General features: G+C 44.4%; 6 protein-coding genes across 7 annotated transcripts; 4 read left to right on the top strand and 2 right to left on the bottom strand.

Annotated features, from left to right (window-relative positions):
- Positions 1 to 23,205: 23,205 nt before the first annotated feature.
- On the top strand, positions 23,206 to 24,391 carry LOC311129279 (uncharacterized protein; the record flags this gene model as incomplete). Its single annotated transcript, XM_084161567.1, has 3 exons — positions 23,206 to 23,359; positions 23,468 to 23,847; positions 24,386 to 24,391. Exons 1-3 carry the CDS (start codon positions 23,230 to 23,232, stop codon positions 24,389 to 24,391), a joined length of 516 nt encoding a protein of 171 aa, XP_084017693.1. The 5' UTR covers positions 23,206 to 23,229.
- Positions 24,392 to 71,883: 47,492 nt separating this feature from the next.
- Positions 71,884 to 74,885, bottom strand: LOC311129426 (peroxisome assembly protein 26-like). The gene is made up of 5 exons (XM_084161708.1): positions 74,457 to 74,885; positions 74,225 to 74,365; positions 73,727 to 74,055; positions 73,498 to 73,638; positions 71,884 to 73,253 (listed from the first exon to the last, which is right to left on the bottom strand). Exons 1-5 carry the CDS (start codon positions 74,666 to 74,668, stop codon positions 73,150 to 73,152), a joined length of 927 nt encoding a protein of 308 aa, XP_084017834.1. The 5' UTR covers positions 74,669 to 74,885; the 3' UTR covers positions 71,884 to 73,149.
- Positions 74,886 to 76,655: 1,770 nt separating this feature from the next.
- On the top strand, positions 76,656 to 81,628 carry LOC311129504 (cystine/glutamate transporter-like). The gene is made up of 12 exons (XM_084161800.1): positions 76,656 to 77,234; positions 78,976 to 79,102; positions 79,220 to 79,335; positions 79,431 to 79,556; positions 79,664 to 79,763; positions 79,861 to 79,905; positions 80,005 to 80,128; positions 80,231 to 80,334; positions 80,429 to 80,525; positions 80,680 to 80,829; positions 80,953 to 81,130; positions 81,278 to 81,628. Exons 1-12 carry the CDS (start codon positions 76,994 to 76,996, stop codon positions 81,340 to 81,342), a joined length of 1,473 nt encoding a protein of 490 aa, XP_084017926.1. The 5' UTR covers positions 76,656 to 76,993; the 3' UTR covers positions 81,343 to 81,628.
- Positions 81,629 to 83,103: 1,475 nt separating this feature from the next.
- Positions 83,104 to 87,211, bottom strand: LOC311129476 (forkhead box protein M1-like). The gene is made up of 9 exons (XM_084161767.1): positions 87,155 to 87,211; positions 85,905 to 86,414; positions 85,643 to 85,791; positions 85,213 to 85,407; positions 84,912 to 85,040; positions 84,670 to 84,726; positions 84,313 to 84,364; positions 84,018 to 84,187; positions 83,104 to 83,913 (listed from the first exon to the last, which is right to left on the bottom strand). The coding sequence occupies exons 2-9, from the start codon at positions 86,368 to 86,370 to the stop codon at positions 83,107 to 83,109; spliced, it is 2,025 nt and encodes a 674-aa protein (XP_084017893.1). The 5' UTR covers positions 86,371 to 86,414; positions 87,155 to 87,211; the 3' UTR covers positions 83,104 to 83,106.
- A 252-nt stretch (positions 87,212 to 87,463) lies between these two features.
- LOC311129399 (uncharacterized protein) lies at positions 87,464 to 89,192 on the top strand. The gene is made up of 3 exons (XM_084161683.1): positions 87,464 to 87,556; positions 87,770 to 87,972; positions 88,143 to 89,192. The coding sequence occupies exons 2-3, from the start codon at positions 87,790 to 87,792 to the stop codon at positions 88,908 to 88,910; spliced, it is 951 nt and encodes a 316-aa protein (XP_084017809.1). The 5' UTR covers positions 87,464 to 87,556; positions 87,770 to 87,789; the 3' UTR covers positions 88,911 to 89,192.
- Positions 89,193 to 90,921: 1,729 nt separating this feature from the next.
- LOC311129114 (tubby-related protein 3-like) lies at positions 90,922 to 141,284 on the top strand. Of its 2 annotated transcripts, XM_084161397.1 has the most exons (13): positions 90,922 to 91,040; positions 117,368 to 117,409; positions 121,036 to 121,087; positions 131,538 to 131,700; positions 132,748 to 132,954; positions 135,666 to 135,824; positions 137,226 to 137,353; positions 137,614 to 137,805; positions 138,051 to 138,163; positions 138,348 to 138,465; positions 138,604 to 138,702; positions 139,158 to 139,329; positions 139,491 to 141,284. In XM_084161397.1, exons 1-13 carry the CDS (start codon positions 91,021 to 91,023, stop codon positions 139,622 to 139,624), a joined length of 1,599 nt encoding a protein of 532 aa, XP_084017523.1. In that variant the 5' UTR covers positions 90,922 to 91,020; the 3' UTR covers positions 139,625 to 141,284. The 2 variants fall into 2 exon arrangements, with proteins under 2 accessions (XP_084017523.1, XP_084017524.1); XM_084161398.1 differs by lacking the exon at positions 135,666 to 135,824 and having other exon boundaries at positions 90,937 to 91,040.
- The last annotated feature ends 2,895 nt before the right edge of the window (positions 141,285 to 144,179 follow it).

Raw genomic sequence — 144,179 nt, 5'->3', positions numbered from 1 at the left:
CTGGCTGATCCTGTCTGGCGGAAGGCTCTGGCTGATCCTGTCTGGCGGAAGGCTCTGGCTGATCCTGTCTGGCGGAAGGCTCTGGCTGATCCTGTCTGGCGGAAGGCTCTGGCTGCTCCTGTCTGGCGGAGAGCTCTAGCGGCTCCGGTCTGGCGGACGGCTCTGAAGGCTCATGGCAGACGGGCGGCTTTGCAGGCTCAGTACAGACGGGCAGTTCCTGCGGCGCTTGGCAGACGGACAGTTCAGACGGCGTTGGGCAGACGGGCAGTTCAGGCCCTGTTGGGCAGACGGCAGACTCTGGCTGTCTGAGGCGCATCGTAGGCCTGGTGCGTGGTGCCGGAACAGGAGGTACCGGGCTGAGGTCACGCATCTCAGGGCTAGTGCGGGGAGAAGCAACAGGGCATGCTGGACCCTGGGGACGCACCGTAGGCCTGATGCGTGGTGCCGGAACTGGAGGTACCGGGCTGAGGACACGCATCTCAGGGCTAGTGTGGGGAGAAGCAACAGGGCATGCTGGACCCTGGGGACGCACCGTAGGCCTGATGCGTGGTGCCGGAACTGGAGGTACCGGGCTGAGGACACGCATCTCAGGGCTAGTGCGGGAAGCAGGAACAGGACGCACAGGACTCGGGGAACACACAGGAGGCTTAGTGCGTGGTGTAGGCACTGGTGGTACTGGACTGGAGACAGGAGGTGGTGCCGGAAATACCGGACCGTGCAGGCGTACTGGCTCCCTTGAGCACTGAGCCTGACCAACCTTACCTGGTTGTATGCTCCCCGTCGCCTGACCAGTACAGGGAGGTGGAATAACCCGCACCGGGCTATGTAAGCGAACCGGGGACACCATGCGTAAGGCTGGTGCCATGTAAGCCGGCCCGAGGAGACGCACTGGTGACCGGATGCGTGGGGCCGGCCTCATGACATCTGGCTCAATGCTCAGTCTAGCCCGGCCGATACGTGGAGCCGGAATGTACCGAACCGGGCTATGCCTGCGTACAGGAGACACCATGCGCTCTACTGCGTAACACGGTGTCTGCCCGTACTCTCGCTCTCCACGGTCCGTCCAGGGAGTAGGCGCAGGTCTCCTACCTGACTTCGCCACACTCCCTTCTAGCCCCCCCCCAAGAAATTTTTGGGTAGTACTCTCGGGCTTCCAGCCTTGCCTCCGTGCTGCCTCCTCATATCGCCGCCTCTCGGCTTTAGCTGCCTCCCGCTCTTCACGAGGACGGCGATATTCTCCCGGTTGATCCCAAGGCCCCTCACCATCCAGAATCTCCTCCCATGTCCATGAATCCTTTATGGGAGTCCATAAATCCTGTGTAGGTAGGTCCTGTTGCCGCTTGACACGCTGCTTGGTGTTTTTGTGGTGGGTTTTTCTGTCACGATCGTCTGAAGAAGCGGACCAATACGCAGCGCGTGGAGTGAACATGATGACTTTTATTTAATAAAGCAACCACGAAAAACAACAAATGACGATAGTGAAGTCCTCTGTAACACTGACAGAAACATGGAACAAAAACCCACAAAACCAAGGAGAAACCACACAGTATAAATATGGCTCCCAATCAGAGATAACGAGCCGACAGCTGACACTCGTTACCTCCGATTGGGAGTCATATGACTAAACAAGCACAATCACCCAACATAGAAATCAACAACCTAGACACCCCAACATAGAAATACACCCAAACAAATGAAAATGAACAACCCTGGCTCAAATATCAAAGTCCATGGAGCCAGAGTGTCACACATTCAAAACGTTGACGTCAGCAAACAGCTCGCCCATATGCTGCTTTACAAGTGGTCTGAAGTCGTGAGGCCAGTTAGAAGTACTGCCAAATTCTCTAAAGCCGCCTTGGATTATGGTTGAGAAATTAACATAAATGTATCTGGCAACAGCTCTGGTGGACATTCCGGCAGTCAGTAAGCCAATTGCACGCTGCCTCATAACTTGAAACATCTGTGGCATTGTGTTGTGTGACAAAACTGCACATTTTAGAGTGGCCTTTTATTGTCCTCAGCACAAGGTGCACCTGTCTAATTATCATGCTGTTTAATCAGTTTCTTGATATGCCACATTTGTCAGGTGGATGGATTATCTTGGCAAAGGAGAAATGCTCGCTTACAGGGATGTAAACAAATTTGTGCACACAATTTGAGAGAAATAAGCTTTTTGTGCGAACGAAATATTTCACGCTTTTATTTCAGCTCATGAAACATGGGACCAACACTTTACATATTGCGTTAATATTTTTGTTCAGTGTAGTTATTAGGTTGGGAGAATGGGATCCTATCTGGGCTAGCTAAAGCCAACTTCATGGTTAGTAGTATGACAGAGAAAAAATAACAAGACACATTTAAACATCACAAATCTGAGGGGGCAGGTGACCCTGTGCCCCCTTTGGGCATGACGTCAAATATTCAAAACAGACACATTCATTCAGGTCTGGTACTGTTCCTACCATATAGATCAGGGATGGACAATTACTGTCCTTGGGGGCCGGAGTGGTGTCACACTTTTTCCGCACACTCTAGGAGCTCAGATGCAATAATTTAATAACCTAATAACCAAAGTTTCGACAGACAAGCTGTCTTCATCAGGGTATCCTGACGTTGGTTATTAAGTTATTAAATTATTGAATCTGAGCTCCTAGAGTGTGGGGCTCTCCTTTTCTTTTTCAAGTGTTCTACTCCGATAGCCAGCACTTCGCCTAAATAGGTGTGCGTTTCTTTCGCCTCCATATTAATCTGGTACTGGTCCTACCATACAGATCAGGGATGGACAATTCCAGTCCTTGGGGGTCGGAGTGGTGTCACACTCTTTCCCCATCCCTAGCAAACACAGCTGATTAAACTTATTGCATTCTAAACTGAAGCCCATGAGTACTTGATTATTAGAGTCAAATGTGTTAGCTGGGGCTGGGGAACAAGTGTAACACCAATCAGGTCCCGAGGACTGGAGTTGCCCATCCCTGATATAGATGCTCTGTTTGCACACATCGAGGGATGTGGTGACAGTGGAGACAAGGGAACACACATAAACAGCTTTGTCCTTTTAGAAGGTCGTCATAATCCTTACATAAATATGATGTGTATGCAAGAAATGCAGAGCCACTTCCAAAAACATATTGACAGAGTCTAGTATCTAGTAATCTAATCAATTAGTTTTCAACCCCTTTGTTATGGCAAGCCTAAATAATCTCAGGAGTAAAAATGTGCTTAACAAGTCACATAATCAGTTAGATGGACTCACTATGTGTGCAATAATAGTGATTTTCAAACGACTACATAATCTCTGTACCCCACACATACAATTATCTATAAGGTCCCTCAGTCCAGCAGTGAATTTGAAACATAGATTCAACCACAAAGACCAGGGAGGTTTTCCAATGCCTCGCAAAGTAGGGCACCTTTTGGTAGATGGGTACAATTAAAGCAGACATTGAATATTCCTTTGAGCATGGTGAAGGTATTAATTACGCTTTGGATGGTGTATTAATACACCCAGTCACTACAAAAATACAGGCATCCTTCCTAACTCAGCTGCCGGAGAGGAAGGAAAACTATCAGGGATTTCACCATGAGGCCAATGGTGGCTTTAAAACAGTTAGAAAGTTTAATGGCTTTGATAGGAGAAAACTGAGGATGAATCAACAACATTGTAGTTACTCCACAATACTAACCTAATTGACAGAGTATGCACTCACTAACTGTAAGTCGCTCTGGATAAGAGCGTCTGCTAAATGACTAAAATGTAAATGTAAAAGAAGGAAACCTGTACATGCATTGTGTTTGCAATAAGGCACTAAAGTAAAACTGCAAATAATGTGGCAAAGAAATTAACTTTATGTCCTGAATACAAAGTGTAATGTTTGGGGCAAATCCAACACAACACATCACTGAGTACCACTCTTCATATTTCCAAGCATGGTGGTGGCTGCATCCTGTTATGGGTATGCATGTCATTGGCAAGGACTAGAGACTTTTTTAGGATAAAAAGAAACGGAATAGAGCTAAGTACAGTCAGAATCCTAGAGGAAAACCTGGTTCAGTCTGCTTTCCAACAGACACTGGGAGACAAATTCCCTCTTCAGCAGGACAATAACCTAAAACACAAGGCCAAATATTCACTGGAGTTGCTTACCAAGATCACATTGAATGTTCCTGAGTGGCTTAGTTACAGTTTTGACTTAATTCGGCTTGAAAACTTATGGCAAAAAAAAAAAATGGCTGTCTATATAATGTATATTGCATATATTTTACAATCCAGTTGTGCAAAGCTCTTGGAGACTTACCCAGAAAGACACAGCTTTAATCGACTCAGGGGTGTGAATACTTATGTAAATGAGATATTTCTGTATTTCATTTCCAATACATTTGCAAAAATTTCAAAAACGTGTTTTCACTTTGTCATTATGGGGTATTGTATGTAGCTGCGTGAGAGAAAATATTATAATTGAATCCATTTTGAATTCAGGCTGTAAGAAAACAACATGTGGAATAAGTTAAGGGGTATGAATACTTTCTGAATGCACTGTATATCTGCAAGAAAATGATAAATATGTGAATGTTTGAAAGGGGGTAATATAAACATTGCCTTATTTATATTTTTACAGACAATATTAAGTGAATTCTGTCTGAAATAGTCATGCTATAATGGGCATAGTTTCTCAGACCAAATTTCCATTCTGGCTGAAACAATGCAATCTGATCATGCTCCAGTCAAATACAGCTATAGGGAATGCCTATACATTGTCCAATCTCCTTCCACACATTGATTTCATTCTTCGCATCTTTATTCAGAAACAAACAAACTTGAAATTAAGTGCTGTTTCAGTGTCTTGTTGCAGGTTGTGCAATGTTCAAAAGTGTGTGTGATATTAGCATTAACTTGTGTGTGTGGTGTCAAGTGTGGATGGTCCTATGTATGCAAATAGCCGAGATTGGATATTTCAGCACCATGGACAGCAGCGACATTGGGATAGCGAGATCTGTAATTCAGCAACACATGACACTGGATAGCGGCTGTCTCAGGTGAACTTGGCATTGGGAAAATCCCATCTAATAGGAAACGAGGCATAGGAGGCAAAAAGACTGAAGGAGAAGACTCCCACAGGAACTCTATGCTTAACTATTCTGCCACATTCATTTCAAATGTTACATTTTTCGATTTGTAAATAAAAGGGAACACATCTGCAAATAATGTAAATTGACTTTTCTAACTACACTGTACAGCTTTAGTGTGTCTGTGTGTCATAGGTACAACTGCAAGCAATTAGCTTCTCAAATCCTTCTCAAATGTCTGTTTAATGTGAGAAACTAAATTAAAAACAACTGTTAGACTAATACAATGCGTACTGTCACAAATTATTACTATTCCCAACAAGACAACGAAGTGATGGTCTTTACCCACCATGGAGACTTACAAAGGCTACTTCCCCCCCACCAAAAGTTCCCACGCAGAGCGATGTTGTTTACTACATCATTATGCATATGTAGCGTGGTTCGTTCTGCGTTGTGTACTTTTAATTAGGACACTGCCACAACTGGAATTCTGATGGTTGGATAATTTTTATTCGACCTAAACACGAAGAGACAAAAAAAAGATGTTAGCCCTTGGTGCAGCCACAGCTCTCGGGCACCTTGCTAGTTGAAGGTCAGGCAAAAGAGAACAGGTGCTGCATGCACACATTCAGTGCCTAACAACACACTATACAATACAAGTAAAATGATATACAACATAATTCTGACAAAATGAAAGACATACCTGTACACGAAGAGACAACACACAATAGGTTAGCCCTTGGTGCAGCCACAGCTCTCGGGCACCTGCGTGAGCACATAGAAACTCACTCAAACACTGCCCCAAATACTCCCGAGTTACAATAGGTACCCAAATTAGCGAGCTTGGTGAAAGTTGTTAACATAAATCTTTATATTGTCCACATTGTAACAAAACCTATAGTTGCGTAACAGCACTTTGTGTAACTTTACCACAGTTTTATATTGACAAATTACGGCGCCAAGGACAACATACCTTGCTAGTTGAAGGTCAGGCAAAAGAGAACAATAAGAGGGTACATAAATACAGATAACCCGCGATGGACCAAACCAAAATATACAAAACTTTTACAATTAGGTGTATTTACAATATAGATATATAAAAATGTTTGTACACCAAAAAATTACATTAGCTATGCAGCTGTAATTAAATAAAAACCACATTGAATTATTATTATTATTATTATTAACTTATTAACATCCCCTCTTGACCTGGCCTACTTGAACTGTCCTTGTGTGCAACTTGGTGCATAATCTAGGGGAACAACATCACACTACTACATTCACCCCTACTGTTTTACACTAGATTATAAACACAAAACAAAACACATTACCTCGAAGGTAACAAAGCAAAGAAAGAAAAAAAACATTTCACACCCACAGGGCGACAGAGTAACCCAGTGTAGTCCCTTAATTCTAGACCCACAAATGGTCGATCAGCTGGAAAGCTATCCCGTGAAGGATTAGGAAAAATAAGAGGTAGCTAATCCCTTATTCAACCCTATACAAAAAATGCCAAATACATTTTATGCTGATGAACTACACACAAAGTTACATGAATTGTCAAAAATATTAGACAAACCCACAAATCACTCTAAGACCCACTTAGATTACCACATACACACAACAAAGAAAAGGTAGGCAATATCCTACCGTCACTGAGAAACCAAGAATTGTTTCATTTCCTGTGTAGACATAGTTTGGATTAGCCTATTCACTGGCTTAATTAATCTACCTAGTCTAGTCCGAACACCCTCACCCAAAAACCTAGCAGGAATGTCACGGACAGCACCAACCGTGCTCAAAGGTCTAACCTCAGGTTGGGGAGTACTACAGATCGGCATATCCGGAGCCAGCACACTTTCAATTTCTGACTCAACACTAGTAGTGTCAGACGACTGATCAGAATCCTGGTAGATTGTCACAGACCAGACTGACAAAGCATCTTCAACCAAGTTAACAACATCAGGCACAGCACCATCCCAGCTGAGTGGAGTTTCACTATCAGAATTCTTGTAGGCTTTGGGGATCTCAGCCCCGAAACCTGAAGGATCTGGAGAAGGTCTGTATGGAGGAGCGGGCCAAAATCCCTGCTGCAGTGTGTTCAAACCTGGTCAAGACCTACAGGAAACGTATGATCTCTGTAATTGCAAACAAAGGTTTCTGTACCAAATAATAAGTTCTGCTTTTCTGATGTATCAAATACTTATGTCATGCAATAAAATGCAAATTAATTACTTAAAAATCATACAATGTGATTTTCTGGATTTTTGTTTTACATTCCGTCTCTCACAGTTGAAGTGTACGTATGATAAAAATTACAGACCTCTACATGCTTTGTATGTAGGAAAACCTGCAAAATCAGCAGTGTATCAAATACTTGTTCTCCCCACTGTATGTACTGGATATCATTTTTAGTCATTTAGCAGACGCTCTTATCCAGAGCGACTTACAGTTAGTGAGTGCATACATCATTTGTATTTTTCATACTGGCCCCCCGTGGGAATCGAACCCACAACCCTGGCGTTGCAAACGCCATGCTCTACCAACTGAGCAACATCCCTGCCGGCCATTCCCAACCCTACCCTGGACAACGCTGGGCCAATTGTGCGGCGCCCCATGGGTCTCCCGGTCGCGGCCGGCTACGACAGAGCCTGGATTCGAACCAGAATCTCTAGTGGCATAGCTAGCACTGCGATGCAGTGTCTTAGACCACTGCGCCACTCAAAGGGTGGCAGCTTTGCAACCCATCTCTGCTCGCATGCATCGTCTCGGCTTTGTAAGAATATATTTGAGTGGATTGTTGTCGGTCCACACAGTAAACTTATGCCCTCGCAGCCAATGGCTGAATTTATCATGAATGGCCCATTTCTTGGCTAGAAATTCCAGCCAGTGAGCAGGATACTTGGATTGTGCATGATTAAGAGATTTACTAGCAAAAGCTATCGGCCTGGCTATGTCCTTCCCATCTTGCACTTGTGATAGTACAGCTCCCAAACCACTAGTAGATGCATCCACGGAAAGTAGAAATGGCTGAGAAAAATCTGGATGAACCAGCAGTGCCTGGTCAACTAGTGCTGATTTCAAAGCTTCAAAAGCGAGTCGACATTCGGCAGTCCAGTCTGCAGCAGTGAGCCTGCGAGGGGGACCAGGCCTCTTCCTACCCTTGCCTCTCCTAGGCTTCTTCTGACCTGTAGTTAGCTGAAACAATGGCCTAGCAACCATGGAACAATTCTCAATGTAGTGCTGATAGTATACTACCATACCAAGGAAAGAACCTATTTTGATAGGAGACGGTGGACACCATCAGCTTCCATTATCTCACTCTCAGTCACATTCAAAATGGTTTGAACTTTAGCAGGGTCAGTGGCTACACCCTCCTGAGAAATGATGTGGCCCAAAAACTTTACAGACCTCCTCAGAAACTTGCACTTAGACGGAGACAGTTTAAGGTTGTGCTCCTGCAACCGCTGAAAAACCATCTCAAGTCTCTGCAGACTCACTTCCTCCGTCTTAGCAAAAACCATCAGATCATCCAAGTAACAAAGGAGACTTAGAATGTTTTGGTCACCAAAGATGGTCAGCATCATTCTCATAAAAGTAGCCGGGCTGTTGCAGAGGCCCTGAGGTAACCGATTGTACTCGTGCAGACCTAAAGGGGAGGAAAAGGCAGTGTATTTCTTGTCCACTTCATGCAGCGGCACGTTGTAATACCCTGACGTCAAATCCATTGTGCTGAAGAAGGCATTCCCTCCCAGCGCGGCCAGTACATCAGCCTGATGAGGCAGGGGATGAGCATCCTTTACTGTGCGGGCATTTAACCACCTGAAGTCAGTACATAGGCGCAAGTCCCCATTCTTTTTCCATACCAGCACCAATGGTGAGGCATACTCGCTGCTGGATTTTCTGACGATTTCCTTTTCCTCCATATCATCCAGTGTTTCCCTGAGTTTTTGGTAATGAGCTGGAGACAGCCTACGATAAGGTCATCGAAATGGGCGGTCATCAGTCAGCCGTATGCGAAGGCAGAACTCCTTTGCCTCGCCACAATCTAGGCTATGTCTAGAGAACACTGTGTCATACTTCCCAATTAAGTTGACAAGTTTATCTTTCCAGAACTGTGAAACTGGACACTCCTCAACAGACAGGCCTTGAAGTCCAAGATTCCTCAGTGTACTGTTGCCATTATCTACACTGCCACCAACTGAACTCTTAGCTGTCAGACTGCCATGTGATCTGTCACATTGAGCCTTTGCCACATTCTGATGAGCTGCTTGCTGCTTGACATCATTAAAATACTCCAATGCAATGCAAGGGTACACATCCGCCACTTTAGCATTTCGTCTCAGGGTAACTGGCGATGTTGTTGGATTCACAATCTTCACAGGGAGCCATCCATCCCCCCACAGAGGCGTAACTACTCTCCCCACTAGAATGTGTCGATTCACACAACGAGACGTGCTGGGCTCGACAACAACAGTACTGCCCACAGAGAGTTTTGTCTTTGGGGGTAGGCGGCCCCACACCAGATGCTCACTCATGGGTTGGAGCGTTACTGCTCTCTTCAACTTAATGGTGCCCACTTTATCTGGGATGGAGTCTCCTCTCCATCTCTCCAGATTTGACATCACACTGGCTAGAGGAACCTGGTGTACCCGCCACCCGCCAGTAGCTGTCATTTGATTTGAACTGTCTAATCAGAGACTTCAACACATTAGTGCCCACAATGAGTTCATCAACCTGCCCATCAACAATAAGCACTGGGACTACATAACAGAAGCCATAAAGTTGAATTTTTAAGTCACACATGCCCACTGGGCTAGTTTGTTCCCACCACAACCCACCAGGATGATGTCTGAAGGAGCTAGAAAGTTCCCCTCTACCACTCCTGCCTCCCTCAACCGAGGTACAATATCTGCGCGCAGAGTAGTAGCCATGGACCCACTATCTAACATCCCCTTCAGCTCAACTTTATCCTGTACTAGCACAGTGGTGTAAAACAAACTGTCATTCTGAGTAATTCTCATTGTGTTCTGAAAAATGACTGTGTTGTTCTTGGGTACTGACTCACAAAAGTAAGAATAAACAGATTGGATATCATCATCAGTGGAGGAAAAATAAGAATGCCCCACATTGCCCTCCTCAGAACGGAGGCTTTCTAGTTTTCCTGAGACCTGCCAGTCTGTCCACATCCAGGGTTCTGTCGCTGCCCAGCCTCACTACAGTCAAAGCTCATGTGGCCCGGAGAAAAGCACTTGACGCACAGCTGGTGCATCTGACAGTGAGCTTTGGTCCAGTGATTAGTGCTTCCACAGACAGCACACTCATGCTGACGTTTGTGGAACTGTTTACAGGGCCCTCTACATTTAACATGTTTAAGTCATTTAGCAGACGCTCTTATCCAGAGCGACTTACAGTTAGTGCATACATTACTTATTTTTTTTCATACCCCCCGTGGGAATCGAACCCACAACCCTGGCGTTGCAAACACCATGCTCTACGAACTGAGCCGGCCATTCCCTCCACTACCCTAGGCGACGCTGGTCCAATTGTGCGCCGCCCAATGGGTCTCCCGGTCGCGGCCGGCTACGACAGAGCCTGGATTTGAACCAGGATCTCTAGTGGCACAGCTAGCACTGCGATGTAGTGCCTTAGACCACTGCGCCACTCACAGACTGAGTATTGCTGAGTATTGCTGACCAGAGCCTTCTCTAACAAAGTCAAAACGTTCTTTAATGTCCCACCCTCAGATACAGATGGTGCCTGGTCTGGTTCACGGCCACATTGAGAAAAAGATGACACATTAGGTCTTTTCACAGGACCCACTCCCTCCTGAGGGCAGTCAAAAACAGCAGCAACCTGCTGTGAAAGTTGTGTTCTACATGCTTTACGTTCCCTTAACAGTTCATCCAACCGATCCTGTACCTCACTGGCTGTCCAGTCACGAATGGGTTTGCTCTTGAACACTTGGGCCAACTCTTTATCAGGACAGTTGCGTACAAACATGACTGCCAACTCTGAGCACTGATTGGGTAAGGTCCTGCCCTCACTCACAAGGTACTGTTCGGCTGCCTCTGCAGCTTTGTTTTTTTTTTTTTTTCTCGGGGGGATGGATCAGCTTAATATTGCAGATAGATTGTATCTTCTATCAATGTAATTGTCTGCATCACTTCCAATCCCCCATGTTTTTTTTAGATTTTTTATATATATATATTCCCCTTTATTACTTTTCAACCCCACCATCCTTTCCCTACTTGGAGTAAATTAGTGAACAACAACGCCCAGGCCTCTACTTCCGGTCTATACTTACTATCTACACCTTATGGACAGAGTTAATTTTACAATAATTCTATATCTCTATATATATATATATATATATTTATTTATTTTTTTGCTCCTGAACTTCTTCTACTCTCAACCTCTCCGATCATTTTCATGATGTCCATCCGGTTTGCTTCTAAATGCCATATCTTTCTTACTGTGCTCTTTCCCAAAAGCTCCCAACATACAACCTATATACTTATTATGGACACAGTATGCTTACATTATTAACTATCTTTGTTATTATTTGTTGTTATTTGTTATTAGTCCCATCCTTCAACTCTATTCAATACCTCCCATCTATCTCTTAACACCATCCATATAGGATTTCTATTTGCCATATATATTTCAACCATACTGTGATGTTTTACAAAAGTTCTGAACCTTTCTATTCTCATTGCTTCTACAGATTGTGAATTAAAAATATTTTTTTTTGCTAAAAGTATTATTATATTATTGATTGATTGACTATGACTTTTCAGATCACCCAGTAATGCTATCTGCAAGGTTAGTTCCAGGTAAATATTGCAATCCTTTAGCCATTCCTGGACCTGTGTCCAAAAACAAGCTACAAATGGACAGAACCAAAACAAATGATCTAATGATTCTATCTCTTCACAGCAAAATCTGCAGAGCTGGGAAGATTGTATCCCCCATATAAATAACATTCTATTGGTAGCAAGAATTTTATATAATAATTTAAATTGAAAGATTCTAATTTTTGAATCCGGTGTCGTTTTGCGTGTCAGTTCATAAACACTATGCCATGGGATCGGTACGTCAAAGATCTCTTCCCAACTATTTTGCAATCTATATGGGACTGCTGTCAATCCTTTGGTCCTTAAGTGAAACTGATATGCTTTTTTATTTATCACAGTTTTCCTTAACCAATTATGTTCTTTAATGCAAGGCCGACAGACAAGTTCCTTACTTTCTCCCCCTTCAACTTTCCTCTTCCACTTTTGCGGTAAGGCTGCAATTATTTGGTTGTAATTTTGGGTAGAGCAGACATTTCCATATGTTTTTGTTAGCTGCATGTGCGACATAACTCCACCAGTCCTACCGATGATATCATTTACGAAGATTATACCTTTTTTAAACATTCTGTCAAAAAATAAAGGTTTTTTGTCAATTAGTATATTTGAATTTAACCACAATATTTGTTGCATTATTTGTTCTGTCGTTTCTGGAGGATTAAATTGAAATTGCAACCAACTTTCTATGGCTTGTTTTAGAAATAGTGACATTTGGGAGATTATTTCCTTTTCAAATAACTGAAAGTGAGAGGTTGTAATCTGAATAAAGGGAAAAAGGCCTTTCTTGAACAGTGGGTGAGACAATCTTACTAATTTGCTTGAGAACCAGTTCGGATTTAAGTATAACTTTTGGATGACTGAAGATTTTAGTGATAGGTCTAATGCTTTAATATTTAATAATTTCTGTCCTCCCGAATTCATATTCATTATATAAATATGCTCTTTTAATTTTGTCTGGCTTGCCGTTCCAAATAAAATTGAATATTTTTTTCTCATATAATTTAAAAAACTGTTTGCTAGGCGTAGGCAAGACCATAAGCAAATAGGTAAACTGGGATAATACTAAAGAGTTAATCAGGGTGATTTTTCCACAAATTGACAGGTATTTTCCTTTCCATGGTAGTAAGATCTTATCTATTTTTGCTAACTTTCTATTAAAATTTATTGAAGTGAGATCATTTATTTCCTTTGGGATATGTATTCCGAGTATATCCACATCACCATCAGACCATTTTATTGGTAAACTACATGGTAATGTAAAAATTGTATTTTTTGGTGATCCAATACGTAATATAGTACATTTGTCATAATTTGGTTTTAATCCAGAGAGGTTAGAAAATGTATCTAGATCCTCTATGAGGCTGTGGAGGGATTCTAGTTGTGGATCTAAAAGAAAACATGAATAATCTGCGTACAATGACACCTTTGTTTTTAAGCCCTGTATTTCTAATCCTCTGATATTATTATTGGATCTGATTTTAATAGCTAACATCTCGATGGCCACAATAAATAGATATGCCGATAGTGGACAACCTTGTTTCACTCCTCTTGACAGTTTGAAACTTTCTGAGAAATAGCCATTATTTACTATTTTACACCTAGGGTTACTATACATGATTTTGACCCATTTTATAAGAGATTCTCCAAAATTGAAATGCTCCAGGCATTTATATATAAATTCCAGTCGAACTTTATCAAATGCCTTTTCGAAGTCTGCTATGAATAGCAGGCCTGGTTTCCCATATTTTCCATAGTGTTCTATTGTTTCCAATACTTGCCTTATATTATCTCCAATGTATCTTCCATGTAAAAAACCTGTCTGATTAGAATGAATAATATCCGACAATACCTTTTTAATTCTATGCGCTATACATTTTGCTAGGATTTTTGCATCACAACACTGAAGTGTAAGGGGCCTCCAATTTTGTAAATGGACTGGATCTTTATATTTTCCACTTGTATCCTGTTTCAGTAATAATGAGATCAGACCTTCTTCTTGAGTGTCAGATAATCTACCATTTACATAGGAGTGGTTAAAACATGCTAATAACGGTCCTCTTAGTATATCAAAAAAGGTTTGGTATACCTCGATTGGTATGCCATCCAACCCTGGAGTTTTCCCGGACTTAAAGTCTTTAATTGCATCCAGAAGTTCCTCCTCTGTAATTTCACCTTCACATAAGTCTTTCTGTGTGGCTGTTAATTTGACATTATCAATAGGAAAAAAATCTCTACAATTAGCTTCAGTTAGAGGAGATGGAGGCGACTGAAAAGAAAACATATGCTTAAAATACTTTGTTTCTTCCTTCAAAATATCATTAGGTGAATTATGGGTGACTCCGTCAATTGTAACCAGTTTCATTAAGTTCTTTTTGGTAGCATTCCTATGTTGAAGATTAAAAAAGAATTTTGTGCATTTTCCCCCATATTCCATCCAGTTTGCTTTATTTTTATAATATATTACACTTGATCTTTCTTGAATAAGTTTTTCCATTTCTTTTTGTTTATCCTCTAATTTATTCTGAGCCTCTATGTTACAGTTTTTATTGCCATCTATCTGTTCTGTTAGACTTTCTATTTCCTTTCTTAGTATAAACTCTTTTGACCTAAATTGCTTTTGTTTTCGAGATGAGTACTGAATTGCATGGCCTCTAAAGGCACATTTAAAGGTGTCCCATACAATAAGGGGATTCGCTGTACCTATGTTATGTTGGAAAAAGTCAGTTATAAATTCCTTTGTTCTAATTATAAATAAATTATCATCTAATAGGCTTTGATTAAATTTCCAATATCCTCGCCCACGTGGAAATTCAGTCAGAGTAATGTATATGCCTATTATATGATGGTCCGACCGCATTCTGTCCCCTATCAACACTTTTTTTTACTTTTGGTGCCAACGAGAATGAGATAAGAAAGAAGTCAAGACGACTAGCTTGATTCAGTCTCCGCCATGTATATCTCACTAGATCAGCATATTTAAGCCTCCATATATCTACTAGTTCTAATGTATCCATGACATTCACAATTTCCTTAAGCGCATGTGGGTGATTGTTTGTGGTGTGATTTCCTTTTCGGTCCATTGAGCTATTTAAAACAGTATTATAATCCCCCACCATAATAATATTGTCTTGAGTTGCTTGCAGGCTTGATAATTTATTATATATATTGTCAAAGAATTGTGGATCATCATTATTTGGTCCGTAAAGGTTAATGAGCCATATCTGTTTATGGTCCAATACCATATTTAAAATAATCCATCTACCTTGCGTATCTATTTGGACAATTTGCACATTCGGATCGAAATTACTATTAATTAATATCATCACCCCTTTTGAATTTCTTTGCCCATGGGAGAAGTATATTTCCCCCCCCCATTCTTTTTTCCACGCTACTTCATCTCGAATTGTTGAATGAGTTTCCTGTATACAATAGATATTATATTCCTTCTCTTTGAGCCATGTAAATATTGTTCTTCTTTTGTTATTATCAGCTAAGCCATTACAATTATAACTGGCTATACTTATTTCACCATACACCATAATGAGATACAAGTTTCAAGTCTATTTATCATTATATATGTTTGTAAATTTACCAATAAAAAATAGCGTAATGATTGAGTGTCCATATAGCTGTACCGTGATATTTGCATTGCTACGGAGTAACCCTTCAATTGTTCTCCACTAATTCCCCCGCTAAAGCCCCTCCCCATCCCAAGTTGAGCCGTCATCCCAGTGATCAGCATCCCCCCCACGTCCCTCCGTATCCCTAAGGCCCCGAGAGGCCAGGACCCATCCATCGAAAACAGCACACAGTGCCACCCACAAAACAGAAGCAGGTTAACCGCCAAAAGCATTTCCAATGCTTTCACCTCTATATATATATATCTATATAACTATTTTATTTTATTTTTATTATGCATATCCTATTTTCCATCATTATCAATTAATATGCGTAATAATGTCGGCAGTTCACGCATAGGATTCTAACATATAACCAGGATTGCCATTGTATTACATTTAATTCATTGACAAGCAATTATTATCCTAGCAAATAATTCCCGCGGTCCATCCCATACCCCCCCCCAACATCCCCACCCCCCCCACAACAGATGCCAGACCAGCACACACGCACATACTCACATACTCCAACACACTCAACCCCCCTCCTCCACAATCCACCATAAAATCCGATACTCAACGGCTGTTATATCCCAGAGCCCAACTCGAGAAATAACTTGATCTACGAGTGCACATACAGTTAAAGCTGATTGAGAAAGCATGCAAATTGAGCAGAAATTGATAACAATGTGAGATTTGATTAATCTACTTAATCTATGTCAAGTCCTAGGTGATGGAGATCAGATCCACCCTCTTCACCTGAGACACAAACACTCTGATCCCCTGTTGTAACCATTTTCCCAAGCATCTCCATGCGGTCAGACCTTTGATTATTTTGTGCCACCTGGGCCACAATGATAAACCCCCTCTCTGATTGTCCGAGTGTGACCCCCTCCCCATGGGTTACTGCAGCCAGTGTTGCCAGCACTGCCACTACCTGGGTGGGCGTACCCCACCGGAATCCCCACCGGCTAGGTAAAAGGTCGTCAAGGTTCTCATTAGCAGCTTTGAGAATTTCCTTGTATATTATGCTCTCCCATCAGGGGGCTCTGCAGCTTTGTTAAGCCTAATCCAGAAATCTATTGGACCCTCATTAGCATATGGTTTGATTGAATAGAAATCAGCTAATGGCATACCTGAGCAGACAGTATCCCCAAAGTGTTGCTTGAAAACACTGAACACCGCCTTAACATCTGTGACAACAAGGTTGTTACGCTTCCAGACTTTGGTCACATCCCGTGCCCTCCCCATGAGCCTAGACATCACCTCCCCAACATTCCCAGACCCAGTGTAACCCCTCTTCTCTAGGTAGACTTCCATTAACTCCTCCCACTCCAGGACAGAGTACTTATCTGAGCCATCACCCCTAAAAAGAGGTGGAGCACTAACATCTGACTTCACAACCAGATTCAGCTTGGACGCATCAATAAAGGTTGACCCACACTGCTCAGGCAGGGGAAACTGCTGGGGTTGGTGAGGGGGACGGGCAGGAGAAAGACTTGAAACCCCAGGCTGCAGTAAACTCGCTCTGATAGATTCTCCTATCTCTGAACCAATCTGCTTAATAAGGTCACTAAGCTGACTCGGAGGCGTCCCATTATCACCGAGTACTGTGGATGATGGTACATCAAAAGACAGAGGTGGGATACCCTGGTCAGGTGGAACAAACAGCCTACCCCTCCCAGTGCTTGCAAACTCAGGACTAGCAAACGCTCTACTCCCAGGAGCTGACTGTACAATTGGTGTAAATGGAAGGACACCCCTCCCTCTACCCACACTAAAATCCCCAGCATAACACGTCTTATGGATTTGAGAATCTTCCATGGCTCAACAGAGCACTAAAATACAATGTAATTTAGTGCATTCAAATACCAAAAAAAATAAATGCAATAAACAAATTCATCCAAAACATACAAATAAGCACGAATACCTGTATCTAATGAATATGCTACATTCACTTTCACTGTTTACAGTATATATTCACTTACAGTAAGCCATCAACAAATTCACATGCGCAGGTCGTGCACCTCATCCACATGCACAGCTCCGGCGGTCGGCTTGAGCTGACCAGTCGGCAGGTCACGTAATTAGGACACTGCCACAACTGGAATTCTGATGGTTGGATAATTTTTATTCGACCTGCACACGAAGAGACAACACACAATATGTTAGCTCTTGGTGCAGCCACAGCTCTCGGGCACCTTGCTAGTTGAAGGTCAGGCAAAAGAGAACAGGTGCTGCATGCACACATTCAGTGCCTAACAACACACTATACAATACAAGTAAAATGATATACAACATAATTCTGACAAAATAAATGACATACCTGTACACGAATAGACAACACACAATAGCTTAGCCCTTGGTGCAGCCACAGCTCTCGGGCACCTGCGTGAGCACATAGAAACTCACTGTCTGATCAGAGACTTCAACACATTAGTTCCCACAATGAGTTCATCAACCTGCCCATCAACAATAAGCACTGGGACTACATAACAGAAGCCATAAAGTTGAATTTTTAAGTCACACATGCCCACTGGGCTAGTTTGTTCCCACCACAACCCACCAGGATGATGTCTGAAGGAGCTAGAAAGTTCCCCTCTACCACTCCTGCCTCCCTCAACCGAGGTACAATATCTGCGCGCAGAGTAGTAGCCATGGACCCACTATCTAACATCCCCTTCAGCTCAACTTTATCCTGTACTAGCACAGTGGTGTAAAACAAACTGTCATTCTGAGTAATTCTCATTGTGTTCTGAAAAATGACTGTGTTGTTCTTGGGTACTGACTCACAAAAGTAAGAATAAACAGATTGGATATCATCATCAGTGGAGGAAAAATAAGAATGCCCCACATTGCCCTCCTCAGAACGGAGGCTTTCTAGTTTTCCTGAGACCTGCCAGTCTGTCCACATCCAGGGTTCTGTCGCTGCCCAGCCTCACTACAGTCAAAGCTCATGTGGCCCGGAGAAAAGCACTTGACGCACAGCTGGTGCATCTGACAGTGAGCTTTGGTCCAGTGATTAGTGCTTCCACAGTCAGCGCACTCATGCTGACGTTTGTGGAACTGTTTACGGGGCCCTCTACATTTAACATGTTTAAGTCATTTAGCAGACGCTCTTATCCAGAGCGACTTACAGTTAGTGCATACGTTACTTTTTTTTTTTCATACCCCCCGTGGGAATCGAACCCACAACCCTGGCGTTGCAAACACCATGCTCTACGAACTGAGCCGGCCATTCCCTCCACTACCCTAGGCGACACTGGTCCAATTGTGCGCCGCACCATGGGTCTCCCGGTCGCGGCCGGCTACGACAGAGCCTGGATTCAAACCAGGATCTCTAGTGGCACAGCTAGCGCTGCGATGCAGTGCCTTAGACCACTGCGCCACTCACAGACTGAGTATTGCTGAGTATTGCTGACCAGAGCCTTCTCTAACAAAGTTAAAACTTTCTTTAATGTCCCACCCTCAGATACAGATGGTGCCTGGTCTGGTTCACGGCCACATTGAGAAAAAGATGACACATTAGGTCTTTTCACAGGACCCACTCCCTCCTGAGGGCAGTCAAAAACAGCAGCAACCTGCTGTGAAAGTTGTGTTCTACATGCTTTACGTTCCCTTAACAGTTCATCCAACCGATCCTGTACCTCACTGGCTGTCCAGTCACGAATGGGTTTGCTCTTGAACACTTGGGCCAACTCTTTATCAGGACAGTTGCGTACAAACATGACTGCCAACTCTGAGCACTGATTGGGTAAGGTCCTGCCCTCACTCACAAGGTACTGTTCGGCTGCCTCTGCAGCTTTGTTAAGCCTAATCCAGAAATCTATTGGACCCTCATTAGCATATGGTTTGATTGAATAGAAATCAGCTAATGGCATACCTGAGCAGACAGTATCCCCAAAGTGTTGCTTGAAAACACTGAACACCGCCTTAACATCTGTGACAACAAGGTTGTTACGCTTCCAGACTTTGGTCACATCCCGTGCCCTCCCCATGAGCCTAGACATCACCTCCCCAACATTCCCAGACCCAGTGTAACCCCTCTTCTCTAGGTAGACTTCCATTAACTCCTCCCACTCCAGGACAGAGTACTTATCTGAGCCATCACCCCTAAAAAGAGGTGGAGCACTAACATCTGACTTCACAACCAGATTCAGCTTGGACGCATCAATAAAGGTTGACCCACACTGCTCAGGCAGGGGAAACTGCTGGGGTTGGTGAGGGGGACGGGCAGGAGAAAGACTTGAAACCCCAGGCTGCAGTAAACTCGCTCTGATAGATTCTCCTATCTCTGAACCAATCTGCTTAATAAGGTCACTAAGCTGACTCGGAGGCGTCCCATTATCACCGAGTACTGTGGATGATGGTACATCAAAAGACAGAGGTGGGATACCCTGGTCAGGTGGAACAAACAGCCTACCCCTCCCAGTGCTTGCAAACTCAGGACTAGCAAACGCTCTACTCCCAGGAGATGACTGTACAATTGGTGTAAATGGAAGGACACCCCTCCCTCTACCCACACTAAAATCCCCAGCATAACACGTCTTATGGATTTGAGAATCTTCCATGGCTCAACAGAGCACTAAAATACAATGTAATTTAGTGCATTCAAATACCCCAAAAAATAATTGCAATAAACAAATTCATCCAAAACATACAAATAAGCACGAATACCTGTATCTAATGAATATGCTACATTCACTTTCACTGTTTACAGTATATATTCACTTAGAGTAAACCATCAACAAATTCACATGCGCTGGTCGTGCACCTCATCCACATGCACAGCTCCAGCGGTCGGCTTGAGCTGACCAGTCGGCAGGTCACGTAATTAGGACACGGCCACAACTGGAATTCTGATGGTTGGATAATTTTTATTCGACCTGCACACGAAGAGACAACACACAATATGTTAGCTCTTGGTGCAGCCACAGCTCTCGGGCACCTTGCTAGTTGAAGGTCAGGCAAAAGAGAACAGGTGCTGCATGCACACATTCAGTGCCTAACAACACACTATACAATACAAGTAAAATGATATACAACATAATTCTGACAAAATAAAAGACATACCTGCACACCACGAGACAACACACAATAGGTTAGCCCTTGGTGCAGCCACAGCTCTCGGGCACCTGCGTGAGCACATAGAAACTCACTCAAACACTGCCCCAAATACTCCCGAGTTACAATAGGTACCCTAATTAGCGAGCTCGGTGAAAGTTGTTAACATACATCTTTATATTGTCCACATTGTAACAAAACCTGTAGTTGCGTAACAGCACTTTGTGTAACTTTACCACAGTTTTATATTGACAAATTACGGCGCCAAGGACAACATACCTTTCTAGTTGAAGGTCAGGCAAAAGAGAACAATAAAAGGGTACATAAATACAGATAACCCGCGATGGACCAAACCAAAATATACATAACTTTTACAATTAGGTGTATTTGCAATATAGATACATAAAAATGTTTGTATACCAAAAAATAACATTAGCTATGCAGCTGTAATTAAATAAAGAAACCACATTGAATTATTATTATTATTAACTTATTAACATCCCCTCTTGACCTGGCCTACTTGAACTGTCCTTGTGTGCAATTTGGTGCATAATCTAGGGGAACAACATCACACTACTACACATATAATTCAAGTCATTCCTTTATTGTCATTCATGCTCTTATTTTTAACCTAGTAGTTTTGCAAAAGTGTAACCTGCGTCAATTCTAGGAAATATTGGAATAACGTGCTTAAGAGGAGCCCTGACACGCACAACAGGATAACACAACTACCACATTTTCAATTGACAATCATTGATTTAAATGGATGTGGTCAATAGATTTGTATAGGCATATATACTAATTTAATTTAACTTGTAAGCCAACGTTGGATTAGTAGGTCTATGCAACATGCACCTGGATAACCGCGTCATGAATCGGAACGGGCTCCAACGTCCTCATATTATGACAAAATAAAGATCTTAATATTTCACGAAATAAAGACATAGAAGAAAACAGGTTCTAGAAACTCAATTTCTCCATGGCAATAGAATGTAAACATGTAAATTGCGCCAAACATATCCAAATATCGCCTACAACTCAATTCTCAGCGCAGCATATTGGACGACTCCACAGGCATTGATCATTCGCGACTTTAAGTCATTCCTGTTATCTCTAGAGCATCCCGTATATTTATAGCGCTGCATTTCGTCCCCCTCTGACCATGGATAGGGTTGGGAGCATTCCTGAGTTCACTTATGGTCCCACTAAGGTAATCTTAGGAGATATTCCTTTTGGCATTCTGTAAATGCCTGTGCATAATGTACCTAATAAAGCATAATTATTTTAATTATCTTCAAAGGAATTCTGTAGAAGCAGCCTTTATTTTCAGACGCTGCAGGCCTGCTGGGAGGAAGCATATTACAATAAACAGGTAAGATTCATCCCACAAAAACAGTAACCACAGAAAAAAAGAGATAGATTTAATCCCAAAACAAGAGTTTTATTTCAAGACAGTTTAGAGAAGATGGTCATAAGAGTTTTTAATATCACTTGCAAATTGTGAGACATGAGCAGTTGTGAAATGTTGCGAGAAGCCCTTCTGAAAGCACATTATATGGTCTTTAGTGGCACGGTCTCACACCTTACCTCATCTTGCAGAAGAAGCTCATGGTCCACTATCTGCTGCTCCAGAGTCGAGGCCAGGTCTCGCCCCATGTCACCATGGAGCACATGAGCGACTGGCTGGTGTCTCAGGGCAAAAAATCCCTTAGGGAGAGGTGAGTACCACGTCAGCTCTCACCTTCACTGCCATTCTCTGTCACCAGCAGCACTCCAGGAGGTGTGGGTAAAATAAACAACAGATAAATAGGAAGCCAGGAAAGTTGAAATGCTTTGTATTTTATTTGAAGGGTGTGGAAGGAAACCCTGGAGGAGGGGAACGAACTCGCTCGGCTGGTAAGAGAATGAGAGTTAGAGACTTAGACTATCAGTCAGTGAGCTCCTTTCTAGCCTTTCAACAACTAGTCAGTACAGCAGAATATATCTGTTGTGAAATTACACTAATGGGACTTCCTGTTTCCTACGGCAGACCTGGGAAGTAAACACCTGCCTAAAAATGATTGACATGGAGCACAAGGCTGTCTGCAAGCTCCGCCGCTCTATGCACACCACCTCTCCAGCTGGCGCTGACATGTGAGTTCCATGTACTGCCCTGCATACAGCTTGCTCCATTCATCTACACATCTGGAGCTATGCAGAAAATAACTAGGGCAGTGTTCTCTGTGTGAACATTGCACATCGTTTAGCTTTCTCTGCTGCTTTTTGTTGATTTCAGCGACCCCAAGGTCCACATCATCGTGGAGAGAGCTGTGAGGAGCATTCTGGACAAGCTGTCCAATAAGCCCTGTAGCAACCTGCTCAGCCCATCCCAGGTGGTGGTGGAGCTGGTGCCCAGGATCCTCCTGGCCCTGTGGCTTCAGCCAGAGGAAGGCCATTCAGATCACCCCATCCTCCTAAGCGGGATGGCTGTGAGTATGGTGGTGGCCGTAGGGGAGAAGCTCTCCAACACGTTGAAGGCCTCTTCTCCTCACACCCCTTTCTCCTGTGCTGCTGCTTTTGACTCTGTGAGGTCGATCCTCGGGAGAATCAGGCAGTCCTTCTCCCTGGATGACCTCACAACCCCTTTTTTTATGAGCTCTGTCTGTGCCTTTGTGGCGGACAAGGTGAAAAGCTACTTCCAGCCTACTGCAGACACCCTGCCAGTCCCCCCTGTCCTAGTGGTGGCCGTCTCCGCCACACTACCAGCTGACATCCAAGCAGGTGAGTAGCACTCATAGAGAGCACTCTGACAGATGCCTTTTGTCATGACATCCTGGTGCCTTGTAGTAGTAAAGCCAATCAGGATTTTAATTGTCACCCCAAACACAGATGCAGACCTGGCTTCTTCGCACCTGGAGGTTGTGGACATCACCCCTAACAAAGAGGCTCACCTGGCTTCTTCCCACCTGGAGCTTGTGGACATCACCCCTAACACAGAGTTAGACCCGGCTTCTTCCTATCAGAAGGTTGTGGAAACCACCCCTAACACAGAGGCAGACCGGGCTTCTTCCCACCTGGAGGTTGTGGACATCCCCCCTAACACAGAGGCAGACCCGGCTTCTTCCCACCTGGAGCTTATGGACATCCCCCCTAACACAGCGGCAGACAGGGCTTCTTCTCACCTGGAGGTTGTGGACATCACCCCTAACACAGAGGCAGACCCGGCTTCTATCCACCTAGAGGTTGCGGACATCACCCCTAACACAGAGGCAGACCTGGCTTCTTCCCACCTGGAGGTTGTTTACAAAACCCGTAGCACAGAGGCAGACCCGGTATCTTACCACCTGGAGGTTGAGGACATCACTCCTAACACAGAGGCAGACCTGGCTTCTTTCCACCTGGAGGTTGCGGATATCACCCCTAACACAGAGGCAGACCTGGCTTCTTCCCACCTGGAGGTTGTTTACAAAACCCGTAGCACAGAGGCAGACCCGGTATCTTACCACCTGGAGGTTGAGGACATCACTCCTAACACAGAGGCAGACCTGGCTTCTTTCCACCTGGAGGTTGTGGATATCACCCCTAACACAGAGGCAGACCTGGCTTCTTCCCACCTGGAGGTTGTTTACAAAACCCGTAGCACAGAGGCAGACCCGGTATCTTACCACCTGGAGGTTGAGGACATCACTCCTAACACAGAGGCAGACCTGGCTTCTTTCCACCTAGTTGTTGTGGACATCACTTTTGACACAGAGGCAGACCTGGCTTATTCCCAGCTGGAGGTTGTGGAAGTCACCCCTAATATAGAGGTAGAACCTGTCTCTTCCCACTTGGAAGTTGTGGACATCACACCTTACACAGAGGCAGACCCGGCTTCTACCCACCTGAAGGTTGTGGACATCACCCCTAACACAGAGGCAGACCCGGCTTGTTCTCAGCTGGATGTTTTGGACCTCTCCCCTAACACAAATGCATACCCGGCTTCTTCACTCTTGGAGGTTGTGGACGTCACACTTGAAGAAAAGCCTCTCATGGTGGCCGTCTCCGCCACTCTGCCATCTGCCATCCAAGCAGGTGAGTAAGACTTATAGAAAGCACTCTGACAGGTGCCATTTGTCATGATAACATGTAAAGTGTTGGTCCCATGTTTCATGAGCTGAAATAAAAGATCCCATTCAACTGGCCAGTGTTTAGAACCTACGGTTTGCATTTATTTACGTTCTGTCCCGCTTTTGTCCTTTTCCAGAGGATGTTGCTGTGGTCACCCTGGACGTCACCCCACACGTCACCAAGGACGTGACCCTGGATGTTCCATGCAGGGCGAGGAAAGGGGCAGTCCGGCTTTTTGTTTGCAGGCTTTGGAGGGCAGTGTGCTGCTGCGCTTGCCACAAGGAAGAGGAGGAACAATATTAACTATTCATTAGACCAGAAACAGGATTGAACCATAGACCATTAAATTCTTTGCATTATAGTTGCCTTCAATTCTGATTTTCTTCTGTTTAATTCTTAATTAATTTCAGAACATTTCTCTAAACTTTGTGGAGTAGGTTGTATAAATAAGTGGGAAACATCCCAATCCCAATTTTAATGCTTTTAATAATTTACCTATGACATTTTTTTTAGATGTATTATTTGACGAAAAAGTGGAGGGCGCTCAACCAACGTTGAGTCGAGGTGCAACCAAAAACCTTAATCATAATCTAAAAGGAAAAGCGCAACTCTTTCTCACTATTAAAAATGCATTGTTTTATTCAAGCAAGGTTAAAAGATTAACGTTTAGGCCTAGTCTATGACGATATGCAAGTTGTGTTTGCCCAGTTAAAGGGGGACCCAGACTCACCCTGGTTCTTGAGGGTTGCAGACACTGAATAATTATCATTTGAAATAAATGGCACTTTTCAAGTCTTGACTAAATATCTTTAATGAATATGAATTAAACATTTTATTTCATTTTTTTATTTAACCTTTATTTAACCAGGTAGGCCAGTTTAGAACAAGTTCTCATTTACAACTGCGACCTGGCCAAGATAAAGCAAAGTAGTGCGATAAAAACAACAACAACACAGAGTTACACATGAGATAAACAAAACATACAGTCAATAACACAATAGAAAATCTATATACAGTGTTTGCAAATGTAATAAGTTATGGAGGTAAGGCAATAAATAGGCCATAGTGCAAAATAATTACAATTTAGTATTAACACTGGAGTGATAGATGTGCAGAAGATGATGTACAAATAGAGATACTGCGGTGCAAATGAGCAAAATAAATAACAATATGGGGATGAGGTAGTTGGGTGGGCTAATTACAGATGGGCTGTGTACAGGTGCAGTGATCGGTAAGCTGCTCTGACAACTGATGCTTAAAGTTAGTGAGGGAGATAAGAGTCTCCAGCTTCAGAGATTTTTGCAGTTCTTTCCAGTCATTAGCAGCAGAGAACTGGAAGGAATGGTGGCCAAAGGAGGGGTGATATACCTGCTGGAGCGCATACCACGGGTGGGTGTTGCTATGGTGACCAATGACTTCAGATAAGGCTGGGATTGATGACCTGGAGCCAGTGGGATTGGCGACGAATATGTAGTGAGGGCCAACCAACGAAAGCGTACAGGTCACAATGGTGGGTAGTATATGGGGCTTTGGTGACAAAACGGATGGCACTGTGATAGACTACATCCAATTTGCTGAGTAGAGTGTTGGAGGCTATTTTGTAAATGACATCGCCGAAGTCAAGGATCGGTAGGATAGTCAGTTTTACGAGGACATGTTTGGCAGCATGAGTGAAGGAGGCTTTGTTGTGAAATAAGAAGTTGATTCTAGATTTAACATTGGATTGGAGATGCTTAATGTGAGTCTGGAAGGAGAATTTACGGTCTAACCAGACACCTAGGTATTTGTAGTTGTCCACATATTCTAAGTCAGACCCGCCGAGAGTAGTGATTCTAGTTGGGCGGGCTGGTGCACGCAGCGTTCGATTGAAGAGCATGCATTTCGTTTTAATAGCGTTTAAGAGCAGTTGGAGGCTACGGAAGGAGTGTTGTATGGCATTGAAGCTCGTTTGGAGGTTTGTTAACACAGTGTCCAATGAAGGGCCAGATGTATACAAAATGGTGTCGTCTGCGTAGAGGTGGATCTGAGAGCGACATCATTGATAAACACAGAGGACAGAGTCGGCCGAGAATTGAACCCTGTGGCACCCCCATAGAGACTGCCAGAGGTCCAGACAACAGGCCCTCCGATTTGACTCATTGAACTCTATCTGAGAAGTAGTTGTTTGAGAAACCAAGGCTATTTAGTCTGCCAATAAGAATGCGGTGATTGACAGAGTCGAAAGCCTTGGCCAGGTCGATAAAAGACAGTACTGTCTTTTATCGATCGCGGTTATAATATCGTTTAGGACATTGAGCGTGGCTGAGGTGCACCCATGACCAGCTCGGAAACCAGATTGCATAGCGGAGAAGGTACGGTGCGATTCGAAATGGTCGGTGATCTGTTTGTTAACTTGGCTTTCAAATACTTTCGAAAGACAGGGCAGGATGGATATAGGTCTGTAACAGTTTGGATCTAGAGTGTCACCCCCTTTGAAGAGGGGGATGACTGCGGCAGCTTTCCAATCTCTGGGGATCTCAGATGATACGAAAGAGAGGTTGAACAGGCTAGTAACAGGGGTTGCTACAATTTCGGCGGCTAATTGTAGAAAGAAAGGGTCCAGATTGTCTGGCCCAGCTTATTTGTAGGGGTCCATATTTTGGGGGGGGGGTTCATGAGCAAGTTGCAGAGCTGGTGGCCGGGGTAGGGATAGCCAGGTGGACAGCATGGCCAGCCGTAGCAAAATTCTTATTGAATTTCTCGATTATCGTAGATTTATCGGTGGTGACAGTGTTTCCTAGCCTCAGTGCAGTGGGTAGCTGGGAGGAGGTGCTCTTATTCTCCATGGACTTTACAGTGTCCCAAATTTTTTTGGAGTTAGTGCTACAGGATGCAAATTTCTGTTTGAAAAAGCTAGCCTTTGCTTTCCTAACTGATTGTGTATATTTGTTCCTGACTTCCCTGAAAAGTTGCATATCGTGGGTGCTGTTCGATGCTAATGCAGTACGCCACAGGATGTTTTTGTGCCTGTCAAGGGCAGTCAAGTCTGGGATGAACCAGGGGCTATATCTGTTCTTAGTTCAGAATTGTTTGAATGGGGCATGCTTATTTAAAATGGAGAGGAAAGCACTTTTAAAGAACAACCAGGCATCCTCTACTGACGGAATGAGGTCAACTACAATTGACTTGAGGATCAGAGCAGGAAGGCTGACTGGCTAGCCCTGAAGGCCCTCTGCCTCTACCTCTGTGTGGTTCATCTCAGCCAAGAGGTTGTATGGGTTGTCTGTCTCTCACTGGGTGTGAATCACTATCACTATGACCTCTCGCTCCGCCTGCCCATTGGCCTGATCACAGGAGCAGGGGTGATGGCATCCAGGGTAACCTCTTCCTCTCCTGTATCTAACACATCTTTCTGGCTGTGAGTTCGACTGAGGTCACTCGTTCTCTCTCCCAGGGTGTTGGATAGTTTCTCCTCCTCTGTGTCTTGTGTATTTTCTAAATTGTAGAATAATAGTGAAGACATCAAAACTATTAAATAACACATATGGCATCATGTAGTAACCAAAAACGTGTTACACATATCAAAATATGTTTGAGATGTGAGATTCTTCAAAGTAGCCACCCTTTGCCTTGATCACAGCTTTGTACATACAGAATAATACGAAATGTTCTGAGACCAGGTTGCGCTTTCACCTCCCTCGGTAAGAGGGGAATAAGGCAACCTCAGAGTTACATTCAAGGATACTTTATTGACACACACGGATGAAATGGACATGGAAAGGTAGTGGAATGATAGTGGTCCTGTAATGGACAGATAACAGGGCTAATGAATATGCACAATAACTGATAGCACAAGTAGAGCAACAACACTATTAACAAAGGAAGGGCTCTATTAATGGCATAATGCTACCTGCAGAGTATTACACAACACAGTAAACACAGAGAGGCAACTTACAATAGGCAATGGTAGTAACTATAAAGAACAACAAGCAAGAATGATATACATGTTACAAACTCACTTTGTGCACGTACACTATCCCACGGTATCTCTGTGCATTCAAATTGTCATTGATAAAATGCAATTGGGTTCATTGTCCGTAGCTTATGCCTGCCCATACCATAACCCCACTGCCACCATGGGGCATTCAAAACGTTGACGTCAGCAAACAGCTCGCCCATATGCTGCTTTACAAGTGGTCTGAAGTCGTGAGGCCAGTTAGAAGTACTGCCGAATTCTCTAAAGCCGCCTTGGATTATGGTTGAGAAATTAACATAAATGTATCTGGCAACAGCTCTGGTGGACATTCCGGCAGTCAGTAAGCCAATTTCACGCTGCCTCATAACTTGAAACATCTGTGGCATTGTGTTGTGTGACAAAACTGCACATTTTAGAGTGGCCTTTTATTGTCCTCAGCACAAGGTGCACCTGTCTCATTATCATGCTGTTTAATCAGTTTCTTGATATGCCACATTTGTCAGGTGGATGGATTATCTTGGCAAAGGAGAAATGCTCGCTTACAGGGATGTAAACAAATTTGTGCACACAATTTGAGAGAAATAAGCTTTTTGTGCGAACGAAATATTTCACGCTTTTATTTCAGCTCATGAAACATGGGACCAACACTTTACATATTGCGTTAATATTTTTGTTCAGTGTAGTTATTAGGTTGGGAGAATGGGATCCTATCTGGGCTAGCTAAAGCCAGCTTCATGGTTAGTAGTATGACAGAGAAAAAATAACAAGACACATTTAAACATCACAAATCTGAGGGGGCAGGTGACCCTGTGCCCCCTTTGGGCATGACGTCTCTGCTATCAACCACATCATTCTGTCTCCGTGAATATTCAAAACAGACACATTCATTCAGGTCTGGTACTGTTCCTACCATATAGATCAGGGATGGACAATTCCTGTCCTTGGGGGCCGGAGTGGTGTCACACTTTTTCCGCACACTCTAGGAGCTCAGATGCAATAATTTAATAACCTAATAACCAAAGTTTCGACAGACAAGCTGTCTTCATCAGGGTATCCTGACGTTGGTTATTAAGTTATTAAATTATTGCATCTGAGCTCCTAGAGTGTGGGGCTCTCCTTTTCTTTTTCAAGTGTTCTACTCCGATAGCCAGCACCTCGCCTAAATAGGTGTGCGTTTCTTTCGCCTCCATATTAATCTGGTACTGGTCCTACCATATAGATCAGGGATGGACAATTCCAGTCCTTGGGGGTCGGAGTGGTGTCACACTTTTTCCCCATCCCTAGCAAACACAGCTGATTAAACTTATTGCATTCTAAACTGAAGCCCATGAGTACTTGATTATTAGAGTCAAATGTGTTAGCTGGGGCTGGGGAACAAGTGTAACACCAATCAGGTCCCGAGGACTGGAGTTGCCCATCCCTGATATAGATGCTCTGTTTGCACACATCGAGGGATGTGGTGACAGTGGAGACAAGGGAACACACATAAACAGCTTTGTCCTTTTAGAAGGTCGTCATAATCCTTACATAAATATGATGTGTATGCAAGAAATGCAGAGCCACTTCCAAAAACATATTGACAGAGTCTAGTATCTAGTAATCTAATCAATTCGTTTTCAACCCCTTTGTTATGGCAAGACTAAATAATCTCAGGAGTAAAAATGTGCTTAACAAGTCACATAATCAGTTAGATGGACTCACTATGTGTGCAATAATAGTGATTTTCAAACGACTACATAATCTCTGTACCCCACACATACAATTATCAAAAAGGTCCCTCAGTCCAGCAGTGAATTTGAAACATAGATTCAACCACAAAGACAAGGGAGGTTTTCCAATGCCTCGCAAAGTAGGGCACCTTTTGGTAGATGGGTACAATTAAAGCAGACATTGAATATTCCTTTGAGCATGGTGAAGGTATTAATTACGCTTTGGATGGTGTATTAATACACCCAGTCACTACAAAAATACAGGCATCCTTCCTAACTCAGCTGCCGGAGAGGAAGGAAAACTATCAGGGATTTCACCATGAGGCCAATGGTGGCTTTAAAACAGTTAGAAAGTTTAATGGCTTTGATAGGAGAAAACTGAGGATGAATCAACAACATTGTAGTTACTCCACAATACTAACCTAATTGACAGAGTATGCACTCACTAACTGTAAGTCGCTCTGGATAAGAGCGTCTGCTAAATGACTAAAATGTAAATGTAAAAGAAGGAAACCTGTACATGCATTGTGTTTGCAATAAGGCACTAAAGTAAAACTGCAAATAATGTGGCAAAGAAATTAACTTTATGTCCTGAATACAAAGTGTAATGTTTGGGGCAAATCCAACACAACACATCACTGAGTACCACTCTTCATATTTCCAAGCATGGTGGTGGCTGCATCATGTTATGGGTATGCATGTCATTGGCAAGGACTAGAGACTTTTTTAGGATAAAAAGAAACGGAATAGAGCTAAGTACAGTCAGAATCCTAGAGGAAAACCTGGTTTAGTCTGCTTTCCAACAGACACTGGGAGACAAATTCCCTCTTCAGCAGGACAATAACCTAAAACACAAGGCCAAATATTCACTGGAGTTGCTTACCAAGATGACATTGAATGTTCCTGAGTGGCTTAGTTACAGTTTTGACTTAATTCGGCTTGAAAACTTATGGCAAAAAAAAAAAAAAGACTGTCTATATAATGTATATTGCATATATTTTACAATCCAGTTGTGCAAAGCTCTTGGAGACTTACCCAGAAAGACACAGCTTTAATCGACTCAGGGGTGTGAATACTTATGTAAATGAGATATTTCTGTATTTCATTTCCAATACATTTGCAAAAATTTAAAAAACGTGTTTTCACTTTGTCATTATGGGGTATTGTATGTAGCTGCGTGAGAGAAAATATTATAATTGAATCCATTTTGAATTCAGGCTGTAAGAAAACAACATGTGGAATAAGTTAAGGGGTATGAATACTTTCTGAATGCACTGTATATCTGCAAGAAAATGATAAATATGTGAATGTTTGAAAGGGGGTAATATAAACATTGCCTTATTTATATTTTTACAGACAATATTAAGTGAATTCTGTCTGAAATAGTCATGCTATAATGGGCATAGTTTCTCAGACCAAATTTCCATTCTGGCTGAAACAAAGCAATCTGATCATGCTCCAGTCAAATACAGCTATAGGGAATGCCTATACATTGTCCAATCTCCTTCCACACATTGATTTCATTCTTCGCATCTTTATTCAGAAACAAACAAACTTGAAATTAAGTGCTGTTTCAGTGTCTTGTTGCAGGTTGTGCAATGTTCAAAAGTGTGTGTGATATTAGCATTAACTTGTGTGTGTGGTGTCAAGTGTGGATGGTCCTATGTATGCAAATAGCAGAGATTGGATATTTCAGCACCATGGACAGCAGCGACATTGGGATAGCGAGATCTGTAATTCAGCAACACATGACACTGGATAGCGGCTGTCTCAGGTGAACTTGGCATTGGGAAAATCCCATCTAATAGGAAACGAGGCATAGGAGGCAAAAAGACTGAAGGAGAAGACTCCCACAGGAACTCTATGCTTAACTGTTCTGCCACATTCATTTCAAATGTTACATTTTTCGATTTGTAAATAAAAGGGAACACATCTGCAAATAATGTAAATTGACTTTTCTAACTACACTGTACAGCTTTAGTGTGTCTGTGTGTCATAGGTACAACTGCAAGCAATTCGCTTCTCAAATCCTTCTCAAATGTCTGTTTAATGTGAGAAACTAAATTAAAAACAACCGTTAGACTAATACAATGCGTACTGTCATGAATTATTACTATTCCCAACAAGACAACGAAGTGATGGTCTTTACCCACCATGGAGACTTACAAAGGCTACTTCCCCCCCACCAAAAGTTCCCACGCAGAGCGATGTTGTTTACTACATCATTATGCATATGTAGCGTGGTTCGTTCTGCGTTGTGTACTTTTAATTAGGACACTGCCACAACTGGAATTCTGATGGTTGGATAATTTTTATTCGACCTAAACACGAAGAGACAAAAAAAAGATGTTAGCCCTTGGTGCAGCCACAGCTCTCGGGCACCTTGCTAGTTGAAGGTCAGGCAAAAGAGAACAGGTGCTGCATGCACACATTCAGTGCCTAACAACACACTATACAATACAAGTAAAATGATATACAACATAATTCTGACAAAATAAAAGACATACCTGTACACGAAGAGACAACACACAATAGGTTAGCCCTTGGTGCAGCCACAGCTCTCGGGCACCTGCGTGAGCACATAGAAACTCACTCAAACACTGCCCCAAATACTCCCGAGTTACAATAGGTACCCAAATTAGCGAGCTTGGTGAAAGTTGTTAACATAAATCTTTATATTGTCCACATTGTAACAAAACCTATAGTTGCGTAACAGCACTTTGTGTAACTTTACCACAGTTTTATATTGACAAATTACGGCGCCAAGGACAACATACCTTGCTAGTTGAAGGTCAGGCAAAAGAGAACAATAAGAGGGTACATAAATACAGATAACCCGCGATGGACCAAACCAAAATATACAAAACTTTTACAATTAGGTGTATTTACAATATAGATATATATAAAAAATTGTACACCAAAAAATAACATTAGCTATGCAGCTGTAATTAAATATAAACCACATTGAATTATTATTATTATTATTAACTTATTAACATCCCCTCTTGACCTGGCCTACTTGAACTGTCCTTGTGTGCAACTTGGTGCATAATCTAGGGGAACAACATCACACTACTACATTCACCCCTACTGTTTTACACTAGATTATAAACACAAAACAAAACACATTACCTCGAAGGTAACAAAGCAAAGAAAGAAAAAAAACATTTCACACCCACAGGGCGACAGAGTAACCCAGTGTAGTCCCTTAATTCTAGACCCACAAATGTCACGATTCAGACAGACGACCAGAGGACCACAATTGCGTCACACCAGAAAGTTTATTAAACTTAAGGGAAAAGGGAAGTAGGGAGTGAATGAAGGCTCCAGGGGTAACAGGGATCCCGTCCAATGCGCTGGGTCTGTGCCCCCCCCAGTGGCAGCGATGCGTCCTATGAAGCCGGTGGTGGGTGGTCCAGAAGTCCTGGGGGGGGGGGGAGACACAGACACAACAGGGCGGAATGAAACCAGGCAGCAGTACAGTTCAAGGGAAATCCAAAATACGTAGTAGCAAGGCAGAAGGCTGGTCAGAGTTACCGGGATTGAAGAGTAGTCAGGAGTCGTAATGGCAGAAGCAGGTCTGGATCTCCTGAGGCAGAAGAGTATCCAAAAAACAGGCAGGTCCGGGGTCACAAAACCAGGGTGAGCCAGAAGCGCGAGCAAACAGGTTCCGGGTGTGAGCTTTGCAGACGATCTGACACCGGAGAGCTGAAAGACAGGGCCTTAAATACTGGGAGAGGTAGTGGGTAATGCAGCGCAGCTGGCAGAGTAATTAGAGCAGAGCAGAGCAGGGACAGGTGGAGCTAGTTAGGCTGAGTAGAGAGAGTGGTGAGCAGAGTGGAAGAAAATTAAGGTGGTAACCCGGTGGAGTGAGAGGCCCATGACAGAACCCCCCCCCCAAGGGACGGCCCCAGAAGTCCCAAGAGCAACACCACGCCGGGCGGGAGGAGGGGAGCCGGAGGAGGGCTAGAACTCCTCCGAACGGTCCGAGTGAACGTCCTCATCCTCGGAGGAAGCCGGAGGGCCGTGGTCGGGAGATGGGACAGGTCCCGAGACAGGATCAGGCACAGGACAGGAAGCCGAGCGGGCCGGACGGTTAGGGACCCCTCTGGGGCGGCCCCTACGGATTGCAGGTTGATCAGGATGCCGTTGGTGGAAAGCGGTGATGAGAGTCCTATCCACAATCCGACTAGCTGGCACCCAGGTCCTTTCCTCAGGTCCATAGCCCTCCCAGTCAATGAGGTACTGGAGACCCCTACCCCTCCGTCTGGACCGAAGCAGGCGGCGGACGGTGTAAACCAGACCACCATCGACGAGCCGTGGAGGAGGAGGACCAGGCGCAGCAGGGACCAGCGGACTCTCATGGATGGGCTTAATCTTAGACACATGGAAAGTGGGGTGCACCCTCAGGGAATTAGGCAGTTGGAGCCGGACAGCAGTTGGGCTAATCACTCTTATGATAGGGAATGGGCCAATGAACCGAGGTGCCAGCTTCTGCGACTCCACCCTGAGTGGCAGGTTCTTCGATGACAACCACACCCTTTGACCAACATGGTAGGTGGGAGCAGGAATTCTCCGACGGTTGGCCCCGGTAGTGTAGCTGGCAACGGACCTGAGGAGTGTGGCTCGGGCTTGTGACCAGGTGCGGCGACATCGACGGGCAAAAGCAAGTGCAGATGGGCAAGTAACCTCCTCCTCCTGGCTGGCAAATAGAGGAGGCTGGTATCCATAAACACATTGGAAAGGGGACATACCGATGGCAGAGCAGGTCAGAGAATTGTGTGCGTACTCCACCCATGTCAATTGCTGCGACCAGGAGTGGGGGTTGCGTGAAGTCATGCATCGCAGTGCCTTCTCGAGCTCCTGATTAGCCCGCTCTGACTGCCCATTGGATTGGGGATGGAATCCGGAAGTCAGACTGACTGTGGCTCCCAGCAGGTGACAGAACTCCTTCCAAAAAGCGGAGGAGAATTGTGGGCCACGGTCAGAAACAACATCCTTTGGCAGTCCGTGGATCCGGAAGACGTGTTCCAGGACCACCTGGGCGGTCTCCTTGGCGGTTGGGAGCTTGGGGAGGGGAATGAAGTGTGCCATCTTGCTGAAACGGTCAACGATGGTGAGAATGACGGTCATGCCACTTGAAGGGGGCAGCCCCGTGACAAAGTCAAGGGCGATGTGAGACCAGGGACGTCTGGGCACAGGCAGGGGCTGCAGCAATCCGGCTGGGGGCTGGCAGGACGACTTGTGTTGGTTGCAGATGGGGCAGGCTTGGACGAATTCCCGTACATCCTTCCTCAGAGAGGGCCACCAGAACCTCTGGGCGAGCAGGTTGTAAGTGCGGGTGGAGCCAGGGTGACAAGCTAGGCGGGAGTCATGTCCCCACTGAATGACCTGGGACCTCAGGTCTTCGGGGACAAAAAGGCGGTCAGCTGGGCAAGTGCTGGGACCTGGCTGGTTACGGAGAGCCTCCAGCACCTGTTCCTCAACAGCCCAGGTCAGAGCTGCAACGATGCAGGGACTTGGCAGAATCGACACAGGGTCCTTGGAGGGGGTGTCATCCTTCTGGAATTGACGGGAGAGGGCGTCTGGCTTGGTGTTGCGTGATCCAGGCCGGTATGACAGAGTGAAATTAAACCTGGTGAAGAACAGGGCCCAGCGGGACTGCCTGGAGTTCAACCGTTTGGCCGTGCGGATGTACTCCAAGTTCTTATGATCGGTCCAAACGAGAAATGGAATGGTGGACCCCTCCAGCCAGTGACGCCACTCCTCCAAGGCAAGCTTCACAGCCAGCAGCTCACGGTTCCCTATGTCGTAATTGCACTCAGAGGGGGACAACCGACGTGAGAAAAAGGCACAGGGATGGAGCTTCCTATCCTCCGCAGCCCACTGAGAAATCACAGCACCAACTCCCACATCCGAGGCGTCCACCTCCACAATGAATTGCCGGTCCACATCAGGCATCTGGAGGATGGGAGCGGAGGTGAACCTCACCTTGAGGGTACTGAAGGCTTTGTCGGCTGCTGGGGTCCAGGTGAAGGGTTGCTTGGTGCTGGTTAGAGCAGTGAGAGGGGCAGCAACGGTACTGTAGTTCCGGATAAACTTCCTATAGAAGTTAGCAAACCCCAGAAACTGTTGCAGCTTCTTTCTGTTCTCCGGAACTGGCCATGAAGTGACTGCTGATACTTTGGCAGGATCCATTTGGATACTTCCCTCTGCCACTATGTACCCCAGGAAGGCCACTGTCTTGACGTGAAACTCACATTTCTCTGCCTTGGCGTAGAGGGAATTCTCCAGAAGACGATGAAGGACTTGCTGGACATGGCGGGTGTGTTCAGACAGGTTTCTGGAGTAAATTAAGATGTCATCCAGGTAAACGAAGACAAACTTGTTTAACATGTCCCGCAGTACATCATTCACTAGAGCCTGGAACACAGCAGGAGCATTGGTGAGGCCAAAAGGCATAACCAGATACTCGTAGTGGCCTGTTGGTGTATTGAATGCGGTTTTCCATTCATCTCCCTCCCGGATCCGCACTAGGTGGTAAGCGTTTCTGAGATCCAACTTGGTAAAAACAGTGGCTCCCTGGAGCAACTCAAAAGCAGAGGTGAGCAGAGGCAGAGGGTAACGGTTTTTCACTGTGATGTCGTTGAGTCCCCTGTAGTCGATGCAGGGGCGAAGAGATCCGTCCTTCTTCCCCACAAAGAAGAAGCCAGCACCAGCAGGAGATGAAGATGAACGGATTAATCCTGCGGACAGAGAGCCATTGATGTAGTCCTCCATGGACTTTCTTTCAGGAGCAGACAACGAATAAAGACGACCCCTTGGAGGAGCTGTTCCAGGGAGGAGGTCGATGGCACAGTCGTACGGTCGGTGAGGGGGCAGAGATGTGGCTCTTGCTTTGTTAAACACCTCTCTGAGACCATGGTAGCATTCTGGGACATTGGAGAGGTCAGGAGCGGAGTTAGTAGGTACTGGCCGAGGGGGTAGTGCGGCAGCAAGCAGGCAGGTTCGGTGGCAGTCCTCTCCCCACTCCCTGATCACCCCGGTCACCCAGTCGAGCTGAGGGTTGTGCCGGCGGAGCCATGGGTAACCCAGGATGAGGGGTTGGCCTGGAGAGGGGAGCAGGTGAAACTGGATAGTTTCTTGATGGTTTCCGGACAGACCCATCGAGACCGGGGCCGTGACATGAGTGACCGATCCGAGTAAGTGTCCGTCCAGTGCCCGGGCAGGAATAGGAGGTGTCAAACGGAGGTTCTCCAGTCCCAGTTGGCGTGCCAGCTTGATGTCCATTATGTTGGCTTCGGCGCCAGAATCCACCAGAGCAGCCAGGGTGTGAGTTGAGTCAGAGAGGCGGAGGTGAACTTGCAGCAGGGGTTTGCGGTCGGAGGACTGGATGGTCATTGAACTCAACCGGACTCCCCCTACGCCCGGTGAGCTTCGGCCCTTTAAAGGGCAGGTTACCACACGATGTCCATCACCTCCACAATAGAGGCAGAGGTTTGAGGTGAAGCGGCGCTGGCGCTCTGCAGGAGTGAGGGAGGCTCGCCCAATCTCCATAGGCTCAGACTGATCAAGCTGACCTGGGTGAGTGGCAGTAGATGACAGGAGCCCAGTCGGATCTCTCCGAATGCCGGTAGTAGGTGGACCTTGGCGCCCCCTCTCACGACGACGGGTCTGTATCCTTCTGTCGATCCTGACAGTCAGTGCGATGGCTTCATCAAGAGTGGAAGGCAGTTCATGGGAGACCAACTCGTCCTTGATATAGTCAGCCAAACTATGGAAGAACGCGTCCACCAACGATGGTGTGTTCCAAGAACTTCGTCTAGCCAGGGTTCGGAAGTCGATGGAATGGTCTGCGACTGTACGTCTGCCTTGTCGAATACTGAACAGTTCACGAGACGCCTCTGCGGTGGGTGAATCCAGGTCAAACACCTTCAGCATCTCCTCAGCAAACAGGTCGAAGGTTGCACATGCGGGGGTTTGACGTTCGAACTCTGCTGTTCCCCAGAGTCGAGCTCGGCCCGTCAGGTGAGTGATGGCATACCCAACTTTAGCCCCCTCCGTGGCGAAGGTCCTTGGCTGCAAGGAGAACTGAAGTCGGCAGCTAGTCAGGAATGGCCGGACCTGGGTTGAATCGCCGTTGAACCGCTCGGGGTTTCCAATCTTGGGTTCCGGAGCAGCGGCTGCAATGACCGGGGCAGGTAACTCGGGGGCTGGGCTGGTGGGCAGACTGGCTGGGGTAAGGTTGGTGAGGAGTTGAATGATCATGGCGAGTTGTTGTTGCTGCTGCTGGAACTGCTGCTCATGCTCATCGGTTTCCATGTCGGGGAAAGTGTGCGCTGAGTCCATAATGGTCAGATCGTACTGTCACGATTCAGACAGACGACCAGAGGACCACAATTGCGTCACACCAGAAAGTTTATTAAACTTAAGGGAAAAGGGAAGTAGGGAGTGAATGAAGGCTCCAGGGGTAACAGGGATCCCGTCCAATGCGCTGGGTCTGTGCCCCCCCCAGTGGCAGCGATGCGTCCTATGAAGCCGGTGGTGGGTGGTCCAGAAGTCCTGGGGGGGGGGGGAGACACAGACACAACAGGGCGGAATGAAACCAGGCAGCAGTACAGTTCAAGGGAAATCCAAAATACGTAGTAGCAAGGCAGAAGGCTGGTCAGAGTTACCGGGATTGAAGAGTAGTCAGGAGTCGTAATGGCAGAAGCAGGTCTGGATCTCCTGAGGCAGAAGAGTATCCAAAAAACAGGCAGGTCCGGGGTCACAAAACCAGGGTGAGCCAGAAGCGCGAGCAAACAGGTTCCGGGTGTGAGCTTTGCAGACGATCTGACACCGGAGAGCTGAAAGACAGGGCCTTAAATACTGGGAGAGGTAGTGGGTAATGCAGCGCAGCTGGCAGAGTAATTAGAGCAGAGCAGAGCAGGGACAGGTGGAGCTAGTTAGGCTGAGTAGAGAGAGTGGTGAGCAGAGTGGAAGAAAATTAAGGTGGTAACCCGGTGGAGTGAGAGGCCCATGACAACAAATGGTCAATCAGCTGGAAAGCTATCCCGTGAAGGATTAGGAAAAATAAGAGGTAGCTAATCCCTTATTCAACCCTATACAAAAAATGCCAAATACATTTTATGCTGATGAACTACACAAAGTTACATGAATTGTCAAAAATATTAGACAAACCCACAAATCACTCTAAGACCCACTTAGATTACCACATACACACAACAAAGAAAAGGTAGGCAATATCCTACCGTCACTGAGAAACCAAGAATTGTTTCATTTCCTGTGTAGACATAGTTTGGATTAGCCTATTCACTGGCTTAATTAATCTACCTAGTCTAGTCCGAACACCCTCACCCAAAAACCTAGCAGGAATGTCACGGACAGCACCAACCGTGCTCAAAGGTCTAACCTCAGGTTGGGGAGTACTACAGATCGGCATATCCGGAGCCAGCACACTTTCAATTTCTGACTCAACACTAGTAGTGTCAGACGACTGATCAGAATCCTGGTAGATTGTCACAGACCAGACTGACAAAGCCTCTTCAACCAAGTTAACAACATCAGGCACAGCACCATCCCAGCTGAGTGGAGTTTCACTATCAGAATTCTTGTAGGCTTTGGGGATCTCAGCCCCGAAACCTGAAGGATCTGGAGAAGGTCTGTATGGTAGGGGTGGGCGATATGAGCTAAAATTCATATCACGATATTTTCCACTGTCCAGACGATATCGATATGATATCACGATATATGACGTAAAAAAATATGAATCACATTTTAATATCCCTTCTTGGTTAAATTATATTAGTTAAGGAAAAATATGTATTTGAACCTTATATAACCAGAAAGAGTGAGGCATTGGACCGTATGGACCTGAAAAGTTTTTATTTGTATTGTGCAAACATGCATTCCGTAAACATGAGGTAGGTAGGCCTATATATATATATATATATATAAATTAGATATTAAGTAAAATTAAATAAAAAATAACAGGAGATAAAGAAAATAAGGTAATTACAAATTCAAATACGTGTGTTTGTTTTGGCTACGGTCCGTAGATATGTAAAAAACTAACCGTTTGAAACTAAACCTTTCAAGCCTCAACCATCAATTATCAACAATATCAACAAATCTTCACTAGAACTTTCTTCACAAGTTCCGTGCCAGGAATACCAGCATGTTGACTGTTTCTGGCTTTAGTGCTGCCCTGTGACATGTCACCACATTGCCCCCAGTGCTGAATGCCCTCTCAGAGGGGGCACTTGTGGCAGGGATGCATAAGTATTTCTTTGCCAGACAACTCACACGTGGAAAATTAGATCCGTGAAATCGCCACCACTCCAAAGGATCAGACTCGCTGTCTGCTGCCGTTGCCAGAATGTAGCTATTCAGCTCTTGCTCAATGATCTGCCTCTCTGAACATGAGGCAGGTGCACTGCTGGTCTGCTTAAAGAAGCTCCCAAGGCTCTTCTTGGGCTTCTTGCCTGATTGATGAGCAGTGGAAGCTTCTTTCTCCCTGTCAGTGTGATCCTCTGCAAGAGACGATTTTCCCAGGGCTGTGTTCTCCACCAGGAGGGCTTCGGTCTCTGAGGCAGCTCTCACCTTAAAAAATGAAAATAATTAAACTTTATTTGTATAGCACCTTTCATACATAAAATGCAGCCCAAAGTGCTTTACATTTGAAGCAATAAAACAAGAACAAATGAATAAATACCTTAATGTCCTCCAGTTTCTCAGCGGACATGTACCTGGTCTTGAACCTTGGATCTAGAAAGGTAGCCATGGAGAGCAGCTCATCTGTTGCAGGGTCAGTGTACTTGTTATTCAAGTAATCAAGAACCTTGATCTTGATCTCTTTGGTCAGTTCTGTATCGTCCTTGCTCAGATTTAGAACCTCTGCATTTAACAGATTGATGACAGGCTTCAAATAGGACACGCTCACATACGCTTCTCCTGACAGGGCATCTGTAAAGTCCTGGAGTGGCTTCAGTGCTGCTGTGACTGATTCCAAGACCTGGATGTCTTGCCAGGTAGGTACAAGGTGCCGTGTCTTTTTGTCCCCTGCCAGGACCTGTGTAATGGCCTTTTCCTGCTCCAGGACTCTTTCCATCATTTTCAGACGAGATCCCCACCTTGTCGGAGATTCTGTGATGAGCTTGTGCAGGGGCAGGCTTAGTTCATTCTGTGCTGTCATCAGGGCCTTCTGCTTTTTCCAGCTGTATGAGAACGTGCTAACCACCTTTTTGCAAACCCCTGTGGCCCGGGAAATCGCACACCCCTGTGGCCCGGGAGCGTTTTGGACACTCCTCTCTGGAAATTGGGAATAAGAAATCAAAATAATAGGGTGAAAAATAATCAAATCACAATACAATAATAATTAATAATAATGCATTTTTATATAGAAATCACAATACAATATAACTTTTAATCTTTGTTTGAGGATTTACGGCATTTACATTCAACTGTTACACATTTTACAAATCTGATGTGCTTAGATTTAGCCTACGGTACATGGCTGATGTGAGCTGTATTTTTTCTTAATAATAAGCATCATACAGGGTAGGCCTAGGCTACAGTCCTGAAACTTACCAATAGCATTGTGCAGCCTGTGTCCGAAACATCCAAGGTTTGCCCACTTGTTCAGCTGCAATGCCTTGATCATGTTCGATCCGCTGTCGGTCGTCATACAAACTTGACGCGACTCTTTTAATCCCCAGGACGACAGTATGTCCCTCAGCCCACCTGCAATTATTTCCCCGGTGTGGTCGTCTGGGAAATAAGACGTCTGTAGGCACTTACTTTTCAGTTTCCAGTCACCGTCTATGTAATGGATTGTGAGGCTTATATAAGGTTCTGTGGTACGACTTGACCATAGATCGGCAGTAGTGGAGAAGAATGGAATGTTATTTATCTCACTGTAAACTCTGTCCCAGCATTCTGTGTAAAGCTGTGGCAGGCATTTTTGGCTAAAATATTTGCGGCTCGGGATCTCATATCTTGGGTCCAGAGTTTGAATCAACTTTCTGAACCCCTCTTTCTCCACAGTTTGAATCGGTACCATGTCCTTCGCTATGTGATTTGTAATCGCAGCTGTGATGTCTATCCATTTTTTGCTCGTCTTCTCATAGCAAGTACCGGCAGCAAATGATGATATAATTGATTGTTGAGTGCGAGTCTGGCTTGTCTTCGGGCGAGCTCCTGGGCTTACTGTCTCACGCATTCTGGTGCATTGTTCATACTCACGGACATGTATGTTTTTTAAGTGATTGAACAGGTTGGTCGTGTTTCCACCTTTTGCTAAGACAACACGACGACACAACTTGCATAGGGTAGTGTTTTGGTCGGGGTCGGAGATTTTAAAGCCAAACCAGTTCCAAACAACAGAGGTGCCCCCTTTCTTCTTAACCAATTTATCCTCCTGCTCTTGAGCAACATCAATTTCTGTGTTTTCGCTCATCCTGGATTGTAAAGTTTTCCCCCAATAGTTAACCTGCCTCCTAACTGCAGCTGCCTGCACACTTCTTTGTTGCTAGCACTACATGCGTGCAACAAGTGCATGCGACGTGCGCTCATAAAAATAGGTCAACATATTAACATACATTCTTTTATTCGTAAGAACCAAGAAAGGTTGGATAAAAAAAAAAAAAAAAAGATGTAGCTACTTAGTACTATCACTCAGTTGAAATTTGGAACAAAAAAATATTGATGCAAAATTCGAATTTATGAATTCTGAATAAATCGCGGTATCCATGATATTGCTAAATCCATATCATGGCGCGGCACAATACCGGTTTTTACTATCAAACCGGTATATCGCCCACTCCTACTGTATGGAGGAGCGGGCCAAAATCCCCGCTGCAGTGTGTGCAAACCTGGTCAAGACCTACAGGAAACGTATGATCTCTGTAATTGCAAACAAAGGTTTCTGTACCAAATAATAAGTTCTGCTTTTCTGATGTATCAAATACTTATGTCATGCAATAAAATGCAAATTAATTACTTAAAAATCATACAATGTGATTTTCTGGATTTTTGTTTTACATTCCGTATCTCACAGTTGAAGTGTACGTATGATAAAAGTTACAGACCTCTACATGCTTTGTAAGTAGGAAAACCTGCAAAATCGGCAGTGTATCAAATACTTGTTCTCCCCACTGTATGTACTGGATATCATTTTTATTTTACATTTTTAGTCACTTAGCAGACGCTCTTATCCAGAGCGACTTACAGTTAGTGAGTGCATACATCATTTTTATTTTTCATACTGGCCCCCCGTGGGAATCGAACCCACAACCCTGGCGTTGCAAACGCCATGCTCTACCAACTGAGCAACATCCCTGCCGGCCATTCCCTCCCCTACCCTGGACAACGCTGGGCCAATTGTGCGGCGCCCCATGGGTCTCCCGGTCGCGGCCGGCTACGACAGAGCCTGGATTCGAACCAAAATCTCTAGTGGCACAGCTAGCACTGCGATGCAGTGCCTTAGACCACTGCGCCACTCAAAGGGTGCCAGCTTTGCAACCCATCTCTGCTCGCATGCATCGTCTCGGCTTTGTAAGAATATATTTGAGTGGATTGTTGTCGGTCCACACAGTAAACTTATGCCCTCGCAGCCAATGGCTGAATTTATCATGAATGGCCCATTTCATGGCTAGAAATTCCAGCCGGTGAGCAGGATACTTGGATTGTGCATGATTAAGAGATTTACTAGCAAAAGCTATCGGCCTGGCTATGTCCTTCCCATCTTGCACTTGTGATAGTACAGCTCCCAAACCACTAGTAGATGCATCCACGGAAAGTAGAAATGGCTGAGAAAAATCTGGATGAACCAGCAGTGCCTGGTCAACTAGTGCTGATTTCAAAGCTTCAAAAGCGAGTCGACATTCGGCAGTCCAGTCTGCAGCAGTGAGCCTGCGAGGGGGACCAGGCCTCTTCCTACCCTTGCCTCTCCTAGGCTTCTTCTGACCTGTAGTTAGTTGAAACAATGGCCTAGCAACCATGGAACAATTCTCAATGTAGTGCTGATAGTATACTACCATACCAAGGAAATAACCTATTTTGATAGGAGACGGTGGACACCATCAGCTTCCATTATCTCACTCTCAGTCACATTCAAAATGGTTTGAACTTTAGCAGGGTCAGTGGCTACACCCTCCTGAGAAATGATGTGGCCCAAAAACTTTACAGACCTCCTCAGAAACTTGCACTTAGACGGAGACAGTTTAAGGTTGTGCTCCTGCAACCGCTGAAAAACCATCTCAAGTCTCTGCAGACTCTCTTCCTCCGTCTTAGCAAAAACCATCAGATCATCCAAGTAACAAAGGAGACTTAGAATGTTTTGGTCACCAAAGATGGTCAGCATCATTCTCATAAAAGTAGCCGGGCTGTTGCAGAGGCCCTGAGGTAACCGATTGTACTCGTGCAGACCTAAAGGGGAGGAAAAGGCAGTGTATTTCTTGTCCTCTTCATGCAGTGGCACGTTGTAATACCCTGACGTCAAATCCATTGTGCTGAAGAAGGCATTCCCTCCCAGCGCGGCCAGTACATCAGCCTGATGAGGCAGGGGATGAGCATCCTTTACTGTGCGGGCATTTAACCACCTGAAGTCAGTACATAGGCGCAAGTCCCCATTCTTTTTCCATACCAGCACCAATGGTGAGGCATACTCGCTGCTGGATTTTCTGACGATTTCCTTTTCCTCCATATCATCCAGTGTTTCCCTGAGTTTTTGGTAATGAGCTGGAGACAGCCTACGATAAGGTCATTGAAATGGGCGGTCATCAGTCAGCCGTATGCGAAGGCAGAACTCCTTTGCCTCGCCACAATCTAGGCTATGTCTAGAGAACACTGTGTCATACTTCCCAATTAAGTTGACAAGTTTATCTTTCCAGAACTGTGAAACTGGACACTCCTCAACAGACAGGCCTTGAAGTCCAAGATTCCTCAGTGTACTGTTGCCATTATCTACACTGCCACCAACTGAACTCTTAGCTGTCAGACTGCCATGTGATCTGTCACATTGAGCCTTTGCCACATTCTGATGAGCTGCTTGCTGCTTGACATCATTAAAATACTCCAATGCAATGCAAGGGTACACATCCGCCACTTTAGCATTTCGTCTCAGGGTAACTGGCGATGTTGTTGGATTCACAATCTTCACAGGGAGCCATCCATCCCCCCACAGAGGCGTAACTACTCTCCCCACTAGTATGTGTCGATTCACACAACGAGATGTGCTGGGCTCGACAACAACAGTACTGCCCACAGAGAGTTTTGTCTTTGGGGGTAGGCGGCCCCACACCAGATGCTCACTCATGGGTTGGAGCGTTACTGCTCTCTTCAACTTAATGGTGCCCACTTTATCTGGGATGGAGTCTCCTCTCCATCTCTCCAGATTTGACATCACACTGGCTAGAGGAACCTGGTGTACCCGCCACCCGCCAGTAGCTGTCATTTGATTTGAACTGTCTAATCAGAGACTTCAACACATTAGTGCCCACAATGAGTTCATCAACCTGCCCATCAACAATAAGCACTGGGACTACATAACAGAAGCCATAAAGTTGAATTTTTAAGTCACACATGCCCACTGGGCTAGTTTGTTCCCACCACAACCCACCAGGATGATGTCTGAAGGAGCTAGAAAGTTCCCCTCTACCACTCCTGCCTCCCTCAACCGAGGTACAATATCTGCGCGCAGAGTAGTAGCCATGGACCCACTATCTAACATCCCCTTCAGCTCAACTTTATCCTGTACTAGCACAGTGGTGTAAAACAAACTGTCATTCTGAGTAATTCTCATTGTGTTCTGAAAAATGACTGTGTTGTTCTTGGGTACTGACTCACAAAAGTAAGAATAAACAGATTGGATATCATCATCAGTGGAGGAAAAATAAGAATGCCCCACATTGCCCTCCTCAGAACGGAGGCTTTCTAGTTTTCCTGAGACCTGCCAGTCTGTCCACATCCAGGGTTCTGTCGCTGCCCAGCCTCACTACAGTCAAAGCTCATGTGGCCCGGAGAAAAGCACTTGACGCACAGCTGGTGCATCTGACAGTGAGCTTTGGTCCAGTGATTAGTGCTTCCACAGACAGCACACTCATGCTGACGTTTGTGGAACTGTTTACAGGGCCCTCTACATTTAACATGTTTAAGTCATTTAGCAGACGCTCTTATCCAGAGCGACTTACAGTTAGTGCATACGTTACTTTTTTTTTTTCATACCCCCCGTGGGAATCGAACCCACAACCCTGCCGTTGCAAACACCATGCTCTACGAACTGAGCCGGCCATTCCCTCCACTACCCTAGGCAACGCTGGTCCAATTGTGCGCCGCCCCATCGGTCTCCCGGTCGCGGCCGGCTACGACAGAGCCTGGATTCGAACCAGGATCTCTAGTGGCACAGCTAGCACTGCGATGTAGTGCCTTAGACCACTGCGCCACTCACAGACTGAGTATTGCTGACCAGAGCCTTCTCTAACAAAGTCAAAACTTTCTTTAATGTCCCACCCTCAGATACAGATGGTGCCTGGTCTGGTTCACGGCCACATTGAGAAAAAGATGACACATTAGGTCTTTTCACAGGACCCACTCCCTCCTGAGGGCAGTCAAAAACAGCAGCAACCTGCTGTGAAAGTTGTGTTCTACATGCTTTACGTTCCCTTAACAGTTCATCCAACCGATCCTGTACCTCACTGGCTGTCCAGTCACGAATGGGTTTGCTCTTGAACACTTGGGCCAACTCTTTATCAGGACAGTTGCGTACAAACATGACTGCCAACTCTGAGCACTGATTGGGTAAGGTCCTGCCCTCACTCACAAGGTACTGTTCGGCTGCCTCTGCAGCTTTGTTAAGCCTAATCCAGAAATCTATTGGACCCTCATTAGCATATGGTTTGATTGAATAGAAATCAGCTAATGGCATACCTGAGCAGACAGTATCCCCAAAGTGTTGCTTGAAAACACTGAACACCGCCTTAACATCTGTGACAACAAGGTTGTTACGCTTCCAGACTTTGGTCACATCCCGTGCCCTCCCCATGAGCCTAGACATCACCTCCCCAACATTCCCAGACCCAGTGTAACCCCTCTTCTCTAGGTAGACTTCCATTAACTCCTCCCACTCCAGGACAGAGTACTTATCTGAGCCATCACCCCTAAAAAGAGGTGGAGCACTAACATCTGACTTCACAACCAGATTCAGCTTGGACGCATCAATAAAGGTTGACCCACACTGCTCAGGCAGGGGAAACTGCTGGGGTTGGTGAGGGGGACGGGCAGGAGAAAGACTTGAAACCCCAGGCTGCAGTAAACTCGCTCTGATAGATTCTCCTATCTCTGAACCAATCTGCTTAATAAGGTCACTAAGCTGACTCGGAGGCGTCCCATTATCACCGAGTACTGTGGATGATGGTACATCAAAAGACAGAGGTGGGATACCCTGGTCAGGTGGAACAAACAGCCTACCCCTCCCAGTGCTTGCAAACTCAGGACTAGCAAACGCTCTACTCCCAGGAGCTGACTGTACAATTGGTGTAAATGGAAGGACACCCCTCCCTCTACCCACACTAAAATCCCCAGCATAACACGTCTTATGGATTTGAGAATCTTCCATGGCTCAACAGAGCACTAAAATACAATGTAATTTAGTGCATTCAAATACCAAAAAAAATAAATGCAATAAACAAATTCATACAAAACATACAAATAAGCACGAATACCTGTATCTAATGAATATGCTACATTCACTTTCACTGTTTACAGTATATATTCACTTCCAGTAAGCCATCAACAAATTCACATGCGCAGGTCGTGCACCTCATCCACATGCACAGCTCCGGCGGTCGGCTTGAGCTGACCAGTCGGCAGGTCACGTAATTAGGACACTGCCACAACTGGAATTCTGATGGTTGGATAATTTTTATTCGACCTGCACACGAAGAGACAACACACAATATGTTAGCTCTTGGTGCAGCCACAGCTCTCGGGCACCTTGCTAGTTGAAGGTCAGGCAAAAGAGAACAGGTGCTGCATGCACACATTCAGTGCCTAACAACACACTATACAATACAAGTAAAATGATATACAACATAATTCTGACAAAATAAATGACATACCTGTACACGAATAGACAACACACAATAGCTTAGCCCTTGGTGCAGCCACAGCTCTCGGGCACCTGCGTGAGCACATAGAAACTCACTGTCTAATCAGAGACTTCAACACATTAGTTCTCACAATGAGTTCATCAACCTGCCCATCAACAATAAGCACTGGGACTACATAACAGAAGCCATAAAGTTGAATTTTTAAGTCACACATGCCAACTGGGCTAGTTTGTTCCCACCACAACCCACCAGGATGATGTCTGAAGGAGCTAGAAAGTTCCCCTCTACCACTCCTGCCTCCCTCAACCGAGGTACAATATCTGCGCGCAGAGTAGTAGCCATGGACCCACTATCTAACATCCCCTTCAGCTCAACTTTATCCTGTACTAGCACAGTGGTGTAAAACAAACTGTCATTCTGAGTAATTCTCATTGTGTTCTGAAAAATGACTGTGTTGTTCTTGGGTACTGACTCACAAAAGTAAGAATAAACAGATTGGATATCATCATCAGTGGAGGAAAAATAAGAATGCCCCACATTGCCCTCCTCAGAACGGAGGCTTTCTAGTTTTCCTGAGACCTGCCAGTCTGTCCACATCCAGGGTTCTGTCGCTGCCCAGCCTCACTACAGTCAAAGCTCATGTGGCCCGGAGAAAAGCACTTGACGCACAGCTGGTGCATCTGACAGTGAGCTTTGGTCCAGTGATTAGTGCTTCCACAGTCAGCGCACTCATGCTGACGTTTGTGGAACTGTTTACGGGGCCCTCTACATTTAACATGTTTAAGTCATTTAGCAGACGCTCTTATCCAGAGCGACTTACAGTTAGTGCATACGTTACTTTTTTTTTTTCATACCCCCCGTGGGAATTGAACCCGCAACCCTGGCGTTGCAAACACCATGCTCTACGAACTGAGCCAGCCATTCCCTCCACTACCCTAGGCGACACTGGTCCAATTGTGCGCCGCCCCATGGGTCTCCCGGTCGCGGCCGGCTACGACAGAGCCTGGATTCAAACCAGGATCTCTAGTGGCACAGCTAGCGCTGCGATGCAGTGCCTTAGACCACTGCGCCACTCACAGACTGAGTATTGCTGAGTATTGCTGACCAGAGCCTTCTCTAACAAAGTCAAAACTTTCTTTAATGTCCCACCCTCAGATACAGATGGTGCCTGGTCTGGTTCACGGCCACATTGAGAAAAAGATGACACATTAGGTCTTTTCACAGGACCCACTCCCTCCTGAGGGCAGTCAAAAACAGCAGCAACCTGCTGTGAAAGTTGTGTTCTACATGCTTTACGTTCCCTTAACAGTTCATCCAACCGATCCTGTACCTCACTGGCTGTCCAGTCACTAATGGGTTTGCTCTTGAACACTTGGGCCAACTCTTTATCAGGACAGTTGCGTACAAACATGACTGCCAACTCTGAGCACTGATTGGGTAAGGTCCTGCCCTCACTCACAAGGTACTGTTCGGCTGCCTCTGCAGCTTTGTTAAGCCTAATCCAGAAATCTATTGGACCCTCATTAGCATATGGTTTGATTGAATAGAAATCAGCTAATGGCATACCTGAGCAGACAGTATCCCCAAAGTGTTGCTTGAAAACACTGAACACCGCCTTAACATCTGTGACAACAAGGTTGTTACGCTTCCAGACTTTGGTCACATCCCGTGCCCTCCCCATGAGCCTAGACATCACCTCCCCAACATTCCCAGACCCAGTGTAACCCCTCTTCTCTAGGTAGACTTCCATTAACTCCTCCCACTCCAGGACAGAGTACTTATCTGAGCCATCACCCCTAAAAAGAGGTGGAGCACTAACATCTGACTTCACAACCAGATTCAGCTTGGACGCATCAATAAAGGTTGACCCACACTGCTCAGGCAGGGGAAACTGCTGGGGTTGGTGAGGGGGACGGGCAGGAGAAAGACTTGAAACCCCAGGCTGCAGTAAACTCGCTCTGATAGATTCTCCTATCTCTGAACCAATCTGCTTAATAAGGTCACTAAGCTGACTCGGAGGCGTCCCATTATCACCGAGTACTGTGGATGATGGTACATCAAAAGACAGAGGTGGGATACCCTGGTCAGGTGGAACAAACAGCCTACCCCTCCCAGTGCTTGCAAACTCAGGACTAGCAAACGCTCTACTCCCAGGAGCTGACTGTACAATTGGTGTAAATGGAAGGACACCCCTCCCTCTACCCACACTAAAATCCCCAGCATAACACGTCTTATGGATTTGAGAATCTTCCATGGCTCAACAGAGCACTAAAATACAATGTAATTTAGTGCATTCAAATACCCAAAAAAATAATTGCAATAAACAAATTCATCCAAAACATACAAATAAGCACGAATACCTGTTTCTAATAAATATGCTACATTAACTTTCACCGTTTACAGTATATATTCACTTACAGTAAAACATCAACAAATTCACATGCGCTGGTCGTGCACCTCATCCACATGCACAGCTCCGGCGGTCGGCTTGAGCTGACCAGTCGGCAGGTCACGTAATTAGGACACGGCCACAACTGGAATTCTGATGGTTGGATAATTTTTTTTTCGACCTGCACACGAAGAGACAACACACAATATGTTAGCTCTTGGTGCAGCCACAGCTCTCGGGCACCTTGCTAGTTGAAGGTCAGGCAAAAGAGAACAGGTGCTGCATGCACACATTCAGTGCCTAACAACACACTATACAATACAAGTAAAATGATATACAACATCATTCTGACAAAATAAAAGACATACCTGCACACCACGAGACAACACACAATAGGTTAGCCCTTGGTGCAGCCACAGCTCTCGGGCACCTGCGTGAGCACATAGAAACTCACTCAAACACTGCGCCAAATACTCCCGAGTTACAATAGGTACCCTAATTAGCGAGCTCGGTGAAAGTTGTTAACTTACATCTTTATATTGTCCACATTGTAACAAAACCTGTAGTTGCGTAACAGCACTTTGTGTAACTTTACCACAGTTTTATATTGACAAATTACGGCGCCAAGGACAACATACCTTGCTAGTTGAAGGTCAGGCAAAAGAGAACAATAAAAGCGTACATAATACAGATAACCCGCGATGGACCAAACCAAAATATACATAACTTTTACAATTAGGTGTATTTGCAATATAGATACATAAAAATGTTTGTATACCAAAAAATAACATTAGCTATGCAGCTGTAATTAAATAAAGAAACCACATTGAATTATTATTATTATTAATTTATTAACATCCCCTCTTGACCTGGCCTACTTGAACTGTCCTTGTGTGCAATTTGGTGCATAATCTAGGGGAACAACATCACACTACTACACATATAATTCAAGTCATACCTTTATTGTCATTCATGCTCTTATTTTTAACCTAGTAGTTTTGCAAAAGTGTAACCTGCGTCAATTCTAGGAAATATTGGAATAACGTGCTTAAGAGGAGCCCTGACACGCACAACAGGATAACACAACTACCACATTTTCAATTGACAATCATTGATTTAAATGGATGTGGTCAATAGATTTGTATAGGCATATATACTAATTTAATTTAACTTGTAAGCCAAGGTTGGATTAGTAGGTCTATGCAACATGCACCTGGATAACCGCGTCATGAATCGGAACGGGCTCCAACGTCCTCATATACACATTATGACAAAATAAAGATCTTAATATTTCACGAAATAAAGACATAGAAGAAAACAGGTTCTAGAAACTCAATTTCTCCATGGCAATAGAATGTAAACATGTAAATTGCGCCAAACATATCCAAATATCGCCTACAACTCAATTCTCAGCGCAGCATATTGGACGACTCCACAGGCATTGATCATTCGCGACTTTAAGTCATTCCTGATTTCTCTAGAGCATCCCGTATATTTATAGCGCTGCATTTCGTCCCCCTCTGACCATGGATAGGGTTGGGAGCATTCCTGAGTTCACTTATGGTCCCACTAAGGTAATCTTAGGAGATATTCCTTTTGGCATACTGTAAATGCCTGTGCATAATGTACCTAATAAAGCATAATTATTTTAATTATCTTCAAAGGACTTCTGTAGAAGCAGCCTTTATTTTCAGACTCTGCAGGCCTGCTGGGAGGAAGCATATTACAATAAACAGGTAAGATTCATCCCACAAAAACAGTAACCACAGAAAAAAAAGAGATAGATTTAATCCCAAAACAAGAGTTTTATTTCAAGACAGTTTAGAGAAGATGGTCATAAGAGTTTTTAATATCACTTGCAAATTGTGAGACATGAGCAGTTGTGAAATGTTGCGAGAAGCCCTTCTGAAAGCACATTATATGGTCTTTAGTGGCACGGTCTCACACCTTACCTCATCTTGCAGAAGAAGCTCATGGTCCACTATCTGCTGCTCCAGAGTCGAGGCCAGGTCTCGCCCCATGTCACCATGGAGCACATGAGCGACTGGCTGGTGTCTCAGGGCAAAAAATCCCTTAGGGAGAGGTGAGTACACTGCCATTCTCTGTCACCAGCAGCACTCCAGGAGGTGTGGGTAAAATAAACAACAGATAAATAGGAAGCCAGGAAAGTTGAAATGCTTTGTGTTTTATTTGAAGGGTGTGGAAGGAAACCCTGGAGGAGGGGAACGAACTCGCTCGGCTGGTAAGAGAATGAGAGTTAGAGACTTAGACTATCAGTCAGTGAGCTCCTTTCTAGCCTTTCAACAACTAGTCAGTACAGCAGAATATATCTGTTGTGAAATTACACTAATGGGACTTCCTGTTTCCTACGGCAGACCTGGGAAGTAAACACCTGCCTAAAAATGATTGACATGGAGCACAAGGCTGTCTGCAAGCTCCGCCGCTCTATGCACACCACCTCTCCAGCTGGCGCTGACATGTGAGTTCCATGTACTGCCCTGCATACAGCTTGCTCCATTCATCTACACATCTGGAGCTATGCAGAAAATAACTAGGGCAGTGTTCTCTGTGTGAACATTGCACATCGTTTAGCTTTCTCTGCTGCTTTTTGTTGATTTCAGCGACCCCAAGGTCCACATCATCGTGGAGAGAGCTGTGAGGAGCATTCTGGACAAGCTGTCCAATAAGCCCTGTAGCAACCTGCTCAGCCCATCCCAGGTGGTGGTGGAGCTGGTGCCCAGGATCCTCCTGGCCCTGTGGCTTCAGCCAGAGGAAGGCCATTCAGATCACCCCATCCTCCTAAGCGGGATGGCTGTGAGTATGGTGGTGGCCGTAGGGGAGAAGCTCTCCAACACGTTGAAGGCCTCTTCTCCTCACACCCCTTTCTCCCGTGCTGCTGCTTTTGACTCTGTGAGGTCGATCCTCGGGAGAATCAGGCAGTCCTTCTCCCTGGATGACCTCACAACCCCTTTTTTTATGAGCTCTGTCTGTGCGTTTGTGGCGGACGAGGTGAAAAGCTACTTCCAGCCTACTGCAGACACCCTGCGAGTCCCCCCTGTCCTAGTGGTGGCCGTCTCCGCCACACTACCAGCTGACATCCAAGCAGGTGAGTAGCACTCATAGAGAGCACTCTGACAGATGCCTTTTGTCATGACATCCTGGTGCCTTGTAGTAGTAAAGCCAATCAGGATTTTAATTGTCACCCCAAACACAGATGCAGACCTGGCTTCTTCGCACCTGGAGGTTGTGGACATCACCCCTAACAAAGAGGCTCACCTGGCTTCTTCCCACCTGGAGCTTGTGGACATCACCCCTAACACAGAGTTAGACCCGGCTTCTTCCTATCAGAAGGTTGTGGAAACCACCCCTAACACAGAGGCAGACCAGGCTTCTTCCCACCTGGAGGTTGTGGACATCCCCCCTAACACAGAGGCAGACCCGGCTTCTTCCCACCTGGAGCTTATGGACATCCCCCCTAACACAGCGGCATTCCCGGCTTCTTCCCACCTGGAGCTTATGGACATCCCCCCTAACACAGCGGCAGACCGGGCTTCTTCTCACCTGGAGGTTGTGGACATCACTCCTAACACAGAGGCAGACCTGGCTTCTTCCCACCTGGAGGTTGTTTACAAAACCCGTAGCACAGAGGCAGACCCGGTATCTTACCACCTGGAGGTTGAGGACATCACTCCTAACACAGAGGCAGACCTGGCTTCTTTCCACCTAGTTGTTGTGGACATCACTTTTGACACAGAGGCAGACCTGGCTTATTCCCAGCTGGAGGTTGTGGAAGTCACCCCTAATATAGAGGTAGAACCTGTCTCTTCCCACTTGGAAGTTGTGGACATCACACCTTACACAGAGGCAGACCCGGCTTCTACCCACCTGAAGGTTGTGGACATCACCCCTAACACAGAGGCAGACCCGGCTTGTTCTCAGCTGGAGGTTTTGGACCTCTCCCCTAACACAAATGCATACCCGGCTTCTTCACTCTTGGAGGTTGTGGACGTCACACTTGAAGAAAAGCCTCTCATGGTGGCCGTCTCCGCCACTCTGCCATCTGCCATCCAAGCAGGTGAGTAAGACTTATAGAAAGCACTCTGACAGGTGCCATTTGTCATGATAACATGTAAAGTGTTGGTCCCATGTTTCATGAGCTGAAATAAAAGATCCCATTCAACTGGCCAGTGTTTAGAACCTACGGTTTGCATTTATTTACGTTCTGTCCCGCTTTTGTCCTTTTCCAGAGGATGTTGCTGTGGTCACCCTGGACGTCACCCCACACGTCACCAAGGACGTGACCCTGGATGTTCCATGCAGGGCGAGGAAAGGGGCAGTCCGGCGTTTTTTTTGCAGGCTTTGGAGGGCAGTGTGCTGCTGCGCTTGCCACAAGGAAGAGGAGGAACAATATTAACTATTCATTAGACCAGAAACAGGATTGAACCATAGACCATTAAATTCTTTGCATTATAGTTGCCTTCAATTCTGATTTTCTTCTGTTTAATTCTTAATTAATTTCAGAACATTTCTCTAAACTTTGTGGAGTAGGTTGTATAAATAAGTGGGAAACATCCCAATCCCAATTTTAATGCTTTTAATAATTAACTTATTACATTTTTTTTAGATGTATTATTTGACAAAAAAGTGGAGTGCGCGACAAAAAAACTTTAATCATCATAGAAAACTCTTGCTCACTATTAAAAATGCATTGTTTTATTTAAGCAAGGTTAAAAGATTAACGTTTTGGCCTAGTCTATGACGATATGCAAGTTGTGTTTGCCCAGTTAAAGGGGGACCCAGACTCACCCTGGTTCTTGAGGGTTGCAGACACTGAATAATTATCATTTGAAATAAATGGCACTTTTCAAGTCTTGACTAAAAATCTTTAATGAATATGAATTTAAATACAATTGACTTGAGGATCAGAGCAGGCAGGCTGACTGGCTTGCCCTGAAGGCCCTCTGCCTCTACCTCTGTGTGGTTAATCTCAGCCAAGAGGTTGTATGGGTTGTCTGTCTCTCTCTGGGTGTGAATCACTATCACTATGACCTCTCGCTCCGCCTGCCCGTTGGCCTGATTAGAAGGCTTCCACTCTCGTTCCTTGTTCACAGGAGCAGGGGTGATGGCATCCGGGGTAACCTCCTCCTCTCCTGTATCTAACACATCTTTCTGGCTGTGAGTTCGACTGAGGTCACTCGTTCTCTCTCCCAGGGTGTTGGATAGTTTCTCCTCCTCTGTGTCTTGTGTATTTTCTACATTGTAGAATAATAGTGAAGACATCAAAACTATTAAATAACACATATGGCATCATGTAGTAACCAAAAACGTGTTACACATATCAAAATATATTTCAGATTTGAGATTCTTCAAAGTAGCCACCCTTTGCCTTGATCACAGCTTTGTACATACAGAATAATACGAAATGTTCTGAGACCAGGTTGCGCTTTCACCTCCCCCGGTAAGAGGGGAATAAGGCAACCTCAGAGTTACATTCAAGGATACTTTATTGACACACACGGATGAAATGGACATGGAAAGGTAGTGGAATGATAGTGGTCCTGTAATGGACAGATAACAGGGGTAATGAATATGCACAATAACTGATAGCACAAGTAGAGCAACAACGCTATTAACAAAGGAAGGGCTGTATTAATGGCATAATGCTACCTGCGGAGTATTACACAACACAGTAAAACACAGAGAGGCAACTTACAATAGGCAATGGTAGTAAATATAAAGAACAACAAGTAAGAATGATATACATGTTACAAACTCACTTTGTGCACGTACACTATCCCACGGTATCTCTGTGCATTCAAATTGCATCGATAAAATGCAATTGGGTTCATTGTCCATAGCTTATGCCTGCCCATACCATAACCCCACTGCCACCATGGAGCATTCACAACGTTGACATCAGCCAACAGCTCGCCCATACGCTGCTTTACAAGTGGTCTGAAGTCGTGAGGCCAGTTAGAAGTACTGCCAAATTCTCTAAAGCCGCTTTGGCTTATGGTTGAGAAATTAACATAAACGTATCTGTTAACAGCTCTGGTGGACATTCCTGCAGTCTGTAAGCCAATTGCACGCTGCCTCAAAACTTGAAACATCTGTGCATTGTGTTGTGTGACAAAACTGCACATTTTAGAGTGGCATTTTATTGTCCTCAGCACAAGGTGCACCTGTGTAATTATCATGCTGTTTAATCAGCTTCTTGATATGCCATATTTGTCAGGTGGATGGATTATCTTGGCAAAGGAGAAATGCTCGCTTACAGGGATGTAAACAAATTTGTGTACACAATTTGAGAGAAATAAGCTTTTTGTGCGAATGGAACATTTCTGGGATTTTTATTTCAGCTCATGAAACATGGGACCAACACTTTACATGTTGCGTTTATATTTTTGTTCAGTGTAGTTATTAGGTTGGGAGATTGGGATCCTATCTGGGCTAGCTAAAGCCATCTTCATGGTTAGTAGTATGACAGAGAAAATATAGCAAGACAAATTTAAACATCACAAATCTGAGGGGGCAAGTGACCCTGTGCCCCCTTTGGGCATGACGTCTCTGCTATCAACCACATCATTCTGTCTCCGTGAATATTCAAAACAGACACATTCATTCAGGTCTGGTACTGGTCCTACCATATAGATCAGGGATGGACAATTCCAGTCCTTGGGGGTCGGAGGGGTGTCACACTTTTTCCCCATCCCTAGCAAACACAGATGATTAAACTTATTGCATTCTAAACTGAAACCCATGAGTACTTGATTATTAGAGTCAAACGTGTTAGCTGGGGCTGGGGAAAAAGTGTAACACCAATCAGGTCCCGAGGACTGGAGTTGCCCATCCCTAATATAGATGCTCTGTTTGCACGCATCGAGGGATGTGGTGAGTGACAGTGGAGACAAGGGAGCACACAGAAACAGCTTTGTCCTTTTAGAAAGTCGTCATAATCCTTAAATAAATATGATATGTATTCAAGAAATGCAGAGCCACTTCCAAAAACATATTGACAGAGTCTAGTATCTAGTAATCTAATCAATTAGTTTTCAACCCCTTTGTTATGGCAAGCCTAAATAAACTCAGGAGTAAAAATGTGCTTAACAAGTCACATAATCAGTTAGATGGACTAACTATGTGTGCGATAATAGTGATTTTTGAATGACTACATAATCTCTGTACCCCACACATGCAATTATCTATCAGGTCCCTCAGTCGAGCAGTGAATTTCAAACATAGATTCAACCATGAAGACCAGGGAGGTTTTCCAATGCCTCACAAAGAAGGGCACCTTTTGGTAGATGGGTACAAAAAAAGCAGACATTGAATATTCCTTTGAGCATGGTGAAGGTATTAATTACGCTTTGGATGGTGTATCAATACACCCAGTCACCACAAAAATACAGGTGTCCATCCTAACTCAGCTGCCAGAGAGGAAGGAAAACGCTCCGGGATTTCACCATGAGGCCAATGGTGACTTTAAAACAGCTGCTTTGATAGGAGAAAACTGAGGATGAATCATCAACATTGTAGTTACTCCACAATACTAACCTAATTGACAGAGTATGCACTCACTAACTGTAAGTCGCTCTGGATAAGAGCGTCTGCTAAATGACTAAAATGTAAATGTAAAAGAAGGAAACCTGTACATGCATTGTGTTTGCAATCAGGCACTAAAGTAAAACTGCAAATAATGTGGCAAAGAAATGAACTTTATGCCCTGAATACAAAGCGTAATGTTTGGGGAAAATCCAACACAACACATCACTGAGTACCACTCTTCATATTTCCAAGCATGGTGGTGGCTGCATCATGTTATGGGTATGCATGTCATTGGCAAGGACTAGATACTTTTTTAGGATAAAAAGAAACAGCATAGAGCTAAGTACAGGCAGATTCCTAGAGGAAAATCTGGTTCAGTCTGCTTTCCAACAGACACTGGGAGACAAATTCCCTCTTCAGCAGGACAATAACCTAAAACACAAGGCCAAATATTCACTGGAGTTGCTTACCAAGACGACATTGAATGTTTCTGAGTGGCTTAGTTACAGTTTTGACTTAATTCGGCTTGAAAACCTATGGCAAAAAAAAAATGGCTGTCTATATAATGTATATTGCATATATTTTACAATCCAGTTGTGCAAAGCTCTTGGAGATTTACCCAGAAAGACACAGCTTTAATCGACTCAGGGTTGGGAATACTTATGTAAATAAGATATTTCTGTATTTCATTTCCAATACATTTGCAAAAATTTCAAAAGCGTGTTTTCACTTTGTCATTATGGGGTATTGTGTGTAGCTGCGTGAGAGAAAATATTATAATTGAATCCATTTTGAATTCAGGCTGTAAGAAAACAACATGTGGAATAAGTTAAGGGGTATGAATACTTTCTGAATGCACTGTATATCTGCAAGAAAGTGATAAATAAGTGACTGTTTGAAAGGGGGTCATATAAACATTGCCTTATTTATATTTTTACATATAACATAAAGTTAATTCTGTCTGAAATAGTCATGCTATAATGGGCGTCGTTTCTCAGACCAAATTTCCATTCTGGCTCAAACAAAGCAATCTGATCATGCTCCAGTCAAAAACAGCTATAGGGAATGCCTATACATTGTCCAATCTCCTTCCACACATTGATTTCATCTTTATTCAGAAAGAAACAAACTTGAAATTAAGTGTTGTTTCAGTGTCTTGTTGCAGGTTGTGCAATGTTCAAAAGTGTGTGAGAGAAAAAGCATTAACTTGTGTGTGTGGTGTCAAGTGTGGATGGTCCTATGTATGCAAATAGCCGAGATTGGATATTTCAGCACCATGGACAGCAGCGACATTGGGATAGCGAGATCTGTAATTCAGCAACACATGACACTGGATAGTGGCTGTCTCAGGTGAAGTTGGCATTGGGAAAATCCCATCTAATGGGAAACGAGGCATAGGAGGCAAAAAGACTGAAGGAGAAGACTCCCACAGGAACTCTTGGCTTAACTGTTCTGCCACATTCATTTCAAATGTTACATTTTTCGATTTGTAAATAAAAGGGAACACATCTGCAAATAATGTAAACTGACTTTTCTAACTACACTGTACAGCTTTAGTGTGTCTGTGCGTCATAGGTACAACTGCAAGCAATTCGCTTCTCAAATCTTTCTCAAATGTCTGTTTAATGTGAGAAATAAAATGAAAAACAACTGTTAGACTATTACAATGCGTACTGTCATGAATTATTACTATTCCCAACAAGACAACGAAGTGATGGTCTTTACCCGCCATGGAGACTTATAAAGGCTACTTCCCCCCCACCAAAAGTTCCCACGCTGAGCGATATTGTTTCTACATCATTATGCATATAATTCAAGTCATACCTTTATTGTCATTCATGCTCTTATTTTTAACCGAGTAGCTTTGCAAAAGTGTAACCTGGGTCAATTCAGAGCTAGGAAATATTGAAATAACGTGCTTAAGAGGACCACACCCGTCGCTATGGGCGGGCCATAGGGGGCCGGGCCCGCCCCCAAAAATGCTTGGCACCCCCCACTTGAGGCACAGATCTCTTAAAAAGTGAGGTGGAACTTTCTGAGGTGGAAGTTGGGAGAGTTATATTTCAGTGAAACGTAAGTAAAGGAGGCCCCGCTCTCTCGCTTTCCCAGATGTTTAGTTCATTTCATTCCGATCTCCTTTGCATTATTGTAGCCATTTTCTGTAGCCTGTCAACTATGCGTCTGTCTATCCCTGTTCTCTCCTCTCTGCACAGGCTATACAAATGCCTCACACCGCGTGGCTGCTGCCACTCTAACCTGGTGGTCCCTGCGCGCACGACCCACATGGAGTTCCAGGTCTCCGGCAGCATCTGGAACTGCCGTTCTGCGGCCAACAAGGCAGAGTTCATCTCAGCCTATGCTACCCTCCAGTCCCTCGACTTCTTGGCGCTGACGGAAACATGGATTACCACTGAAAACACTGCTACTCCTACTGCTCTCTCCTCGTCTGACCATGTGTTCTTGCATACCCCGAGAGCATCTGGTCAGCGGGGTGGTGGCACAGGAATCCTCATCTCTGCCAAGTGGACATTCTCTCTTTTTCCCCTGACCCATCTGTCTATCTCCTCATTTGAATTCCATGCTGTCACAGTCACTAGCCCATTCAAGCTTAACATCCTTATCATTTATCGCCTTCCAGGTTCCCTTGGAGAGTTCATCAATGAGCTTGACGCCTTGATAAGTTCCTTTCCTGAGGATGGCTCACCCCTCACAGTTCTGGGTGACTTTAACCTCCCTACGTCAACCTTTGACGCATTTCTCTCTGCCTCCTTCTTTCCACTCCTCTCCTATTTTGACCTCACCCTCTCACCGTCCCCCCCTACTCACAAGGCAGGCAATACGCTTGACCTCATCTTTACTAGATGCTGTTCTTCTACTAATCTCACTGCAACTCCCCTCCATGTCTCCGACCACAACTTTGTATCCTTTTCTCTCTCGCTCTCCTCCAACACTACTCACTCTGCCCCTACTCAGATGGTAATGCGCCGTCGCAACCTTCACTCTCTCTCTCCCGCTACTCTCTCCTCCTCCATCCTATCATCTCTTCCCTCTGCTCAATCCTTCTCCCTCCAATCTCCTGATTCTGCCTCCTCAACCCTCCTCTCCTCCCTTTCTGCATCCTTTGACTCTCTATGTCCCCTATCCTCCCGGCCGGCTCGGTCCTCCCCTCCTGCTCCGTGGCATGACGACTTATTGCGAGCTCACAGAACAGGGCTACGGGCAGCCGAGCGGAAATCGAGGAAAACTAGACACCCTGCGGGTTTGGCATCTTTTCACTCCCTCCTCTCTACATTTTCTTCATCTGTTTCTGCTGCTAAAGCCACTTTCTACCACTCTAAATTCCAAGCATCTGCCTCTAACCCTAGGAAGCTCTTTACCACCTTCACCTCCCTGCTGAATCCTCCCCCCCCCTCTATGTGGATGACTTCGTCAACCATTTTAAAAAGAAGGTTGACGAAATCCGATCCTCGTTTGTTAAGTCAAATGACACTGCTGGTCCTGCTCACACTGCCCTACCCTATGCTTTGACTTCTTTCTCCCCTCTCTCTCCAGATGAAATCTTGCGACTTGTGACATCCGGCCGCCCAACAACCTGCCCGCTTGACCATATCCCCTCCTCTCTTCTCCAGACCATTTCCGGAGACCTTCTCCCCTACCTCACCACACTCATCAACTCATCCTTGACCGCTGGCTATGTCCCTTCCATCTTCAAGAGAGTGAGAGTTGCACCCCTTCTCAAAAAACCAACACTCGATCCCTCCGATGTCAACAACTACAGACCAGTATCCCTTCTTTCTTTTCTCTCCAAAACTCTTGAGCGTGCCGTCTTTAGCCAACTCTCTTGCTATCTCTCTCAGAATGACCTTCTTGATCCAAACCAGTCAGGTTTCAAGACTGGTCATTCAACTGAGACTGCTCTTCTCTGTGTCACTGAGGCTCTCCGCACTGCCAAAGCTAACTCTCTCTCCTCTGCTCTTGTCCTTCTAGACCTGTCTGCTGCCTTTGATACTGTGAACCATCAGATCCTCCTCTCCACCCTCTCCGAGTTGGAAATCTCCGGCGCGGCTCACTCTTGGATTGCGTCCTACCTGACAGGTCGCTCCTACCAAGTGGCGTGGCGAGAATCTGTCTCCGCACCACGTGCTCTCACCACTGGTGTCCCCCAGGGCTCAGTTCTAGGCCCTCTTCTATTCTCGCTATACACCAAGTCACTTGGCTCTGTCATATCCTCACATGGCCTCTCCTATCATTGCTACGCAGACGACACAAAACTAATCTTCTCCTTTCCCCCCTCTGATAACCAGGTTGCGAATCGCATCTCTGCATGTCTGGCAGACATATCAGTGTGGATGACGGATCACCACCTCAAGCTGAACCTCCCGGGGAAGGACTGCCTGTTCCATGATCTCGCCATCACGGTTGACAACTCCGTTGTGTCCTCCTCCCAGAGTGCAAAAAGCCTTGGCGTGACCCTGGACAACACCCTGTCGTTCTCCGCTAACATCAAGGCGGTGACCAGATCCTGTAGGTCCATGCTCTACTACATTCGGAGAGTACGACCCTGCCTTACACAGGAAGCGGCACAGGTCCTAATCCAGGCACTTGTCATCTCTCGTCTGGATTACTGCAACTCACTGTTGGCTGGGCTCCCTGCCTGTGCCATTAAACCCCTACAACTCATCCAGAATGCCGCAGCCCATCTGGTGTTCAACCTTCCCAAGTTCTCTCACGTCACCCCGCTCCTCCGCACACTCCACTGGCTTCCAGTTGAAGCTCGCATCTGCTACAAGACCATGGTGCTTGCCTACGGAGCTGTGAGGGGAACGGCAACTCTGTACCTTCAGGCTCTGATCAGTCCCTACACCCAAACGAGGGCATTGCGTTCATCCACCTCTGGCCTGCTGGCTCCCCTACCTCTGCGGAAGCATAGTTCCCGCTCAGCCCAGTCAAAACTGTCCGCTGCTCTGGCACCCCAATGGTGGAACAAGCTCCCTCACGACGCCAGGACGGCGGAGTCACTCACCACCTTCCGGAGACACTTGAAACCCCACCTCTTTAAGGAATACCGGGGATAGGATAAAGTAATCCTCCCCCGCCTTACCTCACCCCACAAAAAAAAAAAAAAAAAAAAATGTGTTGTAAAGTGGTTATCCCACTGGCTGTAAGGTGAATGCACCAATTTTGTAAGTCGCTCTGGATAAGAGCGTCTGCTAAATGACGTAAATGTAAATGTAAATGTCAAAAAAAAAATATATATATATTATAATAGTTGCTAATTTTGTGTTGCATTAATGTTGCATTCTTTATCATTAAAACATTAAAAATAAAAATAAACAATGGTGTGATTTTGTTTGATTGATGGGAATCTACACTGCAACAGCCTATCACGGCCTTAATAAAAAGAAAGTTAGGCTACGTACGTGACGTATCCTACGTCAGTGTAGCCGCTCAACAGTTACCGCGCATTTTTGAAAGCTGGATGAGTTTTCGCCGGCTTACTCGCTTCAGTTCGTCATATATATCCGTAAGTGGTTGAAAAGCCCACCAACAGTCTCCTCTGCCAAATTGGATACGACACCGACGCCTCCTGATGTTGTAGTTGGAGAAGGAGACCCTGGACGACAGTCTGAGCCTGATCCTAGTAGCTCCGTGGAGTCCGGGGCAGCATTTGGGCCACAACTGCCTGTTGAATCAGTGGGTATGAGTGACCTCGGCATGGACAAACCCAAACAGGTTGTGTTGAGGAAATATTCAGTCAAAATGTTTGGTTAAAAAAAACGATCATTTTCCTCTAGCTGGTATTTGAACAGGGACTGGCTTGAGTACTCGGTGGAAAAGGACTCCGCATTTTGTTATGCGTGCAGGAAATTCAAATCTGTATCATCGGACGCGAACTTCTCCATTAAGGGATTTAATGATTGGAAGCATGCAATTGGAACAGGCAAGGGCTTAAATAAGCATGCAGCTTCAAAAGAACATTTAGCCTGTGAAGCAATGTGGAGAGATTCAGAAAAACGTAGAGAGACAGGAAAAGAGATTTCAGGCAAGGATTTAAATAAGCATGCAGCTTCAAAAGAACATTTAGCCTGTGAAGCAATGTGGAGAGATTCAGAAAAACGTAGAGCAGGGGTGTCAAACGTCCGTCCCGCGGGCCGGATCAGGCCCGCAAACGGGTTTAATCCGGCCCGCGAGATGATTTTGTAAAGTATAAAAATGAGCTGCAATTTTTCAATAAAATAAACTGCTGTTCCAATTGTGTCCACTGGATGGCGCAATAGCAATTGTGTTAAGCAAGCAAACTGTTTATACCGGGGCAGAGCAAATAGGTCAAGCAAGTGCAGCCAGTCCGGATGAGCTACTTTGTTTTGCCCGCGATATTTATTACGGCTTCTACTTTTAACATTATGTGCTTTGGCACCCTCATTGCCCCAATATGTCTCTGTCAAAAAAGAGAAAAGTGGACGCAGAGTGCAGAGTGTTCCAAGAAAAATTGTCATCCTTCTATTTATTCACGGAATTGAATGGGAAAGCTGTATGTTTGGTGTGTTCACAGCATGTTGCAGTGCTGAAAGAATATAACCTTCGTCGCCACTATGTGAGTCTTCATGCCGACAAATATGACAACTTTCAAGGACAGCGGAGAAGAGAGAAGGTTGTTGGTGGGTCTGAAGAAACAGCAGTCTGTGTTTACTCACAGCCGAGACATCAGTGACGCTGCAGTGAAAGCTAGCTACCTCATTGCTAATGAAATCGCAGTGGCTTCAAAACCATTTAGTGAGGGTGAATTTGTAAAAACATGCATGATGAAGGCAGCAGAGATTGTGTGCCCTGAAAAGCACCAGGCTTTTGCAAATATCAGCCTGACAAGAAACACAGTTGCAGACAGGATTTCCGATCTTTCAGTGGATTTGGACAGCCAGTTGAAGCAAAAAGTAAAGTCATTTATTGCGTTTTCGGTTGCAATTGATGAAAGCACGGACATTACAGATGTTGCACAACTGGCCATTTTCATCCGCGGAGTTGATGACACATTGACCGTCAATGAGGAGTTCGTGGAGTTGGTGCCGATGACAGATACAACGACAGCAGCTGATATTTTGACTGCACTCGTCGGCGCGCTGGACAGGGTCGGAGTGGACTGGTCCCGCGCTGTCAGCCTGGCTACAGATGGTGCGCCCTCAATTATCGGGAAAAAAGCAGGCGTTGTGACAAAGTTCAGAGAGAAAGTGCAATCTGCAAATGGAGGACGTGATTTTTGGACTTTTCACTGTATTTTGCACCAGGAGGCTTTGTGTTGCAAGTCATTAAAGATGGATAACGTCATGAAGGTGGTCATCCAAACTGTTAATTTAATCCGATCCAGAAGCCTGAATCACCGTCAGTTTGACAGCCTTCTCAAAGAGAAAGACCACATCTATGGCCTGCCATACCACACTGAGGTAAGCTGGTTAAGCCGAGGTGCTGTGCTGAGGCGTTTCTTTGATTTACAAGAAGAAATTGAACAGTTCATGGAAGAAAAGGGCAAACCAGTGTTAGAATTTAATTCCGCAGAATGGATGCAATACCTTGCATTTATGGTGGATGTTACAGAGCACCTGAATAACTTGAACAAACAGCTGCAAGGGCGCAACAAAGTTGCCACGCAGTATTATGACAGCATAAGTTCTTTCAAGTTGAAGCTGTCATTGTGGGAGACGCAACTCGCCGGTGGTGATGCAGCTCACTTCCCCTGTCTGAAAAATGTGTGCGCGACCCAACATGTGGCAGACATGAAGCGGTTCAAAGATAAAATAACGGGACTGTTAAGGGAGTTTGAGCAACGCTTTCAGATTTTTGGTGAACTGGAGAAAGACTTCAACGTTTTTTGTTCGCCATTCACCGTGAATCCCTCTGATCTGCCTGTCAGCATCCAACTTGAAATAATAGACTTGCAGTGTGACTCGGATTTGAAGGGCAAATTTGCCGCAGCTGGCTTGGACACATTTTATCAGAATCTCTTGCCAGGTTACCCCAACTTGACAGCCCTCGCTGCAAAACTGTTGTGCATGTTTGGAACCACATATCTTTGTGAGCAAGTTCTCTGTAATGAGCATAAATAAAACAAAGCTGCGCTCAAGGCTCACGCACAAGCACTTGAATCACATCCTGAAGTTGGCTGCCACTCAGGATGTGACGCCTGATATTGATGTGCTGGTGAAAGCTAAAAGATGCCAGGTATCAGGAGTCAAATAAACTATGCAACCCCACTTAAAGTGCTGCATGAGACACCCTGATATAGTTCTGTGATCTGTGATATACTTCTGTGAATCACTGAGGCATTGTGTGTTTGTGTGTTGTTTGTCCTCAGAATTTCAAATAACTTGAGGTGTTTTATGATTAATAGTGATGTTGTGCTTTTGGACACACTGTCCTCAGGCTCCAGCTTTATGTTTATATGTTTTTATGTTGATGTGCTATTGTTTTTAATTGATTTTATTTTATTTGTATATTTAACCTATTCTTGACTCTGTGGTTCTTGCACTTGTTTGGGGAACAGGATTTCATTATTTGTATCTACATTTCTGCCTGAGAAATGACACCCTGATATAGTTCTGTGATCTGTGAAACAGTTATGTGAATCACTGAGGCATTGTGTGTTTGTGTGTTCTTTTTCTTTAGAATTTTCAAATAAACTTCAAGTGTTTTATGATTAATAGTGATGTTGTGCTTGTACTATTTTGGACACACTGTCCTCAGGCTCCAGCTTTATGTTTTATGTTGATAGTATTAAAACAAAGAAAGCAATCTGAAGTTGTTGTTTTTAAGTTATATATACCATGATTTTACCGGTCCGGCCCACATGGGAATAGATTTTCCTCCATGTGGCCCCTGAGCTAAAATGAGTTTGACACCCCTGCCTTAGGACTTCACGTGTCGTTAGTTTATTGTTTTGTCGTGTGTTTATTCGTGTAAATAAACATGTTTGCATATCACGCTGCGCCTTGGTCTGACCCGTTCATCAACGAACGTGACAGTTCCAAACTTCTTCCATTTAAGAATGGTAAAGGCCACTGTGTTCTTGGGGACCTTCAATGCTGCAGACATTTTTTGGTACCCTTCCCTCAATCTGTGCCTCGACACAATCCTGTTTCAGAGCTCTATGGACAGTTTCTTTGACCTCATGGCTTGGTTTTTGCTCTGACATGCACTGTCAGCTGTGGGACCTTATATAGACAGGTGTGTGTCTTTCCAAATCATGTCCAATCAATTGAATTTACCACAGGTGGACTCCAATCAAGTTGTAGAAACATTTCAAGGATGATCAATGGAAACAGGATGCATCTGAGCTCAATTTCGAGTCTCATAGGGTCTGAATACTTATGTAAATATGTTATTTTTTTTGTAATCAATTTTAGAATAACAAAATGTGGAAAAATTAAAGGGGTCTGAATACTTTCCGAAGGCACTGTATAAGGCTAAAATAGTCATGTTTTGGGGGAGATCTATGCACAGCAAATTATTTGTCAATTAGGCTATTCTTAGAATATTTTAAACCCTGTTGCAATTTCATGGCTACTGTTTAATAGATGGGAATTCATTTTAATTTGGCAATCCCAGCTTTCCAACGGTGCAGATTTGTTTAGGCTCTACAATGCCGGTGGAAAGGCAACAACGAAATGAATGCTTAGTTAACTATAGTTAACTAGCGTGATAACTGCTACAAGTTATGTTTTTAATTGGTGATCTAGTTAGTCTGTCTGTCATTATTTTATACACCTGCCGCTGAAATGTCGCGCTCTCTCTCCTCGGGCAACAGCCCACTCGCACTGGCACACACACAGCACTACAGACATGGACTGAAGGGTCATTCCGATAATGACTGATATGTATACTGAACAGAAATATAAAACGCAACATATCCCATGTTTCATGAGTTGAAATAAAAGATCCCAGAAATTTTCCATACACACAAAAGCTTATTTCTCTCAGATTTTGTGCACAAATTTGTTTACATCTCTGTTAGTGAGCATTTCTCCTTTGCCAAGATAATCCATCCACCTGACAGGTGTGGCATGTCAAGAAGCTGATTAAACAGCATGATCATTACACAGGTGCACCTTGTGCTGGGGACAATAAAAGGCTACTCTAAAATGTGCAGTTTTGTCACACAACACAATACCACAGATGTTTCAAGTTTTGAAGGAGTGTATAATTGGCATGCTGACTGCAGGAATGTCCACCAGAGCTGTTGCCAGAGAATTTAATACAAATTTCTCGACCAACGTCATTTTAGAGAATTTGGCAGTATGTCCAACCGGCCTCACAACCGCAGACCACGTGTAACCAAGCCAGCCCAGGACCTCCACATCCGGGTACTTCACCTGCGGGATCGTCTGAGACCAGCCACCTGGACAGCTGATGAAACTGAGCAATATTTCTGTCTGTAATAAAGCCCTTTTGTGGGGAAAAACTCATTCTGATTTGCTGCGCCCCTACTGAGTCATGGGACATCTATAGATTAGGGCCTAATGATAGATTATTTCAGTTGACTGATTTCCTTATATGAACTGTCAATTAGTAAAATCATTGAAATTGTTGCACATTGCGTTTATATTTTTGTTCAGTATAGTTCTTTAATTGATTGATCATATTTAAAAGTGTGCTTTCATTAATCACATTAACAACAATTCTGAAACTAATTTCCATGACTTTTCATGACCTTACAAACCCCCATTTGACATCATGCCATTCAGGCTGGCACATTTTCAAGCTGCGCAATCTCGAACAGCCTACTGTCACTCACAGATTCACAGACTAGCAGCAAATAAACTGGAACAAAGCGGAATCAGGAAATGAATGCCCACTCTCTATTGCTATTCAATGAAGATCCCACCATCGCTAGAGCGTGATGGGACAAGGAAATCCCGCCCGGCCAAACCCTCCCCTTACCCGGACGACGCTGGGCCAATTGTGCGACGTCTCATGGGTCTCCCGGTCACGGCCGGCTGTGACACAGCCTGGGATTGAACCCGGGTCTGTAGTGACGCCTCAAGCCTTAGACCGCTGCGCCACTCAGGAGGCCCAAAAAACAATTAACACAGGATTGCATTTAGAATTGTTGCGCATTGATTGGGCTTATAAAATCACTAACATATTTTCCACTAAAAGGCTCTGTATCTGTATGCTGTGCATGTGATAAATAAGAAATATAATACACACATGCCAATTTAATTCCGCAAAATTAACCTATAGACCGATAAGCATGACTGGTCAAATGTATTTCCACCAACTGGTATTTACATCAATGAATAGGCTAAAAAGCATTATTTCGCAATGTTTTTATTTTCTTCTCCCGGACAATTGGCAGGTTCCAATTTTATTTATCGGCTTAAAAATAAATTTAAAAAATGCTATTATAGGCTAACTGGAAACACTGCTAGCTACCTACCTAGCAGTGGTGTAGGGGTGTTTGGAGAAGTGGGTATACTCAAATGTTGCCCCAAAAAACCCAAAACGGCCTGCTGGTGAAGGAAAGGCGCCCTGTGTGAAAAATGCTGTTTAACTATCGTTTTTTACATTCCGTTTTACTATATTTTTCAGGTTTTCACTAAAAATCCACACTTTTTAATAGAAAAACAGCCATGGGAAAAATAAAAATATTTGGAGGGTGTAGTTGCCTTTTAATTCAATTGCTCACCTAGCAAGATACCATTTGGCTAGCCGTGTTTCTGTACTGTACAATATAGGCCTACATGGCAGAGTTTGCAAAACAAATGCCCTCCCAATTGATACAAATCATCATGATTTCATTCTGCCAGGTAGGCTGGCTTTGCAGTCAACATTAAATTGGGAAGGTTTTTTGGGAAAGCCTATAGAAATGTTCATTCAAACAGCACATGATGACTGAATTGCGCATTGCAAAGATTCAACCAAGACTTCGGACCAAACATTTTCAATACCTGGTTTGCATATCCATTGTTTCCTTAGTTAGCATATACTTGTAGATATACGTTGAAACGTCTTTCCTACAATAACAGTTACCGATGTCGTTCAATTCTGTGAGCTGCTCCATGCGAAAACCAGTTGAGCGCGGTTGCTGCCTGATATTCTGCGGCAACGAGCTATGTGTGTGCTGCGCATGGGAATATACACTGCTCAAAAAAATAAAGGGAACACTTAAACAACACAATGTAACTCCAAGTCAATCACACTTCTGTGAAATCAAACTGTCCACTTAAGAAGCAACACTGATTGACAATACATTTCAAATGCTGGAATAGAATAGACAACAGGTGGAAATTATAGGCAATTAGCAAGACACCCCCAATAAAGAAGTGGTTCTGCAGGTGGTGACCACAGACCACTTCTCAGTTCCTATGCTTCCTGGCTGATGTTTTGGTCACTTTTGAATGCTGGCGGTGCTTTCACTCTAGTGGTAGCATGAGACGGAGTCTACAACCCACACAAGTGGCTCAGGTAGTGCAGCTCATCCAGGATGGCACATCAATGCGAGCTGTGGCAAGAAGGGTTGCTGTGTCTGTCAGCGTAGTGTCTAGAGCATGGAGGCGCTACCAGGAGACAGGCCAGTACATCAGGTGACGTGGAGGAGGCCGTAGGAGGGCAACAACCCAGCAGCAGGACCGCTACCTCCGCCTTTGTGCAAGGAGGAGCAGGAGGAGCACTGCCAGAGCCCTGCAAAATGACCTCCAGCAGGCCACAAATGTGCATGTGTCTGCTCAAACGGTCAGAAACAGACTCCATATGTATGGAGTATGAGGGTCCGACGTCCACAGGTGGGGGTTGTGCTTACAGCCCAACACCATGCAGGACGTTTGGCATTTGCCAGAGAACACCAAGATTGGCAAATTCGCCACTGGCGCCCTGTGCTCTTCACAGATGAAAGCAGGTTCACACTGAGCACATGACAGACGTGACAGAGTCTGGAGACGCCGTGGAGAACGTTCTGCTGCCTGCAACATCCTCCAGCATGACCGGTTTGGCGGTGGGTCAGTCATGGTGTGGGGTGGCATTTCTTTGGGGGGCCGCACAGCCCTCCATGTGCTCGCCAGAGGTAGCCTGACTGCCATTAGGTACCGAGATGAGATCCTCAGACCCCTTGTGAGACCATATGCTGGTGCGGTTGGCCCTGGGTTCCTCCTAATGCAAGACAATGCTAGACCTCATGTGACTGGAGTGTGTCAGCAGTTCCTGCAAGAGGAAGGCATTGATGCTATGGACTGGCCCGCCCGTTCCCCAGACTTGAATCCAATTGAGCACATCTGGGACATCATGTCTCGCTCCATCCACCAACGCCACGTTGCACCACAGACTGTCCAGGAGTTGGCGGATGCTTTAGTCCAGGTCTGGGAGGAGATCCCTCAGGACACCATCCGCCACCTCATCAGGAGCATGCCCAGGCGTTGTAGGGAGGTCATACAGGCACGTGGAGGCCACACACACTACTGAGCCTCATTTTGACTTGTTTTAAGGACATTACATCAAAGTTGGATCAGCCTGTAGTGTGGTTTTCCACTTTAATTTTGAGGGTGACTCCAAATCCAGACCTCCATGGGTTGATACATTTGATTTCCATTGATACTTTTTGTGTGATTTTGTTGTCAGCACATTCAACTATGTAAAGAAAAAAGTATTTAATAAGATTATTTCATTCATTCAGATCTAGGATGTGTTGTTTAAGTGTTCCCTTTATTTTTTTTAGCAGTGTATTTCACATGCTTTGCGATTATATAGGCTACTTTGTGCATGATATCGCTATTGTACTACATAATTGATACGGCGTATACCTTCACTATACTACTTGGATATGCATCAGTGGGGATTAAGAAGTAATACGCAATACCCACTGAAAGAAAAGTGAGTATACGCCATATACCTGCGTATAGCCCCCACTACACCACTGCTACCTAGTATACACTAGCTAGCTAGTACACACTACTAGCTAGTATACCTAGTACACACTACTAGCTAGCTAGTACACACTACTAGCTAGCTAGTACACATTACTAGCTAGCTAGTACACTGGCTCGCTAATACATGCACCATTCAACCTGTCTGAGCCCGTATACCTCACAGCGTCTGTGTCCTGAGAAGGTATCTGCTGGAGCCAGACCCTATTGAAAGATACTGGACTAATGTATAATGAGAAAACTATAATTTTATCAATTAAAAATCTGTCAAAGTAAAAGTTATAATTTGTCTGACATGCATCTGATTATAATTAGCTTGCCTACATATAACAGTTGTTTTGGACTGTGCCATTCATATCAACACAAAATGTGTCACCACACAAACTCAATCGCTTTCTTGCTCGCTCACACGAACACCTATATGGGTGCAACTGAATCTGCAACACCAGATAAATTAATTCTGCCTATTACTTTCACATTCTGCCTTCACAGCTATCCGTGTTGTTCACATTCTGCCTTCACAGCTATCCGTGTTGTTCACATTCTGCCTTCACAGCTATCCACGATGTTCACATTCTGCCTTCACAGGTATCCATGTTGTTCACATTCTGCCTTCACAGGTATCCATGTTGTTCACATTCTGCCTTCACAGGTATCCATGTTGTACACATTCTGATATGACAGGTATCCATGTTGTTGTTGCTGGCAACAAAAGCACCCCTGAATTTCTCTCTTTATCTCAGTCAGTAATTCATATTTACATGATAAGAGGATCAATGGTAACCTCTTTGGTCTCAGTCAAATTTAAACCATGATGTCCCAGCACCAGGCTGTATGGTTTTACAGTTCTTAGCTCTGAGCTCTGGCTCGATAGTAAGGAGCAAACATGGCGTCCCACATCTGCTTCAGCATCTGCAGCAGCCGTGAGATCCAGGGGAAAGATGAGGGATGAGCTGTGGAGAAGCCATATCCAAGAATCATCATAACATTTCTGCTCTTTATGTTCTGACATCTAGTCGCTGTTCAGTGCTTAGGTGCTTAAATACTGTAGGTAGGTTGGGTGAAATCAAAAGCTAGACAAAAGCTGTATACTAAGTGCTAGACTAGTATTAACTAAAGCAACCACATTATTTGGATGTTGACAGTTTCTTTCAATGATTGAATAATAGGCTTACAACATTGTTTTTAGTTTTTTACCTGGATCCATCCGGACAAAAAGCATATAGAGAAGGACCACAGCCAGAAAGACTCTCCGAAGAGGGAATGACCCAGCACTGGCTACTGATAGTCCTCTGTTCAAAAGCCTAAGCAAGGCCTCAAGTTTCTGAATCACAGCACCTATAAAGCACAAACACACAGTCAGTGACAATGTCTGAAAGCATTAAAGTCAATACAAAGGGTTAATGCAACTGTAAGTGAGATGCACCTTGAGGTGTGTTAAGTCCAGCAGCCACCACCACAGGACTGGGGTTTGGACTAGGGCTTGGAGGTTGTTCTTGGCTGAGGTTCTCTTTATTCTCCACGATATCCAGTGCTGTTTGTTTCTGGTCCTCTGTGAATGCAATACGTCCCACCTCACCAAAAACCAACTCCCGTGCCTCTGTCATATGACCTAAAGGCACTAGAATATGCAGTAAATACAGCTCTGCTACAGTCCCAAATCCTGCCAATCTCCCATTGGATGGACAGCACAGCCAAACATTGCCTGCCTCCTGCATCATAGCTTGCTCACCCACTTTGGTGTAGAGGAGTATGCTACAAAAATTAAGAGGGACATAGAGAAAAACATGACTGCAGGGTGAATTGGGGAATACATTTACATGCCAATTGAAAACATAGATCACAATGTGCAGTGTATAGCACTGTTATAAATGGTGTGCAAGACATGAGAGCCTGCATATTAACCATGTTAAATTTTCCTCACCACATCTGCATTATTTTGGCAGGTATTTTCTCAGGGCACTCATAATGCTGCAGAATCCATGCCAGTACACCAGGCCACTGATTGAGTTCAGCCAATGCTTGAATCCCCACAATGCAGAGTGCAGCCTTCAACTCCCCATACCTGAAAGTCAGATGGACGGTTTAGTCCAAATATGCAATGCAACAAGGACCATGTAATAAAAGCAGAGCAAATTCTAAGAATTAGTACCCACCTGCTGTCCTCTTGCTCCGCGTTTAAAAGGCTCTCCAGACCTCTCTCACATGTGTCGAAAGCAGCTTGGAAATCCTTCTGAACCATTAACTGTTCGGCAGCTGAGTCCAACAGGCCATGTGTCAGTCCAAAATTTGAACTCAGCGGGGGGCTTTGACGGACAGACACGAAGCTGAGAGTGTGAGCCATTGAGGTGGACGAGTTGCTCCTCATTGTACTGTATGCAGCTAACGTTACTTCTATTTAGTTGTTTGTGCCGACAAATTGTAAGACGCATCACCGACTGTCAACCAAACATTAGTAATGTATTTACCAATATGTTAAACGTGCCGTCAATTATGTGGTGGTGGTAAGTTTAATTGCAAAAAACTGTGGTACCTGCCTTGTACAAATGTGTTTACATTCTGAGGCAATCTACATGCTCTTATTTGACTTCCGCACTCGCCACCAATCATATTCAGAGATTACTCATGAACACAAGGCAGCCAATCACTTGCGTTCTTATTCATACGCGAACCTCCAGGTACGTTTGATTTAGCTCGCCCGGCGTGCCGGATGAGTGAGTCTTTTGGTACCTCTTTTGACACCCTCCAAAATATGCTTGCAATTCAAAGAAAAGGGAATGTTGCCAATCAGATTTCCCTATGCGACATTAAAGTATTAATTAACTAATTCATAAATTTAACCACTGAATATGATAATTGATTTGTGGGATCTCTGGAACAATGGAGCATTTGCACATACCTTTGCATCACTGTTTTTGTAAGACAAGGACAGAAAGTGATGAAGTTGTAGAACTCAAAATAACTCTATGCCATAAGCTAATTATACTGTGCAAAGTAAGGTTTGGGTGTTAAGGGACTTTCATTTCCTCAATTTTCTGTTGAGAGACCGATTTAGAAGGTTCTAAATATTAGACATGATGTTTGATGTTGGACCTGCAGCAATTTGAAATACTTATTTTTCATAGCAGTTGGGATCTCTCCCAAACATCCTCACAACGTTCAGCTGAATAAACATGAAAATAAGAAAAAAAGAAACGGCATACTTTCCCTTTCTGTATTATTCAAGTCACATAATGTGGTGGTGTAGAGTGGTGACATGTCAGATAAGTTATTGTGAATACAACACTTAGTTTCCCAGAAATGCCGGCACCCATTGTCAACACATGCAATTACAACAAAACATGTCAAATGAAAATAAAGCAGCTATAATGCCTTTGTTACCTGCTGTGTTGACACATTTTTAACAATAGGCAGCCAAGCGACGGATGAACTGAAATGGACAGCCACAGTCTCCCAAGCGTTATGAAAAGAGAGGCCAAATACATTTTTTAACAGTTTCATGTTGAATCCTCACATGAGGTCTCACTCTGAAGTTTCTTTGCTCATGACAGAAATACTTCACAGTTCACACACAGGGGCAAACTACATGATCTTGCTGTTATTCATCAGGAGTGTGTGCAGAGCGACAGAAATGAGAAGCCAATTGTTTGACGATGCATTCAACCCCATTTTAGTGTTGAAATTTGCGTCAAATTTGATGTTATTTGGTTATGATTTGGTTATGAATGAATTATACTGATATTTTCTGGATATTAGAGAGGACATTAATAAGGCCATCTGCTCCTATAGCGCGTATACTTTCTCTGTTGTGAAGTTGTTGTTGAAAGCAACCCCTGTCATCTGTACAGCTGCCGCTACAAGGGGGGTTTGGGTTCTCGCCCCATGGTATTCCGTGTTTAAAGCTGTGCACACAAGCAAAACTTCACACACACAGGCACACACACACACACACGAAGACCCACAAAAACTTTAGTGAGCACACACACGCATGCACGCACTTACACACACACACACACACACACTCACACACACACACACACACACACACACACAAACACACACACACACACACACACACACACACTCACACTTACACACACACACACACTCACACTCACACTCAGTACAATGAATGCAGCATGGCTTTGACCCGTCTAAACTGCCTTAATTGCTCATGTTGTTGAAGCTTGGGAAGACTGCTGGCTTTGTTCCCCGCTTGTACAGGATTGGTGAGTTTCCGTGGTTACTGACAGATCTGATTTGCAAGAGCCAATGAGGGGGTAAAAAACAAGTTCAGGGGAGAGGGCCTTGTGCAAGTGTGAGGGGTATACTAGTCTACCCGTTCAGCTCCTACAGCTCCACTCAGCTTGTCTCGTCTCTCAGCTTGTCTTCTATACTCGTCTTCTACATACAGCAGTCTTCATTGGATACATACAAGTAGTTTCAGTATAAGAAGAGTGATATGAATGTTATAGTTTATCCATAGAATGAATTACAATACTTTTATGTTCATAAAGAGAGAATACTTTTTGTTCACTTAAAGGGACTACTTCTGTGTTTTCTTAAAACTGGAATGTGAAAGGATTTTTGCTGCTTAAAAGTAGCTTTTGGTATTTGATTTATTCACTGGAAGGTGTTGGTGTCTGCTGGCTGTCTAAACAAGGTGTATGCACACCTTAAAGGCTGCTGAGGCATGGGCATAGATGGAGTTCAGTCAAAGGAAGAGGGGGATGAGGTGAAGGAGAAGGAGAAGAAAGAAGATAAAGTGATCCACCTGAGAAGGACGATAGGTCTGCTTCCGGCTATCTCCTTCATCATCGGTACCGTGGTGGGCAGCGGCATCTTCATTGCACCAAAAGGGGTTCTGATGAACAGTGGTAGTGTGGGGCTGTCACTGGTGGTGTGGGCACTGTGTGGGGTCCTCTCGACCTTTGGTAAGTACCAACTGTCATTTTAAAAGAGGTAGTGGGTACCTATGAAGGCAGGAGGTGTATAATTGTGATGTTTGAGAGTGGCAGTTGCTAACATAATATCCGTCCTGAAACATTTTTATTAAGAATTCACACATCAGGTTGATTCAGTATTGTTAAAGGTCCAATGCAGCCATTTTTATCTCAATATCAAATAATTTCTTGGTAACAATTAAGTACCATACTGTGATTGTTTATATACAAAAAGAGCTTCTTAGCAAAAAGCAATTTCTGACTCTGTCTGGGAGAGGTCTGAATGAGGAGCCTAATTGGAGGAGCCTAATGGGAGGGATATGTAACCTGAAAACTAGTTGTTATTGGCAGAGAGGTATATTATTGTTATTGGTCTATTAACTTATACTGCCTGGTGATGTCGACAGGCAGGCCAAAACTCCACCCATGCAAAACGAGCTGACATTTCTGGCAGTCTTTTCAAACAGCTCTTACACCACTAAAAGGGCATTATCATCATTTTCCAATTTTCACAGTATTTTTCCAACCTCATAGTGTGGAAATATATATAAAACACTGGTAAATCACGTTGTTGACTGCACTGCCCCTTCAATTCACAGGCAGCACACAACATTCACTCCCCAAATGGAAGTGTAGGCTACCCCAGAAGTGTAATCTAGTACTTTCTGTATTTTCTTTGGCAGTAAACTGTGCTGGATGTATTCACTTAGCTGAATCATCTGGCCAGGGTCCACAATCCTCTGGTATTTGCACATGCGATCAACCTTTGCACCTAAAAAGTAACTTTCACTTATCTTATTTAATTAAGATAACAGTTCCCTGTACAGGTTATTGTCATACATGCCTCCACTATTACTTGTATCATTAACACACATTAACAATGTTTACTATTAAACTGATGGTTTAACATACAGATATAGGATCTTAATTTGAGCCAGTTTGCTACAGCAGGAAAAGGAGCCTGCAGGAACAGGAAATATGAATTATTATGTAGATTATAATTAATGGCCATTTTTGTAGGGGTTGATGCATTTTTCATTAGGGCAAATCAAGTCTGAAATTTCTTAGTGGAAATTACAAACTTTAGAAACCTTTTTAAACCTCAAATACACTACAAGTTTGCATTTCCTGCTGTGCAGGAAAATTCTCAGCAACAAAAGTGATCAAATTAAGATCTGTACTATTCATAAAGACTGTTTATAGGGTAATATCATATGGCTGACCAAATAAACAGATCAAAAGAGTAGCATGGGCTGAAAGCAGGGGGTGGATGTCTGGCTGATATTTTCCAAGTTTTCCCCCAGTTTTTAACTTTATTATACCACAGTTATAAGCACAGCTATAACTAATGATATGCACGGAATTATGAATATTTAAAAAAATCAGTTTCCTGAATGTATAGAGATACTGATACAATATAAAATATCCCAGCCCACTGAGCAAAAACGTGTTGAATCAACATTGTTTCAACATCATTTCAACCAACAAATTCAATGTGATGACGTTGAGTCAACATGGAAAACTGACTATATTTGAAAAAAGTAATCAACATAAGGGAATTTAGTATTTTTTTCACCCAACTTTTCACCTAAATCCAAAGACATGGTGACATTTTTTGTTGATTTCGCGTTGAATTCACGTTAGTTGACAACTCAACCAAATCAAAACTAGACGTTGAACTGACGCCTGTGCCCTGTGGGAGATGTGTCATCTGTCTCTGTCCTTTGTCCAGGGGCCTTGTGCTATGCTGAGCTGGGAACCACTTTTACAAAGTCAGGGGGCCACTACACCTATCTGCTGGAGACATTAGGACCCTTGCCTGCGTTCCTGCGACTCTGGGCAGAGTTTTTATTTATCAGGTCAGCAGCCTGTATCTCTGTGTCTCTTTTCATACACTCTTAGAATAGTTTAGGAGACAGTATAGTTTAGTACAAGTTTGTCTAATGCTTTTACTGTACTCCATGTGGACTGTAAAGGCCAGCTGTAGCCTCCTACGTGTCCCTGGCGTTTGGACGCTATGTGGTGGAACCCTTTTTCAGCCCTTGTGCTCCTCCCACAGCACTGATTAAACTGGTCAGCATCCTTGGAGTGAGTGAGTGACAAAATACAATCGATATGACTTTGTGAATTGTATGATTACTATGGAACGCTATTTCAACTAGGCCTATCTTCCCCCTCTCCCTGTAGCATTTGTGGTGGCGATAAACTGCTGGAGTGTGACCCTGGCCTCTCGCACCCAGGTCACACTGACATTCATCAAGATGTTTGCCCTGGTCCTAATCATCGTTCCTGGCATCATGGCATTAGCCAGAGGTGGGGTAGTGGTTTTGGTATAGTAACATGATACATGATACAAACAATATACCCAGGACCCTATTCAATCAAACCTGCTAACTCGTCTTTCTCTCTCCCCTCTCTAGGACAGACAGAGAACTTCCAGAATGGCTTTGAGATTGATACACTAACACTGGATAAGCTACCATTGGCCTTTTATTCTGGTCTATATGCCTATGGTGGATGGTAAGCAGTGCACAAGAAAATCAAATGTCATACCATTGTTGTGTTATCCATAAAGAACTGTTAACTGTTAAATGGACATCTTTTACTTTCTTTGCAGGTTTTATCTGAATTTTGTCACAGAGGAGGTCATTAACCCAAATAGGTATTTAAAAAAAAAATGTAACGATGTGATTGACCATTTATTTCCACACAAAAAAATCAAGTACCCTCATGTCTGTGTTTGTATACTCTATTTTGTCAGAAACATCCCACTGGCAATCATCTTCTCCATGGTGACGGTGACTGTGTGCTACGTTCTTGTCAACGTGGCCTATTACACCATGATGACAGCAGAGGAGCTTCTTGTGTCTGACGCGGTGGCTGTGGTCAGTACTGTGGCATCAGATGGTCAAAGCCAAGAGAAGAAAAATAACTACATGTGAAATGAACTGCATGTCAGCCTAATATATGCTGTCTGTTTATCGCAGACGTTTGCCAACCGTGCTCTTCACGGCTTGGCCTCTGTGATTCCTTTACTGGTTGCTGTATCCTGTCTTGGGGCGCTGAACGGTGGCTTCTTTGGAGCACCCAGGTAATTAAGCTGCACTCTTGTAATTCAGAAACGTGCACCTTGATGTACGCTTGGCTGGTTCTATTCACGAGACGTCTGTCTGTCCGTGGTGCAGGATGCTGTTCGTGGGGGCCAGGGAGGGACACTGGCCAGTCCTCTTCTCAATGATCCACATCCGTAGAAACACGCCTCTGCCTGCTGTGCTGCTGCTGGTATAGTCTAATACTACTGCCCATAGTCTACCTTGTCAACCCTATTAGAGTCCCTTTATAGACATCTGTATTGTGGGGATGTCCTTATTGGGTTGATGAGGTAGGTCTATGCTTTCATGGTCCAGTTGAGATGTTTGTGTTGTCCTTCCTGCAGTATCCGTTGGTGGTAGTGATGGTGGCCAGAGGAGAGATCTTCCAGCTGATCAACTTTGCTTCCTTCTCTCGGTGGCTCTTCATTGCCATGGCGACCATGGGGATGCTCATCCATCGCTACCGCTTCCCCCTCCACCCAAGACCCTTCAAGGTTGCTATGACTACTATAATTAACTTATGTCACTTGTTTGGTACTTACTAGTTGGCTGTTTCTTGACAGTTTACCTATGGTTTTATTCCTATGATCAGCTCATAATTATATTCTGTCTACTAGGTGCCACTAGCCATCGCAGTCACCTTCACAGTGGTGTGCTTCTTCATCGTTGGGCTGTCTCTGTACTCAGACCCCTGGAACACAGGGGGCAGCTGTGCTCTCACCCTATCTGGAGTCCCTGTCTACTACCTGACCGTCCACCACTCACGCCTGCCCACCAGATGGAGAAAGATCTTCAGTGAGTGACACACCCTTATCATGCCACTATAATGCCATTGTCATCATACTGAATTACTGATAGCAGAAATGTCAGGTGAGGGTGGTGTTGTGGGGGATAGTAATGGCTGTTGCGAGTCACTGAAGGGACTGTCTCTCTATTCTCCAGACTACTGCAGTAAGCAGCTTCAGATATTGCTGGAGGTGGCTCAGCAGGAAGTCCAGACCTACTGAAGACACCTCTTCACTCACACTGACCAGACAGACACCCATTGCTGTGCCCTCCATATTGTATATGGATGTGAATACCAAGGCATGTTAGTTAGATTAGGAAAATAATGAGCTGTTAACTCTACAACACTGACGATTTTTTGTTTTGGTTTACTTGAATTAAGGAGGTGTACTTTTTACGCTTTGAATACGAGATAGTTTTGTGTGGATTATTTACATTTAAATGACGTTCATCAACAAATGTTGACATACTGGTATTTGGTACTTAAATAAAACAAGAGAAACTGTATTATTATTCATTTATTAAATGTACATAGGATTCATAAAAGACATGGTTGTCTTAAAACATCCTAAATTGGCAGATTTACCCATGTCAGCTTTTCCCCAAACCTTGCTCTGGGGTCTGCTGTACTGGTCGTGTGATAAATACTGAACAAGAATGTAAAAGTTATTGTATATTATGTGGTGTTCATGCCTCTTCCAGTTTATCATACTTTCAATTATTATAGGGGCCAAGAAACCCAAGACTGTGTGAATCTAGTCAAAGTTAAGACCATTCAAACATCTAAACCCAACCCCAACAATGTTAAAAGGAGCAGCAGTCACCGGGTTTCATTGTACAGTCAGCACACTCACCCAAAAAGAGAAAAGGCACATTAAACATTTAAAAGACACCAACTGTAAAAATATGAAGCCAAGTCAATCACCAGCAATCCCATGTCATGATATTAAACACTAGCAAGGAGACAGGATGCTACTCAAACTTTAACCTGAATGTGTCCACCACTGCTAACAAAGGAACTGAGAATAACTGTAGAAAGCCATACATCGTTTAGAATTGTTCATATAAAAATGATGCAGTCTTCCTCTCCCATAACAAAGTAACAATTGTGACCCTTTCATCAAGAAAAAACTCATGCATTAAATGTTTAATCTTCGAGCCAAAAAACTTCCAATGACAATTCAAACATACATTTGTTTTATTCTAATATTTCCTTTCTACACATAGACGGAGTAAGATAGGAATAGATGACATCACCATACTACTTTTACATAGTTAATCACTCACTACTACCAGTCTTAACAAGTTCACAAAGCAGATTGGACATTGATGTGTCATACCCAGAATAAATTACAAAAGTGCACTAGAGTAAGTGTTGACTTGGTCAATCAAAAATGGCATCTCCTTTGGCTGTAGACAGTCCTTGTTGTTAGTCATTTTATTACTTTCCCTCATTGGTGGTTGATCATCTGTACGTCCTTTTAGAGATCCAATCAAATGGAGACTCCCTCACTTTCAGAGGCACCAGGTCTTATATTCTAGCATGGTAGTGTCGGTCTCACTGGATAGTTAGATAAATCATCAATGTATACATTTACATTTGAAAGAGCAAAACATATTACAAAATGTGCAAATTAAACATACATATTATATGTAGGCTACACACATCAACATACAACTCAGACATACTTTTCTGTTCTCTAGCAGTTCCTTGAAGACTATCATGGGAGGCAGTGAATTGTTATCAAAATATGGTAGCTTAAGCTTGTGGCATGAAACAACCAAGCGAGAGAAAAAAGGAGTGGAAGAAGACAGGTTAGTAGAGACAAATTCAACCAATGACAAAGGAAAAATCTAAGAAAGAAAACTCCCACATTTACAGATTGGAAGACGATATGTGAGCAGCTTGGGTAATGATGAGACTATGTCATCCTTCTCATCTAGCAAAGAACTTGGAAAGGGTCGCGCTCTCTGCTCGGCAGTGGCTACTTGAGTTCAGGAATGAGCTGAGACCAGCTGATGTTCCCCATACCCAGATCATCATCCTCCAGGCCAGAGAAGCTGATATCCACTAAGATTTTGCTCAGGCTGTCATTCATGGTGTCCAGGACCAGGCCCTCCGTAAGGGAGCGGTTGGCTGTGGAGGGACCCCCGATCTGGAGCTCTCTGGAGCAGCCCTGCAGACGCTCTGGCCCCGGGGAGTAGGTGTCGGTGGGGCCAGCCGCGGATGAGGAACGTGCCGAGGTGAGCAGCTCGCGAGGGGAGTTGAACAAGGGCAGGTCCTTAAAGGGAGTGCTACTGAAGCTGAAGGGGGTGTGGTCATGGTGGTGCGGGGTGAAGCTGGGGCCTGGGGTGCGGATGGGGCTGAAGTCCAGCATGCCACCTCTCTCCTTGCCCAGCGGGGTCACCCTCCAGGGCTCTAGCAGCACAGTGGGTGGCTTGCTGGGGGTGGAGGAGGCTGGGTGGCTGCTCTTGATGGGGGTCTTGAAAGAGTACTCCCTGCAGGGGCTGTTATGCTCCGGCCGGGGGTCGAGCTCGGCGTCCTGGAACGCGGAGCCGTCGGAGGCCAGGCCCGAGTCGAAGAAGGTGCTGTCGGGGAAGAGGAGCACGGGCTCCTCGTTGGAAGGTAGGACGAGGCGCTGCTTGCGACGGGAGCTGCTGACTTCCCTCCTGGCGTTGGTCAGAACAGCCCTAGGGGTAACGGGGGTCAGGGGCACACAGACCTGCTCCTCCTTCATCTCCTCAATGGGAGGAGCATACAGCATCACTGTGGAGGCATCACTGTACGTAACCTGCCAAACACAGTCACAACATGTATTCATTTAATAATTATAGGGAATCAAGTAACCTCCCGGCACTTCACAATAAAAAGGTCTGGGTGATGGTGAGACTTTACCTTAGGAGCTATACGGACCCTCTTGCCCCCTCCTGAGGAGCTAGATTTCTGCTGGAGGGCAGAGAGAGGGAGCTGTGTGGACGAGGACAGGAAGAGTGACTGGGTGAAAGGCAGCTGGATGGGGACTAGGTAGGAGTCTGCACGAGGAAGAAGGGGCTTCATCTTCCTCTCTGAACATATGGAAGAGAGAAAAAAAAAGTCATGAGGCAACAGCTACACATCAATAATTTCCAACTCTCCAAGGTTTGGTAATCGGCCAGCTGCTTGTTTCCCCCCACGTTTTTCACTCACTCACCAGGGGCACCGCCAGATGTTTTCTTGATTTCAGGAGCAATTCTCTTCTGTTGCTGCAGGAGACAATTGAGACATTAACTTCTTATTCACAACAGAGCTATTCTAATCTAAATGGTCCCTTTGTCTTCTCAAAGTCAACATATGAAGACAGCATGAGTTAGACCTGTGTAGGAAAAGTTACTGACTATGTACGGTGGTCCTGTGATGTCTGCCTCTCTCTGCCTACACCTCGCATCTCTTCCCTGAAATTAAATGTCAGCTTAATGAGCTAAACAAGAGCAGATGGAAAGCATGTCCTGTCCTCCCTGACTGACTGCTCTGACGACTGCCCCAGAGGAAAAGGGTAAAACAATCTTACGTGTTGGTCATAGACCTGCATGGTCCGAGGCGAGATGGAAGTTGGATCAGACTCAGTCTGTGGGGGTGGGGTGGAAAATTGGTCAAAAGGGACAGAGTTATCATAAAGATAAGAATCAAAAAGTAGATTGCAGAGTTAGACAGTTATATGCAGGGATTTGTCATTTTGTGGAGTCCCATAGAGTTGTGATTGGCTGGTGACAAAATATGACTTAGAACAGAAAAAGTGGGTAACATGCTGACCTTGTAAACCTGGTCAAGAGTAAGGCAGCGATTGGCCTCTGGGCGGATGGTCCAGTAGGAGACCTTGCCATCTTGTGTCGTCTCACGGATGAACATGTCATGCAAGGAGAGATTGTGGCGGATAGAATTCTGGCAGAGGAGCATAGACAATATCAAACTAAGAGGATGTGGCTTATGGCATTGGCAATTATACAAGTTTTTGTTGGGTAATTAAGGGGTATTTTTCTGCTTCTATTTTAACTATTACAGTGGCACCAATAAAATCTTTATCTGTGACCAAGGGCTTATTGTGGCTGTTTACCTTCCAGCCTGGCTTGGCCACCTTTCTGAAATATGGAAAGTGGTCCTCAATCCAAGTGTAGATCTCTTTCAATGTCATCCTCCTGCTCTTCTTACTGTTGATGGCAAACTGAATCATCGCCATGTATGAGTAGGGTGGTCTCTCTGACAAGGGGTCTTTGACAACCCTGTGTGCTTCCATTCGCTCACTTTGTGCCTGTGTGCAAAACAGAACAAAAGAGAGGTTGGTTTTGTTTGGCCCATTTAGACACTACTCCTTTAAGACTCAACAAATGCAGCAAGCATGCAGCACTAATATCACACTTGAGTGCAACACTGTTGAAACATACTAGATAAAAGTATAACATGTCGTCGGTGACACCCTCCTTGAGCATCACTGCTTACGTACGTCCGTTGACAATCACACTGAGATACTAAAAGAGGAGACAAACCTGGAGAATCTGTTGGCAAGCATCATGATTCTCTTTGTTCGCAGCTTTCTTAGCAGGATCTGGTCCAAGACTGTCTGTATTCATCCTCCCAAGCCACTGAATGTTAGTAAGGCTGTCATCTAGTGGACTGCAATCAAGGTCCCTATTCACTGTGAAATAATAAAAACTGTGCGCATCAACAATGTTCATCATCAAACAGTTAAACAACACCTGAAAAGTGGAGGGTCATGTCACTCAAAATCATGAAAGCAAATAAACGTACATGGTTTAATTGTAGTTAAAGTCTTAGTATCCTGTAGGCAGTCCATTGTTGTTGCTTTCTCTGTGACAAGAGCTATGCTACTCCTACCAGAGCTGCGACCTCCCATATAGGTAGATTGACAGAAAGAATCTGCACCATCCTTGATACAGCCGCCACCACTTAGAAGGATGAATTTGTTTGGTCCTTGAGAGCCACACTCCTTCCCCTTGGCAGTGAGGGCCCCAATTACACTCTGAAGGTCTGCAGTTTTGGGGATGACAACCACTTGTGTGCCAGGCATAGTGGGATGGTCCATGATACGGATGCCATCAGGAAAACACTGGCCAACTGAGGGTTTGGATGTGGATGCTTCCTTGTGCCTTAGTCCATCTGGCTCATCAATTGAGCCATCAAGTGCTGGTTCATTTCCCTGGAAAGGCAGCTTCCTCCTCTTGAGGATCAGGGGCCTTCTTGGGCTCTGTCTCATTCTGCTCAGATTACAGAGGCTGGCCCTTTGACTTCACTTGATGTCTGAAGAGATAACAGGTAACGTTAAAGTTAGAAGGTAACATTATTCAAGTTAGAATGCAACGTTACAGCCACAACGACATTTGCCCTGGGGCAGAAAACGCTGTTTAGGTTAGAACTATAAATGGCTAAATGATAGCAAAACTGAGCTGATGACAACGTTCTACCTGAGTTGATGGGCTGCAACTAAGCAAGCAAGACTGTCGGTGCAAAAGTAGTTAGTTCAAAAATTATCCAAGGTTCTTTTGATAGGCAAATGAAAGTAGCGTTAGCTAGCAAGCGTAACCTGGTAACGCAGAATTAAATGTATATCGGATATTGATCACATCATGAACTGTTGTTTTCCATAGTTGTGCTGACGTAACTCTAGTACTGTAACTTGCTAACCTAACTCTAATATATTTGTATTTATAGCAATAAATAAATAAAAAATTGCCAGCTAATTGTTAGCTAGCTAGCTAGCTAACGATTTTAGAATAGAAATACCAGTCTTTCAAATATCAGCTAACGTTATGGTTATGACGCACCGTCTTCTAGAACATGATGCTGTTAGCTAAATTAGCTAGCAACTAATCCACTGGGTTATAGTTAGCTAGCTAACACCCAAAGAATGTAAAAAAAATATTCCCATAACTAGCTAATAGCTAGTTATCTAGCTAGCTGTAGTAGTTAGCGAGTCGCGTGTTTAGTTTGCCAGTTAGCTGCTAACGTTAGCAACTTTAACCAAGTTGAAAACAACAAACCTTCATATTATGATGATGCAATGCGCTTTTGTCCTGGGTTACTTGACTCCTTAATTAATCAATGACAATAATCGAAAATTAAATTTGACAGGTAGTTTGTAGATGTAATATACTAGGCATAGCTCCACTTCCTTTCATTCAGTGTGAAAGGGAATGGGATTTTGAATTTTGGCGCAGTATTTGCGATTCCGGTTATGTGACCTTTGCATATCCAATGGGCTGAAGCCAGTGGATGTGAAAACCAATCAGCGTTAACCATTATGTTAACCATTATGTTAACCAGGAAGAGTTGAGAAGGACAGCGAAGAAAAGCGATTGCCAAATGTTTGTCCTTTCTGATTCTGACATTATTTCTTCAAAACATTGATAGCTAGCTGCTTCTGGCATGCAATATACACCCAGGTACGTAGTGTGATATAAGCTGCATGGCTTACTGTGTTCATGGAAGGGTACTTCACTCTGTTGTGTTATTTTGTGTTTGTAGTTAACAAGCTAGTAGTTAACCCAAGGCAAGTTATAGGCTATAGCGTTATAACGTTGCATATGCCAACTCTGTTTCATACAGCATTCCTTTGCTGCGTCATGTTATATTTCACCTTCTCTTGATCCCACCAGCTCCTCAGCCATGATCTCTGATGCCCCGTAAAACAAGAAAAAAAGATTTGCCAAACTCACAGAAGCCGCCTCTGTTGTTTTTTGAGCCACCACTTGATGGCGCCAGATACCACACCGTGCCTCAAGTGAGAGGCGCACTCAATCCCAAGTCTTTTCTGTTTGAGGAGCAACGACAGAGCAGCAGCACAGCCTGTTGTTCTTGGGTAATCACAGTTTATCATCATACACATCAGCAGTTATCATAATCAATCATATGTTTTTAATTTAATTATTTACTATCTTCTGAACGTTGTCCGTTCAAACCATAGACTATAAATAATGTATAACAAACATGTTCAAAGATGTCTCATCTCTCTCTGTCACTCAATTTCAGGTGAGTCCACAGTTTGATCAACTACCGCCCCCTGCACCCAGAGGAAGGCGAGGGAGGAAGAAGTGCCTCTCTGCAACAAGCATTCTTGACAGGAGTTCTCAATTATCCAGAAAAAGTAGTGTTTGCAAGTTCCAATCCTTATCCTTTCAGAGAAGGTCAACCGCCCAAGTTCTCCATCAAAAGCATGCATGTGGAAAGAAAGCTGTAGAATATGCTGTTGGGGCCCATGAGGATCAGCAGGGCTTGCAAGTGCATAAGATCGGTTCTCTAAGTACCGAGTACCTAAGTAACCAAGATGAAACGGAGACACCAAAACTGAGAACTTCTCTCAGGAAAGGGACAGCTGAGAGGAGAGGGTTGTCAGAGGTAACACCTGAAGGTGCAGCATCAACCTCCAGCAGATGTGTGGAACCCCTTAGAACGTCAGTTGCCAGACATGACACGAGCCCAGCGTCATGCTCTGCTTGGACTCCTGCCTCAGTAACACACCATACCCCAGGAACGGACAATGTCTTCTCCCCACCTGATGTAGAGACTCCAGAGTTACACCATGATGGTAGTTCCTCCTCTATCTCCTTTCTTCGCCTCCTGTTGCCTGTGTCACAGCCGTTGACCCCGCCACACACCGTGACTTCAGAGATTTTAGCAACAGACACCCCAGAGAGGGACTATGGAGTCAAGGTTACATGGAGGAGGAGGAAAGGGTTGATGAGGTTGCTGAGGGACCGAGGTCAACTTACAAGTGCTGAGGCACTGATTAGCATCTAATCAACTTAACTGTAAATGTTGACATTTTATTATCATGTTCTGCAATTAACACTGAATTGTAGTTAACATTGTAGTTAACACCACATTAATAAATTGGTCCACTGATTGAAAGTGATATGTTGCAATGACCATAATATTATTGAGTCCTCTTAATTGTTTTGCTGCTCAGGTTAACTTGGCATGTTGTCCATGTGCAGTTGGTAGTTCAGCGCCCGTTATGGATGTGGCTCTATCTAGCTTCTTGTTTTCTTTGTACCCTGGGTCCACATTAAATCTTTTTTGAAATATAGGTTGTTTTTCAATTGAACATACACTACCAGTCAAAAGTTTTAGAACACCTACTCATTCAAGGGTTTTTCTTTATTTTTACAATTTTCTACATTGTATAATAATAGTGAAGACATCAAAACTATGAAATAAGACATGGAATCATGTAGTAACCAAAAAAGTGTTAAACAAATCAAAATATATTTTATATTTGAGATTCTTCAAATTGCCACCCTTTGCCTTGATGACAGCGTTGCACACGCTTAGCATTCTCTCAACCAGCTTCATAAGGTAGTCACCTGGAATGCATTTCAATTAACAGGTGTGCCTTCTTAAATGTTAATTTGTGTAATTTATTTCCTTCTTAATGTGATTGAGCCAATCAGTTGTGTTGTGACAAGGTAGGGATGGTATACAGAAGATAGCCCTATTTGGTAAAAGACCAAGTCCATATTATGGCAAGAACAGCTCAAATAAGCAAAGAGAAACAACAGTCCATCATTACTTTAAGACATGAAGGTCAGTCAATACTGAACATTTCAAGAACTTTGAAAGTTTCTTCAAGTGCAGTCGCAAAAACCATAAAGTGCTACGATGAAACTGGCTCTTATGAGGACCGCCACAGGAATGGAAGACCCAGAGTTACCTCTGCTGCAGAGGATAAGTTCATTAGTGTTACTAGCCTCAGAAATTGCAGCCCAAATAAATGCTTCATAGAGATCAAGTAACAGACACATCTCAACATCAACTGTTCAGAGGAGACTGTGAATCAGGCCTTCATGGTCGAATTGCTGCAAATAAACCACTACTAAAGGACACCAATAAGAAGAAGAGACTTGCTTGGGCCAAGAAACACGAGCAAAAATTGTGGAAATTTGTCCTTTAGTCTGGAGCCAAATTGGAGATTTTTGGTTCCAACCGCAGTGTCTTTGTGAGACGTGGTGTGTATTTCCCATCGTAAAGCATGGAGGAGGAGGTGTTATGGTGTGGGGGTGCTTTGCTGGTGACACTGTGATTTATTTACAATTAAATGCACACTTAACCAGCATGGCTACCACAGCATTCTGCAGCGATACGCCATCCGATCTGGTTTGGGCTTAGTGGGACTATCATTTGTTTTTCAACAGGACAATGACCAACACCTCCAGGCTCTCCAAGAAGGAGAGTGATGGAGTGCTGCATCAGATGACCTGGCCTCCACAATCCCCCGACCTCAACCAAATTGAGATGGTTTGGGATGAGTTGGACCGCAGAGTGAAGGAAAAGCAGCCAACAAGTGCTCAGAATATGTGGGAACTCCTTCAAGACTGTTGGAAAAGCATTCCAGGTGAAGCTGGTTGAGAGAATGCCAAGAGTTTGCAAAGCTGTCATGAAGGCAAAGGGTGGCTATTTGAAGAATTTCAAATATAAAATACACTTTTTTGGTTACTACATGATTCCATATGTGTTATTTCATAGTTTGATGTCTTCACTATTATTCTACAATGTAGAAAATAGTAAAAATTAAGAAAAACCCTTGAATGAGTAGGTGTTCTAAAACTTTTGACCGGTAGTGTACATGCATAATGAGTACCCATTGTGAGATTTACAATACTGTAGTATCTTTTGTATAAATAGAGGGGTCTATTTACTAGCTACATTTGTGGTAACATGGAATGCAGAAGCAAAGAAATCTGTCCAATCACTCAAGTCTATATAATCTGCCATCCAATAGCATAGTCCGTTGTATTCATATGCGGTAACTAGGGCTGTGGTGAACAATTCTACAAGCGTGTCAAGGAAAGTGGTCTGCTGCACCAGGAGGCCACCACCAGCTGGGGATCCATAGCAACCGTGGATAAACATGAGTTACTACAGCATAAGGTAACTAATATATATATATAGTTCTTTGCCCATGATATCATGTAGTAATGCAGTGTCAAAATTGGATGGGTGAAGTATGTCTGGTGGTGGTGCGCGAGACTAGTCTTTCACTTAACTTTTTCAGAAGGCACTGTTGCTCGAGAAGACTATGATGCTAGTTTGGCAAATGTTAACCTAGCTAGTTAACGTTTCTTGCTTGCCTGAAGATAGCAAGCTCTGTGAAGAGACTAGAGCAGAGGCAGGGTGATGAATCAACAATAGAAGATAACACCAAGCACAAACTAAAATACATATTTTTCACAACTTGAAATGTAGCTAGCTATTCAATTTTTCTTGTCAATAATCAAGCAGAGTTAAACGCTTATAATTAACCATTTGGGCATCATTTTAACACGAAAAGGAAGCGTGAGCTGGTCAGTGAATTGTAGCTAGGAAAACTACATTGATTGCTAGCTAGCTAGCGTGCTTGTTAACAGTAAAACAGAAAGCACACAATTCGTCATGGATTGCTCGTGAACTTTTTGATTAATGTTTTGTAACGGGAATGGGTTGGACATTTTATTATTTTAACTTGCTAGCTAGCTATAACGTTCCATCTGAAAAATGCAAATATGTCCAAATTGCATGAACATGCACGTTGACAACGACGCTATAACGATGTTATAAACAGCCCATCTGGCTAGGCTCAAGCCTTAAATCTTTTGGGTTGCTAACGTTACATTATTGCGTCACAAAAGCCATCAGATGGGGAATATATTACACTAGATTTCTCGAGTTACTGTGGCTTTGTCATAGGAGCTTGCACCATTGTCCTTGGAGACGGCACCGCAGCTTGCTAGAAAATACAATATTGGGGCCTATGAGGGGGGCAATCTCGGCAACATCACTCTGCACGGTCACCACCAAATAAGTCTCCCCAAACGGAAGAAGTGACAGGATGAACAACGTCAACAAAAGCAGGTGAATCAAGCTAATGTCATAGCATGATGATGGTATGGAACTGTGTTGAGGCCTAACATGAGACAGACAATCCGATGTTGAATAGGGTGTTGGATGGTTCAGTTCATGGATGTTTTAGTTCATGGTTAATGATGTGGTAGTTATGTGATAGGCTACATGGAGGCAATAGACACATGACAATGTGTCAGTCAGAGTATGATTCTTATTTAACACTATCTCAACCCGTCATCATAACAGAATCAGCTGGCATAAACAAAGTCATGACAGTTTGTCATCAAAATGGGTGCTAGTATAACACCCTTAGCTGATCAAAAGAACATTGTGTCATAATAACAGGGTCATAAATAGTATAACGTTTATGACCCTGTTATTATGACAAAACAATATTATTTTGATCAGCTAAGGGTGTTATGCTAGCACCCACAAGTGAAATCCCCTGCATTGCTTTTGCAACCTCATTTCACCCTGTGAAACTGAATTTCATTTAGGGATTCTTACTGTTTATTTCACTAGCAAACGTTTTCCTTATGCTGTGCATTCCTGGTCAAAATAATGACATTCCACCCTTATATGATTGTGGGTTGGAATGTAGGATGGCTGAATGTTATGTGACTATCTGGAGGCAATAGAGAATTCCACAGTCTTTGGTTTTTAAAGCGTGCCCACGAATGTTGCATTACCATTGCACCCACAACAAACAACATTATTGGCTATTCCCATTGTGACATCAATGCACACTGGAAAATGGCTCAGGAAAATTAATAGGCAAACATGTTGACACAAGACATGCAGTGTTTCCTCTAGGATTTCCACCCAACATTTTAGAGGCCCTCTTGGATGCTGAGACAAAATGTTGCAGTTTTAAAGCTAATTTCCTACAATTCTACACATTTTGCCATGGGGATGAGATAACATTTACAGTTTTAAAGTAACTGGCCAGTGAAAATCTAACTTTAAAAAGTTTATATTCTGTTAACTCATACCCAAATAATGTTGTTGACTCGTCCTATACTCATATTTGTGGCCAAAGCATAAATTGGAGAAAAAACACATCAAAAACCCCACCTCAAACTTGTATCTCAAACTCAAAAAATGAGCTGGCCAATCAGTGGTCTACTTGTATTATTATTTTTAATGACCGGTATACGCCCACACCATTCTTTTGTTGGGGTACGCCCAAACCATTCCAACACAGAAAAGCTGCTGTGCATACTTAATTAAACATTTTTGGAAGGAAAACAATTGTACTCATATTGTAATTAATTATAGGTCATATTTCATATTAATCTGGAAACACTGGACAGGCAAATTTCCTGCAATTCTACACATTTTGCCATGGCTTATGCTGTGTTCTTATGCTATCTGAGTGACTCAAACATAACAAAATCAATGGAGGCCCCATGCTAGTTCTCAAAGATGATCTTATATAAAAAATATATAGCCTCATTATCTTTTCTACATACTTTATATCTGGTTTTAGTCATTTAAGTTTACACTGAAAACGTTTTATGAATATAGGGGAAACACTGACATGACATGCCTCTCCCTGTCTCCTCCTACACTAAAGCTTCTCAATCAGTTTCAGAACTGAGGGCACTGGGCTTAATGTAATGGCTTGTCTGAGGGAAGTCAACTCTCCCTATGGTCCGTCAACACTCCTATTGATGTCTGTTTGATGTCTGTGCATTAGGACTGTGCTGACCAGAGGTGCCCTGAGAGCAGAGCATGTTGCTGTGTGCGTAGGAGGTTACCGTAAGCTCTGCAGAGAGTGAAATCCATAGGTCCATTTTTACCCTGAGAGGAGATTAAAATCAGAGAGCAGTTCCCACCCTTTCCTGTTCAAATGTGGACTATGATTATTTGATGTAATCTGCTTGAGTTCCACACCATATACTGTTGTAGTTCAAGGAGCACTTCAAAATGGGTAGGCACGCCGCACTAGGCAGGCAGGAACAAAACCATGGGTAGTCTGAAAAAATAAACAGAATTGTCTGCAGTGTTTCAAAGTCTCTTCAAGGATGTCTGTTTTATCTTTCTTTCTCTTTTTAGAAAGTTAGACCCCAGGCCATCAGTAGGTTATAGCTAGGGGCTAAGAACAGTGAGGTGACGTCATTGTGATGGGAACTAGGAACTATGTGCATGTGTAGTCTTTCAGAGGATGTGTGTGGAGGATTAGTGTGAGGAACAGACATGTAGCCTGGGCAGGGTTTCCGTTAGGAAAATTTGGCGCCAGACAACGTGAACGGCAAGATTTTAATTTACCGGATGTTTGAGAAATTTACCGGACATCCATATGCATTGGGTGTGTAACATATTAGGGAGTCATCCCATGGCGCTCAAAAGCACATTTAGATTATTGTAATTCATTTTAGCAGAATAGAAATTAGCCTGTAAAGTTGTAATAAAATAAAGTTCAATGATGTTCTTATACCAACATGAAAGGTTTTATCGAAAAGCAAAACATTCCCCATTGGGTCTTCGTTGCTGCTATAAATCATAAATGAATGTCATTAAAAACATTTTTTTTGTTTTGTTGCCTAGATGAACAAGTCGCCTACACAGTAATAAACTTCTAAATATAATATTTGTATAATATATTTTGTGAACAACCTGTCCTATAGGCTATTTGTATGAACATTTAAATTAATAAATAACAAACCACAGCTGGTTTCAAATACAATCTAGGCCTCTAATTTAATTTAGCCAAGGCATGAACATTTTAATTAGGCCTAATAACAAAACATGGCTGTCTATTGACACCAGAGCCGGCCCGCCTCACTCCCCATTCCAGCTGCCATTCAGCACCACAGCAGTGGAAAGAGGCCATTCTAGGCGGCCACAAAATGAACAAATTATAAAACTGATGTTGGACAATCAAATTCGATATGTAAATAAACAAAATTAGTTAAGGCTGGTTCATTGAGAGAAAGCTTATTTTACAATGCTCCTGTAAAACGAAGCCCGCGCCATGCATTTATAAAAGCACTTCTTTCCAAAGCTCAATGTTTCGTTTCAAAGTGCTACTGAATAAGCTCAACTGAAATGCACGAATAGTGTATGATACACATCATTATTCTACTCTAGTCTATCAATCCATTCCAAATCTATATAGGCCTGACCTACTATACAGTGGGGAAAAAAAGTATTTAGTCAGCCACCAATTGTGCAAGTTCTCCCACTTAAAAAGATGAGAGAGGCCTGTAATTTTCATCATAGGTACACGTCAACTATGACAGACAAATTGAGAAAAAAGAATCCAGAAAATCACATTGTAGGATTTTTTATTAATTTATTTGCAAATTATGGTGGAAAATAAGTATTTGGTCACCTACAAACAAGCAAGATTTCTGTCTCTCACAGACCTGTAACTTCTTCTTTAAGAGGCCCCTCTGTCCTCCACTCGTTACCTGTATTAATGGCACCTGTTTGAACTTGTTATCAGTATAAAAGACACCTGTCCACAACCTCAAACAGTCACACTCCAAACTCCACTATGGCCAAGACCAAAGAGCTGTCAAAGGACACCAGAAACAAAATTGTAGACCTGCACCAGGCTGGGAAGACTGAATCTGCAATAGGTAAGCAGCTTGGTTTGAAGAAATCAACTGTGGGAGCAATTATTAGGAAATGGAAGACATACAAGACCACTGATAATCTCCCTCGATCTGGGGCTCCACGCAAGATCTCACCCCGTGGGGTCAAAATGATCACAAGAACGGTGAGCAAAAATCCCAGAACCACACGGGGGAACCTAGTGAATGACCTGCAGAGAGCTGGGACCAAAGTAACAAAGCCTACCATCAGTAACACACTACGCCGCCAGGGACTCAAATCCTGCAGTGCAAGATGTGTCCCCCTGCTTAAGCCAGTACATGTCCAGGCCCGTCTGAAGTTTGCTAGAGTGCATTTGGATGATCCAGAAGAGGATTGGGAGAATGTCATATGGTCAGATGAAACCAAAATATAACTTTTTTGGTAAAAACTCATCTCGTCGTGTTTGGAGGACAAAGAATGCTGAGTTGCATCCAAAGAACACCATACCTACGGTGAAGCATGGGGGTGGAAACATCATGCTTTGGGGCTGTTTTTCTGCAAAGGGACCAGGACGACTGATCCGTGTAAAGGAAAGAATGAATGGGGCCATGTATCGTGAGATTTTGAGTGAAAACCTCCTTCCATCAGCAAGGGCATTGAAGATGAAACGTGGCTGGGTCTTTCAGCATGACAATGATCCCAAACACACCGCCCGGGCAACGAAGGAGTGGCTTCGTAAGAAGCATTTCAAGGTCCTGGAGTGGCCTAGCCAGTCTCCAGATCTCAACCCCATAGAAAATCTTTGGAGGGAGTTGAAAGTCCGTGTTGCCCAGCGACAGCCCCAAAACATCACTGCTCTAGAGGAGATCTGCATGGAGGAATTGGCCAAAATACCAGCAACAGTGTGTGAAAACCTTGTGAAGACTTACAGAAAACGTTTGACCTGTGTCATTGCCAACAAAGGGTATATAACAAAGTATTGAGAAACTTTTGTTATTGACCAAATACTTATTTTCCACCATAATTTGCAAATAAATTCATTAAAAATCCTACAATGTGATTTTCTGGATTTTTTTTCTCATTTTGTCTGTCATAGTTGACGTGTACCTATGATGAAAATTACAGGCCTCTCTCATCTTTTTAAGTGGGAGAACTTGCACAATTGGTGGCTGACTAAATACTTTTTTCCCCCACTGTACATGTTGATCTTGCCTAGGGAAGCAGCAGAACTGCTAGGACTGGGCCTGACGAACACAATAATTTGCCTCTAATTTACTTGCGTTTGTGGCGGACCTTGGCTTGCTCAAAGTGAGCCGTTGCTGTTGGGAAGTCAAAACTGTCCAACTCCTTGGAGCAGCTTGATGCACATCAGCCTCGTTACTTTGTCCTCAAGAAGGTGTGATCTTAAGGCCGTCTTTACTCTGATTTGGAGCAAGAATCCCCTCTCGATGGGCACTCTGGAAACAGGGATAATCAACACAATCTTCGCCAATTTTGCCCAGTAGGGGTACACTTATCTGAAGTCCCTTGTGAGGACCTCGCGCCTTTAACTTGAGTTAAAATATAAACACAACCAACACTACTGTCCCAGCAGCTTGAGGATTTATTATAGAAACACACTGACACTAATGTCCAAGCAGCTTGAGGATTTGTTATAGAAACACACTGACACTAATGTCCCAGCAGCTTGAGGATTTATTAGCCTATGAAGTATATTTGCCTTTGAAGTTGGAGCACATCGACTGGTATCTCCATCAATGAATAAAAAGCATTATTTTGCAATAGATTATTCAAAAAAAAATCCGGACAATTTGTCCGGTAACAATTGTATTTATTCGCTTTTCATTTTCTTTTATTTGGGGCCGAAAGCCACCATTTACCGGCTAATGGAAACCTGGGGTTTGGCAGGCAAAAACAACATACCAGGTTCGCCACCATGTCCAAACCCCCCCCACCCAGACACTGTTTGTTTGTGTCCAGCAGTCATGCACACAGATGGCACAGCTGCAAGGTCTCATCAGAGAGGAAACAAGGGAGTTTTAAATCCTGGCATGTAAAACATCTCACCTATCTCTCAAGCCCTTTCCAGCGACTCCAGCCGTGCGCCGACACCGGCCTCGGGGACGGCCAAGTGGACGCGGAGCAGGGCGAGTCGGATGACGACTGTGGAAATCCCTCAACATGGAGGGATCTAGGATATCCCTCCTAGGGACCCAGCACCGTTCCTCCGGGACGTACCCCTCCCACTCCACGAGATACTGCAGGCCCCCCACCCGACGCCTCGAATCCAAGATGGAACGGACTGAGTACACCGGTGCACCCTTGATGTCCAGTGGGGGCGGAGGAACGTCCCGTACCTCAGACTCCTGGAGTGGACCAGCTACTACCGGCCTGAGGAGAGACACATGGAACGAGGGGTTAATACGGTAATTAGGAGGAAGCAGTAACCTGAGAATGAGGGGAAAACTCTGGAAATACAACATATATACACATATGTGCAACAGGGAGCTCTGGGTGAGTCGGGTGCCTACTCACCTGAAACGGTCCACCAGTGCTCTGCCTGCTGCCTCGACTCCTTAAAGACCCTCCCCAGCACCGACCAGCAGTGTATCCTCTGCGGCCATAGTTGGTGCAGGGGACGGCCCCTCTACCGGTCTCCCTAAGAGCAGCACCTCCGAGCTCCATTTTTCAATTTTTTTTATTTATTTCACCTTTATTTAACCAGGTAAACCAGTTGAGAACAAGTTCTCATTTACAACTGCGACCTGGCCAAGATAAAGCAGAGCAGTGCGATAAAAACAACAACACAGAGTTACATATGGGGTAAAGCAAAACAAAGTCAAAAATACAACAGAAATACATATATATACAGTGTGTGCAAATGTAGCAAGTTATGGAGGTAAGGCAATAAATAGGCTATAGTGCAAAATAATTACAATTAGTATTAACACTGGAATGATAGATGTGCAAGAGATGATGTGCAAATAGAGATACTGGGGTACAAATGAGCAAAATAAATAACAATATAGGGATGAGGTAGTTGGGCGGGCTAATTTCAGATGGGCTGTGTACAGGTGCAGTGATCGGTAAGGTGCTCTGACAACTGATGCTTAAAGTTAGTGAGGGAGATAAGTGTCTCCAGCTTCAGAGATTTTTGCAATTTGTTCCAGTCATTGGCAGCAGAGAACTGGAAGGAATGGCGGCCAAAGGAGGTGTTGATGACCAGTGAGATATACCTGCTGGAGCGCAGACTACGGGTGGGTGTTGCTATGGTGACCAATGAGCTAAGATAAGGCGGGGATTTGCCTAGCAGTGATTTATAGATGGCCTGGAGCCAGTGGGTTTGGCAACGAATATGTAGTGAGGACCAGCCAACAAGAGCGTACAGGTCACAGTGGTGGGTAGTATATGGGGCTTTGGAGACAAAACGGATGGCACTGTGATAGACTACATCCAATTTGCTGAGTAGAGTGTTGGAGGCTATTTTGTAAATGACATCGCCGAAGTCAAGGATCGGTAGGATAGTCAGTTTTACGAGGGCATGTTTGGCAGCATGAGTGAAGGAGGCTTTGTTGCGAAATAGGAAACCGATTCTAGATTTAACTTTGGATTGGAGATTCTTAATGTGAGTCTGGAAGGAGAGTTTACAGTCTAACCAGACACCTAGATATTTGTAGTTGTCCACATACTCTAGGTCAGACCCGTCGAGAGTAGTGATTCTAGTCGGGTGGGCGGGTGCAAGCAGCGTTCGGTTGAAGAGCATGCATTTAGTTTTACTAGTGTTTAAGAGCAGTTGGAGGCTACTGAAGGAGTGTTGTATGGCATTGAAGCTCGTTTGGAGGTTTGTTAACACAGTGTCCAATGAAGGGCCAGATGTATACAAAATGGTGTCGTCTGCGTAGAGGTGGATCTGAGAGTCACCAGCAGCAAGAGCGACGTCATTGATATACACAGAGAAAAGAGTCGGCCCAAGAATTGAACCCTGTGGCACCCCCATAGAGACTGCCATAGGTCCAGACAACAGGCCCTCCGATTTGACACATTGAACTCTATCTGAGAAGTAGTTGGTGAACCAGGCGAGGCAGTCATTTGAGAAACCAAGGCTATTTAGTCTGCCAATAAGAATGCGGTGGTTGACAGAGTCGAAAGCCTTGGCCAGGTCAATGAAAACGGCTGCACAGTACTGTCTATTATCGATCGCGGTTATAATATCGTTTAGGACCTTGAGCGTGGCTGAAGTGCACCCATGACCAGCTCGGAAACCGGATTGCATAGCGGAGAAGGTACGGTGGGATTCGAAATGGTCTGTGATCTGTTTGTTGACTTGGCTTTCAAAAACTTTTGAAAGGCAGGGCAGGATGGATATGGGTCTGTAACAGTTTGGATCTAGAGTGTCACCCCCTTTGAAGAGGGGGATGACCGCAGCAGCTTTCCAATCTCTGGGGATCTCAGACGTTACGAAAGAGAGATTGAACAGGCTAGTAATAGGGGTTGCGACAATTTCGGCGGCTAGTTTTAGAAAGAAAGGGTCCAGATTGTCTAGCCCAGATGATTTGTAGGGGTCCAGATTTTGCAGCTCTTTCAGAACATCAGCTGTCTGGATTTGTGTGAAGGAGAAGCGGGGGGGGGGGGCATGGGCAAGTTGCAGCGGAGGGTGCAGAGCTGGTGGCCGGGGTAGTGGTAGCCAGGTGGAAAGCATGGCCAGCCGTAGCAAAATGCTTGTTGAAATTCTCGATTATTGTAGATTTATCGGTGGTGATAGTGTTTCCTAGCCTTAGTGCAGTGGGCAGCTGGGAGGAAGTGCTCTTATTTTCCATGGACTTTACAGTGTCCCAAAACTTTTTGGAGTTAGTGCTACAGGATGCAAATTTCTGTTTGAAAAAGTTAGCCTTTGCTTTCCTAACTGCTTGTGTATATTGGTCCCTAACTTCCCTGAAAAGTTGCATATCGCGGGGGCTATTTGATGCTAATGCAGTACGCCACAGGTTTTTGTGCTGGTCAAGGGCAGTCAAGTCTGAGGAGAACCAGGGGCTATATATGTTCTTAGTTCTGTATTTTTTGAATGGGGCATGTTTATTTATGATTGAGAGGAAATTACTTTTAAAGACCAACCAGGCATCCTCTACTGACGGAATGAGATCTATATCCATCCAGGATACCTGGGCCAGGTCAATTAGGAAGGCCTGCTCGCTGAAGTGTTTTTGGGAGCGTTTGACAGTGATGAGGGGTGGTCGTTTGACCGCGGACCCGTTACGGACGCAGGCAATAAGGCAGTGATCGCTGAGATCCTGGTTGAAGACAGCGGAGGTGTATTTAGAGGGTAAGTTAGTCAGGATGATATCTATGAGGGTACCCATGTTTACGGATTTAGGGTTGTACCTGGTAGGTTCGTTGATAATTTGTGTGAGATTGAGGGCATCTAGTTTAGATTGTAGGATGGCCGGGGTGTTAAGCATATCCCAATTTAGGTCACCAAGCAGTACGAACTCTGAGGATAGATGGGGGGCAATCAATTCACATATGGAGTCCAGGGCACAGCTGGGGGCTGAGGGGGGTCTGTAGCAAGCGGCAACAGTGAGAGATTTATTTCTGGAAAGGTGGATTTTTAGAAGTAGAAGCTCAAACTGTTTGGGCACAGACCTGGATAGTATGATAGAGCTCTGCAGGCTATCTCTACAGTAGATTGCAACTCCACCCCCTTTGGCAGTTGTCACGTGAATTATTTTCTCTAATTCACCCTAAGCTTGAATCATTACCAGAGGTTGTAAGGCTCTGGTTTTAATCATCAATGATTCAAGGTCCACAACTCACAAGTCTTATCTGTATTTTTATTCATGGTGAGAGCTCTGAGGCCAAAACACAAATCTCCTTTCTTTATACTTCTTGACAAACAAAAACACTATGCTCCTCCCACCTTTCTTAAACAGTTCCCGCCTCCCCCCTTGAATGGTTAGTAACGCCCTTCTGTTAGTGGGTTGACACATGATAATTCTAACATTTATACTGTGTTTGGGGTGTAATTCTTTAGTCATTATTCTTAAAATCCAAATTAATCTAACAATCCACCCCTTTGACTAAATATTCCCACATTCAGGATAAATGTATTTTACAAGCATGATTAATCTCAGAGATCACATCAGAACTAATAAACATTTCATCCAATTGCGGTCTTTCAGGGTCCAATTCTTCGTCATCCACCAAGCCTGGAGGATTGTTTTTCACATTCCCCTGGTCAGAGTCCGGAGTCAGTCCATCTCTCATCATTGTTTAGATACTGCATTTCACCAACGCCTGACTCATTAATCCTCGGACACAGGGAACAAGACAACAACCACATAATACAAGAATACCCATACAAACACTGATCGCTCCTAAGATGGTGGCTGCTAGGGTTTTCCATTTACCAAATATTTCATCAAACCACCCTATCCACAATGTACTAACTTCTGAGTTCAGTTCATCCTTCACTCAGTGCAGTTAATTATGTAAGAGCTCTGGTGACTGTCCCATCCAGTGTGGTGTTGTTAGGGATGAATATGCAACAATGGCTTATCTTTCTATAGACACCGGCCCTTTCTGCCTGATCTAGAACCAACCTCTACTAAGTTACAAGCGGGATGGCGGATAATCGCTCAGAGATCCCCTTACTGCATCTCTAGTCTTGTCAATAAATCGCTGTTGGTTGTAATAGATATAATTTATCCAATCCATATTTTTGTTTGTCCCCCACCAGAAAAATGTTGTAGTAAAACTCTCCCATATTTGATTTATAGCTTTGTATTCGTCTAGAACACCCCTGGGGATGCCTATACCATCTATCCAAATTGGGCTATTTCATTCCTGACTTATTTATTTTTCTCCTAATTATTCTTCCTGTCACTGGTCTTTGATGACCAATTCTTACAGGTTGGACCAACAATACTGGTACACAAGTACCCACCCATCCCTCTGGTAATGTCTGCCGAATGCTCCCTGTTTAGTGCATGCCCACCACACATCAGTCAAAGGGATGGTTAGGTTCCTAATCTTTTTTCCCTTCCTTCCTTATCTAAATCAGTCACATTAATTATCTCCTTACAGCCATCAAAATCACCCAAGTTACGGGTGCCATTTCTATGTATGTAACACTGGTATTCGCCAGGAGTTAAAGTGAATCTAGGTGGGCTGGCCGAGTATGTCAATTTTGCCAGCCCAATCCCTGTGCAATTTGGCTCTTTTTGATTGGACCCCAGGTCTAATACACAGGGAAACATTGCCTTTGGCATTGGGGCGGTCAACATTGCTGGTCACCCAATGGAGCATGCATAACAATTTGTCTCCCCCAAAGCCCTAGCGGTGTATTTCATCCACTTTAACCAGAGATTCTCATCAGGGACCCCCTCCACTTCCCCATTGTTCCATTCCTGGAGGAGAAAATCTTTCATAGTGGACGGGTTAGTCAAATTGACTCCGTCATCCCTTGACTGATTTACTCGGTCTATTGTCATTAATGGATTAATGCCAGTACCTGCTCCCTCTATATCTTTTGACTCCATCAAATATAATCTTAGACAAGTATCCCGTCCGTATACGTCCGCACAAGCCCAGTAAGTTCTTTTCATGTCCTCTTTAGCGACCTTTACTATCGTTACTACCATCTCCGTGGGGATGTCGTTATACCTTCTTATCCTCCATCTGGACGTCCAGCCCCCCCGTCTCATATCTCCTTCCCCCAGTATGTCTAAATACCTGAGCCCAGGAACAATCCGCTGAGGGGGCTGAACATAAATACAACGGGATCTTATAATCCCATGTTGCTTGCTTATCCGCTCTGATAAGATCCCTAATTATAATTTTGAATCTTACGCCCCACCCTTCTCTGACCCCTATTTTGTAGATCACTCGCCCTTGATGGTCAGTATTTTGGGTCGCTTTCCCTTTATTTCTTAATAATGGTAAGGCCATAGCGTAATTGGTGCGAGGTGGTGGTGGATTTTGACCTACCACGACTATTGCCGAGACTATGATGCAGCTCAGGGTCACCCATATTCTCAAAAAACCCCAACCCTCTCCTGTCTTGAGTCCTTCTGCTCGGTACCACCCCATACTCACACCCTAGGAACACACTACAGTGATGATAGGTCTGGGTAGGAGATCTTCGTTGACAGAGATGACCCCCGCACCCTGTGGCGCAGTTCCGCTCGTCAACTCTGCGTGTGCTAAGCGGTGCTTGTATGTGGTCCTACCTTCTTGCAGTGGGTAACATGGACCCAGGTTCCTCTCTCTGCTATTCTAATGGCCAAGGTGGTTACCAACATAACCTGATAGGGGCCCTTCCCAACAGGCCTGCTTCCAGTTTTCCTTCTAGTGACTGGATGCTCACCAGTCACCTGGTTAGATAGTGGGTCACCTTCTCCTTTAGTTCACCTGTGGGGCACAAAACCTCTGACATACGGGTGTGGTTAATAAACTATCTTCACACATGTTCAGATTAATCTAACAATTTCTGACTGCATTCTCTTTTTAGACTATCTAAAAAATGTTTTTTTTTAAAAGTATTTTGTCCTCTCCTTCGTATATTATCAAATACAATTAGCCTCTTCCCCCCTCTTGACACATAGTTCTGCTTATGTGTCAATTTTTTCCACCTTCCTAAACATTCCCTTAGATTATTTATCAACCAATTGCCATGCCTTTCATTTTTTAGATTCTTTTTTGCTTCTTTATTGCTCCTCCCACTTCCTTTCTCTTTATGGCGGCTAAATTCGACTTTCATTCAGTTCAGAATCAATTAGTAATCCAATCAAACAATCTCTTATCTTGTAAAAACACTTATGTTTAGTTCAACCTCTGTTTTACCCCGGCTCTCCCGGGCTTGACCTGAAGACTGATTGTTGGACATGACAAGTCTGTTTTGTAAGTCACTTAAGTCTTCTGTCTAGCAACAAAGAATAAAAATCTCTATGTTCATGATTAACCCAGTTATATCTAATAGCCCACCAAAAAACTTCATCATCTTTAAATCACTACCAATGTCATATCCCTCGTTACTCTCTACCATTTGGGTAACATCCCTGATATATTTATTAAAAGCTAAGACTGTTTGGGAAGAGAGCAACAACATAACCTGTTCTTCCTCCTCAGAGTTCCAAATGATTTTACCATGGGCTGCCATTGCCTTCCCATAGATAAGATCACTTGATTTACCCGTATGCAGTACATAATGACGACCTTAGCTTTACAGAAGTCTATCCTTACCAAAAAGCTCATCATTCTTCATCTAATTGTTTTCTTATTTTCCTTATCTACCTGACCCTATTGCTAAATCAATGATCTAGGCAATAGTTGTCTCGCCTTAGATTGTACATTCTTCTGATTACTGTAGCTTATTCCATGAATTTAGTTTCAAATATCACCCAATAAACCGTTCCATCCCACAGCATAGTAAACACCACCTATGAACTGTTGAAAACTCCCTAAATTCAACATAACAACCCTTTATAAACATCATGCTGGGTGTGTTTTTATTTTATTTGAAAAACCCAATTGAAAAATAACAATCAAAGATAGTTAGGCTGAACTTAATTTGGTAGCTCCCTCTTTACTTAAATATGCCTAACTTCATAAAATCCCTCAAAATTCCTAGAGTATACAATGATTATTTAATTGATTACTCTAAATCTGCTACATGTGATCTCATTCAAATGATCCATTATCAATTATTTGATCCACCCCCTAGTAAATCTCTCTCCTCTTCTATCTTGGAGTTTTACCGATCCCAGCTATTTCCCCTAGTGGCCATTAAATACTCTGCTCTCGTCTGTTCCTTTTCTTACTCTGTTAGTCTCTGCTTTTCAAGCTCCAGAAACTGTTATCTCTGTCCCTCAGCCTGCTTGTTTTTCAAACCTAAACAGTTTCCTTCTCTCTTTTTCTTTTATTCTCTCCCTCTAACTTCCTCTGTCTCTCTAAGTCTGTCTCTGCCTCTCCTTTTTCCCGCCAACCAGAGCCACAAATCATTCTCCTCAACCCTCACAGCTCTATCGCTACTTCCCTCCTATCATTACTGAATCAATGATAATACATTTACATTCTAGTCACACAGCAGACGCTCCTATCCAGAGCAACCTAGTGAATACATTTGTATTATTTTTATCTTTATTTTTTTTACTGGCCTCCCCCCGTGGGAATCGAACCCATAACCCTGGCGTTGCAAACCCCATGCTCTATCAACTGAGCTCCATCCTTGCCGGCCATTTTCCCCCCTACCCTGGACGACACTGGGCCAATTGTGCACCGCCCATGAGTCTCCCGGTCGCTGTCGGCTGCGACAGAACCTGGTTCCGAACCAGGATCTCTAGTGGCACAGTTAGCCCTGCGATGCAGTGCCTTAGACCACTGCGCCACTCAGGATAATAATAACTGCAATAACTATCAATAATAATTATAATAACTATTACGAATTATATTGTCCTTTTTCTGATGTTCCAATTGTAGTCTATTCATTTTAGTTTAAAATATAAAGTTATTTATAACAAATCCAGAACCCACCACAGGCTGGCGCTATTTCCCCAGCACAACAGCCAATGCCACTTGCTTCCTAACCAAAATAAATTATCGTTTTAAAATCGTCCAATTATTCTGTATTTTATGCCTTTCATTTTCAGTTCGCTATTCAATATCTTTAACAGTTTTCTCTGATTCGGCCCCAATCAATAAAACAAACGCTTGATATTATTTATCAGCATACACTTAATGACATCCCTACCATTTGAACGATGTCCTGTCTCTCACTCCCCCCCTCCCCTGCTCCTTCCTACATTATGGGGAGGCGCGGGAAAGTACTTATAACATATTTTCATAGCTTTAGTAATATTCTAGATATGTCTATCTAATGCAACTTTTAATACACGTAAAAAACTCTCTCTCCACCCATTCCTTTTTGAATAAGTGCGTCTTCCTAGTTCCCCCATAACCACGCCTCAAATCTTTTATTTAGCATTTAACCAACCAAATACTAAGTAGTATCCGGTTATCATTCATACCCGCCGTTGAATTTCCTCATACACACATATTCCATCTTCTGCCATTCAAATGCCCAACACGACAGAATAGTTCCATGCAAACCACTATTGGCTCTTCAAGTCGCTCCGGACTAGAGCGTCTGCCAACTGACCAAAAACGCAAATATTCTCTATAATAATAATAATAATATGCCATTTAGCAGACGCTTTTATCCAAAGCGACTTACTTTCCCACTCATAACGTACGTCTACGCTTGAGTGCGAAAGCTCATACACACGCATAATAATATGTAATTTAGCAGACGCTTCCATCCAAAGCGACTTAGTCATGCGTGCATACATTTTTTTTAAAATTATTTTTTATTTTTTTATTAGTGGTCCCGGGAATCGAACCCACTACCTTGGCGTTACAAGCGCCGTGCTCTACCAGCTGAGCTACAGAGGACCACATCGTTGGACTTATATAGGTACCTCTCAAATAATCGCTTTGTGGTGTTTTTAGCCAATTCTATTCTTAACCTGACTACCTCCTGTTGTAAAACTTCCCCCTCTTTGTTCTCTTTACTGGCCTCTTTACTCTGCCCCCCGTCTTCCCGCCCTTCCAACATTCCGGCTTGGCCGTCATATGGTGGGGGAAGTACGGGGATCACCCCTAATCTTCTTTTACACATGACAACGGTGTCATCTGGGCTTGCTCTACCAACTCTGGATATAACCTCTCTGCTCTTTGCTGTGGGGGGGTCCTGAAACTTCATTTTTTCTGTATATCCCTTTCTCTCTCCTTCGCGCTTCAAAAAGCCATACCCTCGCTGTTTTTTCATCTAATTTTATATGCATCTGCCTACTAACTTTTTTACTTCGATGCCCAATAAATTCATACCTCTTCTCCCAAATGGATCCCTAAAACATATTTCTTTCATCTCCCGTTAATTCTCGGACTTGTTTAGAAGATGTCTTTCCCATCGTGGAACAATAAGAAATCCCTCCCCCCCTTTTTGTTTTTTAAATAATTCCCTCCCGAATTATTTTCGTAGGAGCTAATCTCTTAGTGCCCCTCTTGCTTTTGTAATTAACCCTTTAAAATTAAAAGAGTAAGTTACCAAATTTTCCTCACGCGACTTTTTTTTTTTTTTCCTCCACCCCTGAAATAATAACCACGTCTCCCGAGGGATTAAGTCTCACACACATACGACCTTATCATCCGTCAAAACTTGTTTGCACAGTTCTAACAAATGCCCAGTCGCATATATGAACTCCCGACATATATCCCTCTCATACGATGATAATCATTTCCCTGTTTATACTGAACATTGCAATTCGTACAATGACAATATTAACTTAGTTTACATTTGTGATTGCAATTCACTACCATGTCATTTCGGACTAGTTTTTTTTTGTAATAGCTATTTACCTCTAGGATCAATTGCGGACCCTCCCTGTCGTAATAATTATTACCTTCTTTGGTAAATAAGTTCAACTCATTTTACCAAAATCCATGAATAAAAATTACTGACCTTTTCCTTGCAGTCTGGATTAAAATGCTTTTTCAAACTTGTTAACGTCTTTATCGTTCATAAAGAGTAATCACCGGCCTGTTTTTTAACCTTAACGTGGAAGGCCAGGACTGTAACGGATGCTATCACCCGCCCGTGCACGGATTCGGTGTCTTCAGAACGATAAAGATGTATTAAGCTCCGCTCGAAGGACCAATCTGTCACGTGAATTATTTTCTCTAATTCACCCTAAGCTTGAATCATTACCAGAGGTTGTAAGGCTCTGGTTTTAATCATCAATGATTCAAGGTCCACAACTCACAAGTCTTATCTGTATTTTTATTCATGGTGAGAGCTCTGAGGCCAAAACACAAATCTCCTTTCTTTATACTTCTTGACAAACAAAAACACTATGCTCCTCCCACCTTTCTTAAACAGTTCCCGCCTCCCCCCTTGAATGGTTAGTAACGCCCTTCTGTTAGTGGGTTGACACATGATAATTCTAACATTTATACTGTGTTTGGGGTGTAATTCTTTAGTCATTATTCTTAAAATCCAAATTAATCTAACACAGTTCTATCTAGACGGAAAATGTTATAGTTGGGGATGGACATTTCAGAATTTTTGGTGGCCTTCCTAAGCCAGACACTGCTAGAACATCAGGGTTGGCGGAGTGTGCTAACGCAGTGAATAACTCAAACTTAGGAAGGAGGCTTCTGATATTTACGTGCAGAAAACCAAGACTTTTACGGTTACAGAAGTCAACAAATGATAGCTCCTGGGGAGTAGGAGTGATACTGGGGGCTGCAGGGCCTGGGTTAGCCTCTACATCACCAGAGGAACAGAGGAGGACTAGAATAAGGATACGACTAAAGGCTTTAAGAACTGGTCTTCTAGTGCGTTGGGTACATAGAATAAAGGGGGCAGTTCTCCGGGCGTTGTAGAAAAGATTCAGGGCATTATGTACAGAAAAGGATATGGAAGGATATGAGTACAGTTCAGGTAACCCTAAGCGTTGGGTAACAATGAAAGAGATAGCGTCACTGGAGGCACCGATTGAGCCGGTCTCGGCGTGTATGGGGGGTGGAACAAAGGAACTATTTGAGGCAGTTTGAGAGGGACTAGGGGTTCTACAGTGAAATTGTATAATAAGAACTAACCCAAACAGCAATAGGCAAGGCATAATTGACATGGGAGAGAGGCATAAAGCAGTCACAGGTGTTATTAGAGAGAGCTAAGACAACAACTGGAAATAGCGATAACGTTTGGGCTAAGGCTAAACAGAATAAACAGGACAGGGTACCGTGTAAAGGAACAGTCCAGCAGGCATCAGCTGTGCAGCTGAGTGATCATAAGATCCAGTGAACAGCAATATGTGAGTCCGAGAGCAGTTCAAATTGGTGCTTCAGCACAGCTAGCAGGGAGCACAGTTGTAGTTTGCGTGTGCTAGCGGGCCGGGGCTGGCAGATGGATCTTCGTGGTCGTCGCAACGGGAAGCCTGTTGAAGCCACATCAGACTATTTCGTCGGCAAACCAGTCGTGTTGGATCGGCGGGGCTCAGTGTCAACACTAGGAGGTCCCGTCCGGTTGACAGAGAGGTAGATAGCCGGGAGATGGGCCTGAGGCTAGCTCAAGGCTAACTGGTGCTTGCTATAGGGCAATGGTAATTAGCCAACAACAGGTTGCAGCTAGCTAGCTGGTTGCGATGATCCGGCGCTAGGGTCCAGTGATTCCGGCAGAAAGTCCAATAAGCTCTGGGTCGATAGCACGCTGTGCAGACTGGCCGACGAATTGTCCAGGCTAGAGCTAGAGCTGGCTGGTGGATAGTGTAGGCCACGGACAGTGGTGAAGACGCTAACGGTGACTAATAGCAAGTAGCCATTCAGTTGCAGCTACGCTAGCTACACTAGTTTCAAGCTTAAGGTTCTTGATGAAAGTTATAAAGAAATAATAGAATCCTTTCCACGTTGGGTGAGGCGGGTTGCAGGAAAGTATATTTAGTTAAAGAATGAAAAGTAAAAATTGAGAAATATATACAAAAATAGACAAAAAAACAAGAAACGGGATATTTACACAAGGACAATGAATAAAAGCGAACGCACTGCTACGCCATCTTGGAATACATAGGGGTAGGGTCGGAGGTGCTGGGGGATGGAATGGACGGCCCCTGATCCGGACGTCCGCGTGCAGCCAACAGGTTATCCAGCCTGATTGACATATCCACCAGTTGGTCCAGGTTAAGGTTGGTGTCCCTGCAGGCCAGTTCCTGACGAACGTCCTCCCTTAGGCTGCATCGGTAGTGGTCGATAAGGGCCCTCTCATTCCATCCTGCGCTGGCAGCCAGAGTCCTAAAGTCCAGTGCAAAATCCTGTGCGCTCCTCTTCCCCTGTCTGAGGTGGAATAGACGTTCGCCCGCCGCTCTCCCCTCCGGTGGATGATCGAATACCGCCCGAAAGCGGCGGGTAAACTCCTCATAACGTACAGATGCTGCGTCTATTCCTCCCCACTCGGCGTTGGCCCATTCGAGTGCCTTCCCAGACAGACAGGAGATGAGGGCGGACACGCTCTCGTATCCCGAGGGAGCCGGGTGGATGGTTGCCAGGTAGAGCTCTACCTGGAGCAGAAAACCCTGACACCCGGCAGCTGTACCGTCGTATGCCCTCGGGAGCGAGAGCCGAATCCCGCTGGACCCAGGTGGTGAAAAGGTGGACAGCGGTGTGGGTGGTGGTGTAGTTGGAGGAGGTATAGGAAAACCTCCTCTCTCCCATCGCTCCATAGTATTCACCACGCGTTCCATTGCCGTGCCGAGAGCCTGGATCATGTTCGCTTGTTGTTGGACGCGTTCCTCCATCGTTCCGGCTGGCATGGCTGTACCTGCTGACTCCATTATTGGTGCGTGTTTCTGTCAAGGTGTCAGTGTAATGCGGTAGGACGAAGTCAGGCTCAGGACACAGAGCTAATCGAAAAACGTACTTTACTCGTAGGTATCTTAATGAACATACCTCCACGCAGGGAGGAACAAACCCGCTCACATACGACAACCAAAACATGAACAAACACGCACAACACACAGTGTGAGCCAGAGGGTTAAATAGGGAAGACATAATTACATGATGGGAAACAGGTGAGACCATTACAGACAAAACAAGTAGAACATAGAAACATGGATCGGTAGCAGCTAGTACTCCGGTGACGACGAACGCCGAAGCCTGCCCGAGCAAGGAGGAGGGGCAGCCTCGGCTGAATTCGTGACAGGCATAGACAGTGAGTAGGCTACTGTGGCTCTCTTCTCTCTCTGCTGTGGGTTTCATGCTTGGATGACTCAATTGGCAGAGGATGCGAGTGTCTGTTTTAAGAACTGAACAGAGAGGTTGAAAGTGACCTTATCACAGCAGCATCAGAGGCTGATACCACACACCTCAGAGTAGAGGGAAAAATACAGCACATGAAACTGTACTGAACAAGCGCATGGATGGACAAATGAAAATCAGGGTGTCTGCAAGGTAGAGTGCACATGATCAATGATCAAAGATAATCATGCACTCAGTCTCACTCAAAATCAGTTACCATGCAGTCTGCTGTAGGAAAATTGTTCCTGGCTTAATACAATGTGTCTTCAGCTTAAATCAGCTTTTACAATAATTCCCGTTCCATAAAGGTGTGGTTGTTGTATCCCTATGTCACGATGGCTCGGCAGGCCTATAACAAACCACCTGGACCTCAAGTATCTAACTGTACAAGACGTGTGGGTGAGAAAGCTGTTTCAACAGGGGTGAAAATGAGGTGCAATTTACTTCCTGTTTTCCAGCACATTCCAAACACATGGCTCAGCAGTGGCTTGGACAATCCACCCAGTTGAGTCAGGGACTGACAGAGAAAACAAATCTAGAATTTGCAATAGGTAGGCTAGTTCTCAACTGTATCATGTAGACCGAAGAATCTGCTGTGACTGAATTGGATGCATGAGATAACGAGCTTCAGTAGTTCCGGTCTTTGGGTTTTCATCATTGGTTATATGGACATAAGGCGGTGCTTCGAGTGCTTATCAGTCGACACTTAGCGCTTGTTTCCATCATTTGTTTGGACAATGTTTAATTACTCCCAGGATAATCATTCCCCAGATTGCCCTCAGCTGAGGAGAATGCCATTTTCCCTTCGCTGGCACACACATACACTAACAGAAGACAATATGACTTAAAGGTCCTGTGGTCTCCTAGCAACAGGACCAAGGTGCCCCACGTCTTGCCAGTTTTAGCAATGAGAGGGTTGTTTGTTTATACTTCCGTTAATTGGGAGTAACTGCGGTTGTCATCCAGAAACAGCTCTACTGACACGGATTCAAGGAGCATATAAGGATAGCCTATGTAGAAAGGCAGAAAACCAGAATAATGTGGTTTCACATTGACAAGAAACAGTTTGGTTCATTTTACTATGACTAGGCAAATGTTCTGGCGTTTTCTGTCAAAATAAAAGTGTTGGAATATTTTACTTAAGATACTGGGCTTAGGCTAAAGCACACAAAATGTAAACCTTCCCAATTAGTGTTACGTTCAGTTTGTGTCTGGTCTGCGGTTTTAATATGTGCAATATAAGAGGAAATGACGTCTGTGGAATTCTACTGAAAGCATCTTTATATATTAGAGACCCAATCAGCAGAAAACATTTTCTGATACAGTCCAGCTTTAGCATGTAGCTGATACATCTTTGAAACTGAGACATGTACCTAAATCAGAGGACCAAGCTTAGGGATTTCATGCCAGGTATTTTGTCTTGGCATGAACTCACACCACATTTAGACTCCCCTAACAAATCCCTGTGCGTTCACGGTGCTGTGTTGTGTTCAGAGGCTAGCCTCAAGTGTGGCGTCATGGCAACGGCTGCTACTCAGAGACCTCACACTCAGCTGTGTGGCGCTGTCACTCCCGGGGTGGGACTCCCTTCAGGCTGCAGGGTAGCAGGGTTGTAGTGGGAGCTTCAGGTAGAGCTTCAGATTGACTCTGGACCGGGTTGGGAGTACCATACATTACCAGAGCTGCTGCTGGACTGACTGTCTATCACACACCTAGACTGGCTGCTACAGCATCATGGACAGTGTAAAGAGTGGTGTCTCCCAGCCTGTCTACAGCCGCTGGTCCTACAGGTATACAGAGGCCTATGTAGGCACACACACACACACACACACGCACACACACACACACACACACACACACACACACACACACACACACACACACACACACACACACACACACACACTGTGTGCTTGATTTCTCATAAATGTGTACTGTAGAGTGAAAAATAGGATGATAGAGGAACTGAGAGAGTGAATGGGTCTGTGTCCTGTGAGTCAGGTGTTTGTTGTGCCTGTGACCGACAGAGAGGCTTGGAGCATCTCCTCCTCCTCCCACTGCTCCTACCTCCTACCCACAACCCTGTTCTCTGTTCTCCTTGGGCTGAATGGCTTACCTGCTGTTAAAGGGAAACCACTCAAAAACAATCTTTTGGTGTTTTTTTTCCATTAGTCCACTGTTGATACAGCTCCAAAATGTTTTGTATGTCAGCAGTCAAGTTTTCAAGATATTGGAATTTCAAGAAGCAAAGTGTCACCGGCCACATCATCATGATGATGTAAAATGCAGTGTCAACAGTGGACTAATGGGAAAAAAATACCAAAGTTTCCCTTTAAGGATCTCTTCCTCGCTCATGTTTCGTCTGTTGCATCGTCGTTACTTATTCAGAGCTCCACCTCTTGTACTGTAACTAGAGTTTCTTTCTTTTTTTCTAACATGTTATATTGTGAGGTTTTGTTTCACAGCTGTTTGCTGTAACTAAGGACGTGCTAAGAGTATTTGACCAAGTAGCTGACATGAAAGAATTTGATTGAAGTTGCTTGTGTTGAAAAGACTGTCGTTTAGCTTGTATGAGTCCTATAATATCCTAGGCCTAGTTAAACAGTGTTGTTCACGCTCTACACCTCACCATGCGTTGATCATTTATTCAGCTGGTGTCTTTTCATCTGGCTTCCTTAAAGGCACAATCTGCAATCTGGGAATCTGTTTAATGGTCATTTCAATTCTTGGTATATAGCAGGGCTGCCGTTTCACACAAAAAACAAATGCCAAATTCTAGCTGTAACATGGCGCAGAGCTGATCTGACTGCCAGGGAATCAAAAACTGCCTAATCTCACCCATGTCATCACCCTGTTTTGAATAATCCCTCTCTCTTGCGATTTCATTCACTGAACTGGAACTGAAGCCATTCTCTCCATCCTCCGTGGAAATAGAAGTTTAATTAGTCTACCTCTCATTCAGTCTTTATTTTTAACCCCGGAAAGTCATTTGCCGAAGGGGAAATTAAATTGACTTTATTCGATGAACTTTAAAACATGATTTAAATTAGTCCAAAGCTGTCACGCCCTGACTCAGGGGACGCTTATATGTTGAGTCAGGGTGTGTATATTCCTTGTTGTGCTTTGTCTATGTTTAGGATCTAGTATGTCTAGTTCTATGTTGGCCGGTGTGGTTCCCAATCAGAGGCAGCTGTCGCTCGTTGTCTCTGATTGGGGACCATACTTAAGCAGCTTATTGGCACTGTCTAGTTGTGGGATCTTGTTCCTTGTAAGGTATGTTGTGTGTGCTACCTTGGACTTCACGTTTCGTTTATTGTTTTGTCGAGTGTTTAATAGTTAAAATAAACATGTATGGTTATCACGCTGCGCCTTGGTCTGACCCGTCATTCAACGAACGTGACAGAAGATCCCACCAAACACGGTCCAAGCAGCGTGCCCAGGAGCAGCAGACACCCTGGACACAGGTAGTGGAGCAGAGATCATGGACTTGGAAGGAGATAAGAGAGGATCTGGCCAAGCATATGGAGGCCCTGAAAGGGATGAGGGAGAAGGAGGTGAGATTAGCCGATGGCGGACCCTGGGCGAAGGAGGAAGCCCAGGCAGGAGAGGTGAAACGGAGACCCGAGAGGCAACCCCAAGACATTTTTTTGGGGGGGGGGCACACGGTGTGGACGACGAGGCAGCAGTAGGCCGTTAAAGGGCGGATCTGCAGGTTAGGAGAGGAGGCCACCATGTTACGGGGGCTATTGGTTCAGAGGGAGCAGGAGTTATTCGGTCAGAGGGAGGCGTTACAGGAGGCTAAAAGGGAGAAGGAAAGAGTAGAGGCACAGCGAGAGGAGCTGGTTAGGCAGCAGAAGGAGCGGGGGTTAATAAAGGAACCCAGTCCTGCTCCTCGTACCAAGCAAGTGGTGCGTGTCGCCAGTCCGGTCTGGCCCGTTCCTGCTCCCCGCACCAAGCCAGTGGTGCGTGTTCCCAGTACGGCCCGGCCTGTTCCTGCTCCTCGCACCAAGACAGTGGTGCGCGTCGCCAGCCCGGCCCGGCCTGTTCCTGCTCCTCGCACCAAGCCAGTGGTGCACGTTAAAGGGCCCGTGCCTGCTCCTCGCACCAGACCAGTGGTGCGTTGTCCAGTCCGGCATGGCCCGTGCCCGTTCCACCGGTGCCTGGTCCGGCACCGGTCAGCTGCTCCACTCCAGAGCCAGAGCAGTCCGCTCCACCGGTGCCTGATCCAGTGCCGGTCAGCTGCTCCACTCCGGAGCCAGAGCAGTCCGCTCCACCGGTGCCTGAGCCAGCTCCGGTCAGCTGCTCCACTCCGGAGCCAGAGCAGTCCGCTCCGCCGGTGCCTGATCCAGCTCCGGTCAGCTGCGCCACTCCGGAGCCAGAGCAGTCCGCTCCACCGGGGTCTAGTCCAGCTCCGGTCAGCGGCTCCACTCCGGAGCCAGAGTAGTCCGCTCCACCGTTGCCTGATCCAGCTTCGGTCAGCGGCTCCACTCCGGAGCCAGAGCAGTCCGCTCCACCGGTGCCCAGTCCAGCTCCGGTCAACGGCTCCAGTCCAGACCATGACGTCAGCCCCTCTCCAGGTTCGGGGTCTCCCACACCAGGGTCCAGACAGGGCTTGGAGTATAGTGGGAGGAAGGAGAGGGGAAGCAGCGCGCCGAGGTCCAGACCAGACCAGGGGCGCAACAGGGAGGCGGAGAGTGAGAGGTCGTCACGCCCCGAGCCGGATCCGCCTCCGAGGCGGATTGCCCACCCGGCCCCTACCCTGTTATGTTTATGTTGTGCGGTCGGAGTCCGCACCTTTGAGGGGGGGTACTGTCACGCCCTGACTCAGGGGACGCTTATATGTTGAGTCAGGGTGTGTATATTCCTTGTTGTGCTTTGTCCATGTTTAGGATCTAGTATGTCTAGTTCTATGTTGGCCGGTGTGGTTCCCAATCAGAGGCAGCTGTCGCTCGTTGTCTCTGATTGGGGACCATACTTAAGCAGCCTATTGGCACTGTCTAGTTGTGGGATCTTGTTCCTTGTAAGGTATGTTGTGTGTGCTACCTTGGACTTCACGTTTCGTTTATTGTTTTGTCGTGGTGTTTAATAGTTAAAATAAACATGTATGCTTATCACGCTGCGCCTTGGTCTGACCCGTCATTCAACGAACGTGACAAAAGCTGTGAAGTATATTAATGAGAATCCTTTTATTGCAGTTTGAAAATACGCTTCTCTGTTGTCTCTCATCTGATAATAAAGTCTCAAATGTTATGCTAAATGCCAGAGACACGTTTTGAACTGCATCATATTTTCATCTGAATGCAATAGTCTCATCCTATTCTCAAGCCTTTTCACCAACAGACAGAGGACAATGCGATGACATGGAGAGTATTCTAAAGCTTGTTTGTGACAACGTAATACACTATTACTAGCCTGCGTTCTGTTTGCTTGTCAGTCAGTAAATCTTTACAGCACAGTGTCAGTGTTATGAAACATTGATTACCGTGTAGAGACCTGTGAAGGGAACAGAAATACGGTGTCCTCCAAGTTTGATAGAGGTGGAGGACACTCAGTATGTTCCTAGATTAAAGTATAGAATGATGATACCCTGTGGCAGATCAAGCAAATACACAGCACCTGATCAATGTTCATTCACTGTCTGGGTGACTGTCACCACGCCACGGTCATATAGGTGTTCATTCGTAATACTACTGTACAGGCCACTGTCTGTTCTATGTCTGTTAGCTCAAATAGGCCTATTTAGACAAATGTAAATAGATTGCGTGATATGTGTTATGGACTGAGGATCGATTTACATTTCCCTGTAAAATAGAAAGATCACGTGCTTCTCAAACTGAAGGACTACACCAGTGTTGACACAGAGTATCAGAACAGTACCAAAGCATCCCATTTTAGCCTAGTTTTTTTTTTTTTGGTATCACTGATCTCTTGCTAACTCTATTCTTCTCTGTGTCCTGTGTTTCCTGTTCCAAAACCCCATGACCCTGAAGACCCTCCAGCTCCGCCAGCTTCTCCTCTACCTCATCAGCAAGGTAAGCAGCACAGATGTTGGATCTTCATTTGATCACCCTGTTGCTGGAGAACTTTCCTGCAATGCAGGAAATTTAAAACTTGGAGTGTATTTGAGGTTTATAAAGGCTTCTGAAGTTTTTCATTTCCACTTTGAAATTTCAGACTTGATTTCCCTTACGAAAATGTCCATTAATTATAATCCATATAATAATTCACATTTCTTGTTGCTGCAAGATTATTCTCCTGCTGTAGCGAACTGGCTCAAATTAAGATCCTACATTTAGCACCCATCCATTAGAATACCTATAATTAACCATCCACCCAGGCACCCACAGCTTCCATCAACTAGTCATTTCATGGTCAAAGTAGAATTCTTCTATTCATAGTACGCTCCAATAGGTCAGTTGACAGACGACTTCAGAAATGCTCTGCTTTGGTGAGTACCAGGTAAAGACCCTGTAGTGCAACCGTTGAAGTGAAATTTGCGCAGAACAGTCTGTGTAAGGGTCTACTAGAAAGAGCTGTCCTGTTGTGTTGTCAGAGAGACTAGGTTGAGTGTTGGGAGACGGATAGTCATATTGATTGTGGTGTCAAGTAGATGGATGAAATCAAGGAATGTCCACAGTGGCCACACACAGTCACTCTTCTACCTCTAGGGTTGAATGGGGACACTTTTCGGGTGGTAGAGCCACCTAAAAATGGTCAGTTTTACAGGCAGGTACGTTTAATGACAGTATCCCAACTATGTTTTTTCCCCCCAGTCCAAAAGCACATTTACATTTACATTTACATTTTAGTCATTTAGCAGACGCTCTTATCCAGAGCGACTTACAGTTAGTGAATGCATACATGTTTTTTTTTTTGTTGTTTTGTTTTTACACTGGCCCCCCGTGGGAAACGAACCCACATCCCTGCCGGCCAAACCCTCCCCTACCTTGGACGACGCTGGACCAATTGTGCACCGCCCATGGGTCTCCCGGTCGCGGCCGGCTGCGACAGAGCCTGGACTCGAACCAGGATCTCTAGTGGCACAGCTAGCACTGCGATGCAGTGCCTTAGGCCACTGCGCCACTCGGAAACACCCTTTGGTAGTAACCATACCCACCAAGTCTCCAGCCTTTCCCCAGTGGAGAGTAGTCCCATTACATCTCCTCCCAGGTCCCTAGCTGGACAGCTAGTCTACCTCTCCTCCCCCTGGCCCTGCCCTCCTCTGGCCACCCTACACTCGGAGAAAAAAGGGTTCTAAAAGTGTTCTTCGTCTGTCCCCATAGGATAACCTTTTGTGGTTCCAGGTAGAACCCATTTTGGTTCCAGGTAGCACCCTTTTTGGTTCCATGTTGAACCCTCTGTAGAAAGGGTTCTACATGGAACCCAAAAGGGTTCTACCTGGAACCAAAATGGTTCTACCCGGAACCAAAAAGGGTTCTTCAAAGGGTTTTCCTATGGGGACAGCCGAAGAACCCTTTAAGGTAGCACCTTGTTTTCTAAGAGTGTAATGACCATCCCGGATGTGTAATTAACACCTCCCATCATCCTTCACTCGTCACTAGTGTCACCAACACCTGCTCATGGCCATGTAATGGCTTCCCTGTGGACAGATCTGCACGCCTGTATGGATAGCACTGCACTGGGCTGATTACACTTGAAGAGGGCTGTAACAATCAGTACACTAAAACAGAGTGCTATGCAGCCTCTGAGATGACTGATCATTAATGTTGAGTTGACCTAACAGGGGTTGTTGTTGAGTGAATAGACAAGCAACTGGCAAAGTCAGGTCCAAAACTCATTGGTTCAATGACATTGGTAGCATTTCTTATTGCCACAGAATGTGGAATTTCAATCTGTAATATTTGACTTACTAATGATTTTCATCCATAATTCTGAGGATATCTGAGGACATGGCCAAATCGTTGTGGTCTGTAATAATCTGAGTTGATGTAATAGACGGATGATGCATGGCACTCAGCAGATGATGTCCTGCTTTCTATTCCTCTTGGCCTTTGGTGACTGTCCTTTAGAAGCGGTGATGATGACGTAATGAGGCCCTTATATCCTCCAGCAGAGTGATGTGTCATGGACCTTATCCCAGAGAGAGAGAGAGAGAGAGAGAGAGAGAGAGAGAGAGAGAGAGAGAGAGAGAGAGAGAGAGAGAGAGAGAGAGAGAGAGAGAGAGAGAGAGAGAGAGAGAGAGAGAGAGAGAGAGAGAGAGAGAGAGAGAGAGAGAGAGAGAGGTGCTTAATGAAGTTAGTGGTATGAGGTGCTTAATGAAGTTAGTGGTATGGAGAGGTTGTTATTTACTGTAGATAGTTGTGCTTAATGAAGTTCTTCCTATCCTACTCCTGTAACACTTTCTGTCTGAATGGGAGATGTAAAGGTATAATACAGCCCAGGCTGTTTGACAGCAACAGATGGTATGAGCATGTGGACTGACAGAGAAATGAGTGAATCCCAAAATTGTTCTGAGCGATTTCAGCAGGTGGTGGCAGAACCTTTTTTTTTTTCTCCCAATCTCCAACCATCCCTCCATCACACACTCCCCCATTCCTCCATCACAAACTTCCCCATTCCTCCATCACACACTTCCCCACATGCTGTGCTCTTGCAGTGAGAGTGGTTTGTTGTGGCTGGGTAGAGTAGAGGTGGGTTCCTCTAACTCTCTGTGCCTCTGAATAGACTCCCACTGCTACTCCCACCTTCTTCTCCCTCTCCACTGTAGCTTAGCAACATGTACCCAGCAGGCCTTTTCACAGGAGTCCAGGAAAAGTAGTCCCAAACAACAGCCACCACTCTGACGGCCAGAGACAGGACTCTATGGAGAACTGTGTCTTAGATGTAGACTTGCTGTTGCTTTGTAGCACTGTAGTGCTGCTGTCTGTTGCTTTGCTGCATTATACAGTCCTGATATCATATTTGACCTCACCAGGAAAGTGAGGAGTTTTATAACTAGAGCCCTAAGCTTTTCTTGGTCAGGTTAGCCTACGTGGCCAAAATGATATCTATTAACAACTACATTTTTATTTCCGTCTGTTGTAATCTTTTTTTCTTTGTTTTTTTTGTATGATCATGCACTCAGGCTAAGCTCAAACAGTTATAGCCTAAGGTATGACTGTAATCCTGTATGACAGTCTTATTTGTGCGCAGCAGTGCAACTGCTTTTTCAAGCGAACACCTTGGTAACGTTCAAGAGGATATTTCAGTGCATTGTCCGCAGTTGTTATTCACAGCAGCGATGCCCCCTGGTGGAATCCCATTGAAAATCATTAGTGTCATTGATGTAAGTGACATCGGGGTAGGCTAGGTCGATAAACCCTATATACCATATACCGGGGTATTTAGACATACTGACGGTGTGATTTTCAATACCTTTAAAAAAAAGAAATAAGGCCCCTTGTGTGCACTTCTGGTAATATTGTATACCCCGGTATGGAACAGAAACGTTATGAAAATCTGTATACCACCCAATCTCAATCGGGGGTGCATTCATTAGTGACCACTGTAGCAAATTGTTTGTTATTGGAAAAATAACAGATAACAGATGAGACCCAGATAACAGATTCGTATTAACCACAGAACCACTTGTATTATGTCTCAGTCAGATGTGAGTTATGAGTGTATAGTAACCATTTTGTCTTTCATCTCTTCCCAGTGCCCTTGATGATGACAGCACCAGCCTCAGGCAGCAGAAGCTGGAAAAGCAGGTAATGACTACCCTTATTAAACACATTAAACTAGTTACGCCACATACAGCACCTGTTCAACATCATATCCACTCTACAGACACTACGGCTCCCAGAGACTTGTTCAGGGTATATGTCATGAGTATTCTATTTCTGATGCAGAAATGACCAGACTAGTCCATATTATATACAGTTGAAGTCGGAAGTTTACATACACCTTAGCCAAATACATTTAAACTCAGTTTTTCACAATTCCTGACATTTAATCCTAGTAAAAATTCCCTGTTTTACGTCAGTTAGGATCACCACTATATTTTAAGAATGTGAAATGTCAGAATAATAGTAGAGAGAATTATTTAGTTCAGCTTTTATTCCTTTCATCACATTCCCAGTGGGTCAGAAGTTTACATACACTCAATTAGTATTTGGTAGCATTGCCTTTAAATTGTTTAACTTGGGTCAAACGTTTCGGGTAGCCTTCCACAAGCTTCCCACAATAAGTTGGGTGAATTTTGGCCCATTCCTCCTGACAGAGCTGGTGTAACTGAGTCAGGTTTGTAGGCCTCCTTGCTCGCACACACTTTTTCAGTTCTGCCCACAAATTTTCTATAGGATTGAGGTCAGGGCTTTGTGATGGCCACTCCAATACCTTGACTTTGTTGTCCTTAAGCCATTTTGCCACAACTTTGGAAGTATGCTTGGGGTCATTGTCCATTTGGAAGATCCATTTGCGACCAAGCTTTAACTTCCTGACTGATGTCTTGAGATGTTGCTTCAATATATCCACATAATTTTCCTTCCTCATGATGCCATCTATTTTGTGAAGTGCACCAGTCCCTCCTGCAGCAAAGCATCCCCACAGCATGATGCTTCCACCCCCGTTCTTCACGGTTGGGATGGTGTTCTTCGGCTTGCAAGCAACCCCCTTTTTCCTCCAAACATAACGATGGTCATTATGGCCAAACAGTTCTATTTTTGTTTCATCAGACCAGAGGACATTTCTCCAAAAAGTACGATCTTTGTCCCCATGTGCAGTTGCAAACCGTAGTCTGTCTTTTTTATGGCGGTTTTGGAGCAGTGGCTTCTTCCTTGCTGAGCGGCCTTTCAGGTTATGTCGATTATAGGATTAGTTTTACTGTGGATATAGATACTTTTTTACCTGTTTCCTCCAGTATCTTCACAAGGTCCTTTGCTGTTGTTCTGGGATTGATTTGCACTTTTCGCACCAACGTACGTTCATCTCTAGGAGACAGAACATGTCTCCTTCCTGAGCGGTATGATGGCTGCGTGGTCCCATTGTGTTTATACTTGCGTACTATTGTTTGTACAGACGAACGTGGTTCCTTCAGGCGTTTGGAAATTGCTCCCAAGGATGAACCAGACTTGTGGAGGTCTACAATTGTTTTTCGGAGGTCTTGGCTGATTTCTTTTGATTTTCCCATGATGTCAAGCAAAGAGGCACTGAGTTCGAAGGTAGGCCTTGAAAAACATCCACAGGTACACCTCCAATTGACTCAAATTATGTCAATTAGCCTATCAGAAGCTTCTAAAGCCATGACATCATTTTCTGGAATTTTCCAAGCTGTTTAAAGGCACAGTCAACTTAGTGTATGTCAACTTCTGACCCACTGGAATTGTGATACAGTGAATTATAAGTGAAATAATCTGTCTGTAAACAATTGTTGGAAAAATTACTTGTGTCATGCACAAAGTAGATGTCCTAACCGATTTGCCAAAAGTATAGTTTATTAACAAGACATTTGTGGAGTGGTTGAAAAACGAGTTTTAATGACTCCAACCTAAGTGTATGTAAACTTCCGACTTCAACTGTATATCTAGAAGCATTTTGCGTTTGATGTTTTGGTTGTTTTTGGTGTCTTTTCATGTTTTGTCAGATTTTTTTTTGAGGGCTTGTCTCAGTCCATGTTTATAGCTGTGAGCCTGTCAAGCTTGAACATTTGACTGGCAGCGAGTGTATAAATGACCTTGTTTTCTGCCTCCGGTGTCACTCAGGCTATGAATTTAGTTGGCTTTGTAATAGCATTTGTATTACCGACCATCAGCACAATAAGGCTGATTGTCATGAAACAGAGGGAAAACAGGGTGTGTTTGAACTCTTTCATTTTCGAAGGAAGAACAGTTTGTACAATTAGCAGAAAGAAAATTATTTTTCCATAAGGGAATTGTTTTAGCACTCATTGTAGAGATAAAGCACCAATCTGCTCCTTTCTCAGCTAACAGTTCTTCCTGGTCTGTGTGTCTGATGATTGTCCCTTACAATCCCTCCTGCCTGCAGTATCCTTATCACCACCCACGCTCCTTTAAAGTGAAACGGACTGATTTGGTTTAAGAAACCAGACTTAAGCAACAGTCACACAATGGAGTAAAAGATGGATGAGATGATTGGCAGGCACATAGACTGACTCAATGGGTGTGTCCCAAATGGCACCCTGTTCCCTACATAGTGCACTACTTTTGACCAGAGCCTAACAAAGTAGTGCACTATGTAGGGAATAGGGTGCCATTTGGGACGTAGCCATAGAAAGGTTTCAATAGACGGAGTCTGTGTAGTGCGCTGTATGCCTACAGATGTAGGATCTTAATTTGATCACTTTTGTTGCTGAGAATCTTCCTGCACAGCAGGAAATGCACACTTGTAATGTATTTGAAAAGGCTTCTAAAGTTTGTAACCTTAACCCTAAACCTAACCTTAACCCGTAACCATAACCCAAACCCTAAACCTAACTCCTAACCCTAAACCTAACCACTAACCCCTTACCCTAACCTTAATTCTAACCCTAAACCTAACCCCTAAGCTTAAAATAGCCTTTGTCCTCATGAGGACGTGGGAAAACCAACCCCCCCACATACACATTGCTCCTACCTCTATTGCTGTCTGACACTCGCAGCACCTCTATCCCCCCCCCTCCCTCCCTCTCAATTCAATTTCAATTTAAGGGCTTTATTGGAATGGGAAACTTATGTTAACATTGCCAAAGCAAGTGAAGTAGATAGTAAACAAAAGTGAAATAAACAATCAATATTAACAGTAAACATTACACTCAGAAGTTCCAAAAGAATAAAGACATTTCAAATGTCATATTATGTATATATTTATACAGTGTTGTAACAATGTGCAAATAGTTAAAGTACAAATGGGAAAATAAATAAACATAAATATGGGTTGTATTTACAATGGTGTTTGTTCTTCACTGGTTGCCCTTTTCTTGTGGCAACAGGTCACAAATCTTGCTGCTGTGATGTCACACTGTGGTATTTCACCCGGTAGATAAGGGAGTTTATCAAAATTGGGTTTGTTTTCGAATTCTTTGTGGTTGTCTGTAATTTGAGGGAAATATGTGTCTCTAATATGGTCATACATTTTGCAGGAGGTTAGGAAGTGCAGCTCAGTTTCCACCTCATTTTGTGGGCAGTGTGCACATAGCCTGTCTTCTCTTGAGAGCCAGGTCTGCCTACGGCGGCCTTTCTCAATAGCAAGGCTATGCTCACTGAGTCTGTACATAGTCAAAGCTTTCCTTAAGTTTGGGTCAGTCACAGTGTACTCTCTGTTTAGAGCCAAATAGCATTCTAGTTTGCTCTGTTTTTTTTGTTAGTTCTTTCTAATGTGTCAAGTAATTATCTTTTTGTTTTCTCATGATTTGGTTGGGTCTAATTGTGTTGTTGTTGTTGTCCTGGGGCTCTGTGGGGTCTGTTTGTGTTTGTGAACAGAGCCCCAGGACCAGCTTACTTAGGGGACTCTTCTCCAAGTTCATCTCTTTGTAGGTGATGGCTTTGTTATGGAAGGTTTGGGAATCACTTCCTTTTAAGTGGTTATAGAATTTAATGGCTCTTTTCTGGATTTTCATAATTAGCGGGTATCGGCCTAATTCTGCTCTGCATGCATTATTGGGTGTTTTTCGTTGCACACGGAGGATATTTTTGCAGAATTCTGCATGCAGAGTCTCAATTTGGTGTTTGTCCCATTTTGTGAATTCTTGGTTGGTGAGTGGACCCCAGACCTCACAACCATAAAGGGCAATGGGTTCTATAACTGATTCAAGTATTTTTTGCCAGATCCTAATTGGTATGTCAAATGTTATGTTCCTTTTGATGGCATAGAAGGCCCTTCTTGCCTTGTCTCTCAGCTTTGTGGAAGTTACCTGTGGTGCTGATGTTTAGGCCGAGGTTTGTATAGTTTTTTGTGTGCTCTAGGGCAACGGTGTCTAGATGGAATTTGTATTTGTGGTCCTGGCAACTGGACCTTTTTTGGAACACCATTATTTTTGTCTTACTGAGATTTACTGTCAGGGCCCAGGTCTGACATAATCTGTGCAGAAGATCTAGGTGCTGCTGTAGACCCTCCTTGGTTGGTGACAGAAGCACCAGATCATCAGCAAACAGTAGACATTTGACTTCAGATTCTAGTAGGGTGAGGCCGGGTGCTGCAGACTGTTCTAGTGCCCTCGCCAATTCGTTGATATATATGTTGAAGAGGGTGGGGCAATTTTAACCGCACACTTGTTGTTTGTGTACATGGATTTTATAATGTCGTATGTTTTCCCCCCAACCCCACTTTCCATCAATTTGTATAGCAAACCCTCATGCCAAATTAAGTCAAAAGCTTTTTTGAAATCAACAAAGCATGAGAAGACTTTGCCTTTGTTTTGGTTTGTTTGTTTGTCTCCATCTCACTCATTCTCTCTCTCTTCCCCACTCTGCCCCGGGGTGCTTAAGACCGCTGATTCAGTTAGCGACAGTGACCACCCAGACTCACTCACATACATTCTAGTTCTCTCTCACACACACTCTCTCACAGGCTGAGGAGGAGACACGGACTCAGAGTGAGAGGGAAGCTGGTGTTGCGTGGTTATCCTCGTGTTAGTTGTCTGATCTGAAAGCCTGATCCAGGATCCAGGGGTAGAGGGGGGGGCAGGGAGACAGAGGCATGCCCGGCACGAGTGCTGCTCGTGGGGGAGAGTTTAGATGTGACGGGGTCTCACAGAGCATGAAACCCTGAGCTCCACAGAGAAACTTCTGCACTTCACTTTCACTCTCTGACTCACTCCGGACGCCAATGGACAGGGTGGGTCAGCACCTCTTATTCTCTGGTCTGTTTATGTCCTTTATGGTTGACTATTTTGATCTGAGAGTAACATGGGAAGTTTGGGCACAGGTACATGCTTGCGTGTTTGTATTTTGGTGAGTATATTTCTGTGCGTGTGTGTGTGCATATGTACGTGCTTGCGTGTGTGTACTGTGCATGTGTGCTAGCATTTGATTTCAGCTCATCCTGGTGATATCATTGTTATAGCCTGTCTCTGGTGGGACACACTTCCGTGGATGTGGGATATCTCATTGTCTGTTATTTTCATTAGCCTCCTGTGTCTTGTTTTAGGCCTGGACAATATCTTGCTCCCATAGCCTCAGGACGGTGCTTTTCTCATATCCTATCCTCTGAAATCTTTCAAGTGCCAGTCTTTTGTTTAAATGGATAATAATGCAATGGATTGTTTTAATTATAGGGCAGTTTTGTTTCTAGGATCCTACACTCTTTTCTCCAGTTGTTTTATTTTATTTTTTATATTCTGATATTCTATCATTTAGAGATATGATCTGTGTAATGGTGGTGCACTGGTAACTAGTAGCTTATTCAACAGATTCTATCAACTCTTTATGTTGCTGTTTGATTATGCAAATAGTTGAACAATGAGTAGCCTAAAGCATAAATATTCCTCATTTCCCGCGCAGTCTCTGTGGCTTTTTTGGCCATACTCCATGTTCTGGTTATACACTCTTAGAAAAAAGGGTTCCAAAAGGGTTCTTCGGCTGTCCCCATAGGATAACCCTTTTTGGTTCCAGGTAGAACCCTTTTTGGTTCCAGGTAGAAAAGGTTCTACATGGAACCCAAAAGGGTTCCTTCTATACCTGGAACCAAAAAGGGTTCTTTAAAGGGTTCTCTTATGGGGACAGCCAAATAACAGTTTTGCGTTCTAGATAGCACCTTTTTTTCTAAGAGTGTAGTCGAAGCAAGCAAGATAGGAACTAGGTTTAAGTTCTGTTCAGTTTGGACAGGGTTAACTCAGTTGTTTACAGCTGGCTCAGTGAAGTGTCGTTGCCACTGATGAGTTCTGTCAGTGAGAGAGACAGTTCAACGTCTGCTCTACTACTGTCAGTTTTTGTGAGGTAACCGTTCTGTAAAAATGTTAATATGAGTGAAATCCAGGAGTGGCCGTTGCTAAGATTCCAGCAGCAGTAGCATCTTAGTTACAGAGCAATATCACACCAGTGAGAGAAAAACACATTACACAAATAGGGCTAGCAAGAATTTCCCAGCCAGTTTACACAGGAAGACTACTGCTGCCCAGAGCAAAGGGAGAAGACTAAGAAAAAACGAGGCAAAAGGGTTTCAAAGTCATCCGGTCCTGGGTCAGATGTGTGGCTCTTGATAACATTTTTAAATAGGATCTCATCGTGAAGCATTGTGGGGCTTTTGTTTCTTATTTACATGGAATCTGTATCCTGTGTCCAAATTAACAGTCTGTTTCATTATGATAATCCATTCAGATGTTTTATTCATTTGTCTGCTATTTTTAGCCTTAGAAGAAAACGAGGAGGCGAGCCCTGTTTCCCTCTTAAAGGGATACTTTGGGATTTTATCTACTTCCCCAGTCAGATGAACTCGTAGATACCATTTTTATGTCTCTGCATGCAGTTTGAAGGAAGTTGCTAACTAGCGTTATCGCAATTGATGACTATTGTTAACGCAATGACTGGAAGTCTATGGTAATTGCTAGCATGCTAGTAGATACCATAGACGTCCAGTTATTGTGCTAACGACAGTTAGCATTGGCTCGCGAAACTACCTCTAACTTCCTTCATACTGGATGCAGAGACACTAGTTCATCTGACTCTGGGGAAGTAGATAAAGTCCCGAAGTATCCCTTTAAAACAAAGCCTGTTTGAAATGTAAACCATCAGTATCCAAGCTGAAACAATTAAGCCCCCAGAGGCCTTTCATCTGGTCTTATTTGCATTTTAATCAAAGACAAAGTCTGGGTATTTAATTAATCATATTTTTCAGGTATACCTTTAGATTCAGGTGTCAAATAGAAATAGGCCATGGGTGTGTGTGTGTGTGCACGTGCGTGTGTGTGTGTGTGCACGAGTCTGCGAGTGTGTGCATGAGCATGCATGCGTGTGTGTGTCAGTGCTTTTGTGTGTGTTTGCGCCTGTGTTGCGTTGGCCCTGAATGTGTGTGTTGCGTTGGCCCTGAATGTGTGTGTTGCGTTGGCCCTGAGTAATAAAACCTTTCTGTAGTGGTGGTTAATCAGCCCAATGAGCCTTCAGAGAGACAAGGACCTCTCGTCTCTTTCCAGCCCAGTTCATCACTAAACACCCCTTGTTGTTTTGATGCTCCCCACTAATTGATGCAGTTACGTAACCCATCGCCTGCTTTGACCAGAGACCAGGACTGGAGGGCCAGCTGACGAATGTCACCATAATTAATGGAAATGGCCAATTTCTCTAGTGTGAAGCTTTTTTATATTCATAGAGACATTGTGCTTTGTATTGTCTAGCCATAAATCTAAAGGGGGCCAACCCTTGTCGCTGTTGTCCTGTCACGATCGTTTACGGATGAGACGGACCAAGGCGCAGCGTGATAAGCATACATGTTTATTTAAACTTAAACACCACGACAAAACAACAAACGAAACGTGAAGTCCAAGGTAGACAAATAACACACACCACTGGCCTTGTGCGGGAAGCAGGAATGGGTCGGGCCGTACTGGGAACACGCACCACTGGCTTAGTGCGGGGATCAGGAACGGGCCGGACCGGACTGGCGACACACACCACTTGCTTGGTGCGAGGAGCGGGACTGGGTTCCCTTATAAACCTCCGCTCCTTCTGCTGCCTAACCAGCTCCTCTCGCCGTGCCTCTACACTCTCCTTCTCCCTTATCGCCTCCTGTAGCTCCTCCCTCTGACCAATTAACTCCTGCTCCCTCTGGACCAATAGCCCCCGTAACCTGGTGGCCTCCTCTCCTAGTCTGCAGATTCGCCCTGTCGCTGCCTCCTGCTGCCTCGTCGTCCACTCCGTGTGCCCCCCCCAAAAATGTTCTTGGGGTTGCCTCTCGGGTGTCCGTCGTCGGCACGGTTGGCGCCGTTTCTCCTCTCCTGCCTGGGCATTTACCTTCGCCCATGGCCCTTTCCCCGCGAATATCTCCTCCCATGACCACCATTTGCCCACCTGAGACATCGCTATTTTCTCTTCCTGGGCACGCTGCTTGGTCCTCATTAGGTGGGATCTTCTGTCACGATCGTTTACAGATGAGACAGACCAAGGCGCAGCGTGATAAGCATACATGTTTATTTAAACTTAAACACCACGACAAAACAACAAACGAAACGTGAAGTCCAAGGTAGACAAATAACATACCTCACACGGAACAAGATCCCACAACTAACAGGTGCCAAAAGGCTGCCTAAGTATGGTCCCCAATCAGAGACAACGAACTACAGCTGCCTCTGATTGGGAACCACCCTGGCCAACATAGATCTACACGATCTAGAAACTCAAACATAGAAAACTAAACATAGAAACTACACACCCTGGCTCAACATTTAAGAGTCCCCAGAGCCAGGGCGTGACATGTCCCTAGTTTCCCAGCACGTTTGTGATGGCTGTGACAATGTCAGCTCTAATGAGCCCACTGCCTTGTCACTGTCCCATGTCCCCAGTCTCTCTGTCCCCCTACTGAACAGAGCCTTAGCCAGCACAGCACAGAGTTATCATAGGGTTCCACAGGAAGCAGCATTTCCAACTCTAGGTTTACTAAGTAGTTATAATTTGAGTTGTTTGCGCTGTATGTGAAGCAGTCTGTTACTTTGTCTCATAGCATCTTTTATGATGGTCTAGACGTACTTTTCCAGGACCCATGTAAAAGGTTTTTCAAAATTTATTTAAATGGATGCTTTTGTTGCTGAAGGTCCTTCACTGAGTAGCTAACTCTCCTATGTCCCATTTCCTCTGGTGGTATTGCTAGGATACAAAGATCCATTATTCTGTGACCTTTATTATGACATAAATATAGCCTAGCCAACCATACTTCACCTGTCCTGTTTCCATGAGAGTTGCATATTCTGCCTGCCAATTTAGTCTCAAAGATACCGATGGAAAAAAGCATGACATTTTACTGTGGCTAAATTATTTGCCAGGTCGGGTCATGACGCTTATGTGTGTGTGTTGTTTACAAAGCCATCTGGGGTTCCATTTTGAGATTCACATTGAATGTGCTCCCGAGTGGCGCAGCGGTCTAAGGCACTGCATCTCAGTGCTAGAGGCATCACTACAGACCCTGGTTCGATTCCAGGCTGTATCACAATCCGGCCGTGATTGTGTGTCCCATAGGGCGGCGCACAATTGGCCCAGCGTAGTCCGGGTTAGGGGAGGGTTTGGCCGGGGTAGAACGTCATTATAAATAAGAATGTGTTCTTAACTGACTTGCCTAGTTAAATAAAGGTAAAAAAATAAAAATAAATAATACTTACACTAGTTTATCGATGTATAAAATAATGCGCATTTACAGAGTATATGAAGAAGAAAAATACAGGAACTGAGACACACACACACACACACACACCCAGGGAAGTGCCAGAGATAAATAGTTTAAAAAAGGTTAAATAAAACAAAGAATGGCCATCATGTTCTGTCCTCTCCCCCAACAACAGTGGGAGTGGTGAAAAGACAACAACAAAGAATGTGGAGTCTATCAAGGACACTCTGACACGGTTACCATAGGAACATGCTCTTGTTTGACACCCCTCAAACGAAGCTGGCAAGCCACCATAATAAGTATTTTCCTCATTTGTTTTGTCTTATTGCTCAAGATAACTCTGAGAGAGAGCACCGTTTTCCAAAACAACAACACCGCTTTCGATCAAATTGTCCCAAGTGTCTGATAAGGACAGAGTCGTTACTGATTGTCTGGTACTCAGCATTTTGAGTGATCTGGAAAAGGCTGTCTGTATAAGGTTGAATGTAGATAAGTGTCTGGGGGGATCCCAGAGTCAGATGAACTCGTGGATACCATTTTTATTTCTCTGCATGCAGTAGGAAGGAAGTTAGCAGTAGTTTCACGAGCCAATGCTAACTAGTGTTGGCGCAATGACTGGAAGTACACAGTCTACAGGTACGGTGGTATTACATAGCAGCCAGACCGCTAGCCAGGCCAGCTCTTTATGATTAAAGAGTGTTTTAATGAGGGAAAGGGATGGCATCCTCATGGACTGTGGGGAAGAGAGGCCAGATATACCTGGACAGATACAGGAGGATCACTAGAGCCTTATCACCAGCTGTCAGTCCAGCTGTCAGTCTGGGGCAGGGAGGGACGGATGGACAATATTTGCATGGTATAACGCCATACTCCCGTCACTGACTCTCACTGTCGTTGTTCCCCTCCCGTCCATAGAGGGCGCTGTTGGAGCAGAAGCAGCGGCGGAAGCGGCAGGAGCCTCTGATGGTGCAGCCCAACCCAGAGGCCCGGCCCAGGCGCTCCAGGCCCCGGCGCAGTGAGGAGCAGGCCCCGCTGGTGGAGTCACGCCTCAGCATCACCAGTGATGTCATCATGGACGGTGAGCCTTGGTTCTTGGGGTTAGCTACTGTACTAGCTAGCATGATTAAGGGCAAGAGTTTTTCCTGTTCAGAAGGTCCCTGAATTTTTCTGGGGTCAGATCACACGATCGGGAAAAAGGAAGCAGGATTAGTGCTGAGTGATTGAACCCAAGTCCACAGTCAGAGATAGACAGTTGTTGGTGTTGGCTATGAAGAAGAATACTTTAATGATCAATTTTCTTTCCAGTCCAGAGTGAGGGCAGTTCGTCAGGTGAGGATAGTGAGAGGGAGTGGTGGGAGAAGGTGGGGCCAGGCCCCATGTTGCCCAGGAAAGCAGGGAGAGGGCCAGTCATGGAGCTCACTCTGGAGGAGCAGAGTGGCCTTCCAGATCGAGGTAGAATAGACCAGTCAGGAAATACAAGGCTATAGAAAAAGTGCTTATATAGAATAGGATTATAAACATTGGTGCATCCCACTTCTGACACCAATCGCCTGTACATTGGCATGCAGCATATGTTAGTCTCTCACATACTGGGATACAATGTTATAAAATGTTCCTACAAACAATCAGGAAACAAATATGTTGAGGTGTGTGTGTGTGTGCGTGCTCGTGCGTGTCTAATAACGCCTCCCTCAGTCAAGGTAGTGGAGGAGACACCCAGGAAGCTGTTCTCTCTGATGCCCAGAGGGGCCTTCAGATGGGGAGGAGACAGTCACATTCAGAGAGGCAGAGCAGCATTCAGACTCCCAGGCAAGAAAAGGGCAAGCTGATGCCACCTGCTCAGTGCCGCATATCACTCCATAGCACAAGGCTAACTATAAAGAGGAGCTCTGACATGAACATAGAGGAGAGGTACTACAGAGAAACACAGCTGCAAGCAGACGGCTAAGTAATAAGGCATAAGTAATCAAATCACCTCAGGGAAGCACAGATAGAAGCACAGGAATACAGGACAGCTCTTGGAGAAGTAGACAGCTGGGTGCTCAAACACACAGACAAGCAGGACAAAGTCATTAACATAATTCAAGACATTAAAACAAGTTTATGAATGTGCCCCACCCTGCAGGTATCGACGGCCCTGCTGCCTTCATGGGCTCTGAGGCCCCAGACCTGGGTACCAAGATCCAGATTCTGTCGGTGAGCCAGTCCCAGCCCCTGTCTCTGTCCCAGCCGCTGCCCCAGTCTCCCCCCGCCGAGGAGCCAGACCGGGACGGGGACACAGAGACTCTGCTGGAGCCCAAGACGGATATCCACGAGCTGCTGCAGAAACGAGGTGAGCCTTGAGAAAGGGTTCAGACAGGGAGTCAGGACAGCCAGTTAGGACAGAAGTTAGGAGTGCTAAAGTGGAGTGTTAAAGAGTTCTGTCAATAGGTAAGGCTGGGGGGTTTCCTGAACACCTTACCTGACCAGGAAATACTCTGGGGCCTAGTTATGGTCAGACCATGTGACCAGGAAATACTCTGGGGCTTAGTTATGGTCAGAACATGTGACCAGGAAATAGTCCTAACCCTATGGCCTACACAGCACAGACAATGTCTCATACGCAGTAGTGCTATAGACATGCGTCATCTACCCTGATAAATCCTCTGGGTCGCCTCAGCACACGAATACCAAGCAGCTTCAGAGATCACATCCCGTCTGCTGATCTGGCGGGCCTCACGGCTACACAGACAGGGCACTCAATATAAGTGTCACTTTCACACCTCTGGGCTGGTAGAGGCACTTTGTAGTCTAGTGAGAGGACAGGCTGAACTGATAGAGAGAGAGAGAAATGCAGGATAGAGTGAGAGGCAGGGGGTGAGAAGAAAAAGAAAGCAAAGGAGGACAGGTGAGAAATTGGAGCGTGGGAGCATATCTGGTCAACATCCTTGTTCAGGGACAGTCTCAGTGAGAAATTGGAGCGTGGGAGCATATCTGGTCAACATCCTTGTTCAGGGACAGTCTCAGTGAGAAATTGGAGCGTGGGAGCATATCTGGTCAACATCCTTGTTCAGGGACAGTCTCAGTGATAAATTGGAGCGTGGGAGCATATCTGGTCAACATCCTTGTTCAGGGACAGTCTCAGTGAGAAATTGGAGCGTGGGAGCATATCTGGTCAACATCCTTGTTCAGGGACAGTCTCAGTGAGAAATTGGAGCGTGGGAGCATATCTGGTCAACATCCTTGTTCAGGGACAGTCTCAGTGAGAAATTGGAGCGTGGGAGCATATCTGGTCAACATCCTTGTTCAGGGACAGTCTCAGTGAGAAATTGGAGCGTGGGAGCATATCTGGTCAACATCCTTGTTCAGGGACAGTCTCAGTGAGAAATTGGAGCGTGGGAGCATATCTGGTCAACATCCTTGTTCAGGGACAGTCTTAGTGAGAAATTGGAGCGTGGGAGCATATCTGGTCAACATCCTTGTTCAGGGACAGTGTCAGTGAGAAATTGGAGCGTGGGAGCATATCTGGTCAACATCCTTGTTCAGGGACAGTCTCAGTGAGAAATTGGAGCGTGGGAGCATATCTGGTCAACATCCTTGTTCAGGGACAGTCTCAGTGAGAAATTGGAGCGTGGGAGCATATCTGGTCAACATCCTTGTTCAGGGACAGTCTCAGTGAGAAATTGGAGCGTGGGAGCATATCTGGTCAACATCCTTGTTCAGGGACAGTCTCAGTGAGAAATTGGAGCGTGGGAGCATATCTGGTCAACATCCTTGTTCAGGGACAGTCTTAGTGAGAAATTGGAGCGTGGGAGCATATCTGGTCAACATCCTTGTTCAGGGACAGTCTCAGTGAGAAATTGGAGCGTGGGAGCATATCTGGTCAACATCCTTGTTCAGGGACAGTCTCAGTGAGAAATTGATCATTTTATCATGTGTAAGAGGTAAGAGCAGCATCCACCTAACACATTACCTATTTATGCCACCTCACCTCCTTCTGGCTGGTCCACAACCTGTTGCTGCTGTCCTTTCGGTTGTCCTGGTTAAAAGCCATTGCGCAGTGCTAAAACCTTTTCCCTGCTCTGGATACTACTTCCTCCCAGGGCTGTGGGGCTGCAGTGTGCCGTTAGAGAGCCGGCCGGCGGAGGGCGAGATTGATGGTGACGCAGTGAGAAATGGATCATTTTATCACGTGTAAGAGGCAAGAGTAGCATCCACCTACCACAGTACCCCTATATGCCACCTCACCTCCTTCTGGCTGGTCCACGATGAGTGTTGAAGTCTGTTTCATTTCCTGAGACTAATTCAATATCAATTTGTACTGTTACTGTGCTAAATGACAAGCTAAATAAAGATAGCCAGGTAATACATCTCCGGGAGGGAGATGTATTACCTAGTTAAACCTGAGACACAGATTAAGGGCAGTATATTACTGCATTAGCCTCCGTTTTTTGGACAGCAACAAGAGGGCAGGTGACACTCCCCTATAATGCAAACCTTCATCATGAATGAATGTCGGGTCTGCTTAGTGCTACTGAGATACAGCCTGTCCTCCGGTGCCTTAGATAGTATCTATCTGCCTGGCTGCATTTTGATTTCCCAGTGGAAACGAATTGAAATGGAAACGGCAAAGGATTAATAATAGCCTTCTGCCTCCATTTCGATTTGACTTGGGGACGCTATTCAATCAAAACTGGTTAGCGAGTTTCCAGGGTAAAGTTCTTTATGTGCTGTGAGACTGAGAGAAAGTGGTTGTTTGAAATTATCCCATTTACAACATGAGCATTGAGCCCTTTCTTTTTTTTAATAAAAGTTGTATTATCAGCACGCTTTGACATTTTCATTTGGCTGATTAGTAAAAGCAGTGAGTCCGCAAAACTTTGTGTGTTGTTTTAATTGATGCCTTGGAGTCACTATTAGAGTGTAGCTGACATTTACGATCTGTATTTCGTGTTTGGCAGTACCCTGACATTTAGACACATCTCCGGGGCTAGATGGAGTGAACACCACTGTGTACATATTGTTTCTAGCCACGTTGGCCAATACATATGCGTTTATCCGCAGAGGCGTGGGACATCTCACTCAGACCCTCCCCCTCTCTGACTGACCCCGCCCGCGACAGGGTGGTCCAGTTGGTAGGTGCAGTGGAGGAGGGGCTGGAGGAGGGACCGGAGGAGGGGCCAGAGCGCCCGCTGTCTGCCAGGGAGAAACTACTCCAGTCAGGTAGTAGAGAGCAGCCTGCCGTTCCCATGGTTACGGGGCTGGAGTGAAGATTGCTGGGTTTCTGTCTCTCTCCTTTCCTCTCTCTCTCTGCAGCACTAACTCTATGGAGCACAGGTGAAACTGAGGTAGGATACAACAACAGTGAATTACATAGTTACTGATAATAACCTAGTCATTGGGTGTAAAGTGCTAGATATCATATTCTGGCTTCAAGATACGCTGAGTAAGTGACTTTAATGCACATTAGAAGAAAAACTGGCATCATAACATTTAATATTTCATGTATCATCAACGATGGAACACTTTGAGAGCGGACATTTTTCCCCTGCTCACTTTGAATTCTACTTTCTCACCTAAAAGATGCTTTCTCATTAAAATATTCCACAGCGCTAGCCAGCACCAGCCAGAGTCACAGCTGGTCAATCCAATTAGCAGCATTACTGACACCTGTCCAGAGCAGCTCCCACAGAGGCCTGTCTGATCACACCGTGCTGGTTCTGTCTGGCTGGCAGCTCTCAGTACGATTTCTGCTTCATCTCTCGAATTTCCCTCGTTCCTAACTAACCCCTTTACATTGGACTATCAGGGCCGGTTTCACGGACACCGAATACTCCTGGACTGAAAAGCCAAACGTGCTTTTAGTACAAGGCTTAAACTGGTTCCAGGGAACCAGCTCTCAGTGATGGATAAAACACATTGAAGATAGAGAATCTATTGTCTTGTATTTTACAGTATTCTATCCAATGTGAAAATATACAGGGCTCAGTAGTCGACTAACAGTGGTGTCTGGGCATAATGACAGCTGCTGGGATGGCTAGAGGTTCATAACAGGTCTCTTCTATCGTAACCTGGTTACTGGGTAGTCTCATCTGTTCTATACAGAAAAGTTATTCCTCAATGGGTCTCAACAGTTAATCAGCACTAGTTCGCTTCTGCTTTCCTTCCTATCCTCTGCCAGCTGTTTTGAGGTTAGGCTGTCTCCTCAAATATATTTTGGACTACTAAATATTTTAGAGAGCAGTTTCAGCTGCATACTGTAATATATGTCCTTTTCCGATTGCAGAAATATTGCATCAACTGGGGTAGTATGATGACTTAGTTGGAACAAATCAAAGGCTATGTGATCAAAAACTAAATCTGAATATATTTGAAGAAATATGTTGCCCATATCCATTACATGCAAGCTAATCACTTTGGGTCCCAGGAGAAAAAATCTCTCCTTGAGTCATGGCAATAAGAACCTATGGGATTACTGAGGAGATATGGAGGTGTTTTCAGCTTGGCTGGACATCTGAGATGATCTCTCCTGTCTACATAGAACCCTGGGTCCTCTGATCTCAACCAATGGCGTGTAAGATGTAGGCCACATCTCCCATAGCGCATTCTTTCTCCCTTGACCAGGTTTGTCAGGCAGTATGAACTACGAAGAGGCCAGTGAGGAAGATGGTGATGAAGACCGGACCCGCTCGCTGTCCCCCAACACAGAGTCAACCCGGCCTGCGTCTGCCTCCAGCACCAAGTCCAACACAGTGAGTCCAACCATATCATATCATTAGACGAACATACATAGCTATGTGTCTATGGCTTGTGAGTAAGACTTCTAATGTATTCATTACACATGACAAATAAACTTGTCACTTGAAGACGCATAGAAATGCATGAAGACACTGAAACAACAAGATGGCAGATGAATGTTGTCCCCCGTACTCCTGGACCGTATCTCCTTTATAACAGTGATTGGCCGGTATCTTTTGTGATGTAGCAGTGTGTGTCTTTTTCTGTCTCTCAGGAGTACGTGACAACGGGGTCGCCCACGGCGGAGAGCGCCCTGATCGAAGTGGACAACCCGGAGCAGTTTGTGGTCCGTCCCGCCCCCCGCGGCGTCACCGTCAAGTGCCGCATAACCCGGGACAAGAAGGGAATGGACCGCGGCCTGTACCCCACCTACTTTATGCACCTGGAGAGAGAGGACGGCAGGAAGGTACGTATGACCTCACATCCTGTCATGGTGGATTAACATGGAGACGACACCTAGATAGATTTACAGTCAAGATAGGTTTCTTTTACCATCTTATTCCACGGGCCTGTTTAATTTTATTTTCCTTAATAGCTACATTTGAAATGGTATGAGAATATCAAGGAAAAGTAACGCCTTTTTTGATGGTGATTAAAATGATGGTTTGTGAGTTTCCCTCTCACCCTGAGTTTACTCTCTGTTTCACCCAGCTGTTTCTGCTGGCTGGGAGGAAGAGGAAAAAGAGCAAGACGTCCAACTACCTGATCTCAGTGGACGCCACTGACCTGTCACGCGAGGGAGAGAGCTTCATGGGGAAACTGAGGTAGGACCATATCTCACTCTGTCACAACTCTGCTAAATATAATTCTAAATCCTTACTGATAAACAATTTCCATATTGTTTTGAGCCCTCGGCTGCATCTGATAACCCTATTGGGTGTGAAGTGGGATTGTGAGTGCTGGAGGGACACTGTAGACTCTAATGTGATTGGTCTGGTCATCCTGCAGGTCCAACCTGATGGGGACCAAGTTCACGGTGTATGACCACGGCACCAACCCCTGTAAGAACCCTGGAGCTCTGCTGGAGGAGAGCAACACACGACAGGAACTCGCAGCCATCTGCTATGTGAGTGTACACACACACACACACACACACACACACACACACACACACACACACACACACACACACACACACACACACTAATATAATTGAACCCTGTCAGGTTGTGTGACATTCTGATCTCCTGTGTTCTCTCTGCAGGAGACCAACGTTCTGGGGTTCAAAGGTCCCCGCAAGATGACCGTCATCATCCCAGGCATGAACATTAACTTTGAGAGGGTCCCCGTCCGCCCAAACAGCGTACGTATCAGCCCCAGGGGACTGAACAATTCTATGCACTTCTCCTAACACTTGTAGTCACTGTTCTTGTTATGCACAGGAAGGGAGAGGGGCGTGTCAGAGGGCATGATTGATTTAAGACTCTGGCATTCTTACAACTTGAAATAGCAAATAATAATGAATAATGGAGTGAGCATTGAAGTCAACAATGTAATGGAAACTGAGGCTAACCCACTAAGGGCTGTGAGATGTGTGGTCACTGGTCAGTGACGTCAGATCAGATGGTTTGGATGTCTGGGTCATATTCATTAGGGCACGCAATGAAAAACTTTTTTAAAACGCTTTGCAACGGGAAACTAAATTGAGCGTTCTTATTGGACGCTCAATTTAGTCAAGGTTGTCCCTCCCTGTTTCAGTCCTATTTCTTCCGTTTGGTGCCTAATGAATACGACCCTGTTGGCTGTGTGTGTTTCCAGGAGCAGGAGAGCCTTCTAAGTAAGTGGCAGAACCACTCACTGGAGAACCTGATCGAGCTGCACAACAAGGCCCCCGTGTGGAATGACGACACCCAGTCCTACGTGCTCAATTTCCACGGCCGCGTGACACAGGCCTCCGTCAAGAACTTTCAGATCGTCCACGACAACGACCGTGAGTCGATCCGTCAGTGCTTCTCTCGACTGTTTCTTTCCTCTTTCTCTTTTTCACACTCTCTCTATTTCTCACTCTCTCCCTCCCTCTCTCTCTCGCTCCTTGGGTAGAATGGAATAATGATTTCACATTATTGAATCATCTCTTCTCTCTTCCCTCAGCGGACTACATCGTGATGCAGTTTGGCAGAGTGGCCGAGGACGTATTCACCTTAGACTACAACTACCCCATGTGTGCCCTGCAAGCCTTCGCTATTGGCCTGTCCAGTTTCGACAGCAAACTGGCCTGCGAGTGACCAACCCCATCACGACTCCTAACTCGCCATTCCCTCCATGGCCTTTTCAACCCACTCCCTCCCCCTCCAGGACAATGTCAACTCCACAACACCCGCCACTCCACCTCCCCCCTCACAGGACTCAGCGCCTTCCTTGTACAGTCAGCGGTCAGCTCACCAGCAGTCTGCCACTATGGAAATAATCATGAACTATGACCTCTCACCCCTATGTGGTACGTCCAATCACGGCACCCGAATCACGCTGACTTGGAGAGCGGATGAAGAGAGTGGGTGTGTGAGAGAGAGAGAGAGAGAGGACAAAAGCAAATGGATTTGGGCGGAGGATATAGGGTTTTCCTTGTCAGCAGAAAAATTAAATGACCATCCGCAAAGGGAAACAAATCATCAAGGCGCCTTTGTTTTTATTTGTATTTATCTGTAGTTCTGTTTCAATTAGTTTGTATTGCTTTTTTTGCTTTATCTGTGTATATTAGTGATTTTATGTGTATTGAAATTGATTGAAAGGGAAAAAGGACACCAAGCATCAAAGACCAGACTGTCGTGGGCACTTCCTGTTAGGGACAGGACTTCTAACACAGACTAGATCTGGTCACAGGGGATGGTGTCTTTGATTTATATCAGAATTGAATGTTTTATAGGCCTCAAATCATGTCTAATGGACTTATGAGTATTTCGTTTTTAGCAGATGTTTTTAAAGGTGCCTTTAATGTTGATTCCAATAGTTATTCTACTCCATTTTACATTCTGTTGCCTTCCACAATCACTGTTGTGCAATTCTTTTGACCAACTGGAAACGTTATGTTCTATATCCTAAAATTCAACTCACTGTCTTCAAATGGTCACATTGCTTTTGTTTCCAGCCATTTTGCAGCATCAAGATGTTTAATCATTGTACCGTTAAAAAACGATTTCAACCCTTTTTTATTTTCTTCCTCGTTTTTAATTTCTCGTAATCAAATTGATTTGCATATCAGAAAGTCTTGAAGTCATGCATATCCATCTAATGTGGTCTCATCTGTTTTCTATTTTCTTGTTTTAAAAACACTTTTACTAACGTATCTCAGTAGCATTCCGAGGAGTTTGGAACAGAACATTTCTTATTGCAATTCCTTTGTACATGTCATTTTGTGATGTCTTAGCCCCATGTCACTGTTAAAACCTCACGGGAAAGTCAATAGAGTTGCTCAGCAAGCACAATGAAAGGATTCTATAAGTTTTGCCTTAATGTTTGGACATACTGCTCATTTTCAAATATCATGAAATGTCAGCCTAAATGTCATTTCAATGTGTGGAATACAAAAGAGCAATCCAAACAATGGAGGAATATTCAGTTGCCCTGTACTCAGTCTACATTATATGCCAAATTTGTCTACCCATTTAAAATGACAGCAGATTGAATAATAACACTACATTTTATATGGGCTCCCAAGTGGCGCAGCGGTCTAAGGCACTGCATCTCAGTGCTTGAGGCTTCACTACAGACCCCCCTGGTTCGATTCCAGGCTGTATCACAACCGGCCATGATTGGGAGTCCCATAGGGCGGCGCACAATTGGCCCAGCGTCGTCCGGGTTTGGCCGGTGTAGGCCGTCATTGTAAATAAGAATTTGTTCTTAACTGACTTGCCTAGTTAAATAAAGGTCAAATAAAAAATGTAATGTAACTGGAAGTGTTACTCTGTTCAGCAGACTACACTTGCACTGTACCATGAAGTCATTGAGAACCCACTGGGCAAAAACTGGTTGAATCAACGTTGTTTCCACGTCATTTGAACCCCAACATTTTAGGTGATGACTTTGAATCAACATGTAACACTGATTGGATAACTTGATTATGCCATTCTTAGTGCAAATTTAGACAAAATAAAAAGACCTAGCTTGCTAAAAGACAAAGTTAACCGGTTCCTTTAAAAATTGCAATTAATTTTCTCAACTCGTAAGGGAATTTAGTCTTTTTTTATACCCAACTTTTAAATCCAATGGCCGGGTGAAATGTTTGGTTGATTTCACTTTTAATTCACATTAGTTGACAACTAAACCAAATGTAAATCAAAACTAGACGTGGGAAATTACTTTTGGGGCAACATTTTCAAGGTGCAAAATAGTTCAAATCTGTGCAAAAATAAATACAAAGGTGACCATAAAAAGTTATTTAAGTAGAGTTTAGTACCTTGAAAAATTCATAAATAGTGGGCTTTTTTTACAATGCTCGTTGCTGAAGAAAAGTTTCAAATTACATAACAATGCCAGATTATTACTTTTACAGTATTTTTTGCACCATGAAAAAGTCACCCTTGATTAAAGTTTCAGCTGGATGGATGCGCTATAGAGACACTTCTGTCCAGGACTGTGATTATTGTTCTTGGACGATTAGGAACATTCCCGGGGAACCTGCAGGATGCGTTTGATTCCTGTCCAGAAAAGACAAACACTGATTATGTGTGTCAGTGTCAGGAAACAAAGTTAATTCACAAGATGTACTGTTTGAAAGAGGGAAAGGGTTTGTTTGTACAAAGATATAAAAGAGAGAAATATAACATTTTACCACATGATACTTTTGGGGAATTGCATTCCATTCATGGGGCGGCAGGTAGCTTAGTGGGTAAGAGCGTTGTGCCAGTAACCGAAAGGTCGCTGGTTCTAATCCCCGAGCCGACTAGGTGAAAAATCTGTCGATGTGCCCTTGAGCAAGGCACTTAACCCTAATTGCTCCTGTAAGTCGCTCTGGATAAGAGCGTCTGCTAAATGACCAAAAAAAAAAAAAAAATAACTTACCTTTCTGACATTTAATTTATTTAGATTTAATTTCAGAAATATGATTGTAAATAGAATAAATGAAATTATTGTAAAGTGAACAAGACTCCCCTCGTAAGTTTTTTGAAGTAATGAAGCATGAATGTATTCATTAAAACCCATTTATTTGCACCTTTTGAATATTTCTTATACTAAATGTTATCAGATCTTCAACCAAAACCTAATATTAGATAAAGGGAACCTGAGTGAACAAATACCACAACAACTACATACTTATTTAATTTATTTCATAAACAAAGTTATGCAACACCCAATGCCCCTGTGTGAAAAAGTAAATGCCCCCTTACACTCAATAACTGGTTGTGCCACCTTTAGCTGCAATGACTCCAAACAAACGCTACCTGTTGTTGATCAGTCTCTCACGTCACTGTGGAGGAATGGTGGCCCACTCTTCCATGCAGAACTGCTGTAACTCAGTGACATTTGTGGGTTTTCAAGCATGAACTGCTCGTTTCAAGTCCTGCCACAACATCTCAATTGGGATTAGGTCTGGACTTTGACTAGGCCATTCCAAAACTTCAAATTTGTTGCTTTTTAGCCATTTTCATGTAGACTTGATGGGTCACAATATGTCTGGCAAAAACCAAACACTGCATTCCACAGTAAGAACCTCATACCAACGGTCAAGCATGGTGGTGGTAGTGTGATGGTTTGGGGATGCTTTGCTGCCTCAGGACCTGGACGACTTGCCTTAATAGAAGCAACCTTAAATTCTGCTCTGTATCAGAGAATTCTACACGAGAATGTCAGGACATCCATCTGTGAGCTGAAGCTGAAGCGCAGTTGGGTCATGCAGCAAGACAATGATCCAAAACACACAATCAAGTCTACATGAAAATGGTTAAAAAGCAACACATTTGAAATTTTGTAATGGCCTAGTCAAAGTCCAGACCTAATCCCAATTGAGATGTTGTGGCAGGACTTGAAACGAGCAGTTCATGCTTGAAAACCCACAAATGTCGCTGAGTTAAAGCAGTTCTGCATGCAAGAGTGGGCCAAAATTCCTCCACAGCGATGTGAGACTGATCAACAACTACAGGAAGCATTTGGTTGCAGTCGTAGCTCAGTTGGTAGAGCATGGCGCTTGCAACGCCAGGGTTGTGGGTTCGTTTCCCACGGGGGGCCAGTATGAAAATGTATGCACTCACTAACTGTAAGTCGCTCTGGATAAGAGTGTCTGCTAAATTACTAAAATGTAAAGGTGGCACAACCAGTTATTGAGTGTAAGGGGGCAATTACTTTTTCACACAGGGGAATTGGGTGTTGCATAACTTTGTTAATTAAATAAATAAAATAAGTATACTTTTTGGGGGTTATTGGTAAAGTCAGGTTCCCTTCATGTAATATTACGTTTTGGTTGAAGATCTGATAACATTCAGTATGAAAAATATGCAAAAATAGAGAAAATCAGAAAGGGGGCTAATACTTTTTCACGGCGCTGTACATGATAACCTTTCATTTGTAGGCTAGGTTGTAGCTACCTCATGATGGGTATAGGGCAAATTCGAGTATCATGTAGTAGCCCAAACCTATCGATGTTACATTGAGCTGGGTGAATGGAATATGAATGACAGTCATCCAATATGCTGTAATAGAAATAAGGCCATGCTCATGAAAAAAATATTGTCCTCCCTAATCTTAAACGGCACGACCGCAACTGGTGTATTCAGTAAAACCCATTTATTGTCAATAACATAACGACTTTACAGTTGATTAAGAACCTTTTTGAAAGCCATATCTAGA

This window comes from Coregonus lavaretus (assembly GCF_964263955.1).
Source record: "Coregonus lavaretus genome assembly, chromosome: 5".
Lineage (NCBI taxonomy): Eukaryota > Metazoa > Chordata > Actinopteri > Salmoniformes > Salmonidae > Coregonus > Coregonus lavaretus.
The sequence above is the reverse complement of the archived record's forward strand: the minus strand, read 5'-3'. Positions and strand labels throughout refer to the sequence as shown.

What these genes read in the sequence shown, in the direction of transcription:
- LOC311129426 (XM_084161708.1), bottom strand. Translation starts at nt 74,668, where the DNA reads ATGAGGAGCAACTCGTCCACCTCAATGGCTCACACTCTCAGCTTCGTG. An exon ending in GCCAAAATAATGCAGATGTG is followed by an intron (nt 74,056 to 74,224) that starts GTGAGGAAAATT and finishes TAATTTTTGTAG; the next exon opens with CATACTCCTCTACACCAAAG. An exon ending in TTTTGTCCGGATGGATCCAG is followed by an intron (nt 73,254 to 73,497) that starts GTAAAAAACTAA and finishes GCTTCTCCACAG; the next exon opens with CTCATCCCTCATCTTTCCCC.
- LOC311129504 (XM_084161800.1), top strand. Translation starts at nt 76,994, where the DNA reads ATGGGCATAGATGGAGTTCAGTCAAAGGAAGAGGGGGATGAGGTGAAG. An exon ending in TGGGGTCCTCTCGACCTTTG is followed by an intron (nt 77,235 to 78,975) that starts GTAAGTACCAAC and finishes TCCTTTGTCCAG; the next exon opens with GGGCCTTGTGCTATGCTGAG. An exon ending in CATCATGGCATTAGCCAGAG is followed by an intron (nt 79,557 to 79,663) that starts GTGGGGTAGTGG and finishes TCCCCTCTCTAG; the next exon opens with GACAGACAGAGAACTTCCAG.
- LOC311129476 (XM_084161767.1), bottom strand. Translation starts at nt 86,370, where the DNA reads ATGAGACAGAGCCCAAGAAGGCCCCTGATCCTCAAGAGGAGGAAGCTG. An exon ending in CTCTTGACCAGGTTTACAAG is followed by an intron (nt 84,727 to 84,911) that starts GTCAGCATGTTA and finishes CCACCCCCACAG; the next exon opens with ACTGAGTCTGATCCAACTTC. An exon ending in AACATCTGGCGGTGCCCCTG is followed by an intron (nt 84,188 to 84,312) that starts GTGAGTGAGTGA and finishes CCATATGTTCAG; the next exon opens with AGAGGAAGATGAAGCCCCTT.
- LOC311129399 (XM_084161683.1), top strand. Translation starts at nt 87,790, where the DNA reads ATGCCCCGTAAAACAAGAAAAAAAGATTTGCCAAACTCACAGAAGCCG. An exon ending in GCACAGCCTGTTGTTCTTGG is followed by an intron (nt 87,973 to 88,142) that starts GTAATCACAGTT and finishes ACTCAATTTCAG; the next exon opens with GTGAGTCCACAGTTTGATCA.
- LOC311129114 (XM_084161397.1), top strand. Translation starts at nt 91,021, where the DNA reads ATGAGTTACTACAGCATAAG. An exon ending in ATGAGTTACTACAGCATAAG is followed by an intron (nt 91,041 to 117,367) that starts GTAACTAATATA and finishes ATGACCCTGAAG; the next exon opens with ACCCTCCAGCTCCGCCAGCT. An exon ending in AACTCGCAGCCATCTGCTAT is followed by an intron (nt 138,466 to 138,603) that starts GTGAGTGTACAC and finishes TTCTCTCTGCAG; the next exon opens with GAGACCAACGTTCTGGGGTT.